The 139,025-nt window shown below is 56.7% G+C and overlaps 5 protein-coding genes across 5 annotated transcripts; 4 read left to right on the top strand and 1 right to left on the bottom strand.

The window, feature by feature from the left end:
• Positions 1-14,916: 14,916 nt before the first annotated feature.
• Positions 14,917-23,283, top strand: RBP3 (retinol binding protein 3). The gene is made up of 4 exons (XM_055324854.1): positions 14,917-17,964; positions 19,472-19,662; positions 21,398-21,540; positions 22,883-23,283. Exons 1-4 carry the CDS (start codon positions 14,917-14,919, stop codon positions 23,281-23,283), a joined length of 3,783 nt encoding a protein of 1,260 aa, XP_055180829.1.
• Positions 23,284-31,295: 8,012 nt separating this feature from the next.
• On the bottom strand, positions 31,296-32,466 carry ZNF488 (zinc finger protein 488). Its single transcript, XM_055325824.1, has one exon. It carries the CDS (start codon positions 32,360-32,362, stop codon positions 31,397-31,399), a length of 966 nt encoding a protein of 321 aa, XP_055181799.1. The 5' UTR covers positions 32,363-32,466; the 3' UTR covers positions 31,296-31,396.
• A 238-nt stretch (positions 32,467-32,704) lies between these two features.
• LOC129509405 (uncharacterized) lies at positions 32,705-68,947 on the top strand. Its single transcript, XM_055324855.1, has 24 exons — positions 32,705-32,741; positions 32,861-32,957; positions 33,118-33,199; positions 33,279-33,404; positions 33,541-33,677; positions 38,996-39,137; positions 39,658-39,956; positions 51,185-51,256; positions 52,539-52,610; positions 54,425-54,506; positions 54,609-54,642; positions 55,615-55,694; positions 55,772-55,840; positions 56,168-56,245; positions 56,340-56,400; positions 58,832-58,927; positions 60,062-60,131; positions 60,695-60,770; positions 62,246-62,608; positions 63,802-63,840; positions 64,703-64,786; positions 65,606-65,683; positions 68,116-68,226; positions 68,821-68,947. The coding sequence occupies exons 1-24, from the start codon at positions 32,705-32,707 to the stop codon at positions 68,866-68,868; spliced, it is 2,433 nt and encodes an 810-aa protein (XP_055180830.1). The 3' UTR covers positions 68,869-68,947.
• A 12,249-nt stretch (positions 68,948-81,196) lies between these two features.
• Positions 81,197-112,786, top strand: ANTXRL (ANTXR like). Its single transcript, XM_055324856.1, has 17 exons — positions 81,197-81,480; positions 92,116-92,187; positions 93,488-93,559; positions 95,540-95,621; positions 95,724-95,757; positions 96,724-96,803; positions 96,909-96,985; positions 97,109-97,181; positions 97,269-97,329; positions 102,648-102,746; positions 103,723-103,792; positions 104,315-104,405; positions 105,874-106,056; positions 107,284-107,322; positions 108,357-108,443; positions 109,118-109,195; positions 111,910-112,786. Exons 1-17 carry the CDS (start codon positions 81,197-81,199, stop codon positions 112,117-112,119), a joined length of 1,692 nt encoding a protein of 563 aa, XP_055180831.1. The 3' UTR covers positions 112,120-112,786.
• A 7,062-nt stretch (positions 112,787-119,848) lies between these two features.
• On the top strand, positions 119,849-134,579 carry LOC129509591 (annexin A8). The gene is made up of 12 exons (XM_055325336.1): positions 119,849-119,971; positions 123,518-123,608; positions 124,287-124,381; positions 125,739-125,852; positions 126,564-126,654; positions 127,194-127,273; positions 127,647-127,706; positions 128,266-128,359; positions 128,563-128,658; positions 130,255-130,313; positions 131,278-131,400; positions 133,865-134,579. The coding sequence occupies exons 1-12, from the start codon at positions 119,951-119,953 to the stop codon at positions 133,922-133,924; spliced, it is 984 nt and encodes a 327-aa protein (XP_055181311.1). The 5' UTR covers positions 119,849-119,950; the 3' UTR covers positions 133,925-134,579.
• Positions 134,580-139,025: the final 4,446 nt, after the last annotated feature.

Raw genomic sequence — 139,025 nt, forward strand, 5'->3', positions numbered from 1 at the left:
TGCCCACCCCAGGCGTCCACCACTGGGCCCATTCGCAGGGGACAGCAGTGGCCGGGGCCGGGGCGGGGGCGGGGGAGAGGAGGAGAGCCTGGAAGGATCATTGGGGTGCAAGGGGGGAGAAGAGAAAAGAGGCTGAGAGGGAAGCAATCCAGGGTTAGCAGAAAATAGCAGAAATGAGGGCAGGGGGCTGGACAGATGAGGTGCAGAGATTGGTGGGGCTTAAAAGAGGCGGGAAGTACGGGGCACATTCTCACAACTCAGGGGGTGTGGGCCTGGAGAACCATGTGCTCTACACCCCTCGTTTCGAGCCTCCCTGCAACTCGGCGAGGTGGGGCTCACGAGCAACCAAAACGCAGGCATTTCAAGCCACACCGGCCGCGGAGATGGGGTCCAACCCTCGGTCTGCACAGATCCGTCATCCCCTGGGGCCCAGGACCCTCTCAGGTACCCCATCAAAGAGTATCAGGTCACCTCGCAGCTAAAGAAAATTAGACGCTGGAGGTGGGGAGCGGGGCCGAGCTGCACTGAGCCCCAGCCAGTGCCCACCAGGCTGGCCAGGCCGCTGGAGCGTCCAGCACGTTCTGACGGGCGCCGGGCTACACCAGGGGCCCAGTGCTTTCTCAGATGCGCCTCGAGTCCCCAGGCAACCATCCCCCAGAGCAGCTGCAGGAGGAACGGAGTGCACGACAGGTGCCCGAGGCTGCGTACGCACGGCGGCCGGGGGACGGGGTGGGGACCGGGGGGGACCGGGGGCCGGGGCCGTGGGACAACGCGTCCAGCCGGCGGTGCGGGCCACTGCCCAGCACGGGGTCCCCGGGTGTGCACGGCCCAAGCAGCTCACCAGCACGACGCCCCAGGGCCTGGATTGGAGTTGGTTGGAATAAATGTGCTCTTGCCTCGGTGGCTGCGATGTCCCTGCTTTTAGTCCTGGTGATGCGAACTCGAGCGAGGAGTGCGGCCTTCCCGGGGGGCCCGCAGCCGCCCCTCGACCAGCCGGGCCTTCCCAGCCCCCGCCGCCCCCGCCGGCTTCCCTGAGCTGCACGGCTCCGGCCCCAGGACCGGACTCGGCCCGCTGACCCCGGGGAGGACGGGGTTTCCTGGGAGCCCTGAGGGCCGCGGCTGGAGCAGAACCCGTCGCAGGCCCCGCCACCCAGCCTTCCCCGCCAGTGGAAGCTCCCAGCATATTTAAAAAAAAAAAAAACTTATGTTAGTTTACATGGAACCAACGGAGAGCTTTAACTGAATTCAAATTCATTAATTTAAATACAATTAACTACCGAATTGTAGAAAATACTAACTCCTGGTGAGGCCGGATGAGGAACTCCTCTTAGTTCCGGCGGCACAATCCTGTGTCTGCATCAAAGCTTCACTCGGAAATGAAGTCGAATGTGTCCGCGGTGGACTCCACTGATCAGAGGCCTGATGGCCCCGGGACGCTGCACCCAGGCCTCCCCTGCCCCCGGGCCCTCCCCTCCCTGGGGACAGAGCTGCAGGCGGATGCAGGGGGCAGCATCTCCGTTGTTGGGGGGGGGTCCGGGAGATGTCCACGGAAGGGCCTGCCCAGAGGGTCGGAGCCAGAGCCGCCCCGCTCCAGCCCCGCCCCAGCCCAGCTCCCTTAGTCCTCGGCCTGCCCTCAGGCCTCGGCCTGCCCTCAGGCCCCGCTCCACCGCAGCCCAGTCACCTTCCCTGAAGGCCCGGCTCCGGTGGCACCCCTCAGCCTCCCCACCGCAGCCTGGCCCCGACCTCCCCACCCTGAGGAGCATGACCGTGCTTCTGTCCTGTGGCTGTTGTGGGCTTGGCGTGGGGACCTGCCCGCCTCTGCTCACAAGCCGCCCACGCCACCAGGTCCTCCGGGGACGAGGCCTGAGAGCCTGCAGCCTGGTCACACTCGGGGCCCAGGTTCAGGGCAACGGGGCCCGGACCACGTGTTGGGAAAAGAATCTGCGGGGAGCGCCCCCAGGTGCTGCATGGTGTCCATGTCCCCGCGGATGCTTCTGGGGGATCACCCCAGCAGAGCTCGTCCCCCAATGCGGTACCGAGCCCTCCGCTTCTACTACCGCACTTGCAACGGGGGTGGGGGGTTGTCACCATCACACGTAGGGAGGCACTGTCCCCTGCTCCTCATGTCACCCGCCCCCCGGGCGCAGAGCGGGAGGACAGAGGGGCTCAGAGATGCCGGGCAGGAAGCCCCGGCAGGAAGCGACAGCGAGAGGGTGGAGTGGGGGGACCGTGGGGCCAGCCCTGGGGAGAGGCGGGGGTCCCCGAGTGCCGGCTGGGCCAGGGACGTGCACTCCGGAGCTCACACGACACCCACAGAATAAAAGACATTTCTATCCTGACTTTTGCAAATGAAGAGGAGGTGGAGGCTTCTGGAGGCTTTGGCCTTGGCTCAGAGCTCAGCCGGGAGGGCTGGACCCGGGGTTTGACCCCGGCCGCGGGGCTAACCCCACGCTCTCCGTCCCGACGACCTCCCTCACGGAGGGTCAGGGTCGCGGCAAGGACACAGGCTGCGCTCTCGGGCGGTGCCCCCCACTGGCCCTGCTCTGTGGGATCCTCGCCCGCCGGGTGCTCGGGGCAGTGCTGGGCCGCAGTCACCAAGACCCGGAGCGGCGGGCAGTTAGAGCCGAGCGGGCAATGGGAGCGACAGGTGGTTCACGTCCTAGAAGCCCCGGGGCGACCCCCTGGCCCCCGGGACCCCACGGATAGGCCATGGGCCACAGCTGTGGCATGAGCACCTCCTCTTCCTCCCCTGCCCTGGGCAACTCCCAAGTCCCAATGGTCATCGCCGTTTTAGCTACCCCCTCCTCCCCCGGACGGCTGCCAGGATTCCTCCCGCACAAACCCCCAACCTGCAGACGGTGGGGAGCAGCCTCCATCAGCGGCCAGCCCGTCCGTGACCCCAGAGCCCACTCACATGAAAAGGACGGGAGCCCCGTAGCCTCAGGGCAGTGGCCAGCCCGGGACACCCCGCCCTGACCGCGTGCCATCCCCCACGAAGTGCTGGCACCATCCCGGCCTCGGGGGCCCGCGCGGATCCCATGCGAACCTACCGTGGGGGACCCAAGCACAAGACCCCCCTGCACACAGCTGGCCCTGGAGAGAGAAGCTGCAGGGACGCAGCGACCCGGGGATGCCTCTTTCCCCGTTTTGATAGAATCCTAGAAGCCGGACAAGCCACGGGGATCCTGCTGCCAAGGAAGGGCCGGCGCTGGGTGCGGTGTGGGGTGGCGCACGGTCTCCCGGGGCACGCGGAAGAGTACAGGTCGCAGGCTCTGTGCCGCGGCCGGTGTGGACAGCACGGCCGGAGGGCCAGGGGCTCAAGGGCAGGTAGGTCTGCAGTAGCCAGATGCGCCATTGCCGCCTTTTTTAACGAAATCCCAGAGATCAGAGGTACCAGGTTCTCCTCCTTGACAACGTCCGTGCTGACGACTGTGCACCGGTCAAACTGATCTTGAACCACCTCCCTAGGTTCAGTCCTCACCCACGGGCCTGGGGCCTCGACCAGAGCCCCTCCACCCGGCGAGCCTGCTGACGCTCTGACACCCCCAAAGGGAGCCAGGCCTGCCTCGCCCCCCGGACCTGCTGACCCTGCACCGGTCCGGCCTCAGGATCTGCCCACCCACCCATCGTGCCTCTCCCAGCCCCGCTTTTGGCTGCTTTGCAAACTCCAGGCTTTGTACACCAGCTCCCCGCATGTGGGCATCGCAGACGCACGCGTGATGCTTGGTCCTCTCAGGTTTTGACATCGGTCCTCGGTGTCACGCATGAGTTGGAACACGCTCTATGTCTCCTCACGGGGCTGGAGACGCCTCCTCTCTGGGGCCCGTCCCGGCGGCCACCTGACTTGCAGCCAGGAAAGCACCTCCCATAACGAGACTAGAAGCCAGGGCCGGCCTAGCAAGTACCAGGCCCACATGTACCTGCCTGGGAAGAAGCCCTGAAGGTCACCTCCAGGAGGAACCCAAGAGGCGGCTGTGTTCCCGAGTGCCCCCGCCCCCGCCAGGCCTGTGCTGACCAGCTGTGCTGCCATGTGGACCCCACAGCACGTGAGCACTCACCGCCCTTCTCTGTTCCCCACTTCGGAGGCAGGAAGAGCCCTCGAGGCCGGTGTGGGCTACTCTGCGCTGCCGCACACGATGGGCAGAGCTCAAAACACGGGAGGGGCTGGGAAGCCTGTCGGTTTCCCCTGGCAAGGGCACTAGGTTCCACCGTGAGGACAAAGGGAACCAAGAGAGGGCAGGATTGGGAAAGCAGGGGCGCGGAGGGTGGGAAAGGGAGCAGGAGCCGGGAGGGGGCAGAAGTGCATCCAGCCCCGCGCCTGGCACTCTGGGGCTCCGGGGAAGGGCGGCTGCTGCTGTCCATCGAAGGAGTTCGGATCGAACGAGAAAGTTCTGTCACAGATGCTCCTACTGCTGACGTAGCAGTACTGTCTCTGAGTCTCCGCCAGAAGAAATATATTAAATACAGAGAAATCTTGATGTTTGCTGAACGTTGCTTTTATTTTTTTTTGAAGATTTTATTTATTCATGAGAGATACACACAGAGAGAGGCAGAGACCCAGGCAGAGGGAGAAGCAGGCTCCATGCAGGGAGCCCGATGTGGGGACTCAATCCCGGGTCTCCAGGATCACGCCCTGGGCGGAAGGCGGCGCTAAACCGCTGAGCCACCCAGGCTGCCCATGAACATTGCTTTTCATAGTGAAAAACAAGAAACTCTCTAAAATGAACAATGGGAGAATAATGGGATGAGCTGTGGTCAGCCCCCTTCCTCTTCCTTCCTGGGCCTGGTTCACGGTGCGAAGAAGACGGGCCCTTTCTCCAGAAGTCAGGGGAGCAGCAGCGGAGAGCCGGCGGGAGGACTGTTTGGAGGGTGGAGGGGAAGCCTCTACGGACTGCGTCGTCTCAGGTCAGCCCGAGGGCTAGCCCCTGGTTGTGCTCTAAACCACTCAGATTTTTTTTTTTTATGATTTAATGTATTTATTTGAGAGACAGAGAGCGCCAGCAGGGGGAAGGACGGAGGGAGAGGGATGAGCAGACTCCCTGATGTGGGGCTCCATGCAGGACCCTGCGGGGGAGCCCAGCGTAGATAGGGCTTGACCCAGGACCCTGGGATCATGACCTGAGCCACAGTCAGGTGCTTAACCACCCACGCGCACAGTCAGATTTGAATTCAAGAAGGGCCCGACCAGGAGTGACAGCGCCAGGCTCACACCTGCCCTATGGCCCCCAAGGCTGCCCAATATACACGCACACGTACACACACAGCACACATAACATACCACACACGTGTACACGTCACAGAGTCGTGCACGAACACACATGCCTTTGACCCAAAGAACAGCAAAATTTGGCAGCCCGGGTGGCTCAGCGGTTTAGCGCCTGCCTTCGGCCAAAGATCAGCAAAATTGCCGGGACTTTCCAATACATTGGCAACTTGTGAAACTGCGAGAAATCTCGGAGGAGGGCCCCGTCTTCTGGGCAAACTCAAAAAAAGGCAGGAGGAGAGGAAAAGAAGCGCTAGGACAGGATAGTCCAGCTTCTCCTCGGGGACAAAGTAGGGGGTCAAAGAGAGGATCAACCACCTGCAGGTGCTTGTGCTTGGCCTCGTTTGTAATCACAGAAAAGCAAATGGAAACGACCATGAGGTTCCATCCTATACTCGTTAGATTTGCAGACATGAAGTCATGTGGCTCTAGAGCCCATGGGCATGGTGGGGGGTAAGGGGGGGCTGCCCATGGTATTGGTCACCCTGGAGGACAGGTCAGCTGCATCCAAGAGACTGGAGAGCTCTGGACACTCCTTTCCTTCATACCCATTCTACAGACAGCTACACGTGAGGGCTCAGAGCAAGTGCTGCACAAGGCAACCATGAGACCCTGGTGAGACCTGGGCTGGGTGTCGGGTACCACCCGGAGCCCCCTTCAGGATCGTCCCAGGAGTGGAAAGAAGTGCCTGCAAGGAATGACTCATCCAGGTTATATTCCCTCCTCAGGGGCATCCTCCATCCAGTGACTGTGCACGTTATGAAGGCCTGGCGCCACGCTTCAATTTGGGGTAACTCTTTTTTTTAAAGTAGGCTCCATGCTGCACATGTGCAGCTCAAGCTCACGATCATACCATCAAGACCTGAGCCTGAGATCAAAGGTTGAACACTCAACCACTCAACCGACGAAGCCACCCAGGCGCCCCCAATTTGGGGGGACTCTTCAAGGGCCGTCGCCTCTGCAGAGCCTCCCTTGAGGTTGGCTGAGGTCCTGGTGACAGCTGTACCACATTGGACTTCTCTCTCTGTCCAACATCCTCGCCTCCCTGACAGGTGCAGCCCCCGGGTGCCTCCCGCAGCCAGTCCGGCTCATTCTGGTTCTCCAGGAACCTGACCTGCGACAAGACCGAATATCCATCGGTGGAGAATAATTAACAAAAAGAGGGCCTGTGCGTATGGTGAAGTGATGAGAGCAATCAAAAGGCCAACTAGTTGATGACCAGTATGGTTAGATATCAAAAATACAAGGGTGAGCGAAGAAAGCAAGTGGCAGAGTCAGATATGCAGCATAGCAATGCAAGTCACTCCAATAAAAACCCATCGAGGGTCATGCTGACACACTAGTTTATAAAAGGACTAGGATACATGGCAAATAGCAGAAAGGTGAGGAATATAAAAAAAAAATCTTGCTTTATCTATAAAGGTCTTTTTTTTCTCCTGTGATTTTTTTTTAAAAAAACAAGAACAATGAAGAAAGGACGCATACACAGTGAATAAACTAAGGTTGAGCGTGTTGGTTTGGGGGGGGTTAAGACAGGACATGGAGGTGCAGCGTCCCCTGGAGCGCAGAGCTGGGCAGCGAGTGCGTGGGCTCCGTGGCTGTCCCAGGGCCCCAGGGCCGTGCCCGCGTCCGGAGGCCACCCGGGCGCCTCCTGGAGCCCTCAGACCCCTCCGCGTGGGTGCCGGACTCTGCTCCGTGGCTGGACAAGGCTCCAGCCAGGCAGCCGCCCAGGGCCTGGCACGCGGAACAGGAGGCCTGCAAGGACCCCACGACCGAGCAGTGCCACGTCTCAGGGCCACCAGGGGAAGCTGTCACGCACCGATGGGTTGGCAGGGTCGCCTCGGGCTGCAGCTCGCTCCCGTCATAAGGTACTGAAAGGACATGGCAAGGCCCTATATTCGACCGAGACTTCCACTCCTGGAAACGGAAGCAGTGTCAGCAGGAAGAGTGTCACCTGGAAGCTCCTGGCAGATCCGTGCCCACGACAGCGGGCAGCAGGACGGCTGTGATGAGTGGCAGCAAGTGCGGGTCCCAGCCGACCAGCCAAAGCCCAGACCCGTCCAGCGGCCCTGAGGGCGGGGCTCTGGGGCCACCCACCCGCCCGAAGCCCAGGGAGTGGCACCGGCCGACACCATCTGTCCGGGGCATTCCCGGGCCGCCGCGGACGTGGATGAGTGTGCACGGCGTGGTGGCTGCGCGGGTCTGAAAACGCAGACACAGCAGAGGAGCCAGCCCCCAGCCCCCCGCGGCGGTTCCCACGTTAAAAGCTCCCTGCCTGCCAGAGCACCCAGGGGTACACGTCCCTAACACTGATAGTCTCATGAAGCCCCATCGAGCACCCCATCTTCAGATGATGAATGTGCTCATCGGACCTGCAGAAATACCTTCCAGCAGCGGGCATCCACGAGCTCGTCCTTACGAAACCGCGCTGCCATTAAGGCCGAATGTGAGCTGCTTTACATTCACTTCCCGTGTTCTGCCTCTGATTGTTTTTTCTCTTTCCCTCTCTCTTTGTTTACAGTAAGTATCATTTGTTGGGAGAGATTTAAATAAAACGGAGAAAGACGTGGGATTTAGAGGAGGCAGGCGGCATCACCAAGGAGACAGCAGCAGCAGGGCCAATGGAGGATAGAAGGCAGAGGGTCCTTTAGAGAGACAGACCCGGGACTTCAGTGAGAAGCCTTGACACAGGCTTAAGGGCTGTTGGCCTCATCTAATAGGATCTCAAGCCTGGCTCAGCCCTGTGGTGGGTGCAGACCCCAAAACATGGCCATGACCTAATCCCTAGACTCTGAGTGTGGCCCTAGAGGACACAGAGGGGCACTATCACCTTAGTGGCTAAAGATGTGATGAAGGATTTGGAGGGGAGGACCATACTCTGGATTATCCTGGCGCAAATGTGAGCACACAGATGTACACACATATCCGTGTGTACACACAGGCACAGTCATGTACCACACACACACACACAAAGGCCAGCACAGACCATCCTCACGAGTTAGCCTCGCCCATGTTCTGGGCCAAACACCGAATTGCTGCGTCCGGGGGAAAGCTGAGGATAGAAGGTGATGGAGCAAACTCTCACAGGAACCCCAAAGAGAAAAGGCCCTTCTAACCCAAGCGCGGTCCTCGGAGGCCTCGGCAGGGCACAGAGACGAGCGAGCCCAAGCCGTTCGGGACATCTGGGGAAAGTGGGCCGAGAAAGTCTGCGTCTAACTTCACGTCTAGTGAGATAAAAATGCAGAGTCAATAGGATGTGGAATTTGTATTTTAGAGAAATTCAAGTCATTTGCAGCATATATTTGTGGTCAATGAAACTATTTTTTCTGGAACCTGCTTGTAGAATACTCAAGTGTCCTCTGAGCCTTGGGTGTTCTCAGAACAAAAGGAAAGGCCTCGTGTAGATGTGGGGACTGAACACCTTTTTGGAGCCAGTTTTCAGTACAGTTTTCACTTGGCTACTTACTGTGCCTTTGGAGAAGAACTCTGACCTCTCCAGGACCCAGTTTCTTCACCTATAAGATGGGAATAACATCACCTGTGGTGGTTAATTTTTATGTCAAGAAAGCTTGGGGCCAAGCTGTTTGCTCAAACACTAGTCTAGATGTTGCTGTGAAGATATCTATGGATGTGATTAACATCTATTGTCAGTTGACTTTAGGTAAAGCAGATTATCCTCTATAATGTGGGTAGGCCTCATGCAATGAGTTGAAGGCCTGACGAGGAAAGACTGAGGTTTCCCAAAGAAGAAGAAATTCTGCCTCAAGACAGCAACGTAGAAACGCTGCCTCAGTTTCTAGCCTGCTGGGGCTGGTACTACAAATTCCAGACTTGTGATCCCATACAATTGTGCAAGCCAGCAAATTTCTTAAAAATAAATCATCTTTGGGGATCCCTGGGTGGCTCAGCGGTTTGGCACCTGCCTTTGGCCCAGGCTGTGACCCCGGGGTCCTGGGATCGAGTCCCACGTCGGGCTCCCTGCATGGGGCCTGCTTCTCCCTCTGCCTATGTCTCTGTCTCAATCTCTCTCTCTCTGTGTCTCTCATGAATTAATAATAAAAAGAAATTATAAAAAAATAAATCATATTTATTACCTATCTATCTCTATATTTTGTTCCTTGGGTCCACTTCTGAAGATCAAAGGAGAAATTACTGGGACTACCGGATTTCTACAAGCAAAAGAATGACGTTGTACCCCTACCTCACATCATACTCAAAGATTAACTCAGAATGGATCAAAGACCTAAATATAGGAGGTAAAACTATAAACCTCTTAAAGAAAAAATAAAGAGGTAAGTTTTCATGACTTGGGTTTGGCAAAGGATTTTAGGTATGACACCAAAAGCAAGAACAACAAAAGAAAAACTAGGTAAACTGGGCATCATCAAAATTAAAAAAAAAAAATTAAGAGGGAGAGAGCCCATTTGAGCAGGGAGTCAGGAAGGGGCAGAGGGAGAAGGAGACAGAGCATCTTAAGTAGGTTCCATGCCCAGTGCAGAGCCCGACCTGGGACGCAACCTCAAGATTCTGAGATCATGACCTGAGCTGAAACCAAGAGTTGGATGCTTAAAAAATAGAGCCACCAAGGTGCCCCAAAATTTTTTTAAAATTTACAATTCAAAGGATGCCATCAAGAAAGTGAAAAGATAACCCACAGAATAGGAGGGAGTATTTGTAAATCATGTATTTGATAAGGGACTTGTACCTAGAACATACAGAGAACCCTTACAACTCAATATTTAAGGACAAATGATCTAATTTTTTTTGACAAATTACCTAATTTAAAAATGGGGTAAATAAATAAATAAATAAATATAAAAATAAAAGTCTGACCCTACATACCAATCATTGCCATTGATGTAGAGGAATTGGAAGTCTCATACGCTGCTGATATGTTTAGCTTTCAGAAAACTGGCTATTTGTTAAAATGCTAAACATGCATTTCTGACATACTGAAAATAAAACCATATATCCAGGCAGAGACTTATACTTAAAACACTGACTGCAGCTGCATTTGTAACAGTTCTATATGGAAGCAAGCTGCAGGTCCATCAATCCATGAGTGGATAACAGTTTGTGGTATATCTATACCATGGAATACTACTCAGCAATGAAATAAATAAAATAATGGTGCCCTCAACAACATAGATGAGTTTCAAAGTCACTATGCTGAGTAAGGGAAGATAAGGAGAAACAAAAATACACATGTAATTCCTTTTAAAATTCTGAAAAATGAGTAGTAGTCCACTGGTGACAGAAGGCAAATCAGTGTTTGCCGGGAGATGAAGATACAAAGGGGATTGGGTAACAAACAAGCACGAGAAAATGTTGAGGGTGAGAGTAATATACATTATCTTGATCTAGATGGTAGTTCCAATAGGTGAACACACATGTCAAAACTCACCATATTGTACACTTCAAATATGAGCAGTGTATGTCAGTTATATATCAATTAAGTTGTTTAAAAGAAAACAGAAAAAATACACATTTGTTGGATAATTTAAAAGTTACTGAAAATATGATGAAGAAAAGAAGTGAGTAAGTGCACATACTCTTTGATTCAGTCAGCCCAGTTTTGGGAATTGACAGAAACAAGAAGCACTAGTCCTTAAGAACCCATGTTTGAGGGATCCCTGGGTGGTGCAGCGGTTTGGCGCCTGCCTTTGGCCCAGGGCGCGATCCTGGAGACCCGGGATCGAATCCCACATCGGGCTCCCGGCGCATGGAGCCTGCTTCTCCCTCTGCTTCTCCCTCTGCCTGTGTCTCTGCCTCTCTCTCTCTCTCTCTCTCTCTCTCTCTCTCTGACTATCATAAATAAATAAAAATAAAAAATAAACCTTTTAAAAAAAAGAACCCATGTTTGAGAACATTTATAACAATATTATGTATAGAGGCAAAAACAGAAACAATTTAAAATATCTCTCACTAGGAGAACAAATCAGTAAATTATCAAGGACTACAACACAGTCATTAAAAGGATGAACTTCATGTGCTGCAACACTGAGGGTGTTTCTGCTGTATGTTTAAGTAAGTCAAACAAAAGACAAATTACCATGTATACACAGTATGGACACTATGTGTATATAGATGACACTGGATGGATGGACAGATGGATGGATGGATGGATGGATGGATGGATGGATGGATGAATGGATGGGTGGATGGATGGACGGATAGATGATGGATGGATGGAGGGATGGATGGATGGATGGTGGATGGGTATAGACAATGCACCTCCTACATATGTGCTTTCATGTAAGAACACAGAGAGAGATGAGGACAGCTATACATTAAACATTATTTATGTATGTACAGTGCACATTATTGGCTGGGAATGGCTTTGGAAAAAGATATAAAAATGAGTATGTTTTAGTCTTATTATTAAGAAAAAGGATTAAAATCAAATGAAGACAGGATTCTGCTTGTTTTGAAATGCATCCAAAAAATATATTTGTTTGAGGTTTAGAGCAAGAGTAGGAGAGACAGAGGTGAGATAAGGAAAGGTAATGAATGCCAATGTCAGAATCTAAGGACGTGGATATTTGCTATACTGCTTGAAAATGTCCATAAAGAACATTGAGGGAAAGGCAAACATTAAACAATGGACGGATGGATGGATAGATGGTGGATGGATGGATTGATAGATGGTGGATGGATGGATGGATAGATGGTGGATGGATGGATGGATGGTGGAAGGATGGATGGATGGATGGTGGATGGATATAGATGGTGGATGGATGGATGGATGGATGGTGGATGGATATAGATGGTGGATGGATGGTGGATGGATGGATGGTGGATGGATGGATGGTGGATGGATGGATATAGATGGTGGATGGATGGATGGATGGATGGATGGTGAATGGATGGATGGATGGATGGATGGAGAGATGGATGAATGGTGGATGGTGGATGGATGGATGGATGGATGGATGGTGGATGGTTGGATGGTGGATGGATGGATGGTGGATGGATGGATATAGATGGTGGTTGGATGGATGGATGGATGGATGGTGGATGGATGGATGGTGGATGGATGGATGGATGGATGATGGATTGATGGATGGACAGCTAGAGAGACAAGGTCCCTGCCCACAGCAAAAAAGTGAGTCTGTATTGCAGCAGGCGACTGACTCCTTCCTGGGTTGCCCGGGCCCCAGGCATGTTCCGCAGATCGTTCCAGTAGCACACCTTCCGTGCTTGGTCCCCCTTTTAATCTGATGCTTGGTTCTCTGCAGGTTGTGCTCTGGAGTGAACACCAGGCCGGGGCTTCCCTCGGGTATACAAACTCTCCAGACACAGAGAAGCCCATGGAAGGTTTAGGGCCTCAGCAGCGCTCCCTATACCAGGGCCTCGAGGGCAACCCCTGCCTGCCGGGGGATCTCTCCCCACCCCCACAGGGGAGTTCTGATCACAGGCTGCCTCTCACCAACTCCTACTCCGTCGTCAGCTTCTTCGTTACACCTGCCAACACTGTTGCAACAACACTGTGACCGCTTTCCCTTTTCCCATTTCCCTTCTGAGGAAGCCAAGGCACAGAGCAGTCATGTTACTTCATCCGGGTCTCTACCCAGGAAGCAGCAGGATACCAGGGAGGTGGGGATGCACTCTTGACATCTGCTCATGTAGCTGTTTGTGCCAATGGTGGGAACACAGGGCCTCTGACTTCATCCCAACTCCAAAATCCACCCGGAGATCACAGGGGGTACTCCGTGACCCCCTTGGCCCCCAGCTAGCAGGGGCTGGATGGGAAGGGGTAGAGCTCCTCCCCTCCTGGCTTGCACTGTGGACCTACCTGGGGCATGCTCTCCTTAGCCACTGCCCAGTCCTTACGCTCCCCCTCACGTGGGGACCAAAATATCCCTGGCTCCTGGACAGTTTGGAGAACTCTGGGACAGAATTTTCTCCCACAGGCCTCCGGCCACACCCACAGGAGGACACATCACGTCTCCTTGCAGGCACGGAGTCTGCCCCCCCCGGGTGACTTACGACAGACCCCATTCTGTCTTCCACGTCCTCCTCGGGGCTCTGGGCCATCCAACCCCACAAATCGGGGCCCAGCAATGGCTCCAGGCAGCCCATCCTGACACCACATTTTAAGACAAGTCCAGAAGAAGTGCTTTCCCCAAAGAAGGACTTTTTCCTGGTCATCTTTATCCTCTGGCCTTCCTGGTCGGGAGGCTTTGCCTGAGCCCAGGCCATGACGGAGAAGGGCCAGGATGGCAAATCCGACGTGTGACTCCCCAGGAAAGGCAGGGCAGAGGCCCGGTCTTCCCAGTGAGGACTAAGGAGGCCTTCTTGCTGTGATAAATCAGGCTCACCTCATTGGCTGCAAACAGTGGAGTGATGGGACCATATGTCACTTGGGCATTAAACAAATCCTAATGAGCTAAAAATATGTTTGTTTTAGCTAATTGACCTCTTTGGCCTTCATAAACCACTTGGTAAACATCCCCAGATAATGATTCCCAGAGAGCGGATTGTGGTTCTCCCGGCTGCCCAGACGGCCCCCGACCCCGGGAACACCTCCCGCCCCGGCGGGAGTCCCGGACCCTGGGCTCCGCGGCAGGTTTTCTGGGGCTCTGCGCAAGGCCACGGCAAGTAGAACCCACCGCACTTCCACGCGAGGGAGCAGGAGCTGGAGGGAGCCTGAGAGTCCAGCCGTTCACCTGCACCGGCCTGGGTGCCGGGCCCGCAGCCGCTCCCCTGTAAGCCATGGGCCACGGGCCTCCTCCATAGCCAGAAGCAGGGACCCTGGTTAGGTGGCAGGGACAACCTCAGGGGACCCGGAAGCCCTGACCCCATGGTGTCAGGAAGGTGGGCACCCCTCCCACTCACCATACACGGCGCCGAGGTCCAGACATTGTATTCCTGCTGTTTGAAAGCTGGGGGCGGGGGGCGGGGAGAGGGATTCAGCAACACCCAGAAAGCAACCTCAAGCCCTGAAGTGGGTGGCCCCGCACCCTCAGCCTCGGCACTGCCTGAGCGGACTGCAGCCCGCCACCCCCCAACTGCTCCTCTGTCCCCTGTCCCCTGCCCCCACCCGCTAGCTCCTGAGCTCTCCTCCCCCAGCTACTCGGCAGAGATCATCCACCACGGAGAACTTCCCAGCAATCTACGCAATAGTGGGACGCGTCCCTAAGGTCACGGAGCCGAGGGTCACAGAGCCAGGCCCCCAGAGAGTTCTAGCTCCTTCCAGGGATGTGGCTCACCCCGCGCGGTGGGGAAAACGCTATTTGCGGCAGGTCAGCAGCTCTGTCTGCAAGGCTCTGGTGCACACTGTCACCCTGTGAAGCGCGGAGCCCAGTGCCTGGCATGGGGCGGAAACTCCGAGTCCACAGCAGTTTTCCAGGTGGCCACACACCGAGGTGGCACAGCTCGGTGAGATCCACACGCCTTCTGGGTCAAACCGCCGTGGCCCCTGCTCCCTAGTCCCCGGGGCTGACGCGCTTGAATTAGACGAGATTAAAGGCTTACTGGAGCTGCAAGCCGCACCCCAACTCCCGCGTTGAGCCCCAGACCTTCTGTCCACCCGCTGAGAAGGACGAGGGAGGAAGGCGGCCACACGGGCAGTGCTGTGGCCTTGCGCACAGTCAAGGGAGCACCCGTGCAGGAGCCAGCTCTCCTTGTGGAGACGAGGAGACGTCTCCTCCATGACGAGGGAATGGGCCCTGATCTTGTGCACGCTGCTCTGCGGCCTGGCTGGCCCCACACACTTGTTCCAGCCCGGCCTGGTGCTGGACATGGCCAAGGTCCTCCTGGACAACTACTGCTTCCCAGAGAACCTGATGGGGATGCAGGAAGCCATCGAGCAGGCCATCAAGAGCCGTGAGATCCTAGCCGTCTCGGACCCCCAGACTCTGGCCCACGTGCTGACCACTGGGGTGCAGAGCTCCCTGAATGACCCTCGCCTGGTCATCTCGTACGAGCCCAGCACCCTCGAGGCTCCCCGGCAAGTCCCAGCCCTCACCAACCTCACCCGGGAGGAACTGCTTGCCCGCCTGCAAAAGGGCATCCGCCACGAGGTGCTGGAGGGCAACGTGGGCTACCTGCGCGTGGACGACATCCCCGGCCGGGAGGTGGTGGACAAGCTGGGCAGCTTCCTGGTGGCCAGCGTCTGGAGGAAGCTCATGGGCACCTCTGCCCTGGTGCTGGACCTCCGGCACTGCACGGGTGGCCACATTTCTGGCATCCCCTACGTCGTCTCCTACCTGCACCCAGGGAACACGGTTCTGCACGTGGATACCATCTACGACCGCCCCTCCAACACCACCACTGAGATCTGGACCCTGCCCCAGGTCCTGGGGGAAAGGTACAGCGCTGACAAGGACGTGGTGGTCCTCACCAGCGGCCACACGGGCGGCGTGGCGGAGGACGTCACTTACATCCTCAAGCAGATGCGCCGGGCCATCGTGGTGGGAGAGAGGACTGTCGGGGGGGCCCTGGACCTCCAGAAGCTGAGGATAGGCCAGTCCGACTTCTTCCTCACCGTGCCCGTGTCCAGGTCCCTGGGGCCCCTGGGAGGGGGCAGCCAGACGTGGGAGGGCAGCGGGGTACTGCCCTGTGTGGGGACGCCGGCTGAGCAGGCCCTGGAGAAAGCCCTGGCCATCCTGACCCTGCGCCGCGCCCTGCCCGGCGTGGTGCGGCGCCTGCAGGAGGCCCTGCAGGCCTACTACACGCTGGTGGACCGCGTGCCTGCCCTGCTGCACCACCTGGCCAGCATGGACTTCTCCGCCGTGGTCTCCAGGGAGGACCTGGTCACCAAGCTCAATGCTGGTCTGCAGACCGTGTCTGAGGACCCCAGGCTCCTGGTGCGGGCCGTGAGGCCCAGGGAGGGCCCTTTGGGGCCCGAGGCAGGGGACGACGACCCGCCGGAGGCGGTGCCCACAGTGCCGGACGATGAGGCTGGCCGCCGGGCCCTGGTGGACTCCATGTTCCAAACGTCTGTGCTGCCGGGCAATGTGGGCTACCTCCGCTTTGACAGCTTCGCGGCTGCCCCGGTGCTGGAGGTGCTGAGCCCATACGTGGCGCGCCAGGTGTGGGAGCCGCTGCAGGACACAGAGCACCTCATCGTGGACCTGCGCCAGAACCCCGGGGGGCCGTCCTCGGCCGTGCCCCTGCTCCTCTCCTACTTCCAGGGCCCCGACGGTGGCGCCGTTCGCCTCTTCACCACCTACGACCGGCGCACCAATGTCACGCAGGAGCACTTCAGCCGCGTGGAGCTGCCGGGCCGGCGCTACCCCACCCAGCGCGGGGTGTATCTGCTCACCAGCCACCGCACGGCCACGGCCGCCGAGGAGCTGGCCTTCCTCCTGCAGTCGCTGGGCTGGGCCACACTGGTGGGCGAGATCACGGCGGGCAGCCTGCTGCACACGCGCACGGTGCCGCTGCTGGAGACGCCGGAGGGCGACCTGGTGCTCACCGTGCCCGTGCTCACCTTCATCGACAACCACGGGGAGTGCTGGCTGGGGGGCGGTGTGGTGCCCGACGCCATCGTGCTGGCGGAGGAGGCCCTGGATAGGGCCCAGGAGGTGCTGGAGTTCCACCGCAGCCTGGAGGCCTTGGTGGAGGGCACGGGGCACCTGGTGGAGGCTCACTACGCACGGCCCGAGGTGGTTGGACAGACCAGCGCCCTGCTGCGGGCCAAGCTGGCGCGGGGGGCCTACCGCACGGCAGTGGACCTGGAGTCCCTGGCCTCGCAGCTTACAGCCGACCTGCAGGAGATGTCGGGGGACCACCGCCTGCTCGTGTTCCACAGCCCCGGGGAGATGGTGGCTGAGGAGGCGCCCCCCCCACCCCCCGTCGTGCCCTCCCCGGAGGAGGTGTCCTACCTCATTGAAGCCCTGTTCAAAACCGAGGTGCTGCCTGGACGGCTGGGCTACCTGCGCTTCGACGCCATGGCAGAGCTGGAGACGGTCAAGGCCATCGGGCCGCAGCTGGTGCAGCTGGTGTGGCAGGGACTGGTGGACACGGCTGCACTGGTCGTCGACCTGCGCTTCAACCCCGGGAGCTACTCCACAGCGGTGCCGCTGCTCTGTTCCTACTTCTTCGAGGCGGAGCCCCGCCAGCATCTCTACTCCGTCTTCGACCGGGCCACCTCTAGGGTCACGGAGGTATGGACCCTGCCGCAGGTGGCGGGTCGACGCTACGGCCCCCACAAGGACGTCTACATCCTCATGAGCCACATCAGCGGGTCGGCGGCCGAGGCTTTTGCCCACACCATGCAGGACCTGCAGCGGGCCACGGTCATCGGGGAGCCCACAGCTGGGGGGGCGCTCTCGGTGGGCATCTACCAGGTGGGCAGCAGCCCCCTGTACGCCTCCATGCCCACGCAGATGGCCCTGAGCGCCAGCACGGGCGAGGCCTGGGACCTGGCCGGGGTGGAGCCCGACATCGCCGTGCCCATGAGCGAGGCCCTGTCCACCGCCCGGGACATAGTGGCCCTGCGAGCCAAGGTGCCCACCGTGCTGCAGACCACGGGCAAGCTGGTGGCCGACAACTACGCCTCCCCGGAGCTGGGGGCCAAGGTGGCAGCTAAGCTGAGCCGCCTGCAGAGCCGCTACTCCCGGGTGACCTCCGAGGGCGCGCTGGCGGAGATGCTGGCGGCCGACCTGCAGATGCTGTCAGGAGACCCGCACCTGAAGACGGCCCACATCCCCGAGGATGCCAAGGACCGCATCCCCGGGATCGTGCCCATGCAGGTGAGACACGCGGTCCCGGGGTGGCTGGCCTAGTCCGCGCGGGCAGGGCCCTGAGCACAGTGCAGGACCTGTGCGGGGTCCCAGTTCTCCCTGCTGCATCTTTCCCTCCTGTCAGACTGTCACCACGGCCTTGTGTTCCCACCCCAGCTTGCGTTCCTGCCAGCCCCCACCCGCCCCAGGGGTGGCCTCGCGGGCGTGGAGCCCGACTCGGACATGCCCAGGGGCACGAGGGCACAGCCCCCAGAGCCCCGCAGCGTGAGTAGTTCCAGGCCCTCCGCGTCTGGGGCCCCGTGGGCACTGTCTGAGCAAGGCCCAGCTGGGCGGGAAGCTGAGTGATGTGCTGAGGGCCACGCGTTTGAAGCAGCAGAGCCCTCGGGGGGCACTGAGAGGGTAAACCGAGGTTGAGGGGTTTGCGGCTGGGAGGTTGACCACCCGGAGCACCCAGACCAGTGGCCAGACAAGCTGAGGGTGCCCTGAGCACCCCACCAGGTACAAGCCCCGAGCTTCATCGAAAAGCAGCATCCAGGGCATCTCGGCGCGCAGTCTGCCGTCTAGCAGGTCACCGCCCCGTCAGGAGCAGGAGCGGCAGGGCAGGTCTGGGTGCAGGCAGTTCACGCTGGGGGGCTGAGGGAGCTGTGGCCTCCCCAGTAGGGGAGAGAGGGAGCAGGGAGAGGGTTAGGGCAGGAGGGGAGCAGGCAGGCGGCTGCATTACGGAGGCCGCTGCCCCCACGGAGCCCGTGGGGCCCTAACGCGTGGGGAAGGACCCAGAGCCGCCACCCGCGGATGGGACCAAACAGCTGCTGGCCTCATGGGGACATGGACCCTGACACAGAGAGACCCGGGGTGTGGGCGGCAGGCCCTGGAGGCCGGGCTCCCCGCACACCGCCCGCAGAGCCCATGTCCGCCCCCGTCTGGCGCAGCCAGTAGGAGACCCCGGGCATGCGGAGCCCCGTTCGTGCCAGCACCACGCCAGGCTCACAGGGCCCGGCTTCCGAGCCAGGCTTCGTTCCCTCCCCGTGTGGTCAGGCCCACGCCCGGGAGTCATCTGCGGATTTGGCTTCTGGCGCCGCCACTTCCTGGCTGTACGACCCTGGGAAGGGACCCGGTCTCTCTGGTCTCCTCACTGAGGGGATGCCCTGCGGAGATGCTTGGGGCTGCAGGTGCGCAGCTCGCGGCCGAAGCCCTGCGGAAGACCCAGGGGCCCCGCTGCCCCGGGAGGAGAGGATGACGAACCCAGAGACACCAGGAAGCACCTGCCGGGGGTGTGGGTGGGGTGGGGGTCAGAGTGGAGGCTGCACCTGGGCCTCGCGGGTGGGCACCCTCTGCGGGGGGCCCGCCAGCCGCAGCCTACCAACCTCGAGCCACATCCCAGGTGACCTCCCAGAAGCTGCCTGCCCGCCCGGGCCCCTGCCGGGCCTCGCTCCCCAGCGTCTCTCAGGTAGAGGACGCGGGGTGAACCTGCGCCCAGGGTTAGCAAAGCCCCGCAGCCCCTGCCCTGCTCTTGCAGATTCCCTCCCCTGAAGTCTTCGAGGACCTCATCAAGTTCTCCTTTCACACTAACGTGTTTGAGGACAACATCGGCTACCTGAGGTTCGACATGTTTGGGGACTGCGAGCTGCTCACCCAGGTGTCAGAGCTGCTGGTGGAGCACGTTTGGAAGAAGATCGTGCACACGGATGCCATGATTATCGACATGAGGTCAGAGTCGGGGGGACGGAGGTGTCTGGGCCTGGGGTCTGGCTTCGCCGGAGGAGGGAGTCCCTGCAGGGGGGCTTCCCAAGCTCCTCTGATGATCGCAGGGTTACCTCCATCACTGGGCTACTTATTGGCTCCCAGACTTGCCTAGACAGAGGACCCAGGAGAGCGATGGGGAAGGGGAGACCTCGAGAGCAGAGCCTGGGCCCCCACACCACCCACTGAACCCAGAGCCGGGGGAGGGAGGGCACCTAGTCACCTGTGCCCTTGAGGCCTCATCCAGGTGATTCCGATGACCCACCGTGGCTGGGACAGCCAGGCTACCACATCCAGTTGTGCCCCTCACATCACACAAAATCAGGCCGGGACCGTCTGGGTCAGGAGAAGCACAAAGCCCGAGTCCCGGGCACAATCTCCAAATCAGCCACAATTGTTGCAAAGAGAATTCTTTGCGTCACAAAATGACTGTTAGAGGGATGCTTCCTCCTAGAGGGAGTGGAAGCAGGTTCCCCACCACGTCCGCCCCGTGGGGACCAGGCCCAGGCCTCCGTGATGCTCCTGGGGCACCCGCCAGGGCACGGGGTGGAACCCCAACCCAGCTGCAGGAGCGAGGCTGCTGAGCCACGGTTCTTGTCGGGACCAGGGGCCCCAGATCTCAGAGGCTTGTTCTCCCTGAAGAGGGACCTCGGGGTGCTCTGCATGTGTGTGTGCGCGCGTGTCCACGTGGCCATGTGCGTGTCCAGGGCCCGTGTTTGTGGGCTCCTGCAGGAACCCCTGAAGGCTTTATCCTTCAAACACTTTTACTGGACGTGCCGACGATGCTCATGCTCAGTGCCCTTCTGTTGACTGTGTGGCCGTCCTGGTAAAAGAGGAAGTGGCCCAGCCTTCAGGTGGGCTTTGCTTAAAAAACCCTTCCAACCTGAGGTTTGGGGGTTCAGAGGCTGAGGCCGCAGGCCCTACACCCTGCGGGGCCACCCTGGGCCACCAACCAGAAGACACTCCTAACATATCACCAGCCCGCTTCTTGTTCCCAGATGAGACGGGCACAGCGTCCCCCAAGCGGGGCTGTCCCCTGCCCTCTGCTCCTGCCCAATGTGGTTCCCCAGGCCTGAGGCTCTAGGACAATGAACACCCCAGGAGGTTGCCCCGGGGAACATGCCCAGTGGTTTGTGGGATCATGGAGAATGCAGCTGGGGAAGACGGCAGGGGGCAGGACAGCAGCCATGGTCGTAGGCGAGGGAAATCCATCGCCAGTGTCGGGACCGCAGGGCCGGTCAGAGCCCCCAGTGTAATGCATACAGTGGGCATTGCATAATGTATTAACCGCGATCAGAAGGGGCAGGTATTGGGGATGCCTGGGTGGCTCAGCGGTTAGCGCCGCCTTCAGCCCAGGGCGTGATCCTGGGGTCACGGAATCGAGTCCCGCATTGGGCTCCCTGCATGGAGCCTGCTGCTCCCTCTGCCTGTGTCTCTGCCTCTCTCTCTCTCTCTCTCTGTCTATCATGAATAAATAAATAAAAATCTTTAAAAAGGGGGGGGCATGTATGACCCTCAACATTTTCTACACAAACTTGACCACAAGGAGACTTGAACTCTGGGAAATGCCAACAAGGGAACCTGCGGGAGGGCGACGGGGCATTAGGACGGGGCACTGCGGGCAAAGCTCCAGGCTCCCGGGGGGAACGCTGGGCCGCCCCGTCAGCCCCCGCCCCCAGTGGTCCCACTTCTCTCCCCGCAGATTCAACATCGGCGGCCCCACCTCCTCCATCTCTGCCCTATGCTCCTACTTCTTCGATGAAGGGCCCCCAGTTCTGCTGGACAAGATCTACAGCCGGCCCAATGACTCCGTCAGTGAGCTCTGGACCCACTCCCGGCTCACAGGTATGTGCAGAAGCCTTCCCCTTTCCTGTTCTCATTCTAGAAGCTTCTGGAAAACCGGGAAGAGGAACGAACGATAGCTTGGGTGCAGGGAAAAATCTGGTAAGTGGAACATCAAGCGCCTGTCCGACGCTGTGCACTTTGCATACGATCCTAAATCCCTGCAAAGTGCTACCGTTACGCTTATTTTCTAGAGAAAAGGGAGTCTTAATTAGGTTGAGGATCTTAGCTAACATCGCCCGACAGATACGTGAAGGAGCCAGAATTTGAACACTGGTTTGTCTAAAATCAAAGTGCCCTCCATTCTCACCCTGCAACCCTCAGCTTAGGGGGCAAATGCAGAACCAGAAGGACCCCCGCCCATCGCACACCCCACAGGGCTTCTAACGCGCATCCTGCCTGAGGTCACCGCAGCAAGGAAGTTCGGGCCCTGATGGCATGTGCCGTGGGCCAGGGCGGCAGCCAGAGGGGCAGCCAGAGGGGCAACCCCGCACTCTCACGGCCCAATGTGGGTGACAGGCTCTCTCCGACGCCCTTGCCCTGCCCGATGAGCCAAGGAACCCACACTTGCATCAGACTAGGGCCGGGGGACCAACAGCGGGGGGTGGTGTGACCAGATAATCACTTGTGCGCGTCCCTCCTGTGTGAGGATCGGAGGGGAGCTTCCAAGACATTCGTTCAGAACTATCACAAAATGCAAATAAAAATCAGGACCAGGTGAATTGTAAATTCAAACACACACTCAAAACCCAGAGTTACAAACAGACCCAAGCCTGCGGACCACAGGGCCGTAGGACGGCGAGGTCTACCTTGCGAGTTGCGCATGGCCACTGAGTGCTGAGACACGGCTCCTGCAAACAGAGATGTGACACGTGGAACGTGCACACCAGACTTTGAAGACTTTTCCACAGAAAAGTAAAGATATAAAATATCTCAAAGATTTTATTGATTATATTTTTCAGATAGACTTTTTTTTTGGATATATTGAGTTACATAGAACTTTATTAGGGTTCATCTCCTCTGTTTCTTTTCACTTGTTTGACACAATGGCGAGAACACCTCGGGCGACCTCTGTGGCCCCGGCTCCAGCTCGTGCCGCATTTGTGCAACGTGCACTGCCAGGGCAGGCACTCTCATCCCCCGTGGAGGAAGCACGTACCCTCCCCGGGCTCGCATCCATGTCCTCGTTTCATGGCCATGGGCCAGGGGCTTGGGGGGGCAGCTGCCTGCAGATGCGGGGCCACAGGACGGAGCCGCAGGCCCTCCTCTGCGCGGGTCCGGGCAGCACAGGGACGCGGGGGCCCCGGGGACTGCCAGCCGGCTTGAAGGGCCCTGTGTCTTGCAGGTGAGCGCTATGGCTCCAAGAAGAGCGTGGCCATTCTGACGAGTGCGCTGACGGCCGGCGCTGCCGAGGAGTTCACCTACATCATGAAGAGACTGGGCCGGGCGCTGGTCGTCGGGGAGGTGACCAGCGGGGGCTGCCAGCCACCGCAGACCTACCACGTGGACGACACCCACCTGTACATCACCATCCCCACGGCCCGCTCGGTGGGGGCCGCGGACGGCGGCTCCTGGGAGGGGGTGGGCGTCGTGCCCGACGTGGCCGTGCCTGCCGACGCAGCGCTCGCCAGGGCCAAGAAGGCACTGCAGCGCCCCGCGCGCAGAGCCCGGCGGAGCCCCAGGGCGCCCGGGACCTCCCGGCGACACACCAGGCGGGCGGCGGCCCTGGCCCGGGCTCCTGCCTGAGGCCAGGTGCAGCTCAGGGGCCTGCTGGGCTCCGCCAGGCGGGGGGCAGAAGGCACGCCTGGGTCCACCCAAGGTCCCTCAGCCACCGCCAATGTCCCTGAGCACCGGGGATGGGGAGCGCACCCCACGGAAGCACCCCCTCCACGGGAGCTCTCGGGGCGGCGAAGTCGAGCCCCCACCCCTGCTTCTTAGCTGCCAAGCCCGGGCCCCGGCAGCTCCAGCCACCGCATTGCACCATGAGCCGCACACCCTGGCACACGCGCCACACTTCACATCTCCTGGTAGTAAAAAGAAACGGGCGAAATTTATTGTGATCGTGTGATTCCTTTCAGCTCCTCTCTGCACAGTAGCATCACTGCAGCCACATTAAAGTCACCAGGAATGAGATGCTTTTGCAGGAGCCTTGGTATGTGCCGTGTGGGCTGCACGTGCCGCGCGCCCCCCTCGCCCGCACACGCCCGCTCACAGGCACCTGCAGCTGCTGGGTCCGCGTGGACCATGCGGCCCAGAGGCCAGGGAGCCCCCCCGCCGCCACGCCTCCTCCGCTTCCTGCCCTGGGAGCCTTTCTGGCCCCATCATGCTTCCCAGGGGCGGTAGCCGCCCTGCTCCGCGCTCGCCCTCATCCCGGGTGCCGGCCACTTAGCACAGCACCTCCAGGCGGCAGCCGTTAGACACCCGAAGACAGGCCTCATCTCACCCAGAACCCTCCCGGTCCAGCTCTGTACAGCAAGTCTGTCTTCCCTTCCCGGGTTCCTCCATGGTCTTGTTCTCACCCAAAAGCGAGCTCTGGCACCACGCGGCCCTGGGACCCAGCACAGCAGGCTAGGGGGAGCGCGGACCTGGGCGCCTGCCCTTCCTGACCAGTGCGCCCGTGGCTGCCCTGGCCACCAGATGCTCCCAGCCGACTGAGAAGCCTGCAGAGCCCAAGACCTCCTCCTCCAGAACCAAGCAGGCCCCAAGAGGAGATGAGGGCTCGAGGGCCACCTGGAGGAATGAGGCCCCCGGCTGGCCCTGGGCACCCAGCCACCTTCCTCTGCTGGAAATCAGCAGCGACCCAGAAGTGAGAGATACCCGGGACCCCCCAAGGTCATGGGGGGATGCGCAGTGGGGACACCCCCAGCCCCCATCAGGGCTCTGAGAGCCGAGCTCCAGGATGTATCGGTGAGGACACCAGGCCACGCCGCCCGAGTCCAGGCTGTAGCTGCCACCGCCCACTTCCCCCCGGAACCCCAAGCTAACCTCACCACCAACCCTCTCGTCACCAGCCACCTCCCCGGGTCCCACAGAGTTGTGGGTCCGAGCAGACCCTGGGTCGCCACGGATAGTGAGGGATTCACCACCTGGAAAACCTTGAACCAGCCCCGTCTCAACGGGACAACGACCGGCACCCCGGCCCCTTCCCTTCTGCTGCATTTGAGACTGAGTGCACGAGAGGACTTGAGCGGCAGGCTGCATACCCGGGATGCTGGGATCCCACCTTTCCCGACTGGACCTAACATCCAGGCAAAGGTGGGGCACCATGCGGGCACACAGTCTAGGGGTTCTCTGTGCTCCCTCCTCCTCCCCGCCCCTCCCCACACTCAGTTACCTGAGCGTCTAAATCAAACAATGGTTCCTCTTGGTGGTACAATCAGGGCTGATCTTTTATTTTATTTATTTTTTATTTTTTAGGGCTGATATTTTAACTTTCTTTATACCTTTCTCTGTTTCTTAAGTCCTTATAATAAGCTTGTATCATAATTTTCAAATGCGGCCGTCATTATTCCAAAAATGGAGTAAATCAGATCAAGTTCTGAGTCCCTAACCGTACCTCCGTGACCACTAGTGATTGCTTGTTTTCCCCGTGGGTTCTCCTTCAATAGCATCCGGGTTCCCTTGATTTGCACGACTGACATTTGACTGTATTTTGTTGAAGGTGTCAGGCCAGGGACTGTGGGGTCTGCAGATGGCACAGCCTTCAGTGGGTCTTGCTGTCTCCACGGGAGGCAGCTGACAGTTAAGCTCAGTAATTCACAGGAGGTCCCAGAGTTAGCACAGTGGACGCTTGTCCTCCTCCAGGTCACCCAACACGTGTTTCCCCCTGTGAATGTTCAGGGAGTCACTGACCGCATGAAACCATGGGAAACAGACTCACCAAGAGCAGGGAGGTGTCCGGGAGCCCAGGCTCGGGCTTGAACCTGTCCCGGGGGGAAGGCCAGGCCATTTACTCCTTAGACTAGACGAGCTAATCCGGCGCCCGGCCCACGTCATCTGATTCCATTTGTCCACCATCCGGCTGGACGCTCGGAAGGTCACGTTCCCAGCTCCACAGCAGCAGGGCATGGGCACGAGGTCCTCCCGGGCCAATGTGCAAAACATTTCACATGTTTAAGCAAGTGAGAGCTGGGCAGCAGGAAGGGCCGGATGCCCAGCATGAGTGCAGCGTAGCCGCCCCACTCAGCAGCAGCTGCAACACCCTCCAGAGGCCTTGCCACCATGGCTGAGGTCCCGCCGCGGCTCCCTTTCCCTGCCCACGGTCCAGCCTGAGCCCCCAGCCTGCCGACCCAATGCTGTGCACGCCAGGCTCCTCTCAAGACGTCCTTTCCTGCTTCCCTCAACCACATACTACATTTTTTTACAACAAACTTTTTTTTTTAACATCACTGCCTAGTACAGCTGGGTTAGGGCACGGGTGAACTTTGAACCCACATCTACCTGCCTCCAAAGACCCTGCTGTTTGTACCGTATCATGAAGAGGCCCTGGGCCTGGTCTGGGAAGAGGGCTGAAGTGGGAGAAGTAGACCAAAAAGAAAGGGTCAGTGCTCCTGAGCCAGTTTTCTTGCACTGTTACCTGCAAGACAGAAGACGGCGGGGGCGGGGGGCGAGGAAGACAAGATCCCAGCAGGCGTCCCTTCGGGGGCAGAGTCGGGTGCCCCACAGCTGCCCAGCAGCCTCTGTTCCAAAAGCATAGGGCCCTTGAACCCGTGATGTTCCAGGAGGGGCTCATCACCTCCACCTCTCCCACTGGGCCCGGCCGGGCCTGCTCCTATCCGGAGAGCCCGTCTTGTACGCAGCCATACCTCCCTCTGAGATCAGAGCAGACATCTGAGAGCTAGCTCAGGCTCCCGCTGTCCATCCCTACCCCGCGTCCAAGAGGACTTGTCTGCGCTAACAGCACTCCGCTCTGGGCCCACCGGCCACTCCCCCTCCCTTCTTTGGGGGCCTGGCTTGGTTCCTTAATCCCCACCACAGCCTCCCACCCTGCTTCGGGGGCCTACCCTGTAGTCAGGGCCACTTGTCTGCCATGCAACCTTCTCAGGTCTCCCCCTGCTTGAGAACCAGCCCCCACAGGGCACCCAACATCCTTCCCATATCCCAAGGTAACCCCAGCCCTCAGACAGGCTGACCCTCCACCATCAGGCTGCGTGCTGGACAGGTGGCCGAAGCAGTCCAGCAGGGGCCAGGGACCACACTGGGCATCAGAGGGGAGGACCCAGCCCTTCTCCTATCTTCCCCTCCTGCTTGCTGCATCTCTGCGTCTGTCTGCAGCCAACACACAGCCGAGGGCCAGGCCACATGTCCTCAGGGCCTGGATTATCCGCACAGCTTGAAGGCAATGAGAGGATGGGCTCAGAAAAAAAAGGATGCAACCCAAATCACACTTGTGGGCCAAGAAGCCTGCCTCGGAGATCCCCACTGGAGGGCGCCTGCCTCTCTCCTCCTGGGTCCTATAGGATTAGCGGCCACCTGGCCCCTCCTTCCCTCCTGCGGGGGCTGTGAAAATAGCTCGCTAATCCGAGCAGCTTAGAATAGCACTGGTCCGGGAGGCCACCGGCTTCCTGTCTCCTGCCCCAGGAAAACACTAGCCGGCAGGGGAAGAAGATGTTAGGGTTAAGGAACCCCAACCTTCCTCCCAGAATGCACTGCCTCCCCAACCCTGGAGCAAAACTGGTTCCTAAAAAAAAAAAAAAAAAAAAAAAAAACCTGGTTCCTGAAAATTCTCTCCTAGGACGTGACACAAATCAAAACACATTGGAGGATAATTTATTTAAAAAAATAAAATAAAACAGGGCAGCCCACCCCGGTGGCTCAGCAATTTAGCGCCGCCTTCAGCCCAGGGCGTGACCCCGGAGTCCCGGAATCGAGTACCACGTCGGGCTCCCTGCATGGAGCCTGCTTCTCCCTCTGCCTGTGTCTCTGCCTCTCTCTCTCTCTGGGTCTCTCATGAATAAATAAATATTTAAAAAATAAAATAAATAAAACCTATCTCCTATGGGATTCACCTCTTACTATATAGGTTTTAGTCCTCTCTCATGACTTCCACTGCAAACACAAGAGAAAAACTAAGTTATGCAGTTCACGGGGAATGCAAACCCGGGTCGGAGAGATGTGGCGTGTAGGGGAGGCCTGCTGCCCGCAGGGGGCACCAGCACCTCACAGGAAAGGGACGACCCAGCAAGGTGCTCCTCCAAGGAGCGGGACCCACCTTCCCGCGGGGGTGGGGGGGGTGGGGGGGTTCTCCTGCTGTGCCCAGGACAGGGCAGCTTGTGGGAGGCCAGTGCCCAGGCCCAGCACCTGGCCTCTCCAAGTCTGGATGCACGACAGGGCTGGGGGTCTCGGGCGCTCACTCCGCTGTCCCCAGCCCCGTCGCTGCCTGTGTGTTCCCTGAAGTCCCTGCTGTTCTGGCCAAGAGCTTTCAAAGACCAAGGGAATCACGAATTTCGCACAGGGCCCTGGTTTCTAGCTCCTCTGGGGGCCTGCGCTCAACCTGGCACTGACGGGCCTGCCTTCACCCAGGACACAGGAGCTCCGGGTGCCAGGCCCACCCTCTGTCCTCTGTCCTCCCCTCCCTGAAGCCCGGTGAACTCCACTGGGGTTCACTAATCTAACTATAGGGTCACTTGAGTAGGATACCCGGTCTTGAAGGTCTAAGATTCAAGAACTGGCCAGAAGTTGAAATCTAGGATTCCAGCCTCCAAATGAAAGCAGCCTTTGGTTAAAATTGAGACCCAAAATGGACCTGAATCCGGGATGTCTTATTTTAGTCTCATTTGCACATTTTTGGGGACTCATACAACTTGTCTGAAGGGCTGCTGCTTGGGAGATTAAGATACACATTGCTTTTCCCAGCCCCTAGGGGATATTTTCCCTCGCCTACTGCAAGAAATTAGCCAAGCGTTTCTGTTCACTGACTCCGTGGTTTCTGCGGGACGTGCGTAATGACGACGAGGCCAGAAAAGCGCCGAGGCCCGAGATCCTGGAAGAGGCGGAGGAGACTGAAACCAACAGTTCAGCATGGGGGCTGCGGGATGCTCAGGGAGTCTATGTCCTTGGGGGGGAGGGGAGATTGGGGAACTTTCTGTGAGCTTCCAAGACAGGGGCTATTTGAAAATGACAGACTGTATCTCACTAGAACCACAGGATCGAGGTGCAGAGCAGATTCAATTAGATATAAAGAGTTTAAGGAACGTGCTCATTCTCACCCCAGAATCAAAGAGGAAAACCCTCACCTGCTGATGTGATGCTTTGTGGCAACATCACCAGCCAACTCCTAACCGGTCTGGAAGGTGGCAGGGGGAGCCTGGGCAAAGTCATGATTAACAGTGACGACTCGGGAAGGGATGAGACAGGGTTTGACCACCAAGGGGACTTTGGGAAGCTGGGCTGCTGACAAGCAGGAGCCGCCACGTTCATGTCATCACTCCATTAGTCATCTTCTTGGAGTTTGTCAATTTAAATGGCTGCAGAGCGACGGGCACGTCCATCCGTTTTCATCAAAACGAGCTCCGTCTTCTAAAGCTGAATTGGGGGAAGCCATTCCGTTACACTTCTTCATAACTTTTATTCGGCTAACTTTAATGTTTTTCAAAACATCTCCCTTTGCTTGAAGACGCCGGGGTCGCCGCTAGAAGTGATTCTGCACATGGCCACGGCCAGTGCTTGCGGACGCCACGGCGGGGGCAGGGAGGGTGCTCAGGCTGATGTGTCAGGGGGCTGTCCTCGACCTCACCGCCAACTGCCCTGCACGATTCCGCAGCTCAGCTCGTCAGCGGACCCCGCTGCTCACCGCTGTAAAGTGAGAGGACACGCGAGAACCCTAGAGCCCCTTCTATTTGGAATTTAATTCTGAGCATCGTGCACATGTGCCTTTAAAGGCGGTCTCAGAAATACGGGCCAATCTGATGAGCCCGAGGAGGCCGACGCTGCCCAGCTGACTCGGGTGAGACTGCGATGCGTGCGCCGAACACTTCCTACGTTCCTACGTTGTTCTTCCTGCTGGGACCCGGCAGTGAACCAAACGGCCCAAGGCCCTCCTGGAGCTGACTCCCCGGCAATGGGAGAGACGCAGTAAGAGAGATGAGTCAGTAACTCGCATAGCGAGCCAGCTGGTGGCAAAGTGTTCCAGGAAAAGGTGGTGGGAAAGGTGGGGGCATATGCAGGGTGCGAGGTGAAATTTTAGAAGAGGTCGATGCCTGGACCTAAAGTCCCACCTTTTAAACCACCCAGGGTGCCACGCGAGAGAACGTCTGAGCAGATGCACGGCAGGCCCAGAAGAGGGGAGCTCAGAGTCGGGGGGTCCTGGGACTGATCCGTGCACTGCTTCTCCTGAACCTGTGATCTTGACACTTAACTTCACGGAGCGTAGCTTCTGCTGCAAACATGGGGCGGGAGGGGAAGGAGGCCTGCGCAGCTTCCTGCCTTCTGTGGGGACAGGGGCCATCCTACAGAGCGTTCCTGTCTCCCTCGGGGGTGGGGGGGGTGGGGGCTGCAAACCTCCCTGCGAGAGCAGAGGTGTGGGTGCCTGCAGGGAACACGCTGCCTCCTTCCAGATGCAAAGGCTCCTCAGGCATCCTCTCCTCTCCTGCAGCTTCCCACCCCCCACCCCCCACCCCCGCCGCTGCCACTGCCGCCCTGCAGCACAGTATTCCTCAAGTGCCTCTGGGAACCAGTCTTCCAGAGCCTTCCAGCGCTCTGGGCCAAACAGCTGTCCTTGGAGGCCTTCCTCCGACTCCACCTCAAAGGGCCTGTTTCACTCCTTTCTCACACGGCCTTGCAGGATCAGCAGCTCTGTCCCCTCCCGGGGCATCTGCAGCTCTGTCCCCTCCTAGAGCCTCTGCAGCTCTGTCCCCTCCCAGGGCACCTGCAGCTCTGTCCCTCCCGGGGTGTCTGCAGCTCTGTCCCTCCTGGGGCATCTGCAGCTCTGTCCCCTCCTCCCAGCACCACCTGGACTCTGATGATCCGCCCCTGCCCCTACTCCTGGAGGCCTGCGGGAGCACCCCCCCCCCAGGTGGATGTGAGCCTGCTCCCCCGAGCCTAGCACCCCCACAGGTCTGAACAGGACCATGGGCCTCCCCCAGGGCCTGGCCCTGAGCCTGCCACAGCAGGGATGCCCGGTGAGGTCAATAATTGAGTGAATAAATGGCTGGCTCTGGGTGGAGGTGGATGAGGGGTGCGGGAGTCAGCGGGGTGGGCATAGGGTGGGCCGGCTGGGACCCACTGCCACCCGGACCAGGTGATGCAGGAGGTGGAGAGCAGAGGTGGGGGTGGGGGCTCTGAGATGCCCCCTCCAGCTCCTTCTCAGCCACAGCCTGGGCTCTGTGCCCGAGGCCCCGCACTGACTAATTGGGACAGTAATAAACCTGGTGACTCGGTGATCACACTGCGCCGGGTGCCATGCTGGCTATTTTCCACTCACCTGCCCACACGACCCTGACGACATCCCTAAGACACAGGTGTCACTGTCTCCATTTACACATAAAAAGTCAGGGCTCAAAGGGTCAAAGCAATGTGTGCAAGGGAGGGCTAATGTGAAATATCTGAATCCAGGTTTGCCTGCCTGCAAAGCCCATGCTGTGCCCAACCCAGTCCCACACAGAGCACGCAGGACAGTGACAGGAGCAGGCCCTCCACCCTGTGCCTCGCAGGCCCGGTGCCCCGGCTTAGCAAACTGTGTCACTTTATTTCATGACTTTATTCCCGTCTAAACACACACTCGCCAAGGGCTTCCTCAAACGATGGCCAAGGTGCCCATCCTTGACCCCCAGCGGTGACCACTCTGGCCACCCCCTCAGAGGCAGCACCGGCGAGCCAGCTCTGCGTCAGTGCGCCCGCGGCTTTGCTCCTTGGCCAACGGCTAACTGTGAGAGGTCATGTGCCGAGAGAGATGGTGGCGCTCCCGGAAGTATTCATGGCAAATGGGACACGTGAGGGCCTCTTCTCTCAGCTTCTTAGAACTGGGGTTGGGGCTTGCACGCTCCTTTTTGTGGTGGGACCGCATGTGGAAGACCAGGTCGGAGGTCAGATGAAAGGACAGGTTGCACTTCACACACCAGTTCTGGGTGGACAGGCCCAGGGAGGTGAACGTGGGCGGCAGCAGGGCCCGGGAGGCCGCAGAAGAGGACAAGGAGGCCGCGGGTGTCCGGGCCTGGGCTCGCTTTAGCCACAGCGTGGGGGCACCCAGGAAAGCACTGCACACCGGAGCATTCTGTGGCAATGTTTGCAGGCCCCAGAAATCACCCACCAGAAGCTTAGGATTCAAAAGTTGACCCCAACTGGGGACGTCCATCGTGTTGATGAGTCCCAGCAGCTCCCCGAGGGCACCCGTGGGCCCGCCGGCCTGGAAGACAGAGGCTGGTGAAGGGCCCCCTGCCGGACACCTGGCTGGGGTGCGGAAGGCGCTCCTCTGCTCCCCTGGGGCTCCGCGAGGCCACACGGAGCCCTTGCTGCCAGCTGGACTCCTGGGGAGGTCCCGGGGCAGCTGCCGGGGACCATGGCCTGTGGGGTTCGCATGCCCCCTTTCCTGGGCCTGCACACCCTCCGGCCTCTTCTTGAGCCGAGGCACCTCCGTGAAGGCGCTCGGCCCCTGTTCGCAGCACACCCGGGCCATGGGTCCCCCCAGTCCGAGTTTGCCCGGGGTTGCTGGCAGCAGCAGGTCAGCACGGGCCTCGTCCTGCCCCCCATTGCCCGCGGCGGCCTCAGGGTGCAGGTGGTTGGTTTTCTCCAGCAACACTGGCTTGCTGCCCCTGCCCGGCTCAGCTTCACTCAGCCGCCACCTGTCGTCAGCCGAAGCGCTCCGTGGGATGCCCTTCCCAGCAGCCATGCCAACCAGCAGGGTGGGCGCCAGCTGACGAGGAGGGTGCTCCGACGGCCGTCGGGCTTCAGGGCTCGGGGTCGCGGGGCGCCCGCCCCAGGCAGGAGCCGGAGGTTGGGTCCCCTGTAGGCTGGGCCAGCCCCACCTGGGCTGCAGGACTCTACACAGAGAGGAAGCAACAGCAGTGAGACACGCTCCTCATCTCTGCAGGGTGCAGCCAAGGGGCCTGCAGCCCCCCCACCCCGGCCTCAGAGCGCGGCCCCCCTTCACCTCCTGTGCCCTATCAGGGCGGGCCCCGACCATGTCACGCTGCCACCTAGGCCGTGGCCCGGCAGCCCCTGCCCCGCCAGCATGCAGACAGCAGCTGCTGTGTCTGCAGGCGCCCGAGGTGCCCACCCAGTGGCTCCCACCAGGCGGCGTCTCTAACGTGTGTGGCCCGCGTTTACGAAAGCTTTCGTCTCTGCTCAGAGCGGTGTCGCGGCTCAGCCGCCCCTGTTCCTTCCACAGCATCAGACGTGCTGGGCGCTGCCCACCTGGCCCTGGAGCTCCCGGGCACAGGTGGCCAGCGCGTGAAGGCTGCACAACACACGCTTGGGCCTGCCAGGTGGGTCTGGGCCGCGCGTGGCCCCCTGCCGCTCCCAGGGGCAGCCCCTCCCACCCACTGGGCCCTGCCCCGGGCCAACGCCTGCCCCGTGTGCACTCGCCAGAGCCGTCCCCTGGGTCCTCTGGACATGAACGCGCTCCCTGCTCTGCACACCTGTCAGCGTTCCCCGGGCCCGCCTGCTGGGCCTGCTCGGGGACACCAGCCTGCGCTTGGCCCCGAGGCGCCTGAGGCTCATGGCCTTTGTGAGGGGCACTGCGGGGGGGCCGGGGGCGCCGCCAGGGGGCTTTCCTCTGCCCTCTTCCAGCTGGTGCTTGAGACCAGGACACCGGCTCCAAGCACCCCCCTCCCCCCGCGGGCAAGCAGCTGTGGCTGCACCCACCTCTGCTGAGTGTCATGGTGGCACCCTCAGGCCACAAGGGCCTGACCATGGGCGGCCAACTCCCCCGCGTGAGGACGACCGGGCTTGTGGCGCAGGAGCATCAGGGGCCCAAGGCGCCACAGGGGCCTGCCCTCGGCCAGGCGCCCACGCGGGGCCTCCATCCACCTTCACCGCTGAGAGCACAGGGTCACCACCGTCTCACAGGAGACAACGCGGGTTCTGGAAGCTAACCACCCTGCCCGACGGCCTCTACGGCTCGGGGCGCAGCTGGCATGCGCCTCAACAGGGTGGCCCCAAAGCACCCCCGCGTGGACCGCCCGGGGCCCTCCCGGATTCCCGCGGTGAGCTCGGGTCCCAGCCACGCCTCCAGGGGCGTAGCCTCTCCAAGCGGCCTGGCCCAGCTCATGGGCAGAGGGCGGCCTGGGCAGCAGAGCTTAGGGACCCAGCCCTGCCCCTGCCCCTGCCCCTGCGGTGACCTGCCCCCCCCAGCCCACACCACCCTCCCCTCCCCCTATGCGCCAGGCCGGGCCCGGTCACCTCCCAGGGCGGCCCAGGGCACAGGTGCCTCTGCTGCCCTTCCCGCCCTCACTGCATGCTCACACCCACTCACACACCCAGGGACGCTCCCGCCCTCGTGTGCACGCTCACACCCACTCACACACCCAGGGACGCTCCCACCCTCACGCGCACACTGATACCTTCACACACGTACACTCCCGCCCTCACATGCACGCTCACACACACTCAGGTATGTCCCTACCTTCACGCACACACACTCACACACACATTCAGGTACACTCCTGCCTTCGTACACACTCACACCTTTACACACACACTCAGGTACATTCCTGCCCTCACATGCACATACCTTCACACACTCAGATACACTCACACCCTCACATGCACACTCACATTCACACACACTCAACGATGCTCCCACCTTCACGTGTGCACACACACACTCACACACACTCAGGTACACTCCCGCCCTCACGTACACACACACACACCCCTTCACACACGTTCAGATATACTCACACCCTCATGTGCACACAGAAACCACACACACTCAGATACACTCCTGCCCTCACGTGCACACTCACACACACTCAAATACACATACACCAACACACACACATACCCTCAAATACTTATACACACGCCTTCCACCCCAATCCATCTCTTTCTCCCCAGCTGTGCCTCAGACTCCAGATGACATTTTAGAACCACACCACGTCCTTCCCAAGCCTGGGGGCTGCCCATGCTGCTGTCCTTGGGCCCTGCTGCTCGCGGCACCCCTCCACAGACAGGCCCACTGGGGGCCTTCACAGTCAGGCACCTCTGCCAACTGTGGCCACGTACACCCAGTCATCAGCAACATTGGAGTGCCCCGAGCCACAGATGAACACTCTGCTTTCAGCATTCAAGTTTGGAACATAGCACCTTACTGCAGGATAACGTATTTACTACCATCATATAAGAGCGGAAGGGACCGCTTCCTGACTCTGCCAGCGCACCCAGGCCCGCGAGGCCAGAGGCGTCATGCACCTTATTACATGGAATTTTCACAGAAACCACACAAAGGAAGCCACACGATCCAACCCAAGGGCATTCATCATCTACCTGCCAAATGCCACGTTGCTAAGTGCAACGCTGCCTTCCAGCCTCATGTACCACTGTGGGTCTGGATCCTGCCAACTATTATATTACGTATCCACCCAACTTCATGCACCATCAACTGTATTATTCAAATCTTAATAATAACAATGGGACCAACAGGAAGGGAAGAAAAAAGAAAATATAATAATAATAATGAGGAGGAGGATTAGGAAGAGGAGGAGAAGAAGAAAAGGAGGAGACAAGGGTCCTACATTGGCTGAGGACCATGGGCATGACCAAGCTCCCTGAAGGTCACCTGTCTCTCATGCGTCAGCACAGCTGGCCTAAGGTCACTCAGGCAAAAGCACACAATGTCCTATAACAAACACCCTGTCTGAAGCTCCAGCTAACTGGTCCACTCTACAACACTGCCAGATGGAAACCTCTCAAAGTGGAAAATGACGGGGCCTGATGTGGCCTGTCCCCGGGGAGCCCGTGCCAGCCCCAGATGCCCATCCCTTCCTGTCACAGGACTCACGGGCCTTTCCCAGGGTCAATGTCAGACTCTAGGTCTCATCCAGCTCCAGGCTTCATGCACCTCTCCTGTAATCCACCTGTCAGATGGCCTGTGCGGGTACGTGATGTCATCTCCGGGGTCGGGTCATGCCCTGGCCAGTGCATTCTAGGTCAAGAACACAGCTGTTCGGTGCTGCCCCTCTCCTTCCTCCTATGTGGACCTACTGCCTTTGCACCTGGAGGATACACTCATGACGTTCCATGGATCTATGCAGCCCTTGTTCTCCTTGCTCCCGTGCCTGTTTAAGGGACCCTTTGCTGTCCCTCTACGCTCCTCAATAGCCTCAGTTCATTCTGGGCTCTCACCCCCTGACACCATCTGCTCGTCCTCGTCACTCTGCTGTGTGTGCCCTGAGAAGGGTTCTCTTGTCCTCCTTGGATCTTTTCAGTGTGAGCCCAGCAAGAATGCCCTCGGAGTCACACAGACATCTCTCAGTACCACCTCGTGGTCTTCCTATTGAAAGGACCTGATTTCAATACCAGACTCTCCAACATTTCTGAGTCCTTAGATCATGGGAGTAGAAGTGACGATCTCTGAAACCTGAATCTGAGCTCCCCAAGCCGCCATGGTGTCTCACCACATCCAGCCTTTCCTACCATGGGGGGATACTTCTTTCTCAGGCTGTCAACTTCCTGGGCCACCAGTGAGGATGCCGCTGACTGACACAGGAAGGGCTACATTATTGGAGATGAAGCCTCACCCACATCACAGTGTTGCAAACACATGAGTCTTTATTACTCATTTCCAAGGCACTGAGTACAGGCCCCGATCATCCCTTTGCCGGGGAGAACGGGCCACACTCTTCCATGGCACTTTCCTATCAATGCTACACCCAGGCCGTGCCTTGGAATCATCAGGCCTTATATCACCTAGAGGCTCTCACGTCAGATGCCTTGATCAAACCCAACTCTGCTCTTACCAATCCTGTGACCGTGGGCAAGGTGCTGTTCCTCTCTGCCTATCTTTTCATCTTAAAAATAACCCTTTCTAAAGAAGGATCACCTTGGGGTCTACTACATTGGTGATTGGTAAAGATTAGATGAATTAATGTATCTAAAGTGTGAAAGAGCCTGGCTCAATATATGTTAGGTAGCATTAATTGATTATTATCATATTAGTGCAAAGAGTGAGAGTCAACCTTCTGGCTGCCTTTCCCCTACTCATGTGTTCCCAGAAACCTGTGCATAGTAGTGCATAATGAGTGACCAAATGGCCTGCACATTTTCCTTCTTCCCCCTTCAGTCACACAAGACAGAGCTTTCAGCAAACAACTGGGTGACCTTCTTTTCCTAGGGTATGTGAAGGTAGTCTCCAATCTATCAGCTGCCAGCCTCCAGCCTTTCAAAGCTGCACCTCATCCAGGAACTGGATCTTATTCCGGGGTACCATTTACACTACCAGCTAGTGCCTTTCTGAGTCTGCCTTCCTATTTAGGTAAAACAAACAAGAGCAGATAATACCTCCTGTGCGCTAATCCTTTGGTCTCCCTAGACCTCGGAGTCACTTCTCAGACCATTCTGGAAGGTTCCAGAGGATAATTATCCATCCACCCCTTCTACATATGGATCGTGAGGTCTTAGGCTTTCCTGAGAAGGGAAATATGCATGCATCCTCCTAGCTCTGAAACCCTGAGAAAAGTGAAAACCGGAGAGCTATCCAGGCTTTCCTGGAGGGTGGTTGGTGATGCCACAGAGCTGGGAGAGAAGAGAGCTTCCTAGCCAATCCCTACAGGCTCTATGTCCAGCTCTGCCCACACCCCATTAGCAGTGATGCCTGCTATGTTCAAGCAAAACCACATGCAGTATTCCCAGGATGCAGCCAGACAGCAGGCCCATAATGAGGTCAGCTGGAGCCCTAACACATCTTGGCCTTGTAGACCAATCCTAGTGGCATCCTTCGGGGGAAAGTCCGCAACTTGTATATAAAACTGTTCAGCCAGACTCTACATGATGCCAATAATACCATCATCTACTAGAAAGGAGAGATACAGCCTACCAAAAGAAAGAGAAGAAATTTAAAAGCATTACAGCTCAACACAAAAGCTTGAAAAAAAATCTTTTTATTGTCATTTTGTTTTTTTTTTTTTAAAAAAGTCATTTCCTGGATTTCTCAAAAAGAATCTGCTAAGCAAAGCAGACATGATGGTCTCAAATCATTTGCAAAGCATCCCTTTCATCCCACTTCTCCAGAATTCTGGTACACTGGAAGGCAGTGGTACAATGACTGAAGTCAATTTGACTCTTCAAGGCAGAAAACAGTTTCCCAAATCAAAGTTCCGTGCATATACTTAAGAATTTGCCCAACGTTCTTGATTTAAAACAAAAAAAAAATTCTTTCAGTAAACAGACTGCAATCCTCTTCCATCATATTTCATTTTTGTTTTCCTCTTGTGTGATTTATGTAATGTTACGTTTCCTTTTCCATAACAACTGAGAAGTCAAATGAACTGAAATATCATTAAAAACCATAGTAAACTAAAAGGCTAAATTACTCATTTAAAAAAGCTTCTGGGGCAGCCCCGGTGGCGCAGCGGTTTGGTGCCTGCCTTTGGCCCAGGGCGTGATCCTGGAGACCCTGGATCAAGTCCCACATCGGGCTCCCGGTGCATGGAGCCTGCTTCTCCCTCTGCCTGTGTCTCTGCCTCTCTCTCTCTCTATGTTTCAAATAAATAAATAAATGAATAAATAAATAAATCTTTAAAAAAAAGCTTCTGTTAGGTGGTAATTAATACCTTTAAAAATAAAAAGGTTTTTTTTCATATTTTTGTGGTGTGTGTGCATGTGTGTTTGAGCATAGAGCTACATGTCATAAAACATCATAAAACAATGAAGTCATGTCTCTGACAAAATTACATTTTTCACGAGAAGCACAACGCTGCTTCCCTATACAATACTTCTGCTTTATTCCCCCAGATGAGTCAGATTCGTTGTTCCTAGATTTCGTTACTTAGTATGTCTCTAAGACGATCTTTGATACTAAGATGGGCACTTTTTCAACTGCGGTCCTATCTAGTGGATACAAAAACATGAATTTTAAATGCCACAGTAATTGCTATAAGGACGCCTGTGTGATTCAGCATGATTATGTAACTTAATTTCTGCTCATCAGCGGCATTGACAAGTACATATTTTGGAAATATACAGTTAATTTCACCTTTGAACTCTCACTTAACGGCCTGCCACGCAAAGCCCTGACGTCCCTGTTGTGTTCCCACCCCCACCCCCGCCCGCTCGCACCGCCCCCACCCCCACCCCCACCCCCACCCCCACCCCCACCCGCACGGCCCGACACGACTTCCGCAGAGGCCCGTGCGCCCGGCGCCCCCAGCGTTTCCGCATGACTTAGCGTCGGGGCCGCTGTCTGTACCTATTACCGCAGGCAAACGTCAGGGAAACGGTTCTTGCCTCTCTAACGGCGCGTCCTCCGCCAGCTCGCCCCAGGTCTCCGCCATGCACAAGCACAGCGCCCCTGTGTTTCCCCCAGAACCGGCTGCGGCCGCCCACGCGGTGCACGCGACCCGCCGGGCGAGGACGCGGCCCCACTGCCCCGCGGGGGGCGGAGGGCGGGCGAGGGCGGCGCGCACCCTAGGGCCCAGCCGAAAGTCACCCCGGGGAGACACAGCAAGGTAATAAAGGAATTCCTGGGGCCGGGAGCGCGGGTCGGGGTGCAGGGGGGGCGAGCGACGCACAGGCAGAGACGGGAAAGTGAGCCCGACGGCGGAGGGACACGGGCGGGCAGAGGGGACAAAGGGCGGAGGCAGAAGGCAGGGCTGGGGCACGGGCGCCGCGGGGCGACGGCGGGCGGGCGGGCGGCACCGCGCACCCACCGGGAGGGTCCGCGGCCTCGCGCCCCTCGCGCCCCTCGCGCCCCTCGCGCCCCTCGCGCCCCTCGCGCCCCTCGCCCGGCCCGGGAGGACCGCCTCACCTGCGCTCTCCCGCGGCGCCGGCTGCGGCTCACGCGCGGGCCGCCCCTCCGCTCCGGCCGCGCGGCGCCACACGCGTGTCGGGACTCCGAGCGCGAGACCCGGGGCCGCCCCCGCCCCGCCCCCGCCCCCGCCCCCCGCCCCCGCCCCCGGACGGCTCGGCCCCGCCCCCGCCCCGCCCCCGGACGGCTCAGCACCGCCTCCGTGGCGGGGCCCCGGGCAGCCGCCTCCACCACCCCTGGGTGCCGGGCCCGCGGGCCGCGGCGGCCGTGAGGCCTCGGGTGGGCGCCCCGCGCTCGGCTCCGCACCCCGCCCGCCGCGCCCTAGCGCCGAGCCTCGCCCAGCCGGGCTGACGGGAGCGTCCCGGGGCGGCCGCCCGGCTCAGAGTAGAGCCCCGACCGAGGGCTGCGCCGGGGCCTCGGAGCCGCGGGGGCCGCCGCCGCTTCCCCCTCACCGCCCCCGGGACGCCGCGACCGGCCGTCGGGGCGCCGCCCGCCGAACTCCGCCCCTGACGCCCGCGCGGTGAGTGCCGTCACCTCCACCTCCCGGGGGCTCCGCGCCAGCGCTCCGGGCCGCCCAGCGGACGGTGGGCCGGGTCGGGGCTGGAGGGCCGGGGCGGGGGCTTCTGGGGGGCTCGGCTGAGGCGGCCTGACAGGTCACGTCGGGTCACGTCGGGGAGCGCGGCCGGCGCACGGAGCCCGCTCCTCCCTGCGACCCCGTGCTCCGGGCGCCCTGAGAGGGTGGGGCGCGGTCCGGGGCGGGGGGGGGGGGGCAGCCCTGCTTCTCCTCAGGCCTCGGAGCGTCTAGTAAGTGTGAGGGGGGAGGGGTGGGGGGTGGGGGGCTCCGCTTCTCCTCAGGCCTCGGAGCGTCCAGTAAGTGTTGGGGGGCGGGGGGGCGGCCGGGGGGGGGCAACGCAGGACGGACGTTGGAACTTCGAACCTGGGGAGGGTCCGTCCACAGAGAAGCCCTCTGGTGACCGTGACGTGAGACCCCAAATCCCCGCGAGCGTGTGTGGAGCCCCAGGGCCAGAGGCGGAGACGAGAATCTGGGGCCGGAAGTGGGTACTTCTGGGGGGAACACGGCGAAGATACACGAGTTCACGGCTGACCTAGGAGTATTTGAAAAAGAGTAGAATTAAACCCAAAGAGAATGAAAGGGAGGGTATTTTAGAGAAAGAAATACAAAAAAATAGTGAAATAAAGCCAAAAGTCATTTGAAGAGACGGTTAACATAGATAATATTCTAATGAATTTGGTTGTAAAACAAAACTGTCCTTCCCAATTTTTTTATTATTATAACTGCCCCCCCAGAACCTTTTTTTTTTAAAAAAAAGATTTTATGTATTTATTCATGAGACCCAGAGAGAGAAGCGGAAGGAGAAGCAGGATCCCTGCAGGGAGCCCGACACGGGACTCCATGCCGGGACACCCGGGGTAACGCCCTGTGCCGAAGGCAGACGCTCAACCACTGAGCCACCGAGGTAAGTGCCTCTTCCCCAAGAGGTCTTAAAAAATTTTTGTCCTTAGAGACTCTCCCCCTCCATGAAATTTTAGTACCAAGAATTTATATATGTTTTAGAATTATAAACTGAAAGACAATTTCACCCCCCTTGGGGCAATATGCTCCCTGTTATGAATGCATAGAATAAGAAAAGACACGAGTAATATTAGTAATTTAAAATATATGACTGGGGGCAGCCCCGGTGGCTCAGTGGTTTAGCACCTGCCTTCAGCCCAGGGTGTGATCCTGGAAACCTGGGATCGAGTCCCACGTCGGGCTCCCTGCATAAAGCCTGCTTCTCCCTCTGCCTGGGTCTCTGCCTCTCTCTCTCTCATGAATGAATAGATAAAATCTTTTTAAAAAGATAAAAAATAAAAAGATACAACTACAGAGAGAACAGAAACACAAAATTCAGACATAGTCTGAACACCCTTATACCAACACATGGAAACAAATGTCTCAACTTCCTAGAAAAATATGGTCCCTAAATCTGATAAGAGAAATACAAGCATAATATAATCCAGTGTGTTTGTCTGCTCAGACTGCCATGACAAAGTACCACAGAAAAGTTCCTCCTCTTATGACACAAGACCTGGAGGATGAGGGCCACATTCTTAGGACCTCCTTTAACCTGAATCACCTCCTTCCTTATAGGGCCTATTCCAAAGACAGTCACATGAAATGTTAGAGCTTCATGATATGAATTGAGGTCTGTGGACACAATTCAGTCCATAATGTTCAGGAAACATTAAATAAATGATATTGGTAGCTTAAAAAATTCTGACACAGAAAATACCAGGCACAGATGATATAATACCAAATATACACGGAGCAGATTATTGGGATCATGTTGACAGTATTTCCAAGAGGAAAGAAAGTAAAAACCTGCCAAGCATGTATTCTGAGGTTATTATTACCTAATATAATACCAGTTAAAGACACCACAGAAATAGGAAATTACAGCTCAGCCTCACTCATGTTCATAGATAAAAACAAATTCTAAACTGATAGTAAAGTCAATCCAGCAGTGTTTACAAAAATTATCATGGCCAAGTTGGGTTTATTTATGAAATATTAAAATGGCTTTTACTCACATTAATGTAAGTAATCATATTAATAAATTACTGGAGAAAAATTATATTCACAAAATATGAGAAAAAGAATTTAGATAAAACTCAACACTCAGTCATAATTTGTAGCAAAGAAGAATAGTGAAACTGCCTAATTTGTTAGAAGATGTCCACAAAAAGCCTTCAATAAATATTATTCTTAATGGTGGTGTTTTAGAAGTATTCTTTCTAAAATTAAGAATGCTGGGATCCCTGGGTGGTGCAGCGGTTTGGCGCCTGCCTTTGGCCCAGGGCGCGATCCTGGAGACCCGGGATCTAATCCCACGTCGGGCTCCCGGTGCATGGAGCCTGCTTCTCCCTCTGCCTGTGTCTCTGCCTCTCTCTCTCTCTCTCTCTGTGTGTGTGTGACTATCATAAATAAATAAAATTTAAAAAAAAATAAAATAAAATTAAGAATGCTTCCAATCAAAGTTCCAGTCATGTCATTGGAGAACTAGTCAGCCCAATGCTTTTTGGGCTCTACAGATATATTTTAAAGTAAGGGAGCTTAGCAAGTTAGGTGAATAATCAATAAATTAATAAATGTGTCCACAATACCAATTAACAGTTTAAGGACTTTATTTTTTTAAATGCCATTTATAATAGCAGCTATACGTATGCGTGTAAATATATGTGTATATATGTATACATGTGTTAAATACATGTATGTATGTATATATACCGTATAGGAAAAGCATTTGGCAAAACAGCTTAAGATCTTCATAGGGAAATTTATATGAAAGGCATTTAAAAAAAAAACAAGTAAATGGAGACATTGGCATGTTCACCAATTGGGGAGGCTAGATGGCAGTTTCAAATCCTTTCAAATGTATCTGTATATCTGATTTATGCTGCCCCTCTAGAGCCTGCAGCAGAACTCTATATGTTAGATTAAGTAACCCATGCCATGTGTATCAAATTTGGCTAAATTATCTTCTGGTAACAACCTTCCCCCATCTGACCAGCTTAAAAGCACAAACTTTATTTTCCATCCATATTTCTCACTTTCCCACATATACACATCCTCCCCCCAGGTTCCCAAGAGGGCATTTGACAACACATTTGCTCAGGCACCAGGCTGTTGGGTCCATCTGAAATACCTGGATTCTTAAAGTTTCCGTCCAGAGGTAGCACATGTAGTTAGCATCCGATGAATGCAAGTCCAAGCCCTCCGTGAATGTGACAGGGAAGCACAGTCCTTCCCTACGAGAGGAAAGGACAGCAAGGAAAAATAATAGTCACCCATACTATAAGAAATAAGTGTGGTGTTGACACTATCAATATAAACCAATAGATGGATAAATGGAATGGATGAGAGCACAGAACCACATCCACACCTACATGGGACTTGCAACACATGAGAGGTGACTTGCAAATCATTCAGAAGAAGATAGAGTAGTCAGCAGATCGAAAAGGATGGTGTAGGGGCACCTGGGTGGCTCAGTGGTTGAGCGTCTGCCTTTGGCTTAGGGCATGACCCCGGGGTCCTGGGATTGAGTCTCCCACAGGGAGCCTGCTTCTCCCTCTGCCTGTGTTTCTGCCTCTCTCTCGGTCTCTCATGAACAAATACATAAAATCTTAAAAAGAAAAGAAAAGGATGGTGGGAAAACATATATGTGGGAAAACATGAAGTAAAATCCCTGGCACAAATCATACTTACTAATTAATTACAATTAAAGACTTCATTGTGACATAAAATCTTTAAAACTCTTAAGATAAAATGTGTCTCACCTTAACAGTGAAGAATTACTTAAATGAAATACAAAATCCTACCAATCTTAAAAGTGAAAAACAAACCATAGGCCAAAAGAAAATACTTGCAACAATTGATAAAGTATTAGTACCCCAAACGTATAAGCAATGCTAAAGAATCGATATAAGAAGCACGAACGCCAGAATTAGAAAACGGATACAGGTAAGAACAAATACTTCACAAACAAAAGTGAATGACCAAAAATCTGAACAGAAAACCAATTCCACCAGAAATTATGGAAATGTGAATAAGACCGATGAGATGTCTACTGAATAGATAAGTATGCAAAATGTGACAATACCAAGTGTCCTGAAGGATGTGAGAAGGAGAGGCTACTATGCTACTGACAGCTGCATACCAATCTTATCAACTCCAAATATTGTTTAAGATATTCCATGTCCTTTTAAATACCACTCCAACAAAGAAAACAAAACCTCCAACACAAAGCTTTTTATCACTTGTAATTTTTATGTAATAAGTATTGAAAGATTTGTTTTAAGCTTAGGATTTTTAGTGTATATCACTCTTGTGCATACAAAAAGTGAAGAAAATAAATCACTTAATGGATTTCTAAATGCTTTTTACTTCACATACTGACTTTTTGCAATCACTTTTGGCTTAGTATTGTCTATGCCTGTGTTTTTCCGCGAAGCAGGGACAAGCCCTCCCCACTCAGCCTTCTCTGCAAGTCTAATCCACAGAACCTGCGCAGAGAGGAAACGATTCTCTTGTATGTCACCTGTCTGGGTGGCTTGTTACACAGCAGGAGGTAACCGGAATGTCCCCCATTCACAAAGGACTTTGGAATGCTTACACGAACCTTCTAGACCTTCTAGATCCTTCCATGCCCATGAATAACTTCAGTGTTCCCACGGATGACCATTACCATTCTGGAGCTACATAGTTCTTGACCTCCTCATCCACAGGGACGTCCTTATCTAAGCCACCTCAGCGGCCTGCTTCAAGTTATAAACAGGCAGGGTCTCGAGGATTAATGGCCACCTGGGGGGGTTGGGATAAGGGACAAAAGGCGGCCTGGCCTTGCCCTCCGTCCAGACATGCCAGGACTCCCGCCTGGGGCTGTCGGCAGGCAGGACACTGAGCAGAGCTGCAGGTCACAAAGTCACCATGCCAACCCTCTTGCTCATCACACAAGGCCTTCTGCCCCCGGGCGCGGGGAGAGGGCCGCGCAGGTAGTGGGGCCATCGCCCCAGAGCCAGCCGCTTGGCTCTTGCACCTCGAGGGCAGGTAGCAGGTGGAGGAAGGGCTGGAGGGGACAAGGCCCCAGGGCACAGGGGTTGGGGGAGACAGTGGAAGCGACAGAGGCCTGTGGTGGCCAAGTATGGCCAGCACTAATCCCATCTCTTCGCCAGGAGGGAGTAGGGCCTCAGGGGTAGCTGAGAAAGTGGGAAGCAGCAGTCTCTGGGTACCAGCCCCTGCACTCACTCTGCTGCTGCTCCTGCTGCTGCCACCTCCACTGCTGAGCACCGGGAGCTTCCTACACCGCCTCCCAGCTTGGAGAAACTTCCACCAGGGCACTAGGCACTATAGGAGCAAGACAGAGAAGCTGAAAACCTGCGAGGGTGCCTTTGATCTCTACTTCATCTTGGACACGTGAGCAGCCCTCCCACCCTGACTCTGGGGTGCCCCTCAGGGCACTTCTGACCCCAGGGTCACTGCTTACATGAAGGGACTCAAGGAGACCCCAGCCTCTGGAAAAGGGGAGGTGGGGACAGTCTTGATCAAACCCAAGATAAGACCCTCTGCACGCCCCTTAAGCAGGGAGAGGGGCAGGTGATGGCCAGGAGCTCCTTCTGGGCGGTTATTAGAAACCCGCTGGGTTTGTGTCTGTGTGGTCCTCTGCTGTGGTGCTTTTCCCTGGAGCGGACTCTCTTTGTGCTGGGTGCCAGGGAGATGCCCTGTCGCCTCGGGGGGCTCAGAGCAGCACTGCTTAGAAAGTCCTTGGCTTTCCCTCCAAGGCTTTTGCTTCTTTCCTCAACCACCTGGACACCGCGTCTCAGCTTGTGTGTGCTTTGGGACAGCTGGGTCTGACAGGTGTCATCCTGGGGAGCCGGGCTGTGCGCTAGGCACCTTGTGCCCCTCAAAGAAGGGAGGGGGTGGACAGCCATGCTTGGAAAGATCGGGGACGTTGTCCTGGTGCCATTTCTCACTTGTCTGTTGGGTTGGGAATGAACTTTACGGGGTCAGTACTATCCGTGGTGTGACTGTGGGTGTGACTGAAGTGTATTTGGCTTCCAGAGCCCTTCCACTGCACTTCCCTCATCCTCAAAACCGCCCCAGAATGTAGAGTAGGGAAGACCTTTGCATTTGCAATCTCCTGGGAAGGGGATGGGGTCTGGAGGTCGGTTGGAGTAGCCCCAGGGGGGTGGGGGTGACAGGACTCAGGCTTCCCGGGTGCCCCGCTTATAGCCCCCCAGGCTACAATGCCTCGGATTTCTCTTATGCTCCATGGAGGCTGATGACTAGGGAGATGTGTGCCCAGCCACCAGCTTCCAGCAGAGCCGACAGAGCTGGGAGCCCCCCTGTCACTGGAGTAAGTCCCTCCTCACTGTCCTGTGGAGGGACTTTGGAGTTGTTCCAGGCAGGTCTTGCCTCATCGACCTAGAGGAGACGTTGATTTCTTTCTTAGGCTTTAGGGTTGGGGGTAAAAGACAACATGGGAAGCTGACAGACTCTGAGTCTTTGCAGAGAATGGCAGTGAATCCAAGGCTCCCTCTGCCTCCATCCTGCCACACACATTGTATCTGCTGTTAGGCCCAGTGTGGGCACAACCCAGCCGGAAAGGGCTCTGGGCACAGGTGGGGCACATGAAATAATATTGAGCACTTTCTACATACCAGCAATGTATTGAATATTTAAGCCTCTCAAAGCTTGGGAAAGTGGAATTTATTTCCCTATTATAGGGTAATGAAACTGAGGCTAGTGATTTGCTCAATATCAATCAAGCTAGTTTTCTGCAAAACATTAGACAATGGGAGATTACTCTCTCCTCTCTCCTAAGGAGAGTATGAAGTGACAGGGACAAGAAGGGTTCCATTTTAAGAGGTGTTCAGAGAAGGCTGGGCTGATAGGCTGACGGTGGGATTGTACAGTGGGTGTTACTGAGCAGGGGTGGCTAGTAGTTGGATCTTATTTTACAAGAATTACAGTTGAAGGGCCCAAGGGCAGACCCTTCAGGGAGAGCAGAGCTGGGGCTGGTGCAGCGATCCAGGGAGATGATGGTGTTGTGGACCAGTGGGGTAGGGGTGGAGGTGCTGAGTGGCCAGCTCTAGATCTATCTTGAAGAATCCAGACAAATTGGATGGGGGAGCTCAAGTGTGGTTCTAAACTGGGGACAAAGGTAAGAGGGGAAAGCAGCTTCATCACTGAGTCTTCTCTCCACTGTAGGTAAATGTTATTACTCCTATCACAGATGAGGGAGGGAGGCCACTTAGGGCCAGGAATGACCCCTAAAGCAATCAGACGGGAAGAAATGGAGCAGGAATTAAAACCCTGGAATGTCTTCCTCCAAAGCCCATTCCAAAGACTCCCAAGGCTGGGTGGGTCCCTGAGAATCCCTGTGGTGGTCTTGGAGGCAAACACAGCCTGTTACTTGCAGAAGGGTCTTGAGTGGTTCACTTCTACCTTATTCATTAGATTCATTAGGTTGAATTGGATGAAATTAGTAAGCCTTGCCATTCCCCATGATTGACTCCCTTTGAGGGCCAGAAAGCTCCAGGCTGAGGGAGTGGCCTGTGTAAGGGCTGGAGTGTGAGACCCTCAGATGATCCCAGAGTATGAGAAGGGAGGGGGGTAGAGGAGGAGGAAGAAGGAAGGGAACAGGTTGATGATGGGGACTTAGGCCCATGTAGGAAGTGTGTTTGTGACCTCAAGGGCTCCTGGGGATCCCAAAAAGAAAGACTTTAATCAGAGGGGGGATGGATCAAATCTGTGCTTTTGAAGTAGCCTTTGGTTTCCTTGGGGTAGGTGCATTACAAGGGGGAAGGATCGTGAGTGGAATTAAAAGGAGAAGGTCCTAGGATGTCCCAGGAGGCCTGAGGGGCTTGGAGAAAACTGACAGGAGCCCAGGGCAGATGTGTCCCCTGACAGGAGAATGAGCAGAGAGACCCCAAGGCAGCTTCCACATGTGTGGTATGGATGTGGAAAGAGGGCCTGAGGAGGAGAGAAGCAGAGCTTCAAGATTCATTCATTCTAAGGACATTGGAACTCTGGACGTTGTCACTTGTGGGCGCATTGGGGATGGGAGAGGAGCTCACAGCTGCTTTTCCTGGTGTTAAAAAATAAACTGAAGCACTTTATAATTTTTAAGAATTTGAGCACACATGGATTTGAATTAGGAAACACAGAAACCTCAGTTGTTAGGAATACTCCACTGACAGGATCCAGTGTCAAGGTTTATATAGAGAAGACGGGGAAACAAATCAAAGAACTTATTTGAATGATTATAGTTTAAGCAGTTACCTTAATTGGGAAAGCTTAATTGGCTATTTGTAATTGGTGCATATGCAGGCTTTCAAAGCATTAGAGCCTCCTCAGTCCAATGGCTCTTTGTATAAATATTTAATAATTCCTCCTTCTTGGTCATCCTCTCACACAAGACAGACTAACCTAAAATTGGGTATTAGTGCCGCTCTTGGTTACCATTAGGGTTAAGCTGTTCGTCTCTTGTGAAACTCATAGGTAATGAAGTCAGACACATTAAAAGAATCATTTTTGCTGTTCATCTATTCATCTTTTTTCCTGTTTCTCTAAGTGCAGTGAGACCAGCTGATATACTGATAATGTTTGTGGACATATATTTAAGACCCTTGAGAGAATACAGCACACCAGGGAGACTACCATGCTATCAGGAGGATAATAGCAAGAGACTGAAGTATGTTCTTCATCATTTTTGAAATTTCTCCAAAAGAGTCAGTCTAGAAGTTGAGTTGGTAGTTCATTACAATTCATTCAACCGATCTCTTAGTAATGAGAATAGGTAAGTTCTGTTAAACAATGATGTCTCATTCTCAGTGATAGATTTGCAGGTGGACACTCAAAGTTAGACTTACACTGTGCGAGTAGTCGGGTATCTAAGAAGAGGCATTTCTATGGATACAAAAGAAAATGGCTTATGGTTGGAGCCATGGTTCTGGCTTATGGTTCTGGGTCCAGAGAGCAGCCAGTTGAGAAGATTTCCAGACATTAGGCTTCTAGATGTGGGCTCAAAGCATCTTGTATAATTTGAATGTCTCTGGTGATGTCATGGGGCGTTTAAGTGATTATTCTGAGTGACTTATTTGTGTTTGAGCCATTGTGTGGATTTCTGTGAGGTTTATATCAAGTTATTCAGCTCAGTTTATGGGGCTTTAGAAAAGGACAGTTTTTGATCTTTGTAATTTCAAAACAAAAGGGTGAAAGAAAATAAAAAACATTAGTTTGGAGAGTTGTAGACAGATACTGGAGGAAAATGGAAGAAATTAGGATCCATTTTACAAGTAAGTAGATAACACCACCTCAAAAACAATGAAAAGGTCTAGATTCTGATATCCGTGAGAGTGTGTTATGATTCTCTACTGAGTTTGAATTTTTCTTTCTACAATTGCCCCAATTTCTAGCAAAAATAATCACAGTAAGACTAAGTTGTTTGCAAAATCACTCTAGTCTCATTAAACTGATTTGATTATTTGCATAAGTGAAGCAAGAATAGTGATTTTATGTGTAATCTCAAATATGGTATTCCAATTAAAACTTTGATGATACTTAAGGGCATATCCATGCAGTACTGAGTGTGGTATATTCTGTAACTCTAATGTCAAGACACAGTGATAACAAGTGTTCGAGCTCTGCCCTGGAATCAATAGTGCTCAGTTCTCTACTCTTGAGATTGTTTGGGGAAAAAAAGATAAGTGGGCTTTGAATCACTTCTAGAGCAGATTTCTGTTCTCATAAAGACTCAATTTATAACATAACAGCTTTTTTAATTGTACAAATAATTGGATTGCTGTCTGAATGATACCAGAGGGTTAACTCATCCTGATTACATTCTCCCAATTTGCTTCTCTTTATCAGGGAGATTTTCTCAACATCATCACCAGTGCTTGTTATCTCTGGTCTTTCTAATGATAGCTATTTTAATAGATTTAAGGTGATATCACACTGTGATTTTGTTTTAAACTTCCCTGATTAGTGATGTTGATTGAGCACCTTGTCACGTTACTCTTGACCATTTGAATATCTTTTTCAGAAAAATGTCTCTTCAAGCTTTTTACCTACTTTATTGGATTTTTGCCCCCGCACATATTTAAAATAATTGTTTTGTCTTTTTCTAATAAGTGTGTTGCCTGGGTTCTTCAGGGATGGTTTCTGTAAATTTATATAATTCCTTTAAATGAGCAGTGTTTTCCTATTTCTTTGTATGTTTTGTGATTTTTTTTGTTGTAGATAATTGGGTTGTGAATTATTATGTAACTCTATAAATCAGAAGTCCACATTTGTTTGAAGGCATTTTTGGTTTTGTTTGTTACTATATAAGTGTATAGCAATCCATTTGTTTTGAGACTTTTCCAAACTACTCTTATAAAGAATATTCCTTGTTGGGTGTGATCACTGGATTGTCTTCCATTCTGCTTAACTTATGCTAATATTTAGACAGAGATTTCCTTGAATACCAGGAGATTAAACAAATATAAATCCACCACAAAAATTTTTTTAAAAGAAAGAAAAAACACAGAGATTGACCACCTCACCCAAGTTTTGAAGAATGATTCTGTGCATAAAGGAACTAAAGTGGAAGCCAATAGGAATGAGAAGCTGAAAGTAGGGACAGAAGGGAGCTGTGACTTTCCTTGCTGGTTGAAGCATGATGACACCAGAACAGGACTATCCTGGGCCTGTTCCAGCCCCTCCCGTAGTAGTGGGGCTTGAAAAGGTTTTCTGTATCCAGAGTGGCTCAGCTTTGCAGGCTGATGGGAAAGAAGAAAATAAAATAGTCTGAGTAACACATCTCTGTGGCTGAAGACAGGGTTCCCACTAATGTGTTGGTAAGTGAGGGGCCAAGAGAATAATGTATCAAAATCACTGGGGACTTTTCCATCCTCCTTCCTTCCCTGCCTAGAAGCCCCAGCTAACATGACCAACCATCCGAGTCTCACCAGAAGTCCCTCATCCTCAAGCATGGTCTATGTGGTCATCCTCCCTACTGCTTACACTGATGATAGTCACTGCCAAGGTGACCCAGCAAGGTTGCTGAGAGTGTGTGGCAGACATCACCTATGTGGGCTGGGGATGAGCTTGCTAAAGGGACTGTGGGAGGTAGGGAGGCAGAAATACTGCCCCCCCTGATGGAGGCACATAATCCTTCTGATCAATGCCATTTTGGTTTTCAGGTCAGAAACTGCAAAAGACTCCTGGAAGGACATTTACACCTTTGTGGAGAAAATGGTGAAGAAGTACCCAAAGTAGGCTTGTGTTTCCCTCTGCCAGGCAGAGTACACAGCTCTTTGACTCGGTGGGCATGGGCACCCCTCGGGTCAGGAGCACAGATCCCAGGGCAGTGTCTAGAAGCAGGAAAGAAGATCAGATCACAGTCTTCCATTGGGTCATGGCAACTTTGACTGGCTCCTGCCTGAGAGTCAGGCCATAATGCTGGGGATATGGTCTGCCCTTGAGGACTTCACAGATTGGGAAACAGGAAAACCAGTAAGAAAAGCAAAGGATTTATATGACAAGCTTAAAAAAAAAAAGGAAGAATTTTAATTCAAGGATGGCTGCCAGGAAGATGTGGCAAATTAACTAAGCTTTGACAGATGGAAAGACAGGGTAATAGGAACCATCAGGGAGACTTCTTATGGAGCGAGTGGTCTGTTTGGCTGAAGAGTAGGATTAACCCAGGGAATTGCTGGGAGATGAGACTGGACAGTTCAGCTTGGGGCAAAGGCCATGTTGGCCCATAGTACCTGGCCACAAGGCTCAGATTTCCTGCTGTGAGCAAAAAGGAGCTACAGATGATCTTGAGCAGGGAACAGACTTGATCAAGATGGTGCTCCAAGGAAAAATATCTGATAATAGTAGTAAAATGTCTTGGAACAAAAGGCTAGAGCAGTAGGGAGCTGAGCTAGAGGCCTACGGTAGCATTTTATCTAAGAGGTATTGAGACCAAAAGACAGAGGCCAAGAGCAAGAAAGGGAGGGATGTACATGAATGGCTGTCAAACAAGAATAATCTCTTGGAGATGAGAGAAAGGTAAGAAAGGTACAGAGCAGGGAAAAGGATGAATGTCCAAAGAATTTTACAGTACAAAAGAGGCCACTTATAAGAACCTCATGCAGGAGTGTAGTACTAAACGAGTAGCACTAAACAGTAAATCAGAGGGTGAAGTACTAAACGAGTCTACCTCCTTGTGCATGTAGCACAAATGAGCCTTATCTTTATGCCTATGTATGTTTTTGTGTCTGTTGTGTGACTTTTTGGGTGTTGTGAGTATAAAGATGGAACAGGATGCTATTCTGGTGCTCTGCCTTGAAGGCCGCACAACTAACAGGCATCTGAATCTTGCACCAAATTTACGAGAACTTCTAGGATTTGGAGAATGGGCTACAGAGGAGAAGAACTGTGGAGGGATGCATGGAAATGGGCATAGATGCCCTGCCTGGTTGCATTGAACCCGTTTTTATTGAACTTCTTTGGTTTCATTTGGAGCCTGTTTCAATGGCTTCTCACAAGCAAATGCTTCCTCCCCAGCCCAAAACTGAGGGTGTCCTTCATCACCTACTCCACAGAGGGCCGCACGCTCATGAAACTCACCTCAGACAAGTAAGTTCTTATTTGATCCTGGAGGGCCAGGCCTTGGGGAAAGCCAGGAAACTAAGAGGTTCCCTGGGAAGCCCACTGGAGTGCAGGCTAGGCAGGTCTGGACTCCCCTCATTGTGCACCCTGACCCCCAGCTCCAGTTCACCAGCCCTCTCTGCCCCCTGGCTGCACTAACAGGGCCAACCCTGCCCAACCAGACGATCTCCACTCCTGTAAGGCTTCTCCTGCATCTATCCCGAGTCCCTTCTATCTGCACACTTTCTTGTTCATAGAACAGACTGGCTGTGAGGACTCCCTGGAAAGTGTAGGGCACGCATGAAGATTCCTTACAAACACCGATCCATGTTGGGCACCTGCTCTCCTGATTTATTTTCTGCCCTGGGACAGTGGGGGATAACAGGGACATAGAATCATAACCAAGGAGGAAGGGATGAATGGCTTTGAAGTGTTAATGGTCTAGGTGAAAGGGATCTTGCTTCCTTCCTTGGTGGGTCTGAGACAGGGGAGCCCATGACTGGGTCCTGAACACCAAGGTGGGATAGGGTGCTGGAGAAAGGCATGATATACCCACATCCACAGGGTCCATGGTGGACACAACAGTTTGCCCAAAAGCCTGCAGGTGAGAAGGTATGGAGTCTCTGAATACCAAGGAGGTTAGATTTTCAAGAACACACATTACTAGACCCCAAATCAGAGGGTGAAGTCCTAAATGAGGTTGAGCATCCTTAGGGCTGATTGTGGCCATCCTTGCGGCCAAGCACCCCTTTCAGCACCATGGAGAGAAGCCAGGAGCAGCAGCAATTAGCGATGTCAGTGCACGGAGACTGCACACAGTCGGACTCCAGGACATGCGGGGTAGGGGCTGGGTGCCAGGCTCTAGTGGAGGTGTGCATCTGTGCCTGTGTGTGATTTGTGTCCAGGCCAGAGAGACCTGAGTGAGTCTGCAGTGGCAGGAAACAAGTCCGCTGGGAGGGAGGCTGGCAGGTGGCAGAGAGCTGCAAGGCTGCCGGGCAGGGGGCTCTGGGGGAGGAACTGCTTCTTGGGGAGGGGGAGACCTCTGCCTTCTCCAAGGAGGGGGGCTCGGGGCCCAGATGTGAGAAGCTGTGGGGGGGGCTCAGGAAGGGCCTCCCAGTCCTCTCTGGAGAGTGAACATAATGACCTCCTCCACAAGTGAGGACTCAGGAGTGGCAGTGGTGCCCAGGAGAGTGGAAAGCATGTGAAATTGGGGATGGGGCAAGATGTACAGCTGGGAAGACAGCTCATGGTCAGATCAGAGCCCTGAAAGTTGCCAGCTCCTGAGAAACCCACAGGATCTTGACTCGAGTGAGGCTCAGCCTGGGATTGGCCTTCCCAGATGTGCCCCACTGCCTAGTTGTTCAGGAGGCCTGTGGCAGACATCCCAAATGGGCCCTGGCATGCGGAGAGCATCCGGGGCGGGGGGACAGTGTTACCTGATACAAGTGTGACTCGGGAGGGTCTACAGAACGTGGGACCAGAGCTGGGTCTTTGCTTGGTGTTGTCTCAGCCCTTTCTGCTGAGAGAGAGAGAGTAGGCTGGGAAGAGGGCTTAGTTCTGGATGCCAGAGAAGCCAGACAGCACAGGGGCTAGGAAGCCCCCAGGGATGCTGGCAGGAGGGTGACAACAGGGCAGAGATGGAGTGGCCCCAGGGATGAGATGGGTATTAAAGAGGAAGAGGGACCACTGGGGACAAGGAGCCTGGAGCCCCTTCCATGGGGCCCCAGTGGCTCCAGGACAGCTTGGGGCTGCTTTTAATATCACCCAAAATTATACCTCAAGCCCTTTTCTGATTTTTTCAGAAATAAAATCCGCGATGGTCTTGCTGAGCTCCAGAACATAGTGCCTACGGGAGCCACACACATGCAGGAAGGATTCATAAAGGTACCAGGTCCCGGGGTCTGAGGGCCTGTGCTTTGTGGCGTCCTTACAGCATTCCTGGGTCCTCTCACTGGCCTCCCCCAATGCTGCTTTGTTTCCTTGCAGGTAAACGAGCAGATCGAAGAGGCAAACTCTGGAGGTGAGCTGCCCAGTGACTTCACTGTGGGCAGGTGTGGGGACAGAGCCAGGCCCGGGCCAGCGAGGTCTGAGGCGGCCCTCATGGGCCCCTTCCCGGCACTGAGCCATGGAGCAGGGTGCTGTCCTCTATGGGCCTCGGCTTTCTCCTCTGTGCAGCAAGGATAGAACCCCCCCACCCCCACCCAAAACGCCCTGGGACCGGGCACGTACCTCCTTAGTTCTTGGTAACCGTGAGGTGCGTGACCTACCCTTGGCTGCCTCGCCAAGAAAGGAGGAGCCGGGGGACCTGCAGCAGACAAAATTCCAGTTTTTGAAAAAAAGTGCTGGGTTTCCCTCTTGCTGCCCACACTATGTGATCACATCTCTGGCCCTGATCCCTTTTCCCTTCAGTCCCTTCCCTTTGGCACACGTTGTCCCGTGACTGTGTCTCCAACACTGTACGAGGCTGCTCTCCGCCAGAACAGTCATCTGGACTGTGGGGTGGCAGCCCTTGCCAGGAAAGGAGGGCCTGGTGGGGAAAGGCGCTGAGCTGGCGGGGGCCCCGCAGCCCAGGAGTGGACCCCTGGGCCTGCAGACCCAGCAGGACTTCCCGCAGGTGCTGCCCCAAGCCGGAGCCGGAGCCGGAGCCAGGGCCAGGCTTCCCACTGCGCTGCGGGCATCTGGTACAGTCGAGTCTGGCTGTCCATCCCTTTGCTCACCTGAGAGGCTGACGCCTGTCCAGGGACGTGGCTGGGGTCACCGTGCGGGCCACGGTTGCACGTCTGGTCACGGCGCTGGTTCAGGAGGCAGGGTCAGGGAAGGGCTGAGTGTTGCCCTGGGTCACGCAGGTCCTGGCTGCAGCCTCCTGTCCCTCTGGGCGTCTTGCTGGCGGGCCCCTGGGGCGGCCTCTGGGCTGCAGGACTGGGGGGCGGGGCAGCCTGTGGGGTCGCCCTGGGGGCCTGGCTGACCAGGATGCCCCCTGCTGCCTCCGCAGGCCCAAGTACTTCCAACCTGATTATTACTGTGACCACGGCTCCGATACCATCCACGTCACTACCAATGATTAATTTCGAAGTGAGTCCAGCCCATAATTACTAGCATTTCACTGCATGTACTCAGGTATTTTATACTGAAAGCCTTATTTCTCTCAGGTCAGCAAGGCTGTGAGGATGAAGAGCACAGTGTATTTTGTGGCTTACAAGGACTATAAGAAAGAGGAGGTAATTTGGAGCAGGTAACCAGGTGCCCCCTGTGAGCCTAGATGAGAAAAGCTCTCAACGGCATTATTCCCAGGGTTGCCCGATGATGCTAACCCGCCCCTATTGGCTACAGATAGCCACTCCGGAAATGAATAACACGCTTGTAAGGCCTACACAGCAGAGGTGCAGGTGGAAGGGATTTCCAACTTCCCTAAGGGTGGGTGCTGGCTGATGGCAGGGGCTGGCCCTCGGAATCTAACACCGCATGAGATGAGAAACTGTCTGTTGGGATGTGGATTTCTTACTTACCCTCTGGCTGTGGCCCACCTCACCTCGTCTCCTTTGTAGCTGAGGAATATTGTTCAGACGCCATCTCAAGTGTACGAGGCAGAGCGGTTCCTGTCTCTGAACCGCATGCTTAACTCGGTGAGTGCAGGCTCAGTATGAGAAGGAGGGGAGGGCGGCTCCTTTCACGCCACCCCCTTCCCTGTCTCTGACCTGCCACCCTTCTCTTCTCCAGCTCGTGGGAAATTCCTGTACAAAAGTTACAAGTGAGACGACTTACTTCGTGTGTTTAAAAGGTAAGAGTTAGAGTCAGTTTTAGAGACAGAATGACGTGGTACGTGTGCATGTGCTCGTGTGTCCCTTCTGCTCAAAATCTGGAACCTCACCCTGCCTTCCTTCCATGCACTGAGTCTTCCCAGAGTGACAGGACCCCGTGAGAGCGGCAGTGCCCGGGCACAGATGGCACGGCTGCAGAGCTGGGGTGATGACTGTGCAGGGCCCCAAGGGCCGTGGGGCACACACCATAGGAAGGAGGCACCCGGGCAGACGGTGGGCAGGGTGCGAGCTCCCCGAGGGGCGCAGGCCCTGGGGGTCCCGGGCCGTTGGCAGCCCTGCCCTCAGCGGCCACCCCCCACATCCCCCGTCACATGCTGCCACAAGCTGCCACAAGCACACTGGCCCACCTTCCCCAGGAGGCTGCCAGTAGCCAGGTCCCCTCAGGGCACTGTGGCTCAGGACTCCCCGGCTGTGGAGCTGAGGACCCTGTCGGGGATCAGAGGGGGCTCCTCCCTGGAAAGGCTGTGGGGGAGCAGCTCAGACCTGGAACGGGGGCACGGGGGGCGCAGGTGGGAGCTGCACTGGGCCCCCGAGATCCTCCCCTGCCCTCTCTTGGCCTCGGCTCCATCCCCGTAACTGGGTGAGTGACGCTGAGCTCGTGGGACCTGGAAGATGAAGGGAAGTGGATGTGGGCCCATGGGAGATGCTTAGCTAGTGGGTGATGTGGTTTGGGCTGCACGCCGTGGTCCACACCTCAGGCTGGCACGGAGCTGCCCACGTCTGCTCCCTCGTGCCTGCTCGCTGGGCAGGAAGCCTCTGCCCTGTTTCCTGCTCTGGAGCCCGGCGTCCCCACACGCCACCATCCAATTTCCCCTCTCTGCCCACGTCTAAGCACACAGGGGGTGTGAGCGTGCCAGTCGGCCTTGCAGGGAGAGAACGTGCCGGAATGCAGCTTGTAAATGAGGCTTCTGTGGGCTGACGGCAGCAGCCATGCCCAGGTGGCCTAGCTGGGCGGGCCAGAGGGTTCACAGGGGACAAGCCCAAGTGCTCCGTGGCTCGACAGGGCCTGTGTCGCGGGGCAGGGGCCTGATCTGTGAGCAGTGAGCACACAGCCTGGCACCATCGGGCTCAGGTGTGGGCTCCGTGTGGGGGACAGGACGTGTCCCTGAGGGACATCCAGCCCGGTCTGCACGGTCGGTTCCCTCAGCAGTCCTTGGGGGCCAGCTGGCGCCATGAGCAGACCGCAGGACGGCTGTGTCACAGCAGACCCCGCGTGATGGGCTGCGGGGAGGGGGCTGCCTAAGGGGGAGCGCTGGCCCCCAGGGAGCCCCCAGGCTGAAGCCAAGCAACACAGACCCTGGGATGGCAGGTGTTCCCGTGGTCCCAGAAGCCGCTACTCTGGGTCCTTAGGACACGTACACAGACTGCAATGTTCACCCCTGAGCTTGGAATGAGGGGGAAGGCCTGAAGTCCGGGCAGCAGGCAGCCGACTTGGAACCCCGCCCTGGTCCACGGGCAGCACAAAGCCCGGAGGCGGGACAGCCCTGAAAGGCCCTGCTGCTGTGTGGCCTTGGGAGTCACCAAGCGAGGGTGGAGTGAACCGTGGGGACGTACTGGGCCGGCTGGGAGCCGCGGCTGAGGTGGGGGCTGACTGCTGGGGGCTCCCTGGAAACCCCTCCATCACCTGCTGGCTCTAGGCCAAGCCCTAAGCGGCCCTCTCTGGTCTCCCTGCTGTTGGCTTCAGCCCCGGGGGCTGCTGGCGACCCCAGTATGTCATGTGTCCACGTGGAGGGGAAGCACTTTCCTAACCCTGGGTGGGGGGGTGAGGGTCCTTGCGGCCTGGGGGGCGGGGGGCAGAGGAAGTGTAATCCTCGGACAGACTTCCAGAACCGCGGCGGAGACAGGACTTCTCTGTCCGGAGGGGATTCCTCTGCGGGGTCCTGGGCTCCTTGCCTCCCTGCCCTGGCGTCTCCAGCCTGCCAGGCAGAGAGGGAGACAGGAAAAGGAGGAAACCCCAGGCATCAGAAAGTCATCTAGGCACCAGGTCTGGACAGCTGCTCAGGCCTGGGACAGGGCTGTCTGCAGCCCCGAGGTCCTGGTTCTTCTCTCATTCCTGTGGGAGACCCCACGGAGCACCCTGCTTGCACCCCCTCAGTAAGTCTGTGGGCACTGGGCAGAGAAGCACAGGGCTGGCATGCCCCCAGGTAGGAGATAAAGCAGAGATGGAGACGCGGAGCCTCCTGAGAGCGCAGGGCCCTGAGCACTCAGTGGACCTTCAGGGACAGTGGGAGAGGATCGGGACCCGCAGCGTCACTCACGTTGGTTTGACAGGGTTGCTTCTTCATTTGAAGTCCCTGGGGATGGGGCTTGGCATGACCTGCTATTCCTGCAGACCAAGGGAAGGCAGCCTCAGCCCTGCATCACACGTACCCTTGAATGTTGCCTTTTCAGAAGACTACAGTATACGGTACAGAATACCCAGCTCCTATCAAAGCAGGAAGGATGAAATTCTTTGCAGATATAAGTTGAAAGACAACAGTGTCTATGGTAAGCAGCCCCCTTGGTGCCTCCACGTGACATATGCCCCCTCCCCCGGGGCTTCCTCCCCCCGGGCTGCCCTCCCCCAGCCGCCAGGCCTCTCGAGCCCTACTGTCCCCTCACTGTGGACATGGTGAGCATAGGGCCGTGTACGCAGTGCCAGGGCCCCCTGCTGGGAACCTGGCCACCTGGACCCGAAGCTGGGCGGTCCTCAGCCCCCGGCAGTACCACAGCCTCCTGGAGCAGGGCTTCACCCCTGCCAGGGGGCTCTGGCTGCCACCCGTGCCCCAGAGCTGCGTGCCCATCCTGCCCTGAGCAGCAAGGACCCCAGGCCCGAGGCTCCCTCGGGGCCAGGTGCACGGGCCTTCCCAGGAGTGTCTGCACGGTCCCAGGGTTGAGAGAGGGCGCCAGCTGCCAGGCCCGGGCCCCGGGATCCTGGCGCAGGCACACGTCCCGGGGTGACTTTCACCACATGGGGATCCTGCTCTTGGCTCGTCTTTTCTCTCCTGTGACACGGGGCCCGGGTGGCATTGAGCGACCTGAGCCACGTGGCCTATGTGAGCAGGCGACTGGGAGCTGCACCCGTGTGCTGGCCGGGTGGCCTGAGGAAGCCACGAGCGGCAGGCAGATGTGCCCTCAGCGCGGAGGGCCTGTGGCCTCCCCAGAGGCGGGGCTGGGGCCCCTGTGTGTGCTGCCCAGCTCCTCCAGTTAGCCCCCCCGCCCCCGTGGCCGTTGGACCCCAGTACATGGTGTTCAGGGCCCTCTGGTCAAGGCAGAGCTGCCTGCAGCCAGCACGTCATTGCAGGTCAGCGTCTTCGTGGGGTTGGCCTCCCCTTCCCCTCTCAGGGCCTCCCGGGGCTTCTTGCTGTGGCAGCACTTGTCACTCTGCGATTCTTGTGTTCTTGCTTATGTCACGGTCCCTCTCCCTCCAGGCCCTCCCAGCTGAGGTCCTTGGGAGCGGCCCTCGGCCCTTTCCCTTCCAACCGGAGCACTTCCCCGGGCCTGGTGTGCAGGGGGACAGGGAAGGCAGGAAGAGAGCCAGTGTGTGCGCCAGAGAGTGAGCTCTGCTCCCAGGATCTGGCAGGAGGGGAGGAGGGGGACGGCTGCACCCCCTGACAGTGTTCCCTCCTGATTCTCTTTTAGAAAAAAAACCCTACCGTATAAGTCAAAACAATATATTTTGCCCAAGACACGAATTTCAGAAGGATGGAGAGTAAGTGCCCAAGGTTGCGAACAGATGAGCAATTTTTCATTTTCTTTTTACCATCCTGAGATGTACAGAACGTGGGTGCTGAGGTCATCATGTGTTTGTTTGTGGGAGGGCCCTGGCAGGTGCAGCTTCTGCCCGAGGTGTTTCCCCAGAGGTGATCAGAGATTCCCTATGACCCAGATGTTCCTAAGGAGGATAGAATTTGGGAGAAGGTGCCCCAGGGCTGTACCTTTGCTCCAGGCAGCCTTTCAAAGATAAAGAGCATACTCTATAAATAGAGAAGAAGCAGGATGGGGACACCAAGCCGCCCTTCCTGGGCACTTGGCCCATGACAGTGAAGACCTCTGACCCCATCAGCGCTCCTCATGCCTGCTCAGCCTTTACCTAGAGGTTGACCTTGCAATGCATAGGTTCAGCCCCCCGAACCAGGCCGTGTGCTCCCTGGTGGCCCCAATACCTGTAGATCAAACTCATTATGCTGAGAAGAACTGTGGCTCTAGTTTTAGCCACGTACAAGGATAATGCCTATCCAGGTGAGTTCACCACCTGACCTTTCTGTATCTTAGGGTGCTCCAGAGTGATTACAGCCTGGACAATGGCAAGACCTATGAAGGCAACCTCAAGATCACTGCGATTTTCTGTGTGAGTGCCCAGGTGGGGCTCAGCCTCCCTCCTGGGCTGTTCAGAGGGCTGTGCTGCAGGAGCACACACCCGGGGAGTCAGCAGGGCTCACGACTGAGGACCTGGGGGAGTGGCTGGTGCAGGCCGCCTGGGGCCCTCAGTGCTTCGTCAGCAAGCTGTCCCCACACTCAGGCTGGAGCTGCCCTGGAGCGCCCCACAAGAGCTCCCCACACACACCCCCTGTGCAGGCCTTGCAGACACTCTGTGAGCCAAGGGTCCTGGGGGCACAGGAAGGGGACCATCAGAGCTCCGAGCAGACTCTAGAGGTGGTGCTGAGGCTGTGACACCTGCTTGCCCCCTGGCCACCTGCCCCAGCCCAGGCTAGTGCCGGGGAGCTCGGGGCCCCACCCTGCATCCCGGCTGGGCGCTGTGTGTGAGGGGCCGAGTCCAGGACCTGGGGGATACTGGGGCACTGCAGGCCCAGGCCCCAGGCAGAGGTCTGCGGGGGGCCAGCTGCAGGCCTGTGCAGCCGGGTGTGTTTCCAGGGCATGTGGGCAGCTGCTGACGGCCCCGAGCCCAGGCCCGCATGGGGCACCCCCGGTCATTTGGCAGAGGGCCTCAGCCTCCCCTGCCTCTGCAGCTTTCTCATGCTCCTCGGCTGTCCGTCTGCGCCACCTGTCCTGACCTCTGAAGGCCCCTGCTGTCCTGCCGCGGGGGGCAGCCCCAGGACTGCTTGGAGGGCCAGGGGCTCCACTCGGGGACAGGCCCGTGGAAAGGAAGGTGCCGCTCCCAGGTGCTCGCTCCTCGGAGCAGCAGGTCATGTGGGCACGGGGGCAGGGCAGCGGGACATGGGCGAGAGCGTCAGTGGGGAAGACCGTGCCTGGGATGAGGGGCGGCCGTGCCCTATTGCCACCACCAAGCGTCCAGTGCCGGCCCGGGAGGATCCCGGCAGCGCCAACAGGCCCCTGACCGAGTCTGCATGGTGCCCGCACCTGCCCCTCAGAGACCCCCCCCCCGGAGTCCGCCCGCGGCAGGCACATGCCCGAGGGACTCAGGAGGAGCCACAGCCCCCCATAGCCCCACGGGCCCGACCCTGCCTCCCCTCAGCTGCCCCATCCCTGGGGCTCAGACGCGCTCCCCACTTGCTCCCTGGCCCTGGGAAAGCAGACCACTTGGCTCCGGGCAGGGCCACACCGCCGTCAGCCGAGGCACGCAGGGAGGACTGGCCTTGTCACAGCACAGGGACCCTGATCCCTTGTCGGGCTGCGGGGCCCAGTCTCTGAGCAGGGCCAGCGGGGCCATCTGTGGCTCAGGGCTGCCAGGGTGCCTCAGGGTCCAGCCCAGCCTCCTGGTGCTCTGTGCTCTCTGCAGGTGGGGAAACCTGAGGCCACTGGGGCAGGCAGGCGGGGAGACCTGGCGTGGAGTCCCTGGGGACACACTCGGGAGGAGGCCACTCCTGCCCACCCTCGTCTCTGACATGTGAGCTTTTGTTACAGGATGATCCGTTACAAGATGTAGACAACCAGCCAGAGACCACGGTGCTCACAGTCGCCACAGCAGAGACCACAGTAACCACCGCAGAGACCCCGCGGACAACCACGGACGCCCTGACCACCACACAGTCGACCACGGAGCCCGTGACCACCATGCAGACCATCTCAGTTGTCAAACAGGAGAGCACGGCGAACACAGACATCCTTCCACATCACTTGGGGCCCACAGGCATCAGACCAAAAACCACACCGAAGGCCATTGTAACCACAGTGCCCATGGTCGTCACAGAGGACGTATATGCACTGGTGATCCTAACCTTGGGTGTGATCGTTCTGGTACTCTGCTGCTTCTACTGCTGCCTGAGGGTGAGTGGGCCCTGCCCGCACAGCCTGTGACACAGGCCCTCCCCAGACCACAGGGACCTGGGCCCCCCACCCTGAGATCCGCCCGTGGGCAGGTTCCCATCAGCTCCCAGGTCATCACATGAGCAGACTGGCTTCTATTCCAAAGCAGAGACTCCTCCCCCATCTAAGGCTCGACCTGCCTCCTGCATGTTTTTGCAAGTGCTTGTGAGCTGCCCTGGCTGCTGGGGAGAAGCCACTGCAGGGCCCGGGCCCCAGGGAGGCCTCCCAGCAGCCCGGCTTCGGGAGCGTCAGTGGGGAGGAGGCCTCTGGTGCTGAAGGAAGGGGCCAGGTCCTACGGGAGGCACTGAGGGCCCCGAAGGGGGTCCTGCTGGCCAAGAGGATCCCTGGCCTCTGAGGCAGTGAGCCCCGGACACCCACGGGGTCTCTGCCTGCATTCCCCGGGTCCGGCCCGTCTTCCTCAGCCATCACTAAGGGCCAGGGTGCAGGCCCCATGCTGGGCACCCGAGACAGGACTGCGGCTGCCCCCGGCCGGGCCCCCAGGAGCTCACCGCCTGGTGTCTGCCCTGCTATTGGTACCTGGGGCTGGAGGGCAAAAAGGTCACCTGCAGGGACGTGGCAAGCAGAGCCCCAGCAGAGGACAGGCAGTGGCCCCGGTGGGGGGGGGGAGCGGGGCAGACACCTGGCTGCTGGGTTTGCCAGGCCCGGGGCCAGAGCAGGTGCAAGGGGAGAAGCGGCAGAGGGAGGCTAGGACAGAGCACAGAAGCAGGACAAGGCGGTCCCCTTGCTGTGAGGGGTGTGCGGGCACGGAGAGGGCGTGGGCGCTGCCATCCCACAGGGGAGGCCGGGGAGGAGGATGGCTGTGGGTGGGAGGAGTGGGAGCAGGCGAGAGCTCCCATCTCCCGTGATGGACAAGCTGCTGACCTAACCACTGGCTGGGGTGCCTCTGCCGGGAAGGACCAGGCGCCCCAGGGCGCGTCTCCCAGCCCAACCTCCAGCAGGTCCTGCCCCCCTGATGCCCTGGGAGCCTGAGGCTCAGGGCGGTGCAGCGGCTGGGCCGAGACCCGCAGGCACGAGGTGGCAGAGGGTTCCCCGGAGCCCCTGCTGTGCCCCCCGCTGCTGAGCAGGGCTCTTGTGTGACGTGGAGCCGGCCCCGCACGCCCCCAACCCGCGCTCCTGTCTCTTTGACATTCCAGCCTTGCAAGGAGCTACCAGCAGTGCAGATAATACAAAGGGTAAGTCTGCCGTTGGGCCTGATGGTCAGCGTGCCCGGCACCCACGCCAACCTCTGCCCAGGGGATCCTGCTGCCTGTGGGACCCTGCGCCCCGGCCCTGCCACCTCCCAGCTACCTGCAGAGAGGGCAGCAGAGGGAGGCCCTACCCGGGGGGCAGGGGGCCTGGGGAGGACTCGAGGACTCTAGCCCTTCCCCAGTCAGCAGCGTGGCTGCTCCGGGGCCTGGGCCCCTGAACCCACACTGGAGGTAGCCTGCGGCAGCAGGCACAGTGACCCAAAGAAACGGGGCTTTGTCACTTCCCCACGGACAGTGTGGGGCGCTGCTGCCCCAGGTCTCCTGTGAGTTTTTGGGAAAAGAGCCTCTGGCCTCAGGACCCGATCTCCCCTTCGGCTCTGGTGTATGTTGGGCTGCATTTCCTTGATCTCCACCCCTGTCCCCTGGCAGGAGAGGGGCTTGGCTGGGGTTGGACGTCAGGGACTGCAGGTGGGAGGTTGGAGGGTGTGTTACCTGGCATCCAGCTGTGAGGCAGGCCCCGCCCAGGTGAGCACAGAGCAGGGGCAGGGGAACAGGCCAGCCCCAGGAGAAGTAGTTGGGTGGGGACACCGCATCCTGAGCAGGGCACCTGAGCCTCAGAGCTGGTAGGACACAGGCCTCCCTGCCCGGGGCGGTTCAAGAACAGGGTGCAGTGTCACCTGCTGAGAATGGAGCTCCCTGGGTCAGGTGGATGCAGCCCAGTGCCCTGCACGTGCCCCCAACAGCCCTCCGCATTTGCTGAGTGGGCACTGACAGGTGCTAACAACAGGTGTCGGGTGTCTATACCCTGGAGCTCCCTAACAAAGCAAAGTGTGCTTTCTCTTTCTAGGACTCCAACATGTGTACACACACATGTACCAGGCTGACCCTCCCCTCTTGTAGGTTCCAGGAGAACAACATGAGACGGATAGAGGTGAGAGGGGCCCTGGGGGTGCTGTGACCCCCAGGCTAGGCTGAGGGATGGGGTACAGCCAGGTCATGCATCCCATGAACTGTGGTTTTGGGGGAGACAACCTTTCTGGGCACTGACCTGATCCCTTGCACCAGAGGGCAAAGGGCATCACGATCCTGGGGCCCAGGGTCCCCCTTTGGGCAGCTCCGGGTTTGCAGATATGGGCGGCTGGCTGCAGCCCACCAGTCCTGGGCTCTCGGGGGCATCAGCAGCTCCCACAGTGGCCGCAGTTTCATTGGCCAGCAGGGGGATGAGCAAACACAAGCCCGGTCATAAACAGGCTCCCATGGGTCAGAGACAGTTTTATAGGAAAATCCTGAGCAAGGTCGTTCCCCTATTAAAAGTACCCAGAAATGACAGCGGCACCTGTGAGCGGGAGTCTGCTGCGCAGGGTGAGAATGGAGCTGACGATGTTGTCCTCGGGGCCCAGTGAGGTGGGGGGACCAGGGCCTCCCAGAGGTTGGGGCCTGAAGGAGAGGTCCTTACGCCGGGACCTGCCAGGGCCCTGTCCTTGAGGGGGCTCCCGGCCCTGCAGGGGGCCCTGAGCACAGGGCTGGGGAGGCCCAGGCGCCCAGGATGAGGGGCACGTGCTCCAGGTCCCAGGATCATCTGTGACGGAAGTGATGCCGGCCCCAGGCCCTGCCCCCCGTGGGGGCTGCTGGGCGACCTCAATGTGTGCCCGTGGCCAGGGCGCTCTGGGGCATCACGCCAGGGAGGCTCCACGCCTCTGCAGGGCACCCTGTGCCTTGGAGCTCCCTCACGGTCACGTCTGCTTTTCAGGGCAAGCTGGACACCTTGTGTGACTTTGTTCAATGCTGCAATCAGATGCCGTTGCTGTGGCATCAGCCCAGGAGCAAGGTGAGCGGGCCCAGGGGTGCTTCCACGGGCAGGGGCATATTTGCTCTTTGCCTGTGACAGCGGCACGATGGGTCGGTGGCTCAGAGCCCGTGTCTGGGCATCTGCCAACACAGGAGAGGTGGTGCCCGTGAGCCGTCCAGGCCAGTCCCGGGCTCCGCACCTGCATTTTCCTGCTGGTCATCCCCATGGCAATGGGTGCTTTCTTAGGGGTGGTGAGGCCCAGAGCCTCCCATTTATGTCAGAGAAGCCCAAGAGGGCGTCTGGCCAGTGAACTCCCCTGGCCCCCATTGGCGTCCCTCTGGTGAGCGCCCCCTGCCCGGGATCTGCTGGCTGCTCCCACCCGAGACCCCCTGGGCGGCTCACCCCACTGGGCCTCCTGCAGGACATGCGGCCCCCACATGCTGCTACCAGGTAGTCGTGTCCCTGCCGTGTCGCAGCCGGGGACGGTGAGGAGAGCCAGCTTGTCACAGGTGCCCCTGGAATTGGGGGCAGTGATGGCTACTTGGTCTGGGTCCTCCTGCGCCCAGCCACCACTCGAGGGCTTCCCACACTTTCCCTATGTAGTCCTGCCGACGACTCCACGTGCAGGTTCTCCCAATATGTCCGTTTAGCCGAGGGGTTAGCCAGGCCCAGAGAGGCCTAGTGACCTGCCCCGGGCCACAGAGCCTGGGACTGGCACAGCAGGCCTTGCACCCTGGGGTCTGGCTCCTCCCTTCTCACCACCCTGCCCCCCATCAGGTCGGCACTCACGACCTCATGACGGTTACCCCAAAACCACCACAGGCTCAGGCCTAGGCCCGTGAAGCGCCTGCTCCTGGCCCGCCTGGCTTCCCTGTGCTCAGACCCTTGGCTCAGACTGGGCCAGCTGCCTAAGGTCGTGGGGGTTCCCAGGGTCTCCCGTGAGGCTGCATTTAGGGGTCCCGGGCAGGCCTGGGGGGCTCGAGGCACCGCTGAGGAGACACAGCACAGGCATGCGGCCCCCAGCAGGGCCGTGGTCTGGTGTCAGGTGTGCCAGGGCTCCTGTGGGGACGGGGCTCCGGCTCTGGGTCTCAGCAGGGTTCTCGGTCCTGGCCAGGTCTGCACAGAAGCCTGTTCCTGTGGTTCTCCGGGAGCCTCTTCCCGGGACTGCAGCCCCAGTGGTCAGTTGAGCACCACACCTGCCCTGTGCCCCAAACCCCCCCAGCAATGCCCATGTGGGGCAGAGGACAGACAAGAGGTAGAGGGAGACCTGAGGCACTGGAGGACGAGGGAGGGTCACCCAGCCAGTGAAGGCAGGGCGCTGAGCCACCTTCCCAAGGTCACTGCCTCAAGACCCCCATTGGAGGGGGGCAGCACTCCGGGTCCTGCCTGGGGGGCCCTCACAGCCTCCAGAGCGCCGCCAGGGCCCTGCCGTCCAGCCCCGGAGTCGGCCCAGGGCTCTCTGGGGCAGGGACGGGGACGTTTGTTTGCTGATGGCAGAACATAGTCTGAGCGGTCATGACAGAGGCGGAGGCGACAGGAGAGCAGGTGCAGCCCCCAGGGCTGCCTGACGTCCCTCCGCTCATCCTGAGCAGAGCAGGAGCCCCTGACAGGGCCTGGGGGCCTGGGTGCCCTCCTTACCCTCTGTGCCCCCCACTTGACCCTGAGGGGCACGGCCTGTGCAGGGCCCCTCAGGCAGGAGGTGGCTGTGCTGGGACAGGCACTGCCTCCCCGGCCTCCTGAGCCTGCCCACCTCCTTCCTTGGGGAGACCATCCTCACGGCCTGAGCCACTCAGGGAACACGCACGACAGCACCGGGGCTGGCAAGGGAATGGCGTGTGTGGTGCTGAACACTCGGCAGGAACCCGGAGCCTGAACACGCTTGTGCTCTCGCCAGGTCTGCTCTTCCTCCAGGGTTTGAATGGCTCTGTGTTTACTGTCTGTTGGTGTTGGGCCCGTCCTTCCCCGTGGCTGCTCTAACGTGTCACAGACAGCAGGTTTCAGTCCTGGAGTCCTCCCAGTTCTGGAGGCTGGAAGTCCTCCTGAGCAGACATCCAGTTCCCAGTTCCCACCAGGACCGTGCTTCTTCTGGAGGGTCCAGCTGGGACAGTCCCTCTCCTGCCATTTCCACATCTGGACGTGCACGTTCCCAGTGCTCCCTGCTCCTGGCCCCTGCATCCATCGATGTGCAAGCCCAGCACCCCTGCTCTGCTGCACCCTTCCCATCACATAATGAGCAGAAGCTCATGGGGACCTGGAGCTGCAGGTGGACATGGTGTGTGGGGTGTGCAAGGACCACACCAAGGAAGGGCCAGCCCAGGGGCTTTACCCCCTCAGTGTCCCTAAAGGGGTGGCCGCCTTGCTGTGCCAGTAAGTTCGTTTGAATTAGAGGCAGACCCTGTGGTCCTACAAGAACCGTTCCCTGGAAGGGAGTGGGGGTCTGGGAGAGGCCGACACAGTGTCTCTCCTCTCAGGTGTGCTGCCTGGGGAAGATGCAGGCCCTTCCTTACCACTATGTGCATTTCCGGGAGCTAGAGGGGCCAGACATGCTGTCGGATGGCCGGTGTGCCCAGGCCCGCTCCGCCGTGAGTCCTCAGCTGTTCTGGGCCCGGGGCGGGAAGGGGTGGTTTTACTGTGCCCCAGGGCCAGACGTTCCTGTCCCGAAGCATCTGGATTATTCTCTTCGCAAACCAAGGGGTTCACGTTTGCTGCTGCGTGCACAGCCCATCGCCCATCCGAGGTGCCTCCAGCTGCCCCTGTCCTGGGGGCCCAGAGCCTGGCCTCAGGGTTGTGGTCGGGACTCGGTTCTTCAGCACACAGTTGCCAAAAGGCTCTGGGCAAGGCTCGTGTGCTGTGGCTGTCAGGCTTTGCTCTGGCTTCTGAGGCTCCCAGGCCAGGGGGGAGCAGACAAGTTCAAAACCAGAACAGAGGGAGCCCAGCGTCAGAGCCCCTGGGGCTGCCTGGGGGAGGCAGGGCAGGCTCCCGCACCTGAACTGGGTCTTGAAGCGGCAGCCCCACCTGGAGGCCAGCACCCGGGGAGAGGGAGAGTATCAACAAGTCCTACCATGTCAGTCCTGAGGGGTTGTGAGGCTGAACCCTCTTGGCTGAGGGCACCAACGCTTTCGGCTTCCATCTCCGAAGCCTTTTCAGTGACCTCCTGTCTCTCCTCTTCCCGACAGTGTCCATGCTTCAACTTCATCCTAGTGAACCCCCACTGCAGGCCGTGACTCTACTATATGAGATATATTCATACTGCTCCCGCCAGGACAACGCACCTGGTGTCCTCTGGATGCAGACATGGATGCCTCCCACTCCCCACAGCTTGCTCTTCATCAGTTGTGAAGGGCTTGGGTGTGTGGGCTTTGGGCCAAATTTTGCTCTTTGGAAAAAGCCCAAAACATCTTTGAAATATGAATACAACCTCTTTCCCCACTCCCTGGCTGTTACTTAATCTCTTGGGCAAGTTATTTAACCTCCCAATGCTTGTTTCCTCATCGAAAAGATGGGAATAATGATGTTTCCTCTACCAGATGGCCCTGAAGGGGGACAGAAGTCCCCATTTATTGACTGTGTAAATGGCTACATGCCAGAGGCTTAACACACTTTATTGCACACAATTTTTACAGTAACTGCAGGAGGGAAGTTACATGTGCATTCACCCTCAAACTTCCAAATGCCAAACACAGCACTGCCTTCCAGATTCTTGAGACTGCTGTGGGTCTGGATTCTTCCAATTGCAGTTTTAGATATCCATCCAACTTCTAGCTCTACCCGTGGTATTATCTAAGTCTTAATAATGGAAACAGAAGGAGGAAGAAATCTGATGATGAATATTTAATAGTGATAATGAGAAGGAGGAGAAGAAAATGATGTGGCCTGATGTGGCCAGATGTGACCTGTCCCCAAGGAGCCCATGCAAGCCCCAGATGCTCATCTCTTCCTGTCACAGGACTCACGGGCCTTTCCCAGGGTCAATGTCAGACTCTGAGTCTCATCCAGCTCCAGGCTTCATGCACCTCTCCTGTGATCCACCTCTCAGATGGCCTATGCGGGTATGTGATGTCATCTCCGGGGTCGGGTCATGCCCTGGCCAGTGCATTCTAGGTCAAGAACACAGCTGTTTGGTGCTGCCCCTCTCCTTCTTCCTATGTGGACCTACTGCCTTTGCACCTGGAGGATACACTCATGACGTTCCATGGATCTATGCAGCCCTTGTTCTCCTTGCTCCCGTGCCTGTTTAAGGGACCCTTTGCTGTCCTTCCGCGCTCCTCAATAGCCTCAGTTCATTCTGGGCTCTCACCCCCTGACACCATCTGCTCGTCCTCGTCACTCTGCTGTGTGTGCCCTGAGAAGGGTTCTCTTGTCATCCTTGGATCTTTTCAGTGTGAGCCCAGCAAGACAGCCCTCAGAGTCACACAGACATCTCTCAGTACCACTTCGTGGTCTTCCTATTGAAAGGACCTGATTTCAATACCAGACTCTCCAACCTTTCATGAGCCCTAGGTCACAGGATCATGAAATGATGATTTTTGAAACTCTAAAACTGAGCTCCCCAAGTTGACAGGGTATCTGACCATTCTGGTCTTCCCTATCATAGGGGTACTTCTCCCTTAGGGTCCAACCCTCCTGGGCTACAAAGCAGGGTTCTAGCGACCAACCTAGGAAGTGCTGCATTGTGAGGAATGAACCATCATGGACCCCATTTCATTATTACCTATTCCAAGGCTCTGGAGCTGTCCTGCCTCCTTGCCCTCCCCAAAGCCATTTCACTCAGATATGAAATGGCAGGTCTGTGACCTCACAATTCATAGGTATCAGGGAGCTTAACTACCCTTGGAGGGTTGGACTGCAGAAGGTAGAAATGCTGGAAATTACATGGAATGGTTTCTGATTAGGCTAAGTTTGTACCAAGGCTTGAAAAACCTTTTCCCCTTTAGTGAAGGAAGATAAATAGGGAAGTAAAGTCTCACGTAACTGAAATTGTTGGTGCAACTGCAGTCAGGTATGTGGGTTGGTGCTTGCACTGAGCCAGGGATGCAGAGCAAATAAGATTAAGGATGAGAAAATCCTGGAGGAACTGAAAGGAAAACCAGCCCTGAGTCAATCATTCAATAAATGACTTCAGTCATTCAGTAGATGTTCTGTGTGGCCTGAGAGCCTGGTCTGCTCCCACCCAGGCATGGGAGCTGAGCGTAGCTCCAGAAACCCTATCTAGAACACTTGGAAGCTGCATAGCCAACAACACTTGAGCAGAGAGTACAGCAAACAGACCTGATCATCTGCAGAGAACAGCCAGAGGCACCATTTGGTCAGCAAACTTTGGGGAGCAAGTTGACGCTTGATTTAAGACCACAAAGAGTTCTTCTGGCCTGGGAGCCTAGTTCTCATGCTCTGCTTAGTCAGGGAACTAATTCATAGTCCCCAACCCCACCCAACACACTCTGCTGAGTGAGGCTCCAGGCCCCTCCTGACCAGAAAGCCTTACCACGAATATCTGCAAGACTGCTTGGAGCTGCCTCTCCTAGTCTGCCCAGCCAGTTCATTCACTCATTCATAGCCCCACCCACTGCTAAGCCCCAGCCCACCCATAGCTCCTTGCCCACTTAACCAGAAAGCCTAGCTGAACCCTCAGGAAACTGCACAGACCAGCAACACTTGAACAGATGCTCTGGTGTGCACAGTTGGTCATCTGCAAAGGAAAGCTAGGGACACCTTTTGCCCAAGGAACTTCTGGTGTGGGTTGAATTGAGCCAAGAGCACAAATAAAGCCTTAAGGTCTTGTAGCTGGTTCTGTGGCTCTGCCCAGGCAAGGAAATTCATCCACAGCCCTACCTGTTCATATAGCGTTCAGCCTCCCCTTCCATGGAACCTAACTGGGGCACACAGGAGACCACAGAAGCCTCCCCAGCAGCCATGGCGATGGTGACACTTCAGCAGAGAACACAGCCCATGGTTCTCCCCATCTACAGAGCAAGACCCCAGTGACCCTGTCTGGCCATGGAATTCAGTGCATAGTCTTTCCTGCTTCATATCCCCAAACAATGAGCCGTGCTGACCCTAGACCTATTTTTCTGCCACATCAGGGCAGGGAAACTGATTCACAGCCCCACCTACTACAGCATATAGTGTCAGTCCCAATCCTCCAGTGAGCCTGACTAGAGAACCCAGGCAACTGCAGCCCTGTTCCACAGTTTCATGTCGGGAGACAACTAAGCCCATGGTTCTCAGCCACTAGCAGCAACAAACGCCTGACCTCAGAGCTCAGTCAGCGGCCCTGCCCTAAAATAGACTCTGATAACAAGCCTCACCTGTCTAAGGACATGACAGCAGACACATTTAGAAACCTGAACTGCACTGTCTGTTGAAGAACTATCTCTGCTGAAGTGAACCAGTAAAGTCTGGAAAAGGAGATCATTTACTCCAACATGCAGATATCAACATAAAAAATGAAGAATCACAAAAAAAAAATCAGGTAAACATGACATCACCAAAGGAAACAAATATATATATAACTCTAATAACCTATCCTAAAGAAATGGAGAATTATAAGTGTCAGATGAATTCAGGATAATCTTGTTAAAGAAGTAAACTGCAAGAACACAGAGAGGTGACTAAATAAACTTAAGACAACACTGTATGAACAAAATGATAAATTCAACAAAGAAATAAAAAACATCAAAGAAATCCAACAAAAACCCCCCTTGCATTGAAAACTACAATGAAAAAAAAAGAAAACTACAATGACTGAAATGAAAAATTCAATAGGGAGCTTCAAAAGAAGACTCATTCAGTGGTCTAGAAGCCAAGACATTTGAAATTATCCAGTCAGTGGAGCAAAAGTCAAAAAGAACGGAAAAGAGTAAGGAAATCCCATACCTGCACTATGGTAATTCCAGCATGAAAAGAGAAAGAGAAGGGGACAGAAAGTATATTTGAAGCAATAATGGCCACAAGATTCTCAAATCTGGGAAGAGTAGTGTACATCCAGATCCACGAAATACAAAGGACCCTAAACAGGTTAAATCTGAGTAGGGATACACTGAGACACATTATAATTAAATTGTAGAAATCAAAGACAAAGAATTTTGAAAGCAGCTAGAGAAAAGTTACATAGGAGAAAACCTCGTTAAGACTGTTGGCAGATTGGGCACCTCGTGGCTCAGTGGTTGAGCATCTGCTTTCAACTCGGCATGATCCCAGGATCCTGGGATTGAGTCCTGCATCGGGCTCTCTGCGTGGAACCTACTTCTCCCTCTGCCTACGTCTCTGCCTCTCTCTCTGTGTCTCTCATGAATAAATAAAATCTTTTTTTTAAACAACAATAACAACAGAGGTAGCTATACTTAAATGAGACAAAATAGACTTTAAACCAAGAATGGTAAAAAAGAAACAGAGGTCATTATATAACGATTAAGGGATCAGTCCATCAAGAAAATATAACAATTGTAAATATTTAGGCACCCAACTTCGGATCACCTAAGTCTATAAAGCAAAAATTAACAGAACTAAAATGAAAAGTGAACATCAATACAAAAATACTTTGGGGAATTTAATACCCCGCTCCCAATAGTGGATAAATCAAGACAGAATCAATATGGAAACAGTGGATTTGAACACTATAGACCGGACCTAACGGATATATATACAACATTCTATCTGAAAAGAGCAGAATTCAATTCTCAAGAGCCCATGAAACTTTTTCTAGAATAGACCATGTTTTAGGCCACAAAGCAAATTTTAGCAAATGCAAGAAGACTGTAATCATACCAAGTATCTTCTCTCACCACAATGGCAAGAAACTAAAAAATCAATAAAAGGAAGAAAACCAGAAAACTCACAAATACATAGAAATTAAACAATGTCCTGAATAATTTAATAGATCAAAGAAGACCTTAAAAGAGGAATTTAAAAGTGTTGAGATAAGTGAAAATGGAAACACAACAAGCCAAAACTTTTGGGATGCAGCAAAAACAATTCTAGGAAGTTCACAGCAATAAATGCCTACTTTACAAAACAAGAAATATCTCAAATACATGACCTAACTCTGCACTTTAAGGAACTAAAAAGAGAGGAACAAACTGAGCCCAAAGTTAGCAGCAGAAAAAAAATAATAATAAAGATTGGAACAGAAATAAATGAAATAGAAAACAGGAAAACAATAGAAAAATTACCATAACTAGGAGTTGGTTCTTTGAAAAGATAAACTGAAAAACCTATAGCTAGACTAACCAAGGAAAAAAAAGAGGACCAAATAAAAAAAATCATATATGAAAAAGGAAACATTGTAACTGATACCACAGAAGTACAAAGGACCATAAGAGTCCACTATGAATAAATACATACCAACAAACTGTACAACCTAGAAGAAATGGAAAAATTCTTAGAAACATAACCTACCAAGATTAAATCAGAAAAAAAATAGAAAAGCTGAACAGACCAATTACTAATAAGCAGACTGAATCAGTAATCAAATATTTCCCAATGAAGAAAAGCCCAGAACCAGATGGCTTCACTGGTGAGTTTTACTAAATTTTTAAAAAGAATTTAATGCCAAATCTTTCTCCAAATCTCCCCCCCCAAAAAAAAATCAAAGAGGAGAAAATACTCAGAGACTCATTTTATGAGGCCAGCATTACGCTCATACCAAAGCCAGAAAGGATACTACCAAGAAGGAAAACTACAAATCAATATCCTTGATGCAAATATAGATTCAAAATTCTCTTGTTAAAAAAATGTTTATTTATTTATTCATGAGAGACACAGACTGAGAGAGAGAGAGGCAGAGACATAGGCAAAGGGAGAAGCAGGCTCCTTGCAGGGAGCACGATAAGGGACCCGATCCCAGATCCCGGGATCACAACCAGAGCTAACGGCAGGTGCCCAACCACTGAGCCACCCAGGCATCCCTGATTCAAAATTCTCAATAAAATACTAGCAAATCAAATTCAGCAGCACATTAAAAGGATCATTAATCATGATCAAGTGTCATTTATCCACAACATGCAAGAATGGGTTCACCACCCACAAATAAATAAGTGTGATATATCACATTAATAGAATGAAAAAATCATATGACCATCTCAACAGATGAAGAGAAAGCACTTGACAAAATTCAAACTTACTCATTATAAAAATTCTTAACAAATTAGGTAGAGAAGGAACATACTTCAGCGTTATAAAGGCCACATAGGACAAACCCATAGCTATCTACTCACTAGGAAAGGTTGAAATATTTTCCTTTAAGATCAGAAAAGAGAAGAATATCTACTCCCACCACTCCAACTCAACACAGCACTAGAAGTCCTAGCCAGACAGAGCAGTAAGGTAAGGAGGAAAAATGCATCAGAATTGGAAGAGAAGAAGTAAAACTGACTCCATTTGCAGATGAGATGAATTTATATATAGGAAATCCTAATGACTCCACTTAAAACTATTATATCTAGTTTTGAATACAGTAAAGTTGCAGAGTACAAAATTAACATATACAAAATAGTAGCATTTCTATCTGAATGCAAGTATTTAACAACAAATTACCCAAAAATAAATAAAGAAAGCAATCCCCTTACAATAGCATCAAAACAATGAAATACTTAGGAAAATTTAACCAAGGAAATAAAAGATCTCTACATTGAAAACTTAAAGACATTAATGAAAGAAATTGAAGACAAATAAATGGAAAGGAACTATGATCATGGGTTGGAAGAATTAATACTATTGACATATCCATACTACCAAAAGCCATCTATAAATTCAATGCAATCCCTATTAATATTACAATGGCATTTTTACAAGAATATAAAACATAGGGATCCCTGGGTGGCGCAGTGGTTTGGCGCCTGCCTTTGGCCCAGGGCGCGATCCTGGAGACCCGGGATCGAATCCCACGTCGGGCTCCCAGTACATGGAGCCTGCTTCTCCCTCTGCCTATGTCTCTGCCTCTCTCTCTCTCATTCTGTGTGACTATCATAAATAAATAAAAATTTAAAAAAAAACTGAGAAAACCTTTCAAAAAAATATAAAACATAATCTTAAAACTTATACAGAACTACAAAAGACTCCGTAACCAAAACAATCCTGAGAAAGAAGAGCAAAGAGAGAAGCATCACACTTCCTGATTTCAAGGTGTATTATAAAAGCTATAGCGATCAAAACAGTATGGTACTACTATAAAAACAGACACACAGACCAGTGGAACAGAATCAAAAGCCTAGAAATAAACCCATGAATATTCAGGCAGCTAATATTTGACAAGGGAGCTCAGCATACTCAATAGGAAAATGATGATCTCTTCAATAAAAGGTGCTGGGAAAATAGAATTCACATGTAAAAGGATGAAAGTACACCCCTATCTTATCTATCTTATAACCCTCTCAAGAATTAACCCAAAATGGATTAAAAATTTAAATATAAGACTTTAAATCATAAAGTTCCTGGAAGAAAACCTAGGAAAAGTCTTCTTGACATTAGCCTTGCTGATAATTTTTTGCAACAAAAGCAAAAATAAATAAGTTGGAGTATATCACACTCAAAGGCTTCCAAAGAGCAAAAGAAACAATCAACAAAATGAAAAAAACCTACAGAATGGGAAAAAATTTTTGCAAATGTCCGTATGTCTGAAAGAAGCATTTAACCACACATTATCCAAAAAGAAGTAAATAAAGTAATCCCATTTGCAGTAATATCAAAACAAGATACCTCGGAATAAATTTAATATACAGGCAAAAGATCTCTATACTGAAAATTTAAAGATATTAATGAAAGAAATTTAAGAAGACACAAATAAATGGAAATGTATCCCAAGTTCATAGATTGGAAGAATTAATATTGTTAAAATGCCCCCAAATATATAAAGAACACATAACTCAATAGCAAAGAAACAAATACTCTAATTCAAAAAATGAACAAAGGATCTAAACATTTTTCCATATAAAATATATAAATTGCCAACAGGTACATGATAGGTGATGAACATCACTAATCAAAAGGGAAATTCAATCACAATCACAATAATGTTTCACTCATGCCTGTTAGAATAGTTATCATCAAAAAAATAAAAGGTAGGGATCCCTGGGTGGTGCAGCGGTTTGGCGCCTGCCTTTGGCCCAGGGCGCGATCCTGGAGACCCGGGATCGAATCCCACGTCGGGCTCCCGGTGCATGGAGCCTGCTTCTCCCTCTGCCTGTGTCTCTGCCTCTCTCTCTCTCTGTGACTATCATAAATAAATAAATAAATAAAAATTTAAAAAAAAAATAAATAAAAGGTAACAAGTGCTGGTAAAGATGTGGAAAAAGGTGAACACTTATGCACTATTGGTGGGATTGTAAATTTGTAGAGCCAATATAAGTTTCCCCCAAATTTTAAAATAGAACTACTATATGATCCAGCAATCCCAGTTCTGGGAATATATATGTGGAAGAGATATCTGCACCCCCATGTGTATTACTCCATTATTTACAGTAACCATGACATGCAAGCAACCTAGTGGCCACCAAGTGCTGAATGAACGAACTAGTTGTGGCATATGTATAAAATGGAATATTATTCATCCAGAAAAAGGAAATCCTGCCATTTGCAACAACATGAACGAAACCTGAGAGCATTACAGTAAGTGAAATAAATCAGAGAAATACAAATACTGTATGGTCTCACTTATATGTGAAATCTAAAAAAAAAAATTAAAAACATAGAAGAAGAGATCATGTTTGTGGTTACCAGAGGTAGGAATGGGAGGAGGCACTTGTTTATAAAATAAGTAATAGAAGTGTAAGCACAACACTGCTTTACTGTATATTTGAAAGTGTTTAGGACAGTAGATTCTAAGAACTCTCACCACAGGAAAAACTTTGTTTCTTTTTCTTTTTTGTATCTACATTAGATGATGAATGTCAACTACATTTATTGTGGTAACCATTTCAACACTGTATCAAATTATTATGCTGTAGGTATTAAACTTATAAAATGTATGTCGATTACATCTAAATAAAACTGGGAAAAAGAATCTTGGTTAATAAATGCAGAAGAAAAAATAAAATTTGAAATAACTATTTTGCAACTCATTGAAATTATAGATTCAGATATCTATAGTAGTTTTAACCATCAGATAAAATATCAGAGGATTTAATCATGAGTTGAAATGCTAGAGGATTTAACAGTGTAACAGACTCACAAACCTGATCCCATTGACCAATGGGATCTTAGCATCAGTAAAAGTGCAACTATCAACATGTGTCTCCACATGTAATGCAGGAAGAAAAATATCAACAATATCAAAATGAACCAAAAATTCACCAAGCTTCTAGCTTCTAACTACTGGCTTACGGGAAACTTGATGATAGTATAAAAGGTAATGAGATGATTAGGAAACAATTGACCAAATCTGAAATGTGGGAAATTCTACAAAATGCCTGTTTTTTTTTAACATAAATTGGATTAAATAAAAGGCGAAATAATAGTAACAACAACAACGATAATGGATATATATTCTATATCTCTTTCTGTGTTGTGCTTCATACTTTTAAAAAGTTAAGACTAATTTTCACCCTCCTGAGGGTGAAAATCGTCCCTGTTGTGAATGCATACAGTAAGAAAAGACTAAGTTACAGTAGAAATTATAAAGATTAGTACAGACAGAGCAGAAATATAAAAATCAAGTATATTCTGAACAACTTTATACCACTATACATGACACCTAAAATTATTTATGAAAGAAATAGAGGGGTACCTGGGTGGCTCAGTGGTGAAGCATATGCTTTTGGCTCCGGTCATGATCCTGGTCATGATCCCTGCAGGGAGCCTGCTTCTCCCTCTGCCTCTGTCTCTGCCTCTCTCTCTCTGTCTCTCATGAATGAATAAATAAAATCTTTTAAAAATAAATAAATAATAATAAAGAAATAGAAACACTAAAATAGCACATAATGCTGGTCTGCTTTGGTCACTGTAAGTACCACAGGCTGAGTAGCTTTAACAACAGAAATTTATTTTCTCAGTCTACAGGCTGGAAGACTAAGATCAAAGTGCAATCAGGGCTGGCTTCTGATGTGGATTCTCTTCCAGGATTATAGGTGGCCACTTTCTTGGTATGTCCTCACATGGTACCATTCTCTGTGTGTCTGTGAAAAAAAGAGCTCTAAGATTTCTTATGAGGACACCTGTTCTATGGGATTAGAGTCCACATGTAATGATATCAATTAATCTCAGTCACCTTCTTAAAGACCATATCTCCAGTTACAGTCACATTAGCATTAGGACTTCAAAATATAAATGAGGGCAAGGGGCAGAATTCGGTCCACAAAATTCACTATATATTAAATAAATTATATCAGTAGTTTATCAACATCACAAAAAAAAAACAAGCATAGATGATATCACACCAAATATTCAAGGGGTAGATTATTGTGATAATATTCAAAGTCTTTCCAAGAGAAAATAAAGTAAAAACACTCCCAAGTGCATTTTATAAAGCTAGTATTACATAATATCAAAATCAGATCAGAACAGGACAAAAATAGGAAATTATAAGCCAATTTTTCATGGTTGTAGGTAAAAAAAAAAATCTAAACTAATAGTAAACTCAAACCAGCAGTACTTTTAAAAATTACCAAGGCCAGGATAGGTTTTGTCTGTTAAATGTTAAAATTAGTTTCACATGCACTAATGCAATACATCATACTAATAGATTACTGGTGAAAAATATATATTCATCACAAAATATGCAAAAAATATATTAAAAATTCATCACTTATTCAAAATTTGTAACCAACCTAGGAAATACTCTAATCTGATACAGAATTTCTACCAAAAGCCTTCCATCAATATTATTCTTAATAGTGATACATTAGAAGTATTCTTTTTAAAGTCAAGAATGCCTCCATCACAGGTTCCAGTCAACATGTCATTGGAGAACTAGTCAGAGCAATGTTTTTGGTTTCTGGTTTTGGTTTCTATAAAAACCAAAAGATATATATTTCAGAATGAGGGAGCTTAGCAAGTTGTATGAATAATCAATAAATTAATAGAACTATCCACAACACCAATAAAGTTTGAAAGCATTAATTTTTAAATGCCATTTCCAATAACAGAAGAAACAAGATATTTAGGGAAGGCACTTGACAAAAAAGTTAAGATCTTCATAGGGAAATTCATATGGAAGGCACTGGAAAAGGTGTAAATAGAGACATTGCCAGGTTCGTTGATTTTGGTAGTCCAGATGGCAGATTCAAATCCAACCAAGGGTATCTATATATTTAATGTTACTGTGATCATATAGTTTGAGGGACTTTTCATAAAATCAGACAACTAAAACAAATGACAAATGCCAATATGGATTCAAAATTGGACAAATGAGGAACAATGGACATGTTGAAATTATAGCCCATAGCAATTTCAGCTCTTACTGTTATCAAGGGCTGAGGGTGTGATCACTAGAATCAATTTAGGAAAATCATAAGCCTATGATCTACATAAAACGTAAGAGGTCATCAAGAAGAAGGAGGAGGAGTTGAGGGAAAGAAGAAGAAAAGGAGATGAAGAAGAAGGAGGAGGAGGAGGGGGAGGAGGAGATGGTGGAGAAGAAGGAGGAGGAGTTGGAGGAGTTGGAGAAGAAGATAAAGAAAAAGAAGAGAAGGGTGGAGAAGGAGGGGAGAAGAAGAAGGAGGAGGAAGAGGAGAAGGAGGAGTAGGAGGAGAAGGAGAACAAAGAGGAAGAGGAGGAAAAGGAGGAGGAGGAGGATAAGAAGAAGCAGTAGAAGGAGGAGGGGGAGGGGAAGGAGAAGAGAGAAGAAGTTGTAGTCCTTTGGGGGAAGCGAAGAGGATGTGCTACTTCCAAAATTTATATGAAAGAGCAAGTGGGTTTTCTGTGTTTTCCGCGAAGCAGGGACAAGCCCTCCCCATCAGCCTTCTCTGCGAGTCTAATCCACAGAACCTGTGCAGAGAGGAAACGATTCTCTTGTATGTCACCTGTCTGGGTGGCTTGTTACACAGCAGGAGGTAACCGGAATGTCCCCCATTCACAAAGGACTTTGGAATGCTTACACGAACCTTCTAGACCTTCTAGATCCTTCCATGCCCATGAATGACTTCAGTGTTCCCACGGATGACCATTACCATTCTGGAGCTACATAGTTCTTGACCTCCTCATCCACAGGGACGTCCTCATCTAAGCCACCTCAGCGGCCTGCTTCGAGTTATAAACAGGCAGGGTCTCGAGGATTAATGGCCACCTGGGGGGGTTGGGATAAGGGACAAAAGGCGGCCTCGCCTTGCCGCCCGTCCAGACATGCCAGGACTCCCGCCTGGGGCTGTCAGCAGGCAGGACACTGAGCAGAGCTGCAGGTCACAAAGTCACCATGCCAACCCTCCTGCTCATCACACAAGGCCTTCTGCCCCGGGGCGCGGGGAGAGGGCCGCGCAGGTAGTGGGGCCATCGCCCCAGAGCCAGCCGCTTGCCTCTTGCGCCCCGAGGGCAGGTAGCAGGTGGAGTCGAAGGGTGCCTGGGAAGGGCTGGAGGGGCGGAGGCCCCGCGGGAGGGCTGCGCGGAGGCGGCCGCTGCGCGCCTGGGATGGGGAGCTGCGGCCTGGGGGTGCCGGGCCCCGCGCTCCTGCTGCTGCTCGTGCTGCCGCCCCCGCCGCTCAGAGCCAGGAGCCTGCACCCCACGGTCCGGGGCGGCTCGGGCGACCTGCACGGCCCGGCGCAGAGGGACAAGGGCCACCGCCACCACCTGCACACGCACGAGAAGGCGCCGCACCACCGGCGGGGCCCGAGCCACTCGGCTCCCCAGGGCCGCGGCGAGGAGCCGGGGAAGCCCTGCCACAGCGAGTACGACCTGTACTTCATCCTGGACAAGTGAGTGCCCGCCCAGCCCGGGAGGCAGGCTCTGCCCAACCAACGCCAGGCCCGGGGAGCGGAGGGCGCGGCCTCAGCACCCTCAAGGAATCTCTGCAGCCCCCTGTTCCCGGGGCGGGAGAGCCCCGCAAACTGGTTCTCAGGCATTTTCCTTTTGGAAAAGAAAAAAGGCGCCATGGGTTCGTGGGTGGCTCTCAGTGCGTCCTGTGACAAGGCCTGGCCCTGTGCCCCGCGGGCGCCTCGAGGAGATGGAGGCGCTGCCGGCGGAGAGCTGCCCTGGGCGGTTCCACGAGCTGCCTGGATCTCAGCTCCTGCTGTGTGGTCCTCTGCTGTCATGTTACTGCTTACATGAAGGGGCTCAAGGAGACCCCAGCCTCTGGAAAAGGGGAGGTGGGGACAGTCTTGATCAAACCCAAGATAAGACCCTCTGCACGCCCCTTAAGCAGGGAGAGGGGCAGGTGATGGCCAGGAGCTCCTTCTGGGCGGTTATTAGAAACCCGCTGGGTTTGTGTCTGTGTGGTCCTCTGCTGTGGTGCTTTTCCCTGGAGCGGACTCTCTTTGTGCTGGGTGCCAGGGAGATGCCCTGTCGCCTCGGGGGGCTCAGAGCAACACTGCTTAGAAAGTCCTTGGCTTTCCCTCCAAGGCTTTTGCTTCTTTCCTCAACCACCTGGACACCGCGTCTCAGCTTGTGTGTGCTTTGGGACAGCTGGGTCTGACAGGTGTCATCCTGGGGAGCCGGGCTGTGCGCTAGGCACCTTGTGCCCCTCAAAGAAGGGAGGGGGTGGACAGCCATGCTTGGAAAGATCAGGGACGTTGTCCTGGTGCCATTTCTCACTTGTCTGTTGGGTTGGGAATGAACTTTACGGGGTCAGTACTATCCGTGGTGTGACTGTGGGTGTGACTGAAGCGTATTTGGCTTCCAGAGCCCTTCCACTGCACTTCCCTCATCCTCAAAACCGCCCCAGAATGTAGAGTAGGGAAGACCTTTGCATTTGCAATCTCCTGGGAAGGGGATGGGGTCTGGAGGTCGGTTGGAGTAGCCCCAGGGAGGTGGGGGTGACAGGACTCAGGCTTCCCGGGTGCCCCGCTTATAGCCTCCCAGGCTACAATGCCTCGGATTTCTCTTATGCTCCATGGAGGCTGATGACTAGGGAGATGTGTGCCCAGCCACCAGCTTCCAGCAGAGCCCACAGAGCTGGGAGCCCCCCTGTCACTGGAGTAAGTCCCTCCTCACTGTCCTGTGGAGGGACTTCGGAGTTGTTCCGGGCAGGTCTTCCTCAATGATATTTGGCACAGTCCAGGGGGATGTGACTTCTTAGGCATTAGGGTTGGGGGTAAAAAGAGATTTTTGATGACTGATTCAATATCCTTGCTGGTTATGGGTCTGTTCAGGTTTTCTCTTTTTCTTCCTGTTTCAGTTTGGGTAGTTTACGTGTTTCTAGCAATGCATCCATTTCTCCCACACTGCCAGTTTGTTGGCATATGATTGTTCATAATATTCTCTTATAATCGTATTTCTTCAACAAACAGCTCCTGGTTTGGTTGATCTGTTTTTTTTTTTCCTGCTGTTTCTTTGAAAGAATTAACAAGATAGATAAACTCTTAGTCAAACTTCTCAAAAAGAAAAGAGAAAGAACCCAAATAAATAAAAATCATGAATGAAAGCAAAGAGATCACTACCAACATTGAAGAAATACGATTATAAGAGAATATTATGAACAATCATATACCAACAAACTGGCAGTGTGGGAGAAATGGATGCATTGCTAGAAACACGTAAACTACCCAAACTGAAACAGGAAGAAAAAGAGAAAACCTGAACAGACCCATAACCAGCAAGGATATTGAATCAGTCATCAAAAATCTCTTTTTACCCCCAACCCTATCATTGATTTCTGCCCTAATCTTTTTAAAATATATTTTTTATTGGAGTTCCATTTGCGAACATACAGTATAACACCCAGTGCTCATCCCCTCAAGTGCCCCCCTCAGTGCCCGTCACCCCACCTCCCCTTCCACTATCCCTTGTTCGTTTCCCAGAGTTAGTAGTCTCTCATGGTTTGTCACTCTCTCTGATATTATTTATCTTCTCCTGCTGGGTTCAGGCTTTATTTGCTATTCTTTTTTCAGTTTCTACGTGTAAGGTTAGGTCGTGTATTTGAGACTTTTTTGTTTTCTTGAGGAAGGTCTGTATTGCTGTATACTTCCCTCATAGGACCACATTTGCTGCATCCCAAAGGTTTTGAACTCTCATGTTTTCATTTTTATTTGCCCCATGTATTTTTTCAATTCTCCTTTAATTTCCTGGTTGACTCGTTCATTCTCCAGTACAATGTTCTTTAACCTGCATGTATTTGTGGTCCTTCCAATTTTTGTCTTGTGGTTGAATTCAAGTCCTATGACATTGTGCTCTGAAAATATTCAGGAAATAATTCCAAACTTGGTACCGGTTGAGACCTGATTTGTGACCCAGTATGTGATCTCTCCTGGAGAATGTTCCATGTGGACCTGAGAAGAATGTATTCTGTTGCTTTAGGAGAGAATGCTGTCAACATCTCTGTGAAGTCCATCTGGTCCAGTGTGTCATTCAAAGCCCTTGTTTCCTTGTTGATCTGCTCAATCTGTCCATTTCTGTGAGTGGGGTGTTGTAGTCCTCTAGTATTATTGTACTATTACCAATGAGTTTCTTTAATTTTGTTGTTAATTGGTTTATATATTTGGCTGCTCCCAAGTTAGGAGCATAAATATTTACAATTTCTAGATCTTCTTCTTGGATAGACCCCTTTACTATGGTATAGTGTCCTTCATCCCTTATTACAATCTTTGGTTTAAAATCTAGTTTGTGTGACATGAGGATTGCTACCCCGTCTTTCTTTTGATGTCCATGAGCATGATAATAAATGGTTCTCCACCCCCTCACTTTCAATCTGGAGGTGTCTTGGGTCTAAAATAAGTCTCTTGGGGCACCTGGGTGGCTCAGTGGTTGAGTGTCTGCCTTCTGCTCAGGGCATGACCCTGGGGTCCTGGAATCGAGACCTGCATGGGCTCCCCACAGGGAGCCTGCTTCTCCCTCTGCCTGGGTCTCTGCCTCTCTCTGTGTGTCTCTCATGAATAAATAAAATATTAAAAAAATGAGTCTCTTGTAAGCATATTGATGAGTCTTAATTTTTTAATCCATTCTAGTATTGTCTCTTGGAGTATTTAGTCCATTTACCTTCAGATTAATTAGTGAAAGATATTAATTTATTGGATTACCTGTTAAGTCACCGTTCCTGTAGACTGTCTCTGTTCCTTACTGGTCTTTGTTATTTTGGGGCTCTCTCCACCCAAGGGATCCCCTTTAATATTCCTTAACAGGGCTAGTTTAGTGTCCACAGATTCCTTTAGTTTTTGTTTGTCCTAGAAACTCTTTACCTCTTCTATTCTGAATGACAGCCTTCCTGGATACAGTATTCTTGGCTGCATGTTTTTCTCATTTAGCACCTTGAATGTATCACACTGGTCCTTTCTGCCTGCCAGGTGTCTGTGGACAGGTCCACTGCCAGCCTTATGTGTCTGCCCTTGTAGGTTAAGGACCTCTTGTCCCCAGCTGCTTCAGGATTTTCTCTTTATCTTTGAATTTGCAAACTGCACTATTATATGTCAGGGTGTTGACATATTTCTGTTGATTTTGAGGGAAGTTCTCTGTGCCTCCTGGACTTGATTGCCTGTTTCCTCCCCCGGATTATGGAAGTTCTCAGCTATAATTTGTTCAAATAAACCTTCTGCCCCTCTCTCCTCTCCTCATCTTCTGGGATTCCTATTATGCAGATATTTGCCTTCTGGAATTTCCCTTCGTGGGAAGTTTCCCTTCGTGATCTAACAGTATGTTTCTTCTCTCTTCTTTTTAGTTTCCTTACTTTCCATAATTTTATCTTCTGTATCATTGATTCTTCCTTCTGCTTCATTCATTCTCATTTTATAGCCTCCCCTTGGGACTGTATCTTGGTAATAGCATGTTTAATTTTGGCCTGACTAGATTTTAGTTCTTTTATTTCTACAGCAAGGGATTCCATAGTGTCTTCTATGCTTTTTCTTTTTTTTTTTTTTTTTTTTAAATTTTTTTTATTTTATTTATTTATGATAGGCACACAGTGAGAGAGAGAGAGAGAGAGAGGCAGAAACACAGGCAGGGAGGGAGAAGCAGGCTCCATGCACCGGGAGCCCGACGTGGGATTCGATCCTGGGTCTCCAGGATCGCGCCCTGGGCCAAAGGCAGGCGCCAAACCGCTGCGCCACCCAGGGATCCCCTTCTATGCTTTTTCAAGCCCAGCTCATATCTTTAGAATCATTGTATTAAATTCTAGTTCAGACATCTTACTTATGTCTTGATTAAATCCCTGGTAGTGAGTCCTACCCTCCTGTTCTTTCAGGTTTTTGTTGTTGTTATTGTCGTTGTTTTAAAGACACAGAGAGAGAGAGAGAGAGAGAGAGAGAGGCAGAGACACAGGCAGAGGGAGAAGCAGGCATCATACAGAGAGCCTAACATGAGACTCCATCCAGGATCTCCAGGATCATGCCCTGGGCTGCAGGGGATGCTAAACCGCTGCGCCACTGGGGCTGCCCCTGTTCTTTCTTTTGGGGTGAATTTCTCCACTTCGTTTGTCCAGAAAAGAAGAAAGAAGAAAGAAAACAATAACAACAGAAAAAAAAAGACAAAACAAACAAAATGAGATCCTCGGTGTGTCTTTGCTTGTTAAAAGAAACTAGATCCCAAAATAAGAAAGAAAGAATAACATATATAAATATTATATACATATATGTTTATATATACAAAGTAAAATACAATGGAAAGATACAAATATACAAAGAAACTTCAAAATTTCTTTTAAAATTACATAATTTTATAATTATATAAATAATTTTATTTATTATATAAATAATTTTAAAAGATTTTTTAATTGAAAAAATAAGAAAGTAACCAGAAAAAAATAATACTGAAAGACTAAAGAATAAAAATGCCAAGAATGGGACGTCTGGGTGGCTCCATGGTTGAGTGCCTTCGGCTCAGGGTGTGATCCTGGGGTCCTGGGATCGAGTCCCACATCAGGTTCCCCATAGGGAGCCTGCTTCTCCCTCTGGCTGTGTCTCTGCCTCTCTCTCTCTCTGTGTCTCTCTTGAATAAATAAAATCTTTTAAAAATATATCAAGAATGCTGTAGTGTTTTCCTCCAGAGCTGAAGCTTTGCAGGACTCTGTGATCCATAAACTTGGTGCAAGCCAGTTGTTTGGGCGGGTCTTCGGGGGAGGGGCCTGCTGCACTGAGTCTCAAGTGCTCTTGCCTTGGTGAAGATGCACGTCCAGTGCGTGGGCGCTGGGGCTCTGGGTAAGCAGCATTGGACTCCACTGTGACACTGCTTTGCTCCATGAAGGCTTTCAGCACTGAAGGGCCCTGCTCTCTACCCCAGAAGCTGAAAGTCCACTCCTCCCAGTCTTCAGTGAGAAGCAATCACTCTTATCCCCCTGGTTTCTGTCACAACTCTGTATTCACCTGGCCTATGACTGAGCATTTTTATCTCAGGCGTGGGACTGAGTTCAAAACTCCAAAGTTTTTAGACTCCCGCAGCTCAGACTCACGTCGTTCCTCCCTGGGGGAAGGGGGAGGGTATTGCCTCACTTCTGCCTTTTGCAGGACCCTTCCCGGGAGAGTGGCCACACAGCCATGCAGTGGTTTGCAGGCTAAGGGTCACAGAGCAGGAAGCCGGCCCTGAGACTCACTGTCCCTTGCCGGCTTCCCCACGTGGACGCCGGGGACTGTGCTGCACTCAGCCAGCTTATTCTTGTGACCTCAGGGATCCTGAGACCGCACTGTCACACCTGGGATTCTGCCCCAAGTCACCACCTGAGCACCGGAGCCCTCTAAGCCAGGGTGCTTAAGCCTGCTCCCCACTGCAGCCGACTTCTCAAGGTTGTGATTTTGCACTCCGCTGCTTGGAGTGCTTGGTGGTAGCTCGCCCCACTCGCGGTCTTCAGCTGTATTTCCCCGGATTCAGGCCCTTGCACCTCCTACCTTCCAAGAGGTGGTCACTTTGCTACTTATAGACTCGCAGCATTTCTTTTCTCAGATCTCTGATTGATTGATTTATTGGGTTTTCAGAATGGTCAGATAACTATCTGGGTGTATTTGAGGGACCAAACTAGCGCCCACTACCCCTCCACTATCTTTTATTTGTATATTTTCTTTGGAGAAATGCCCTGTTGAAGTCCTTTGCCCGTTTTTGAATTGAGTTGTTTGATTTTTGTGTTGAGTTGTGGAGTTCCTAGTATGCTCTAGATATCAATCCCTTTTCAGATATATGACTTGCCAATGTTCCCTCTCATTCTGTGGGTTTTCTTTTCATTTTTTGGATAGTATCATTTGCACAAAGTCTTTAATTTCAATGTCTGGATTAGCTATTTTTTCTTTTATTGCCTATTTTTCGGTGTGATATCCAAAATACCATTACCAGATCTAACATCATGAAGCTTTTCCTCTGTATTTTCTTCTAAATGTTTAATATTTTTAGCTCTTACATTTAGGTTTTTTATTCATTTGGGTTAATTTTTGTATAGGTGTAAGGCAAGAGCCCAACTACATTATTTCGCGTGTGGACATCCAGTTTTCCTAGCGCCATTTGTTGAAAATAGCGTCCTTTCCCACATTGAATAATCTTGTACATCCTTGTCAAAAATCAGTTGAACATATATATGAGGGTTTATTTGTTCTCTTTATTCTATTTCATTAATCTATGTGTCTGTCCTTGTGCCAGCACTACACTATTTTGATTATTATAGCTTTGTAATAAATCTTTGAAACCAGGAAATATGAGTCCACAAACTTTGTTTTTATCCAAGATTTTTAAAAAAGATTTTTCCTTATTTGGAAATATCCCAGTTGAGGGCAGAGCCTGCAGGGCTCCATCCCAGGACTCTGAGGTCATGACCAAGCCAAACCAAGAGCTGGGCACTTAACCCACCGAGCCACCCAGTAGCCCCAAGACTTTTTTTTTTTAACTATTTGATGTCTCTTAAGATTCCATATGAATATGTGATGTCCTTCCAATGATTTGTGTCTTTTTAAATTGTTCCCAGCATGGATTACGGTTTTCAGTATACTAGTCTTCTGCCTCTTTGGTTAAATTTATTCATAAGTATTTTGTTCTGTTTGATAATTTGTAAATGGATTTGTTTTCATAATTTCCTTTTTGGAATGTTCGTGGTTAGTGTATATCAAAATGTAACTGGTTATTATATGTTAATTTTGCATCCTGCAACCTTGCTGAATCCTTTTCTTAGCCAAACAGTATTTTTGTGTGTGGAATCTATGGTGTTTTTTACATGTAAGATCACATCACCCAAAAACAGAAACCATTTTAGATTTTCCTTTTCAATTTGGATATCTTCATTTCTTTTCCTTATCTAATTGATCTGGCTAGAACTTCCAATATTCCATTGAGTTGAAATGATGAAACTTGGCATTTTGGTATTACTTTTGATCTTAGGGAAAACTTTTAGTCTTTCACCACTGAGATGTTAGCTGTGAGTTTTTTATATATGGCCCCTATTATGTGTATCATAGGCTTTTTTCCTATTCCTAAAAAGAGTGTTTTTATGAAGGAATTATGTTGGATTTTATCAAATGCTTTTTCTATGTCAATTGGAATGAGAGTGTAGTTTGTTTTTTGATCTATTAATTCTATTCTGTTAATTACATTGATTTTTTTTTTTTTTTTTTTTTTTTTTTTTTTTTTGCATTGAACAACCAGGTTTCCCTTGTGGAAATAAACCGTAAATCCTACTTGGTCATGGAATATAAGTCTTTTAACATGCTGCTAAATTCAGTTTGCTAGATTTTTTTGTTGAGGACTTTTGCATCCATGCTCATATGGGATATTGATCTGTACTTGTAGTATTAGTCTGGCTTTGATATTAGAGTAAATGCAGGCATCATAGAATGAAACTGGAGGAGTTTGGGGGGGATTGGTGTTAACTCTTCATTAAATATTTGGTCACCTTAACCTCTGAAAAACCAGCTAGTCCTAGGCTTTTCTCTTTTGGGAGATTTGTGATTACTGATTCAATCTCTTTACTGAGTCTATTCAGGTCAATAGGTCTATTCAGATTTTATGCTTCTTCATGTTTCTGTTTGGGCAGGTTGTGTGTTTCTAGGAATTCATCCATTTGCTCTAGGTTATCTAATATGTTGATATATAATTATTAAGAGTAGTTTATGACTTTATTTCTGGGGTAGCAGTTGCAAGTCTCCTCTTTTCATCCTAATTTACTTCAGCACCTTATTATTTTGTTTCTTCTGCTAACTTTGGGCTTCATCTGTTCTTTTTATCCCCAGTTCCTGGACATGTAAAGTAAAATATTTTGATATTTTGCTAATTCCTTAATATGTGCATTTCTCATTGTACATTTTCCTCTCAGAACTGCTTCTGCAGCATTCTATAGGTTTCGCTGTTTGTTTCCATTTCCATTAGCTTTAAGGGTTCACTTTTCCCCATTTTGTGTTTTTTCATATTCTTATCTTCCTTGACCCATTGGCCATGCAGAAGTATGTTTAATTTCCACATATATGTAGATTTTCCAAGTTTCCTCTTGTTTTTTATTTCATGTCATTGGAAAAGATAGCTGCTATGATTTAAATCTTAAGTTTGCTAGGACTTGTTTTGTGTCCTATCATAGGATCTATCCTGGAGAATAATCTGTGTGGACTTGCAAAGGATGTGCATTCTGCCACAGTTGAATAAAATGTTCTAATATGTCTTTTAAAACCATTTGGCCATAGTGTGGTTCAATTCCAAAGTTTCTTTGTGGATTTTTTGTCTAGATGATCTATCCATTGCTAGAACTGAGGTATTGAAATTGCCTGCTATCATTGTAGTGTTCTCTTTTCTCCCTTCAGATCTGTTAGTATTACTTAACATATTTAGCTGCTCATATGTTGGGTACATATATACTTATGATTTTTGTACACTTTTTACATATTGACCCTTTTATCATTATATAACTTTCTTTGACTCTGTTACCATTTTTGGCTTAAAGTCTATTTTTTCTGATATAACTATACAGTTTGTTTGGTTTCCACTTGCATAGAGTATCTTCAATCCCTTTACATTGAACATACATGTGTCTTTAAAGCTGAATGAGTGCCTGGTAGGCAGCAATTAGCTGGGCCTTGTTTTTTTATCTGAAATTCTAGATTTTTCTTCTGGGATTAAGACCCTGCTTCTAATACCATGCTAGTACTGATGCTGTTTTTTGCTGTTTGAGGTTTACTCATTCTCTATTAAGTTCTTTCAAGAGAATTTAGCTTTCTTAAAGCTGAGCTCCCTTATGTAATTATTCCTGATGCCTTCCATTCTCCCAGTAATTTACATCACTAGGGTGTTTGTCCTCAAGCTTCAAAGACAGAGATTCGTCAAATGTCTGCTGATCTTCTGCATCTCATTTAAGAGAGTGAGACAGTAGAACATGTTTGGAGTTCTGTGTGCTGGAAGCCCACACAGTTGCTGTTGCATACTGCCTCCTTCCTAGGGAACTGTGGTCTCTGTAGAATTTTCCAGTGCCCAGGAGCACTCATGTTGAGCTATATTCTAGAGTCTAAGCCTTTCTTCAAAATAATCACAAATTGGAAACTTCTCTGGAGTTGAAGACCTTTGTTTCCTATCAATCTTCTTTGGAAAATCCTCTTCACTCAGGGGGAAAACAGGAGAGAAAAGTAATGAGGAGAGTAGACAGGGTTGCCATTAATTAAGAAAATTGCCTTTCACTTTAGCATGAAAGCTTCTGAAAGAAAGTCTGCATTGTGTGTTGTCAGAGCCTAGTACTTTCCTACGCGGCAGTTGTCCACCTCAACCAGCGTCATCCTGACCTGCCTAGTGCAATGAGTAGAGCATGGGTTTTGAAGCTAGATATGGGTTGATGGATCTGAACTACTGAAATCATGGCAAATGCCATGACCTGTGAGTCTCACCTGGAAAGTGGGAATACTGCCAGTATCATAGAGTTGTTCTGGAATTGGAAACCATGGATGTAAAGGGCCTGGTATATACATGCTCCATGAATGACAATCCTGACATAATTAGAAACATCTATCTTTAGTTTCCTTACCATCTACTAACAGTTTTAGATGTAGCCTAGGGGAAGCAGAAGAAATGACAGAAAGGAAAAGCCAGGAGCATTTTGTGGAGATGTGGTGCCAAAGGCCTCTGCTTCCCACCCAATCACACACACCTTCAAGGGGAAGACACCTGGGAGACAATGAACAACCAAGAGAGCCTGTCAAATCCAAATTGGCTTTGACAACCAACGCACCCTCCTTCATTTGTCCAACAGCCCCCGCTGAGCATGACCAAACATCCTGGTTTGCCACCAGAAGTCCCTCATTCTTAGAAGTCCCTCAGTCCCAAGTACACAGGTGTCACTAGACAACCTTCCCAGGATTCACACTGATGAAAGTCACCCCTGAGGTCACTGAGGGTGTGTGGCGGGCATCAACCACGTGGGTGAGGAGCTTGCTAACGGGCCTCCCTGAAGCCAGAGAAGGCAGAAACTATTCCTACATGACAGATATAACTCCTCTCTCTGACTCATGTTTCTTCATTTTCAGGTCAGGCAGTGTGGACAACAACTGGATGGACATTTACAACCTTGTGGAAGATTTGGTCAATAAGTTTGAAAAGTATGGCTTCTCTGTGTTAATAGGGTGTTCTCTTCTGCCAGACCCAGTACGGAGCCTGTTTAGACTCGGTGGGCATGGGAGTCCCTCCAGCTGGGAACACAGAGCCCAAAGTGAAGTTCTGAAGCAGGAAAGGCCACATCACAGTGATTCCAAGGGTCTCAGCAGCTTTATGTGGCTTCTGCCTGAGAGTCAGGCCATCTTATAGGGACACAGTAATATGCCCTGAGAACCAAACAGATTAGGAAACAGGCAAACAAGTAGCATGGTAATTAAACAGCTGGTGTCAGGGACAAAAAAAAAAAAAGGCAAAGAATGTATATGATAAGCTTAAGGGAAAAGGAAGACTTTTAATTCAGGATGGCTTCCCAGAAAATGTGGCAATGTTAAGTAGGTTTCCATGGGTGGGAAAGACAGGGGGACAGGAACCATCAAGGAGACTTCTTAGGGAGCGAAGGGTCTGTTTGGCTGCAGAGTAGGGTTACCTCAAGGGAGGGCTAGGAGATGAGGCTGGGCATGTCAGCTTGGAGCTACGGCCATTACAGCTCAAAATGCCAGGCCATGGGGCCTAGATTTCCTGCTATGAGCACTAAGGAGCTACAGATGATTCTTGTTTAAGAGTCTGACATGATCAAGTTGTGCAAGAAGAAAAATCCAACAAAAGTGGGTAAAATGAGTGGGAACAAGAGCCAGAGCAGTAGGGAGCTCAGCTAGGGACCTATGGTACCAATTTAGCCCAGGATAATGAGAGTCAGCAGACCAGAAGACAATAGCCAGGAGCAGGAAAGGAAGGGAATATAGATGAACGGCTGCCAAGAGGGAAAATCATTTCTTTGAAAGAAGAGTTGGGGTGAGGAAGGCAGGCAAGGAAGGAAGGACAGTGAAGTTCCAAAGAATGTTACAGAAGAAAGGCCAGGTGGGAGCTCCTCCTGTGGGCGTGTGTAGATGTTGGTCTGTCTCCTTGTGCATGCAGCTGTCTGTGTGAGCACCTGCGTGGGCATGTGTGTGCACACACATGCACACACAGAAAGAGACAGACAGACATTCACTACTGGGGTGTTGCGAGTATAAGGGTGGATCCAGATGCTCCTCCGGCACACTCTTCCAGAAAAGCCAGATGTCTTACAGGCCTCTGAATCCCTCACTAAAGTTATAGGAAGGTCTGGTGTTTGGAAATTGGCTCCAAAGGAGTAGAGTTAGGGTGGGGACAGGGGAACTGTCATGTGCCCCCTCCCTGATTACTCACTGACATCATGCTGAGCTTGTTACTATGACTTCTCAAAAGCACGTGCTTTCTCCCCAGCCCAAATGTGCGGATTTCCTTCGTCACTTACTCCACAGATGGCCACACGCTCCTGAAACTTACGTCAGATAAGTAAGTGATACTCTGACCCCCAAGGCAGGCCAGTGGGCAAGACTACAAGAAAACGCCAGGGAACTAGTGGGATCCCTGAAACCGCAGTGGGGAGCCCACTGGAGTGCAGGCTGGGCTGGCCTGGGCTCCCCTCACTGTGCACCCTGACCCCCAGCTCTGGCTCGCCAGCCCTCTCTGACCCCTGGCTGTTTTCACATTGGCCAACCAGGGCCACTAGGTCATTTCTGCTCCCTAAGCTCTACCTTTTACCTGTCCTGAGTCCTTCTCTCTGCATTCTTACCTGTTCTCGGAACAGGCTAGCTGTGAGGACTCCCCAAAATGTATGGAGCAGGTGTGCGGTTCCTTTACTAACAGTGACCTGCATTTAGCACCTGCTATTACGTGTCACTCTCTGCCCTGAGCCAGTGGGGCCACCAGTGAGACGAAGTCATAACCAGGGAGAAAAGAATGAGCAGCATCAAGGTACTGATGGTCTCAGTGAAGGGGATCTTGGTTCCTCAGTGGGTCTGAGACAAGGAAGCCCATGAGTGGGTCCTGAACACTGGCCTGAGGAAGGCATGACCTGCCCCCATGCTAGATGGGCCATGATGGGCCCAGCAGTTTGCCCAAAGGCCTGAAAGTGGGAAAGATATAGAGCTTTTGGGTAGCTGGTGAAGGGGGCGGAAATTCTCGAGGCACACAAATTACTAGAACCCAATTCAGAGGGTGAAGTACTAAACAAGGTTTAGTAAACAAGCACCCTTAGGGCTGGATGTGGCAGTCCTGGGGGCCCGGCAGCCCTGTCAGCACCATGGAGAGAAGCCAGACGGCAGAGGGGCTAGGAAGCCCCAGGGTTGCTGGCAGGAGGGTGACCACAGGGCAGAGATGGAGTGGCCCCAGGGCTGAGATGGGTATTAAAGAAGAAGAGGGACCACCAAGGACACAGAACCTGGGGCCCCTTCCATGCGCAGTGCTGGGAGCAGAGCTGGAGAGACAGTGCTCCCTGGAGGGAGCCTATTGGGCAAGAACACCACCTGGCCTGGGGCTCATGGGCCAGACACTGGGGAGCAGAGAGTTCCCCGTCCTTGGGGGCATAACCTTCGAGCACGGGGTGAGTAAGGAGCGGGGAGAGGGCTCTGCTGGGCAGCCAGCACCTGAATCAGCCCCCACTGGCCATGGCTCCCAGGCCTCACAACCCGGGCGGGGCTGGGGCTCTCAGCACATCTCCAGTCCCCATGGTGAGAAGCCTTGGGGCGCACACAGTCCTCACCTTACTAGGCCAGCTCAGCTGGTCACCAGGGATTGGCTGGAACCTAAGCCCCCAGCCCATCCTGTGCCCAGTCCCACCTCTGAAACCTGCCTTAGCAGCAGCTGCCTGACCAGAGGCCAGCCGCAGCCTGGAGTCACTGCTCTTCCACCTGCAGGGACAGCCCTCAGGGCCACTTCCCCAGCACTGGGCCTTTTCGTCAGGAGCACATGAACTCAGGAGCCCTAGTGCTCTAAGCAGCTAGCAATCCAGAAAGGGAAGGGACCAGGCAGGGGAAGACAGGGCAGGGCTCGAGTAACAGCAGGATGACTGTCCCCAAACTCAGCCTCACCTGTTAGAGGATAGTGATAGTGTGCCTTCTCGGGCACCTAGTGGGTTCTAGCAGCCCAGCCAGTCATCCTGTGAGTGCAGATTGCCAGTGGCAGGCCTGTGAGGGTGCCCCATGTTCACCACGGGCAGGCAGGGCCGGGCCCGGGGGTGCCTGAGAGAGTAAGGAGCGCAGGGAAAGCCAGATCATGGCCATGAACCAGCAGAGTAGCATCCCTCCAGCTGTTCACCAGACAGAGGAGAGAGGAGGCCTGAGCAGGGCCTGTCAGTGTCAAGGGCAGAGGTCATGACCAGGTTACTGGGCCTATGTCCTTTTTCAGCCAGACAGGTCTACACAGGGCCTAGCAGCTCCGGGATGGCTTGAGCCACCCGAAATCATACCTCAAGCCCTTTTCTGATTTTTTCAGAAATAAAATCCGCGATGGTCTTGCTGAGCTCCAGAACATAGTGCCTACGGGAGCCACACACATGCAGGAAGGATTCATAAAGGTACCAGGTCCCGGGGTCTGAGGGCCTGTGCTTTGTGGCGTCCTTACAGCATTCCTGGGTCCTCTCACTGGCCTCCCCCAACGCTGCTTTGTTTCCTTGCAGGTAAACGAGCAGATCGAAGAGGCAAACTCTGGAGGTGAGCTGCCCAGTGACTTCACTGTGGGCAGGTGTGGGGACAGAGCCAGGCCCGGGCCAGCGAGGTCTGAGGCGGCCCTCATGGGCCCCTTCCCGGCACTGAGCCATGGAGCAGGGTGCTGTCCTCTCTGGGCCTCGGCTTTCTCCTCTGTGCAGCAAGGATGGAACCCCCCCACCCCCACCCAAAACGCCCTGGGACCGGGCACGTACCTCCTTAGTTCTTGGTAACCGTGAGGTGCGTGACCTACCCTTGGCTGCCTCGCCAAGAAAGGAGGAGCCGGGGGACCTGCAGCAGACAAAATTCCAGTTTTTGAAAAAAAGTGCTGGGTTTCCCTCTTGCTGCCCACACTATGTGATCACATCTCTGGCCCTGATCCCTTTTCCCTTCAGTCCCTTCCCTTTGGCACACGTTGTCCCGTGACTGTGTCTCCAACACTGTACGAGGCTGCTCTCCGCCAGAACAGTCATCTGGACTGTGGGGTGGCAGCCCTTGCCAGGAAAGGAGGGCCTGGTGGGGAAAGGCGCTGAGCTGGCGGGGGCCCCGCAGCCCAGGAGTGGACCCCTGGGCCTGCAGACCCGGCAGGACTTCCCGCAGGTGCTGCCCCAAGCCGGAGCCGGAGCCAGGGCCAGGCTTCCCACTGCGCTGCGGGCATCTGGTACAGTCGAGTCTGGCTGTCCGTCCCTTTGCTCACCTGAGAGGCTGACGCCTGTCCAGGGACGTGGCTGGGGTCACCGTGCGGGCCACGGTTGCACGTCTGGTCACGGCGCCGGTTCAGGAGGCAGGGTCAGGGAAGGGCTGAGTGTTGCCCCGGGTCACGCAGGTCCTGGCTGCAGCCTCCTGTCCCTCCGGGCGTCTTGCTGGCGGGCCCCTGGGGCGGCCTCTGGGCTGCAGGACTGGGGGGCGGGGCAGCCTGTGGGGTCGCCCTGGGGGCCTGGCTGACCAGGATGCCCCCTGCCGCCTCCGCAGACAAGAAGCTTCCGAGCATGATCATCGCCCTGACCGACGGGACCCTGATGCCGGAGCCCTACGAGGAGACCAAGATAGAGGTGAGCCCGCCCGGCCCGCCCCGCCCGCTCGCGCCCCGCTCGCGCCCCGCTCGCGCCCCGCTCGCGCCCCGCCGAGACCTGTGCTCAGCGCTTCCTTCCCATCAGGCTGAGAAGTCCCGGCAACTGGGGGCAACGATTTACTCCATCGGTGTAATGGACTATCACAGGGACCAGGTAACCGCGCGGGGCCGCGGCGCGCGTGACCAGGCAGGGCGGGCGGGGGGCAGAGGCCGGCGTGGGGGGGCGCCCCCGGGGCGGGGACCCCTGCGCCCTGCAGCCCCGGCCGCTGTGTCGCAGCTGCTGAGCATCGCGGACAGCCCAGATCACGTGTTCGCGGTGGACAACGGCTTCAAGGGGCTACAAGACATCGTGGAGCCCGTGAGTGCGGGACGAGCGAAGGGAGGGAAGGGGGGCCCGGGGCGGGGCCCGCGGCCCCTCACCAGCCGCCCCCCCTCTCTCTTGCAGCTCACCGCTAAGTCTTGTATTGAAATCACAAATTTGGAGCCTTCCACTTTCTGTGCCGGACGTAAGAGCTGCAGCCACAAGCCGGGGGGTGCGGTGCACGCGGGGCGTGCGGGGCGTGTAGGACGTGTGCGTGCGGGGCGTGCAGGCGTGCTGTGCGTGCTGTGCTTGCAAGGCATGCTGTGCGTGGGGACGTGCTGTGCGTGGGGGCGTGCTGTGCGTGCGGCGCGTGCTGTGCGTGTAGGACGTGTGCGTGCGGGGCGTGCTGTGTGTGTGTGTAGGACATGTGAGTGCGGGGCGTGCTGTGCTTGCAAGGCGTGCTGTGCGTGGCGGCGTGCTGTGCGTGCTGTGCGCCTAGGACGTGTGTGTGCGGTGCGTGCTGTGCACATAGGACGTGTGCGTGCGGGGCGTGCGAGGCGTTCTGTGCGTGCTGTGCTTGCAAGGCATGCTGTGCGTGGGGACGTGCTGTGCGTGGGGGCGTGCTGTGCGTGCTGTCCGCGTAGGAGGTGTGCGTGCGGTGCGTGCTGTGCGTGTAGGACGTGTGCGTGCGGGGCGTGCTGTGTGTGTGTGTAGGACATGTGAGTGCGGGGCGTGCTGTGCTTGCAAGGCGTGCTGTGCGTGGCGGCGTGCTGTGCGTGCTGTGCGTGTAGGACGTGTGCGTGTGGGGCGTGCCGTGCGTGCAGGACGCGTGCGTGCCGTGCGTGCAGGGCGTGTGGTGTGCGCAGGCCGTGTGGCGCGTGCTGCACATGTGGAGGGTGATGTGCGTGTTGCGCGTGTGGGGTGTGCTGCGTGTGCAGGGCGTGCAGGGTGTGCGGTGCGTGCGGGGCGTGCTGCGCGTGCGGGGCGTGCGTGGTGTGCGGGGCGTGCAGGGTGTGCGGGGCGTGCGGGGCGTGCTGCGCGTGCGGGGCGCGCGGGGCGTGCAGGGTGTGCTGTGCGTGCGGGGCGTGCTGTCCGTCGTGTGCGTGCAGGGCGCGCGGGACGGTGGCTGAGCGCCGGGCGTGAGGAGGCGTGTCCGCGCAGCGTGTGCACCGAGGACTGTCACGCAGGTACGTGTTTAACTGTGTTTTCGGTGTGTGACGCGATGCGCGCGCGGCCGCGTGAGCTTAGGCCCTGCGGGGTACCTACGCGCGTCCTGACGCGGCCGCCTCGGGGAGTTGCCCTGGCGAGGCACTGAGATCTCGGGCGAGCGGCGGGGAGAGAGCAGGCGCGGAAGAGGCGCGCGCACGACGGCCCGCGGGTGGGGCCCGGGCACCCGCGACCCCGCACCGCACCGTCCAAGCGAGCGCCGCTGAGGGGCCGCGTGCCCGCGCTCCCATCTCGGCCCCGCCCCCGCCCGGGCTTCCTGGCGCTCTGGGCGGACCTCCCGCGGGCTGTGGGGACTGAGGCGCCGGCTCCGCTCCTCCCCCCCCGCGCCGCCCACGCTCGGGCCACGTGCGTCACCCCGGTAGGCCGCCGGCGCATCAGGCCCCCTGGCGGCCGCCCCCAGGGAGGCTCGCCGGCGGCGCCGCACCCGGGCGGGGGGGGGGGGGGGCGCTGAGCAGCCCCGGTGCTAGCCTTGTGGTTTTGACGGCCGCGCGACGAGCGGAGCGACCAGAGCGACATGGAGCGACCGGAGCGCTGACGGGGCCCGACGGCGCCCCCCCCCCCCCCCCCCCCGCTCCTGTGCGCCGCGCCGGCCTCCGGGCGATCCTGAGGGGGGCGTCCTGCTGCCGGCGACAGCACGCGGCCGTCCCAGCGCCTCACTGCCCCGCGGCCGCTCCCGGACGCCCCGCCCCCACCTGGGCCGCCTCGTCAGTCCTCGCGTCCCCGCCGCGTCTCCGCGCCCTCACAGCGCAGCTCCGCGTTTCCCACTCCGACCTCGAGGCTGTGGCCGCCGTGAGGCCGCTGCCGCCCGGCCTGACGCCCGGAGGCCGAGCCCGGATAGGACCCCGGACCCCGGACCCCGCCCTTCGTCCCTCGACCTCGGAGTCCTTCAGCGCGCCCCGGAGCCCGGGCCCGGCCGTCTGAGCCCCGTGGGACCGGGCGGGCGCCGAGGCCTCCAGGCCGGATCCAGCCCGCCGTCCACACCGCCCCGCACGCGAGCTTGCGGCCCCGACCCGGCAGGGCCCCCGCGGTGGCCCCAGGCCACTCTCCGGAGCGCAGCCCCCCGCCTCTGAGGCCTCCGAGCGCCCCTCAGATTTCCTGCGGAGTCGTCCCGGGGATGCCTGTGGTGCCAACGCGGTGTTGGGACATCCTGTTGGCTTTGGGATCCTCGGCACAGTGGCTGGGAGAGTCCTCGCCCTGGGCGTGTGCGGGCTGCGCTTGGGCTTTCTCCCTCCGAGGCCGGAAGTCGCTGGCACCCAGTCCCTCCTTGTCCTGCAGGGGTCTGGCCCCGAGCGAGGGTGTCAAGCAGCCCAGCAGCAGGGCCCATCCGGGGCGGCACCTAGGAGGACACGGGGCAGAGGAGGCTCTCCTCTGAGATCCAGTGGGCAGGTCCCGAGGGCGGCGGGGGATCCTCGGGGTGGAGCGGGTGCAGGCTGTGAGGGCAGGAGGAACCTGCAGGGGGGACGCGGGCCCCACTGTGGGGTCGGGGACACCCCTGCAGCCAGTGTGCTCAGCTGCTGTCCCCCCACTGCCCCGTGAGGAGGCTCCCCGAGGCGCAGCCCTGCTGCAGACCACAGATCCTCCCAGAGGCAGTGATGAGGGACGTGCGCGCAGCTGTCCCAGCCTGCTTCTCAGGGCTGTCCATCCATGAACGGGATTGTGAGGGACGTACTCTCCTCCGTTTGTCGCACACGTTCCGTCATGCAGATGGAGCTCACGTCCTTCATCCGCGTCCTTGCTCGGTGTTCCAACTGTCCTCCATCAGTGGCTACGGCAGGCGGCAAACACCCTGCGGCTCAAGCTCTGAGGACAGGGCTGAGCAGCCCCCCAGGTCCACCCAGGGCAGTCACTCCCCTCGGGGCCCTCGTGGGGGCCTGGTGAGCGGGTTGCTGTCCGGACTGCTCCGCTGCCTGCGACCTCCTCAGGGAGCTGTGCGCTTCTGCAGCTCCTCTCCCCGGGCGCTTCCTGCCCCAAGAGAAAGCTCTCACCCTGGAGGGTCCGCCTCCTCCCTGCCGGGGCCGAAGGCCCTCGAGCTACCACCGAGCAGTGCAGCAGCCCCAGGGGGATCTGGCTCCCACAGGTCGTGAGGGTCCCCACTGGGCTTCTTTGTCTTCCCGGGCCGTTCATGGTGGAGGACTGGGGAGACTGCAGGGGCAGGAGCAGCCCCCCATGCTGAGGGAATTCCTTGATCGCCATGTGCCTTCGGCTCAAAATCTGGAACCTCACCCTGCCTTCCTTCAATGCGCCAAGTCTTCCTAGAGTGACAGGATCCCATGAGAGCGGCACTGCCTCGGCACAGATGGCACGGTTGCAGAGCTGGGGTGACGACTGTGCAGGGCCCCCAGGGCCGCAGGGCACACACCGTAGGAAGGGGGCGCCCGGGCAGACGGGCAGCGTGCGAGCTCCCCGAGGGGCGCAGGCCCTGGGGGTCCCGGGCCGTCGGCAGCCCTGCCCTCAGAGGCCACCCCCCACCTCCCCTGTCACATGCTGCCACAAGCACACTGGCCCACCTTCCCCAGGAGCCTGCCAGTAGCCAGGTCTCCTCAGGGCCCTGAGGCTCAGGACTCCCAGCTGTGGAGCTGAGGACCCTGTTGGGGATCAGAGGGGGCTCCTCCCTGTAGAGGCTGCAGGGGAGCAACTCAGACCTGGAACGGGGGCACGGGGGGCACAGGTGGGAGCTGCACTGGGCCCCCGAGATCCTCCCTGGAGCGCAGCAGAAGCCACCTGCCCTTTCTTGGTCTCGGCTCCGTCCCTGTAACTGGGCGAGTGACGCCGAGCTTGTGGGACCTGGAAGATGAAGGGAAGTAGACGTGGGCCCACGGGAGATGCTCAGCTAGCGGGTGGTACAGTTGGGGCTGCATGCCATGTTCCACGCCTCGGGCTGGCACGGAGCTGCCCATGTCTGCTCCCTTGTGCTCCTTCGCTGGGCAGGAAGCCTCTGCCCTCTGTTTCTTCCTCTGGAGCCCGGCGTACCCACATGCCGCCCGATTTCCCTTCTCTGCCCACGTCTAAGCACATGGGGGTGAGAGCGTGCCTGTCGGCCTTGCAGGGAGAGAACATGCCCGAATGCAGCTTGTAAACGAGGCTTCCGTGGGCCGAGGGCGGCAGCCGTGCCCAGGTGGCCTAGCTGGGCAGGCCAGAGGGTTCATAGGGGACAAGCCCGAGCGCTTCGTGGCCCTACAGGGCTTGTGTTGCAAGGAAGGGGCCTGACGGGTGAGCAGTGAGCACACAGCCTGGCACCGTCGGGCTCAGCAGTGGCACAGTGTGGGCTCCACGTGGGGGACAGGACGTATCCCTGAGGGACATCCAACCCAGCCTGCCCGGCCAGTTCCCTCAGCGGTCCTTTGGGGCCAGCTGGCGCCATGAGCAGACCGCAGGACAGCTGTGTCACAGCAGACCCCATGTGTTGGGCCGCGGGCAGGGGGTTGCCTAAGGGGGGCGCTGGCCCCTGGGGAGCCCCCAGGCTGAAGCGGAGCAACACAGACCCTGGGATGGCAGGTGTTCCCGTGGTCCCAGAAGCCACTTCTCTGGGACGTTCACCCCTGAGCTTGGAAGCAGGGGCAGGGGGGGGGGGATGGCCTGAAGTCCCAGCAGTAGGCAGAGGACTCGGAACCCCGCCCTGCTCTGCAGGCGGCACAAAGCCCAGAGGCCGGCGGCCCTGCAAGGCCCTGCTGCTGTGCAGCCCGGGGAGTCACCGAGCAAGGGCGGAGTGAACCGCGGGGATGTACTGGGCTGGCTGGGAGCTGCGGCCAAGGTGGGGGCTGAGTGCCCGGGGCTCCCCGGAAACCCCTCCGTCACCTGCTGGCTCCAGGCCAAGCCCTAAGCGGCCCTCTTTGGCCTCTCTGCTGTTGGCTTCAGCGCCGGGGGGTGCTGGCAACCCCAGTATGTCGTGCGTCCACGTGAAGGGGAAACACTTCCCTAACCCCAGGGTGGGGGCTCAGGGGAAGCATAATCTTCAGCAGACTTCCAGAACCGCGGCTGAGACAGGACTTCTCTGTCCCCAGGGGATTCCTCTGTGGGGTCCCAGATCATAGCATAAGCAGAGGAGGCTGGGAGCCTTTAATGGGCTCGAAGTGTAAGGGGTAGTGTGAGTCCCCCAGGAACCTGGGGCTCCCTCCGTGCTCAGAGTGGACTTTGGTGGCACCAGGTGACGATCCGGCCCCGGGGAGAAAACACATCTTGTTTGGACTCCTGTGCTCATTTACAGACACTCCTCAGTTCCACCTGGGGGTCGTGTGTTATGTGAGCTGAAGATCCTCAGTCCCACCTCACCCAGAGGTTTGTTCGTTGACTTTACAGAAAACTATGAACTGATGGTGTCTGGAAGAGGCTTTAATAATGCAAGGAACCCGCAGGAAGTTATTTGTAGATTTGTTTTCATGGATAAGAAGTTCTATGGTAAGCAGCCCCCTTGGTGCCTCCACATGACACATGCCCCACCCCCGGGGGCTGCCTCCCCCTGGGCTGCCCTCCCCCAGCCGCCAGGCCTCCGGAGTCCTACTGCCCCCTCACTGTGGACATGGTGAGCATAGGGCTGTGTACGTAGTGCCAGGGCCCCCTGCTGGGAACCTGGCCACCTGGACCCGAAGCTGGGCGGTCCTCAGCCCCCAGCAGTACCACAGCCTCCTGGAGCAGGGCTTCACCCCTGCCAGGGGGCTCTGGCTGCCACCCGTGCCCCAGAGCTGCGCGCCCCTCCTACCCTGAGCGGCAAGGACCCCAGGCCGGGGGCTCCCTCGGGGCCAGGTGCACGGGTCTTCCCAGGAGTGTCTGCACGGTCCCAGGGTTGAGAGAGGGCGCCAGCTGCCAGGCCCGGGCTCCGGGATCCTGGTGCTGGCCGGGTGGCCTGAGGAAGCCACGAGCGGCAGGCAGATGTGCTCTCAGCGTGGAGGGCGTGTGGCCCTCCCCAGAGGTGGGGCTGGGGCCCCCTTGTGTGCTGCCCAGCTCCTCCAGTTAGCCCCCCCGCCCCCGTGGCCGTTGGACCCCAGTACATGGTGTTCAGGGCCCTCTGGTCAAGCCAGAGCTGCCTGCGGCCAGCACGTCATTACAGGTCGGCGTCTCCGTGGGGTCAGCCTCCCCTTCCCCTCTTGGGGCCTCCCAGGGCTTCTTGCTGTGGCAGAACTTGTCACTCTGCACTTGTCACTCTTTTGTTCTTGCTTATCTCACAGTCCTCCTCTCTCCAGGCCCTCCCAGGCGAGGTCCTTGGGAACGGGCCCTTTCCCTTCCAACCGGAGCACTGCCAGGGGCCTGGTGCACCAGGGCGGGGGGGGGGGGGGGGGGAGGGCAGGAAGAGAGCCAGTGTGTGCTTCAGAGAGTGAGCTCTGGGAGGAGGGGGATGGCCGCACCCACTGAGTGTTCCCTCCTGATTCTCTCGTAGATAAAAAAGCGGCCACTGTGGACGACACCACCGTGATGTGCCCAGGAGTAACAATAGACAATCCAGATGAGTAAGTACTCAAGTCGGCCTCACCATCGTTGCCCTGAAGTAGGTGGAGGGTGGAGGCCCCTCTGGAGGCAGCACGTGTTCTTGTCCTGAGGCTCAGGGCCTTCCCTACACTGTCTTGTTGGTCACACAACCTGCTCAGGGATCTCTTGTGCCCCGGCCTCCCCTGAGGAGCGCAGATACAAGACTGATGCGCCCGGGGACCATACCCCTGCTCCACACAGCTGTTTGCAGCTAAGCCAACAATTCTGTAAACGGAGAGGAATCAGGTGACACCAGGCCACTACCCCTGGAGATTTAGTGCGTGGCCTCGAGGGCATCAGGCCCCACACAAGGCTCCTCATGCCTGGTTAGGGTTCACTGTACGGGTTGATCCCCACTTCCCCTGCTAGGTGCTCCCCGGGGACCCCAATGCCTAACGACCAAAGTCACTACACTGAGAGGAGCTGTGGGCCGTGGTTTGGGCCCAAGTGCAAGAACGGCCTCTCTGGGTTGCTCGTCACTTTCCGAAACTTCTGTTCTTTAGGGTGGTCTTCGTTGAAGTTAGCCTGAATAACGGCATCAACTTCATCAAGAGCAATGCTAACATCACCAGCAAGAACTGTGTGACTGCCAGGGTAAGGCTGCAGCCTCCCTCCTGGGCTGTTCAGAGGGCCGTGCTGCAGGAGCACACACCCGGGGAGTCAGCAGGGCTCACTACCGAGGATCTGGGGGAGTGGCTGGTGCAGGCCGCCCGGGGCCCCCAGTGCTTCCTCAGCAAGCCGTCCCCACACTCAGGCTGGAGCTGCCCTAGAGCACCTCATGAGAGCTCCCCACGCGTACCCCCTGTGCAGGCCCTGCAGACACTCTGTGAGCCAAGGGTTCTGGGGGCACAGGAAGGGGACCGTCAGAGCTCCAAGCAGACTCTAGAGATGGTGCTGAGGCTGTGACACCTGCTTGTCCCCCCCCCCCCCCGCCACCTGCCCCGGCCCAGGCTAGTGCAGGGGAGCTCGGGGCCCCACCCTGCATCCCGGCTGGGCGCTGTGTGTGAGGGGCCGAGTCCAGGACCTGGGGGATACTGGGGCACTGCAGGCCCAGGCCGCAGGCAGAGGTCTGCGGGGGGGGGGGGGGGGGCAGCCGCAGGCCTGTGCAGCCCGGGTGTGTTTCCAAGGCGTGGGGCAGCTGCTGACGGCCCCGAGCCCAGGCCCTCATGGGGCACCCCCAGTTGTTTGGCAGAGGGCCTCAGCCTCCCCTGCCTCTGTGGCTTTCTCATGCTCCTCAGCTGTCCTGCACCACCTGTCCTGACCTCTGAAGGCCCCTGCTGTCCTGCCACGGGGGGAAGCCCCAGGGCTGCGTGGAGGGCCGGGGGCTCTGCTCAGGGACAGGCCCATGGAAAGGAAGGTGCCCCTCCAGGTGCCCGCTCCTCGGAGTGGCAGGTCATGTGGGCACGGGGGCAGGGCAGCGGGACATGGGCGACAGTGTCAGTGGGGAAGACCGTGCCTGGGAGGAGGGCGGCCATGCCCTATTGCCACCACAAAGCATCCAGTGCTGGCCCGGGAGGGTCCCGGCAGCGCCGACAGGCCCCTGACTGAGCCTGCGTGGTGCCCGCACCTGCCCCTCAGAGCCACCCGCCCCCAGAGCCCGCCCTCGGCAGGCACATGCCTGGGGGACTCAGGAGGAGCCACAGCCCCCCATAGCCCCACGGGCCCGACCCTGCCTCCCATCAGCCACCCCATCCCCGGGGCTCAGACGAGCTCCCCACTCGCTCCCTGGCCCTGGGAAAGCAGACCACTTGGCTCCGGGCATGGCCATGCCGCCGTCAGCCGAGGCACGCGGGGAGGACTGTCCTTGTCACAGCACAGAGGCCCTGGATCCCCTGTCGGGCTGCAGGGCCCAGCCTGAGTGGGGCAGCGGGGCCATCTGTGGCTCAGGGCTGCCAGGGTGCCTCAGGATCCAGCCCAGCCTCCTGGTGCTCTGTGCTCTCTACAGGTGGGGAAACCTGAGGCCACTGGGGCAGGCAGGCAGGAGGTGACTGCAGGGTACAGGGCTTGCACCCCCAAGCCAGTCACACCCACCCCGGGCCTCTGACACCTGTGCTGTCTGTAGGATGTGCCGGTGGAAGTGCCAACTGGTATTCCTCCAATACCAACTCCACACATCGATCTTCCCACACCGCCTGCCACCTCAAATATGCCAAATGTCAATCCTCTGTGCCTGGCTCTGCTTCTGCTGGCCCTGCTTTTACTGCCGTTCCTTATTTGGTGCTGCTGGCGACATTGCTGCAAAAAGGTGAGTGTCATCTGGGACACGAGTCCATCTCCTGGGACAATGCCAATAGCTCGAGGACTCAGCCCCTCACCCCCACCCCCACCCTGAGATCCGCCCGTGGGCAGGTTCCCATCAGCTCCCAGGTCATCACGTGAGCATACAGAGGCATGTACTCGCTTCTATTCCAAAGCAGAGACTCCGCCCCTATCTAAGGCTGGACCTGCTTCCGGCGTGTCTCTGCAAATGCCTGTGAGCTGCCCTGGCTGCTGGGGAGAAGCCACTGCAGGGCCCGGGCCCCAGGGAGGCCTCCCAGCAGCCCAGCTTCGGGAGGACTCGGGCCCCAAGCTCCAGTGGAGGCTTCTGGTGCTGAGGGAAGGGGCCGGGTCCTACGGGGGGCACTGAGGGCCCCGAGGGGGGTCCTGCTGGCCAAGAGGATCCCTGGCCTCTGAGGCAGTGAGCCCCGGACACCCACGGGGTCTCTGCCTGCGTCCTCCGGGTCCGGCCCATCTTCCTCAGCCATCACTAAGGGCCAGGGTGTGGGCCCTGTGCTGGGCACCCGAGACAGGACTGCGGCTGCCCCCGGCCGGGCCCCCAGGAGCTCACCGCCTGGTGTCTGCCCTGCTATTGGTACCTGGGGCTGGAAGGCAAAAAGGTCACCTGCAGGGGCATGGCAAGCAGAGCCCCAGCAGAGGACAGGCAGTGGCCCCGGGGGGGGGGGGGAGCGGGGCAGACACCTGGCTGCTGGGTTTGCCAGGCCCGGGGCCAGAGCAGGTGCAAGGGGAGAAGCGGCAGAGGGAGGCTAGGACAGGGCACAGAAGCAGGACAAGGCGGTCCTCCTGCTGTGAGGGGTGTGCGGGCACGGAGAGGGCGTGGGCGCTGCCATCCCACAGGGGAGGCCGGGGAGGAGGAAGGCTGTGGGTGGGAGGAGGGGGAGCGGGCGAGTGCTCCCATCCACCGTGATGGACAAACTGCTGACCTAACCACTGGCTGGGGTGCCTCTGGCGGGAAGGACCAGGCGCCCCAGGGCGCGTCTCCCAGCCCAACCTCCAGCAGGTCCCGCCCCCCTGATGCCCTGGGAGCCTGAGGCTCAGGGTGGTGCAGCGGCTGGGCCAAGACCCACAGGCACGGGGTGGCAGAGGGCTCCCCGGAGCCCCTGCTGTGCCCCCCGCTGCTGAGCAGGGCTCCTGTGTGACGTGGAGCCGGCCCCCCACGCCCCCAGCCCGTATTCCTGTCTCTTTGACATTCCAGCCTTGCAAGGAGCTACCAGCAGTGCAGATAATACAAAGGGTAAGTCTGCCGTTGGGCCTGATGGTCAGCGTGCTCGGCACCCACGCCGACCTCTGCCCAGGGGATCCTGCCTGTGGGACCCTGCGCCCCGGCTCCGCCACCTCCCAGCTACCTGCAGAGAGGGCAGCAAAGGGGGGCCCTGCCCGGGGGGCAGGGGGCCTGGGGGAGGACTCGAGGACCCTAGCCCTTCCCCAGTCAGCAGCGTGGCTGCTCCGGGGCCTGGGCCCCTGAACCCACACTGGAGGTAGCCTGCGGCAGCAGGCACAGTGACCCAAAGAAACAGGGCTTTGTCACTTCCCCACGGACAGTGTGGGGCGCTGCTGCCCCAGGTCTCATGTGAGTTTTTGGGAAAAGAGCCTCTGGCCTCAGGACCAGATGCCCCGTTCGGCTCTGGTGTATGTTGGGCTGCATTTCCTTGATCTCCATCCCTGTCCCCTGGCAGGGAGAGGGGCTTGGCTGGGGTTGGACATCAGGGACCACAGGTGGGAGGTTGGAGGGTGTGTTACCTGGCATCCAGCTGTGAGGCAGGCCCCGCCCAGGTGAGCACAGAGCAGGGGCAGGGGAACAGGCGGCGGATCCCCAGGCAGGGGCCCAGGCCAGCCCCAGGAGAAGTAGTTGGGTGGGGACACCGCGTCCTGAGCAGGGTACCTGAGCCTCAGAGCTGGTAGGACACAGGCCTCCCTGCCCGGGGCGGTTCAAGGACAGGGTGCAGTGTCACCTGCTGAGAATGGAGCTGCCTGGGTCAGGTGGGTGCAGCCCGGTGCCTTGCACGTGCCCCCAACAGCCCTCCGCGCCTGCATGCCCGACCAGGCTTCTCCGCCAAGGGCAACAGAAGCTGTGTCTACAAACCAAAGCAGTTTGCTTGTTGCCCCGTTGAGAACACTGTCATCTGCAGGCTGCTGCTCGTTGGTCCTTGCAAGTTCCCTCACCCCGTTTTGAGTGACGAGTGTTTGACAGGTGCTGGGGCAACAGATGCCCTGTGTCTGCACCAGGAAGCTGCCGACCAAGGGGTAAAATGTGCTTTCTCCTCCTAGGAGCCCATGGGCAGATGTGTACCACCACCTTGCCCCACATTTATTGTCCCTTGTTCTTGCCAAGGAGGTGGGATGAGACGGATAGAGGTGAGAGGGGCCCTGGGGAGGGTGCTGTGACCCCCAGGCTACGCTGAGGGATGGGGTACAGCCAGGTCATGCATCCCATGAACCGTGGTTTTGGGGGAGACGACCTTTCTGGGCACTGACCTGATCCCTTGCACCAGAGGGCAAAGGGCGTCGCGATCCTGGGGCCCAGGGTCCCCCTTTGGGCAGCTCCGGGTTTGCATATGCGGGCGGCTGGCTGCAGCCCACCCCTATTAAAAGTACCCAAAAATGCCAGCGGCACCTGTGAGCAGGAGTCTGCTGCGCAGGGTGAGGACGGAGCTGACAACGTTGTCCTCGGGGCCCAGTGAGGTGGGGGGACCAGGGCCTCCCGGAGGTCGGGGCCTGAAGGAGAGGTCCTTACGCCGGGACCTGCCAGGGCCCCGTCCTTGAGGGGGCTCCCGGCCCTGCAGGGGGCCCTGAGCACAGGGCTGGGGAGGCCCGGGCGCCCAGGATGAGGGGCACGTGCTCCAGGTCCCAGGGTTGTCTGTGACGGGCAGCGACGCCGGCCCCAGGCCCTGCCCCTCGTGGGGGCTGTGAGGCGACCTCAGCGTGTGCCCACGGCCAGGGCGCTCCGGGGCGTCACGCCAGGGATGCTCCACGCCTCTGCAGGGCACCCTGTGCCTTGGAGCTCCCTCACGGTCACGTCTGCTTTTCAGGGCAAACTGGATACCTTGTGTGACTTTGTTCAATGCTGCAATCAGATGCCGTTGCTGTGGTGTCAGCCCAGGAACAAGGTGAGCGGGCCCAGGGGTGCTCCCACGGGCAGGGGCGTGTTTGCTCTTTGCCCGTGACAGTGGCACGCTGGGTCTGTGGCTCGGGGCCCGTGTCTGGGTATCTGCCGACATAGGAGAGGTGGTGCCCTTGAGCCGTCCAGGCCAGTGCTGGGCTCCCCACTGGGAGCTTCTGCCTTTGAGTGAGGGACACGGTGTGTTGGGCTGTGGAGGGGGAGGCAGGGCCCTGAATGACCTGCGTGCTCACAGCAGTCGGTGCTCCCACTCCTGTGTTACAAGGTCCAGACGATAGAGAACCAGGAGGAGTGTATGTGTGTCCACTGTGCAGTGTGTTAGACGTGCGAACGGTTTTCCGCACCAGTATCTTACTCTCAGAATAAGCTGATCACAGACCTCAGGATGAAACGGCTGGACACAGAGGGGCCTTATGATGCATCCACGGGGAGGAGCCTCCTGCCACTGTGCCTCGGGGGCTCCCCAGGGAGGGGCGTGTGAGGATGCTGGGCAGGGCTCCACCCCTGCAGGCAGGCTGACCTTGACCCCTGTGCAGCCAGGGGCTGTGCGAGGGTCTCCAGCAATCACCGGGATGGTGATGCCAGTGGCTCCCCCGACCACATCCACAGCTCACAAGGTCGCGCACACACAGGCCGGAGCCTGTGTGGGGACAGATGCGCATTCCTCGTGCAGCAGCAACAAGTGCAGTGTGGAGCCGGTGCTCCAGAGCACCAGCCGTGGGGACTAGCAAGAGTGGCCTTTTGGGGGTCCCAGTGAGTCCCGTGGCACTGAGCTGATGTAGGACGTAGCTGGTCATTGCCGAGAGCAGCAAGTGGTCGGGAGGCAGAGAGGAAGGAGACCCCCCTCCCTGAGCCCCAGGCCACTTGCACCACCAATGCAAGGTCCCTGTGCCCTTCCGGGAGCCCCAGACCCCCGGGCCCCTCCTCCTCCCAGCCACCCAGGGACGGGCTTGGCATAGGGGAGAGGATGGCCCTCGGCACAGGGTCCCCAGTCCTCTGATGAAGTCAGGTCCCACAGCAGTTCCTAGGTCTAGAATAATCTGTTCATGTTCTGGAGTAAATGAGCAGAAATAGAGGAGCTAGAAACACAAAAGATCCCAAACTGTCCTCCCAGCAGCGTACGAGGCACACGTGCGACACAAGTGTCCTGACCTGTAATGAAAGCACAAGCCTTTATCACTGCTGGAGGAGGAGGTCTGAGAACGTGGCAGCCTAGACCCCATTGTAGCTCCACCCAGAGGACCTCACAGGCTTAGTTGTGCTTTAGTGGAATTGTGATGAGCGTGCTCAGGGAATTTGAGTTTAAGTTCACGTTAAAAACAAAAAGTTTCTTTTTAAGATTTTTAAAAATTTATTCATGAGAGAGGCAGAGAGACACGCAGAGGGAGAAGCAGGCTCCCTGCTCTATATCAGGACCCCGGGGTCACACCCTGGGTTGAAGGCAGATGCTCAACCACTGAGCCCCCAGGTGCCCCAGTTTAGGAATTTCTTTCTTTTTTTTTTTTTTTAGTTTAGGAATTTCTGATGTGACCCTGGGGCGGGATGATGAGCGTCCCGCCAGATGACTGAGGCCCTGCCCATGGGCCTGAGACAGACTGACCACAGCGTCACAAAGGGATGCAGCCGCAGTGCTCAGGGGCCATGGACCTGAGTGTCCCCTGTTTGGTTCCAGAATGTGGTGTATGACAGGCGCCATTGGGAATGGGTGGGCGTGTGAGACAGAGAAGCAGGGACAGCAGCCCCGGTGTCCGCAGCTCAGGGCTGCCTGGGTGCGAGCCAGGAGCCTGGGGCTGGGAGCACAGCTGGAGGTGGGAGCTGGGGCCCCCGCAGCGGCCGTGATTGTGTGTGGCCGGGCCTAGGGGCGTGCAGAGCCAGCCCGTGGGCACTCAGGGAGGGGAGTGTAGACAGGCCGCTGGGACAGGCCGCTGGGACACGGGTGGCCCAGGAGGAGGAGTGGGGGCAGGGCGAGGCCCTGAAGCTGAGGAGCCCTGGGCGGGAGGAGGTGGGGTGGCCCGGATGGCCGGTGGCGGAATAGAGGTGAAGTTGTGGATAAACAATCCAGCGACTTGCTGGACGCAGACAGTGGGGACTCCCCAGGGTGCTCACCGTGCTGCGGGCTGTGTGGCCCCGGGCGCTCTGCGATGGGCAAGGAAAAGCAGGAACACTTGCTTAGAAAAGACCAAGTGTGTGTCCTTGAGGCTCCGTAGAGGCTGCCCAGGGAGTGACAGGCGGCCAAGCCCTCGGTCTCACTGTCCTGCCGGGGGCGTCCCTGCACGGGGTCCTGACCCCTCTGGGCCTGTCGTTGGACTCCTGTCCTAGGGAGTGCACCGCTGGGCTGGAGGCGCCCCGGGTTCCTTACGACCTGAGCCTCAGGGCTTTGAGGTATGATGCTCTGGTCGTGTTGCTCCCTGGGAGGGAAAGCCCGGCTGTTCTGAAGGGTTTGTTGGGGTTCTTCCAAGCATCAGTTGGGGCCACAGCGGCCTGTGCCCTTTGTGACTCACCCGGCCCCCAGCCGACACTCCGGGTGAGTGAGCGCGGGACAGGTTTACAGATGCACCCGGTGCACCCACCCCATGCGGGGACTGGGGGGACCAGCAGGCCCGCCCACACCCATCCAGGCTACGGTATAAGGAGCACTGTGGCCCGGCCTGCAGGCAAGTGCGTTGACAGTGGCTGCTCAGTGACAGCATCCTCTTCCTGCAGCGCCGGTGCTTCAACTTCAGCCTCCAGCCCTGCAGGCGCCTGCCCTGTGGCCCCAGGATCTGCCTCCCGGCCCCTCAGGAGTGCTTCCCCCTCAGCAGCTGCTGCTCTCGGTACCAGCCCGCCCCCCGCATCTGCTCCCGGCTGCCCTCCAGGATGCTGCCCCCGCCCCGCGCCCTCTGCGGAACCGCTCTGTCACTCCCGCCCCCGTAGCCCAGCCTCCAACACACCAAAACCCCAAGATTATTAAGAGCCCTTTGTGCACTAAATTAGACACCTGTATTGAGTCTTGGTTTACAGTCAGCGGAGCTGGAATTAGTTGCTGCTCCGCACAAGCCTGTTGCCTGCAGAGCATCGCTCCGCTGTCTGTACTGCTGCTGCGGGGACACGGCTCCCCCCGCCCCCACGGCCTGTGACGCCGGGGGTGGGGGCCAGATCCTGCTCTTTGAAAAAAAGCCCCCAACGTCTCTGAAATATGAATATGATGCTGTCTCCTTCTCTAATGTTATGCAGAATTTGACTAGTCTCACCTCCTTCACGGCACGTTCCCAGGTGGCCGGGGTGGGTGTCCCATGCCCTGAATGTGCCCTAGACGGAGACTGGCACGGAAAGCTCTGCGACTGCCGGGCGGCGACTCCTTGCAGACACCCTGAGGTGTCGCTGAGCCTGTAGAGCTGCCCCTGCGGTCCTGCCAGCCCTCCTACCCCCTGTTGACAGGAAATGAAAGTCCCTCCGCCTTCACCCTCCCATCCTGGCTGGTCGTAGTTAAGGTTCCAGGTGGAATTCCTGGAGATGAGTGTAGGTCACCATGTCAGGCTGGGGTTTGTCGTCTGTATGGGGTTGACCGTCATTCTTTAAGAAATAAAAGGTTTTCCGGTAAGGCTGATGTGTGCGTGGGGGGTGGCCGTCAGGGCGGCCCTGCGGAGCCCGAGACCCTGCAGCGCCGGCGGTGCCCCCCCTCCGTGGTCCCCGCCGCCGCATGGTGTGTGTCCGCTGCCCAGCAGGACAGGACGGAGCCGAGCGGCCCTCGCCACCTGGGGGCTCCAGCAGTGCGTCCGTTCTCTGCAGGCTGATGTCGGGCTGCCCTGGGTACTGACGCGGGCTCTGGGGCTCCCGCACCTCGAGATGCAGGACGTGGACGCGGAGGCTTCAGCCCGCGGGGGGGTTTGGGGGGCTGCCCTCCCGGGGGTGGGGATATCCTAGGGGCGGGGCGGGGACCCGGGGGGGGGGGGGGGAGACGGGAAGGGGTGGGGCAGGGACCTCGGGGGGCGGGGTCTGCAGGCTACGCGCCCCTGAGCCCACAGCCATGGCGTCCACGGCGGCCCCACTGCGGGGCCTCGGAGGCCCGGGGAGACGCCGGCCGCAGCCGCGGTGCGGGACACGCGGGGGGGGGGCACTGCGTGTGCGGACGGAGAGGGAATTAGAGACACGGCGGGCCCGGGCCGAGGGCGGCCGCTCGGTTCCGCTGCCGGTGGGCAGCTGCGGCCGCGCGGACCGGGACCGGGATCAGGACCTCAGGGAAGCCAGGCGTGCGTTCACGGTGGAGAATGCCAGCCTCGGCCTCGCGGCCGCGGGAACAACACCCATCGGTGCCCGCTCGTCCCTGAGCCGACGGGGGCCGCCCGGCCCGCGCCCTGAGCCCCAACCCCGACGACCCATGAGCCCCGCGCCCTGAGCCCCGCCCAGAGGGTCTCAAACCACCCCCCCCCCAACGGAGCGAGGCCCGCCTAGTGCTGCACCTGCCACAGCTCCCGGGGCTCCACCTCCGGCCCGAGGCGCAGGGAGCTGCCCGCAGAAGCAAGGGTGACATCCCTCTTGTCTCCGAGCGAAGGATGCAAAGCTCAGACGTCCCCTGGATGACACTTGGGATCATGGACGCAGGCCCCGTTGGCGCAGAGTGGACGTGCCTGCCTGGGCCCAAGGAGGTGCCTCTGCAGCCAGGGGTCCCCGGCGGCGCGGGCCCGTGGGAACGTGCCCCCAGCCAGCTCCACCCTCTGGCACTTGAGGCCGTGGCAGCCCGCCCCACGGCCTGGCACTGTGCTGGCTCTGTCCCCGCGACCCCTGCCGGCGCGGGAGTGAGCGGGAGTGAGCAGAGCTGAGCCGGGCCTCCGCCGCCTGCAGCTGTGCCTGGGCGCCCGGCACCCTCCGCTCCTACCGCTGCTCCCACCGTCCTCGGCTCCCTGATGCCCCAAGAAGGGGCCCGACCCTCAGGGCCGCACCTGCCACTGCCTCCACCCAGGCCACCTCGTCTAACGCGACCACGGGTCTCCCGCCTGCGTGTCGTGAGTCCCGTGTCGGTGGGAGGACGCCAGTCATGTTGGGACCCCCCCAGGGAGCTCACCTAACTATGCGATCCCCTTAGAGCCACGTGCCGAGGCGGGTGCCTGACAGGGGTGCAGCCCAGACCGCAAGGGCCATTACCGGCTGATGCTCTCGGGTGTCCCTTTCCAAGGGCTGGCTTCTGGAGGACACGGCCCCGTGAAGACACCACGGCAGGGACAAGCCGGGTGACCGCAGGCAGGTTACTCTCACCTCTGCAGAGACAAGGCTGTGTGGAGGCTGCACGTGGTGATGTGTGTAGTGACCCGCGCACACGACACACACCCGTGCACACGCACGGGCACATGCATGCTGAGGGCTCCCAAGGGGCAGCTGGGCATGACAGCTTTCTAGGAATTTGAGGCAGGGCCGGGTGCGGACCATACTGCTCAGGTCCGAAGGCCAGATCAGGAAGGGACCTCGGGGACTCCTCCTTCCCTTTGACAAATGAGCTGAAGACCGTGGGGGCCTCAGCTCCTGTGGGAATCTGGGGGCTCCCATGACAGACACAGTGCCCGGTATCGCGCACAGCCCGTGAGCCCCAAGGTGACCTGAATTCTCCGTGCAAACACGCAGTTCCTTGGAACTGGAAATCGGAACCTTCACCCTTCCTTCCCACGGCCACGGGTGCTGGGTGGGCATCCCCGGGACGCAATCTGGCCCCCGAGCAAAGGCTGCAGCCATGAGGGGCGGAGGTTCAGGGCAGGCCCACTGTCGCAGGGGCTGGGTGGGCGCCCACTCCGGGCGGGCAGGGGCTCAGTGCGCGAGGCCCCTGGGCACCCAGGGCACAGCAGGCACCGGCGGGGGATGGGCAGTCCTTGCAGGCTTCCCACCGCCTGGTAGCCTGGGCCTCAGGTGCCCGGTGCTGACTGACAAGGCGGGGACAGGTCAGCAGCCGGGGTGGCAAGAGGCTGTTCCAGGAGATGGCGCTCACAGCTCACAGTTGGCCACCAGCCCCATTTAAGAACCCGGTTTAAAACCTCAGTCTCAGTAGAGCCATGGAGAGCTCAGGGTCACCACGCAGTTGACTGCATGCCCATCGTGTGTCACTGTCATCTGGGCAACGGTGACGCGACATAGTCCTTTTCTGCAGATATGTCTTGGGAACGTGGAGAAAGGGCAGAGTACTTGGAGGGGAGGGGCCTGCAGTGCCCTGACCCCTCGGCGCACCTCCAAGCCCCAGGCCTCGCGCAGACACACGTGATCTGATCCCCCCAAGGCTCCCATTAGAGTAGTGGACCAGGCTGGCACCCGCGAGTGCCAGGCCCACCCGTGTCGGAAGCCGCCGCTGCCCCGGCCCGGCCCCCGCCCCAGCACCCATCTGCCCCGTGCCCCCCAGGACCTCGCGCCACGGGCTGCTGCTGCCCCCGCGCACCCCGGCCCCAGGCTGTCACCTCCCTCTCACCAGCACCCAGCTTACTGACTTATTACTCCCGCCTCTTGGTTTTAATCCCGTGGGGGCCTCTCACCCACAGTCATTCCTTCCAGCCCAGGCCCAGGGCCCAGCACCCATGTCGTCTCACTCCTATAGGCTACACTTCTCTGGCCCCGTCTCTGCATCACATGCTTGGGGGAACCTTCTGACCCCAATGGATGGAGCCAGGTGTTTGCCTCTCCTGTGCCTGTCCTGGCCTTCTGGAGGCTCCCCGGGGTGGGGTGGGGGGGTGGGGGACATGCATGGGGGGCGCCCACACAAGTTCACACCCACCCGCCTCCGCTGAAGCCTCGGTGCCGAGCATGACTTTTAACACAGATTCCAGACAAAACAATAAGAAAAGCCATTTCCTAATTGCCCCAGATGTAAGACGAGGAGGAGAAAGAAGAGGAAACTTGACGTTAAGTCAACTCACTGCAGTGAGCGGCTTGAACGCCCGAGCGCGAGATTTATGAGTCAAGAGTCTGGGCCCGACGAGCTGAAGGCCTCGGTGTGCAGGTGCGCAGAGGACCAGCTCTACTCCCTTCTGTGTCACCGCGGCAGGGGCCATGCTCCCTATCTTCATCCCCGGCCAGAGCGGGACACGGAGAGAGGCCATGTGGCCCATGCTCCAGTGGGAAGTTAGGGTCCCGGGTCAGCAGTGTGGTGGGCATGGTGGGGAAAATCTGACCTGAGACGCTGCCATTAAAGTCCATCTGGATCTAACAAACGGAATCCACCAGGTTCCAGCAAAACCAACATAATCCTGTCCCCCTGGGGACACCTCCCCCCCACCCCCCGCCCAGGGTCCTGGGGGCCTCATGGAAAACATTTCCTGCGAAGATAAGCTCAAAGGGGAAAAAAATCCTAGGTTTCTACCCAAAGAGAGCCCACAGATGAGAGAAACAGAGACTCAGAGCCCAGAAAGTAGAGATAATAAAGCAGCCTAAAAAGGAAATTAAAATCAGAGTGTGTGAAATGTTCAAGCAAAATTTAAAAGAAACAAAAACTACAAGGACAAAAACAACTAATTATGAAAATGGCAGAGTTTAAAGATCAAAGTTTTTAAAACAGCATTAAATTATAAATGTAATGTGACCTGACATAATTGAAGCAGAAAAAAAATGGAGTAATTGGAGAGACGGATCTGCAGATGCTGGTCCTGCCGACCGAGATGGAAACCAGAAGCGGGAAATTAATAAACGAGGAATGAATGAGAAGCTGCAGCCACTGCAGCTCGTTCCTTCATCCCCAGTGGTCAAAGGCTGCAGCGAAGGCCCTGAATGCCAACCCATGGGGGAACAAAGCCGCGTCTGCTGACCCACCAGGCCGGGGGGGCGGGGGGGTGTGTGTGTGGCGGCAGGCACCCGGAGGGAAATCCACCCAGTGGTCTGCTAAGAGCGAGAGTCAGCAGACTCTCCAGAAGGTTCTGGAAGGACGGAGGGGGCTGATCAAGGACGGAGAACCAGCCTTCTGGATGGGACAGGCCAAGTCCCTGGGTCTGTGCTCAGCTGGCCAGAGCAGTCCGGTGCCTGCCCCGAGGCCTGGCTGGGGGAGCGTGGCCGGGGACCTGCAGGCCTTCACCGCGGCGCTGCTGGCAGCCCCTGACCTCCCCTGACCTCGCTCCTGGGGCACACTGCCCTCCTGCTGACAGGCCAGCAACCCCTCCACCTGCCCTCTTCTGCCCTTGCAGTAACCATCACAGCCCTGTGGGCGGGGTGTGGGTTTCCCCCCAGCTAACGTTGGCCCCGTTGTTGGCCCGCGCACATGTGCCCTAGCTCCCGCTCCCCACCCGCTTTCCCAGGAGCTGGCCTCCCCTCCCTTCTCCCCTGCCTCTTCTCTCCTCTTCGTCCTCCTCCTCCTCCTCCTCCTCCTCCTCCTCCTCACTCCCCAGAGCACTCAGCTCGCTCAGCACCCCTGCCCTAGAATTGCCCTCCTTGGCCCACCCCGCCTTCCAGATGAGGCCCCCTCTGCTCCGGTTGCTCTCACACCCACGCCCTGGCCCCTGGGCTCCCCCGCTACCTGGCTCCCTCCCACACCCTCCCACACCCCCCTCAGCTGAGTGTTGGCACAGAAGCTCCCATCACCCTCTGCCAGGAGCACACTCTGCAGCTGGCCCCTGGCGCCCCACAGGAAGATCGTAACCCCCGAGAAATCCAGCTCAGCTGGGCTGGATGCGGGCACCCCCAGAACCGGGCCCGCCTCTGGCAGCCTTGTGGCTGGTGGGGACGGGACACTGTCAGCCCGAGTGCGGGGGATCGGGCGGCCGGTGCAGCAGAGCAGTCACCACCACCACCACTCCCCACCCCCCGTGCGGCCCTGACTCTCCCGTCGCGCCCAGGCCGGGGCTCACTCTGCTGGGCTCAGGGTGGCTCCGGGCAGCCTCTTCCTGCCTCGCCTGCTGACACCAGGGCCATGGCTAGCTGAGTGACCCAGGGTAGGGGGCGCTCAGACGGGGGGGGGCACATGTCCCCAGGGCTGAGGAAAGGCCCTCAGGAGGGGGAAGTAGTCACAGGGGCACAGCGGGCACAAGTGGGCACAAGCGGGCAGGTGACAGGCTCCAGAGTGGACCTGGGGACGACACAGGATGTCAGATCCCTGGGTACATGGGACCCAATGGATGACCCAGGGACCCTGCAGGAGCAGGTGGGGGCCCCAGGGTGTCCTCTCTGGGGTGGGAGGTGCCCAAGTGACTCCCGAGGGCAGCCATGGTTCAGGGCCCCTGATGAGGAGTGGGGGGCACAGAGAGCCCAAGAAGGAGTCCTGGGGGCCACTTGGGGGCACTAACGAGACTCGAAGGGATGGCAAGGGTGCTGGGGGTCCCAGAAAGGCAGCCAGAGGTGGGCTTGGGACGGAATGTGAGGTCCTGGCTGAGGGAGCTCACGATGGCCGGGAAGACAGTGAAAGCGCTGTTGGGGCCTGGTCCTGTCGGGGGCCCCCTGGGTCACTGTGCATGGAGCACCCCTCCCTCGGTCGCCCTCGGAGGGCCAGGTGGTTCTGCACCGATCCCTATGGCCAGTCCTGGTCCCCGCGTCCGGCCTGGCTCTCCGGGCTCCGCTCCGGGCTGAGCATGCCAGTCCTCCCCCAGGGGGCCTGCTCCTCCTGGGGCCTGCTCCTCCCAGGGCCTGCTCCTCCCAGGACCTGCTCCTCCTGGGACCTCCTTCTCCCTGGGGACCTGCTTCTCCCTGGGGCCTGCTCCTCCCCAGGACCTGCTCCCTACACACGCACGCTCGCCGCAGCGCAGGCACATGCACCTGGGCTGGACAGCTGAAGCCCTAACCAGCCCCACCTGCGGGGGCACCTCATCCTATCCGCGGACGATGGGGATTCTGGGCCCCTAGAGCCGGGGGCAGCCCCTCTGCAGGCCCGACCGTCCCTGCCAGTGACATCGTGCAGCGCTGTGCATAGCCACCCTCTGGGTGCCCCCGACCCCCCAGCGCGTGCACCCCCGCCCGCACATCAGAGGAGCAGCCTGGAGACCAAGCGGAGAGCAGGGTGGAGATTGAGGGTCGGTAGGCCAGGGGCTTGTGCCTCAAGGGACGCGAGTTGCTCTGAAAGGTTCCCTGGCCCTTCCCTCAGGGCAGCAGGGCTCCCAGAAGCCCCGGGGGAGGCTCCGCAGGGCGAGGGCCCAGGGCAGCCCGGCTGAGAGCGGGTAGAGAGAGCAGCCATGGAACATTCTGGTCAGGGGACCCAGGGAGGGCCAGCTTCAGACAGGGAACAATCATCCCTTTCCCTGGGAGCTGGGCCTCCCCTGGGCGGTAGGGTCCCCCCGGGCGGCGGGGTTGCAGGAACTGGGGTCAGGAATTGGGGCACGGAGCGTGTGTCCCCCCGCAGCGCAGGGACTGCACCTGCCCCCGGGGCTTGAGGCCGACAAGGACAGTGGGGGGGGGGGGCTCGGGCAGCCGGGCCGGGGTTCCCCTGCTGCTGGCGGGCCTGCTGTCCTCCTTCCCTAGGGAGGCCCCAGGGGAGACAGACACGCGGGCAGCGAGCTCTGTGGGCCCCGTGGGTCCCAAGGCTGGGACTGGGATTTCCCGTCCACAGAACAGCCCAGCCCACGCCCTGGCAGAGGCGGCACATTCCAGGCCCGGGAGGTGCTCGGAGGTGCTGGGAGGTGCTGGGAGGTGCGGGGGGGGGGGGGGGGGGAGCGGGGGCGGGGAGGCAGGGCGGGGCTGGGTGGGGCCGCAGCTGCTCGCCCGCCACCCCCCCCAAAGGACAGCCTGGGCCAGTCCTGCGGACTCTGGAGAGAGGGAAGGCCGCCCCCAGCTCCGCATCCCTGGGGACAGGCGATCCGATCCATCGGGAGGCAGCAGGATGGCCTGGTGGAAAGCCTGGGTGAGTGGGGAGCAAGCGGCCGAGGGTGGGGCTCCTGGGGGGCTGGGGAAGGGTGCGCTCAGTCACCATCGCCCAGCACGGGGACACCACACCAGACAGAGGGGACAGAGGGGCGGGCGGATGAAGGGAGCAGGGAGCCTGGGGGCTGGGAGCTGGAGGGGAGGTTGAAGGGGGGGTGAGGGGCACGGGGATGGGGAGGCTAGGGGGGGCCTAGAGAGGGGCTGGGGGTGCGGGGAGATGGGGAGGCTGGGGGGGCTAGGAGGGCCTGGAGGGCTGGGAGTCAGGGGGGAGGCTGGAGGGGCCTGGAAGGGAGCTGGGGGGTGGGGGGAGATGGGGAGGCTGCGGGGGGCTGGGGGAGCCTGGTGGGGGGCCGGGGAGGGCAGGGGTTGGGGGGGAGGCTGGGGGGGTCGGGAGGGGGGCTGGGGGCCAAGGGCTGGGCCGAGAGGCAGAGCCAGGCAGGCAGGGGTTGTGTTTGAGGCACTCATGCATGTGGGGGGTCTGTGTGCACAGGCATGCGTCAGAGGAGACCCAGGCAGAGGGTTCCCCGCAGAGGGAACACTAGTGGAGGCGCAGAGCGGGGGAGGGGGAGCCGGAGAGAGGCCCTGAGGAGCAGGCGAGGGAACGCGTCCTAAAGCCTGAGGGGCTTGGGCTTTCCCCTCAGAGCAGCGGGCCACTGGAGGTCCTTGAGCTGGTGCCAGGACTGAGAGCCCCGCCCCGGGGCATGGGGGCAGCCCACGGCTCCATGGGGAAGGGAACGAGGGCCTGGGGACGAGGGCCTTGGGACGAGCGCCTGGGCGCGAGGGGTCAGCTGGGCCAGTCTGTGCCTCCTTTACAGAGACCGAGTCTGCTCCGGGTCCCCGGGCGGCCTCATGTCGGGAAAGGCCAAGGTGTGGCCGCTCCCCGACAGTCACAGGCAGAGCTGAGTCACATTTCCAGGGAAACGCTCCTGTCTGGACAGGCCTGCACCGGCCCAGGGCCCAGGCCGTCCCCCCACTGCGGGCGCTTGGGGCGCCTGGGGCCCACGGCCCACCGCAGACGCTGGGGCTCTGCTTCCGGAGTTGTACCTCTTGTCCCCCGAAGCTCCGGGCTGGGGAGAGGCTGAGGCTTCTCGGGGCAGCGGGTCACAAGGCTCCCCCGGGGCAGCGCCAGTTTTGGGTGAGACAAGGGCCCCACGGTGGTGCTGGTGCCGAGGCCCACTTCGGGGAGGGCCTGAGTCACCAGCCAGGTAGCGGGAGGAGGCAGCTGGTGAGTCAGGCCGTGAGCAGGAGCCAGCAGCGCCTCTCAGCAGCCCCCCCCCACCCAGCGCCCCACACCCAGCTCCAGGGCAGTCACGCTCACCGACTCCGCTGCCCACCGACTCGGCCGCTGTCAGGGCGTGAGCACGGTGCCCCTGGCGCCTGGAACCGCTGAGCCGGGGCCTGGCATGAAGGAGCGACTCAAGCAGTGGTCCTGGCAGCTCAGGCCACACAAGCAAGGGGACGGCGGGGGGTACACACAACCGGCAGCCGGGAGACCACATGGGCTCTTCTGGCTGGAATGCGCACGGGGACCCCTTTCCAATGCTGCCGGCTGAGACATGGGCGCTAAGAAACGAGATGGGAAATTTGTTACCAGATGTTCGAGACTCAAAGGAAGAGTTATAGAGTTTCTCCTCTGTTAGTCAAAAGGACTATAGACCCCCCGCAGATGGGGCGTGCTTTCAGGATCTCATCAGGGCTTGAAGGATGCGTGGATGGTGGGTGGGTGGGTGGGGGTGGATGGATAGAAGGATGGACATGGTGATTAAATGAATGAATAAACGGATGGGTGGGTGTGGCCATTGAGTGGGTGCAGAATGGATGACTGGGTGAACGGATGAGTGGACCAGGGGGTGGGTAGCTGGGAAAGTGGGTGAGGGGGTGGAGGGCAAATGGAGCAATGAATAGGGGAGACGGAGTAGGGAAACAAGCCTGGACTGAGCTCCTTCCCACGGGGTATCTCTGAGGCTCCTTTGACGCCCGTCTCCGTCTCCGCACTCCTCCACCATCCCTCTCTCCAGGACACTCACTCGAGGAGGATCGCTCACTTTCACCTTCCAGGTTCTAGGGGCCCGGGGCTAAAGCGTCCTGCGGCCAGCCCAGGTCAGGGGTCCGGATCTGGGCAGGGCCCAGGTGCTTCGGTTAGCTTGTTTCCCAGCTTCCAGGGCGTCCTCCAGTTCCTTCTAATCCTGAGGCTCTGTCCCCCGTGAGCCTGCGGACTTGCACTGGCCCCGGGACACGCAGCCAGGGCGCTGGCTCCCTGCTTCTTGCGAGTACCCGCTTCCCGGGAGGAGGCAGCCTCACCTCCAACTTGCCCCTCTTCCCGGCCTGTCTGCTCTCTCTCGAAGCAGCGTGCTCAGCTCCAGAAGCCTGTCCTGACGCGCCCGTGCGCTGTGGTCTGGGGGGGGCGTCCTTCCCCAGAGGAGCCTGGGGGTGGGGGTGGGCAGCGCTTGCCCCACATGGCACCAACTGGGAGAGGCCATCGATCTGGAGCCCACACCCCAGGGTGGGGGCAGTGGCAGGGGCAGGGGCACGGGGTTGTGGTTCTGGCCGGTGCCAGCCTAGTGATGAAGGAGCCCCCCACAGAGGGGACACAGCAGCCCCCGGAGCCCAGAGGGGAGCAGCACCCTGGAGCGGGCCAGGCAGGCTATGGGCTCTCAGGGGACCCTCACTCGGAGGGGCTCCCCTACCAGGCCTGAGTCACCCCAAGAGTGCGTGTGGCCTGCCTAACCCCGTGGAAGCCGCCTCCCTGGATGTTCACCATCCGCGCTCCTTGGTACCCCTGCACCCACCCCCCCAGGGTCCCGCCCTTCTCCTCCGGAGCTCCCACTACCCCCCCCCCCGAAACCTCCCCCAGCCGCAGGGATCCTAGCGTGACAGATCCAGGAACAGCTCTGGCAAGAGGCTTGATGCAGAAAGCTGTAGGGCCCCGCTGAGGACAGCTAGGTGGCTGGGAGCGCAGCGGTGCTGATTGCTGGGCCTGTCACCCCAATAAACCACTACGGCCCTTCCTCGGGCCCCCCCAGGGCCTCCTCCTGGCTCTTCCCTCCTCCTGACACCAAAGGCCTCAGGAGAGGAGTGGGCGCAGCGCCGCAGGGGCCACAGTGCCAGCCGCCTTGAAGCGTCAGCACACCCCGACCCCCCCCAGGGCTGGCACAGGGTGAGGGGCTGACAGCTGAGATTCCATCTGTCAGGATGGCCGTGGGCACGGAGCAGCTCGGCTCTGCCTCACCTTCCTTACGACGCCCCTGCAGCCACCCTGACGGGACAGGCCTGCCTTGGGCGAGGCAGCTGATGGACACACGGGGCCCCCACACCAAGCCCCGGCTTCTGCAGCCCTGAAGGAGCCGGAGCACAAGCGGGTGCCAAGCAGAACTTCGTCCGGGGTGCAGGGTCAGGGAGGGCCGCCAGGCAGGGGAGGGGGCGGGCCTCGTGCCCCCCAGCAGGTGCAGGGCAGGTGCAGGGTGGGCTGGTGGTCTGCTCTGCCCGCCGCGTGCCCCCCTCCGAACGAGCCCGGGCTCTTTTGCAGATGGAACAGGAGGGTGTTACAGTGAAGGGCAGCCCCCACTTCAACCCGGAGCCCGACGCAGAGGCCCTGTACACAGCCATGAAGGGCATCGGTGGGTGGCGTCCTCACAGGCCCTCTGGGGGGTCGAGGAGGGGCCGCCCTGGAAGCCTGCAGGCACCCCCAGCCTGCCCCACGCTGGAGTCGAGGGAGGGAGGCTGGGCCTGCCCAGTCCGGGGAAGGGGCACCGGCTGTCTGTGGGCACGTGCGTCCTGTGTGGGCCTGAGCCTGCTGGCCCCCAGACTGGCCTCGCAGCTCCCGTACCCCGTGGGCTGGGGGGGGGGGTGGGCAGTTCTGCGGGGTGGACTGGGCCTGCCTGCAGAGGCCAGGGCTGCGTCCTTCCTAGAGGAACCCCCGCGGCCTCCACTTCTGGGAGGGCTCAGCTCTCACCTCCACTTTGGGAGAAAGCAGGTGCTCCCGGGAACGGGCAGCTTGAACCTGATGCTGGGCCCTGGATCCCACTTGCTCCCACAGCAGAGGAGCATGCAGGGAGGGGGTCTCGCCCCGGGGTATGTCCCGGGCAGCCTGGAAGGAAGGCCACAGGGTCCTCGATTCCACCCCTGCCCCCCCAGCCCCCAACATGCGGCCAGGAAGGGAGGGGAAGGGAGGGGAGGGGAGGGTGGAGGAGCCTGTGCCTGCGTGTCTTCTCCACCCCAGGAGAGCCGTCAGGTTCTGGAGCTGGGAGTGTGTGGGGCTGCCCTCCCCTGCGCAGCTCATGCCCCGCACCCCTCAGGGACCAACGAGCAGGCCATCATCGATGTGCTCACCAGGAGGAGCAATGCGCAGAGGCAGCAAATCGCCAGGTCCTTCAAGGCCCAGTTTGGCAAGGTAGGGGGGGGGACATGGGGGGGGGGCCGGAAGCGTGGCTGCAGCGAGGAGCCTCGCCTAGAGCAGGGCCTCTGGGGGGCACCCCACGCTACACACACTAGTTGGTTATCTGAGGTGGGAAATTCACCAGCCGCTTGCACTCTTATCTGCTTAAGGTACTTGTGGGTCCCCCACCCCCTCCCCGCTCCCCCGGCTCCCCTCTCAGCCCCCCTCCGCCCTCCTCCAGCTCCTGCCCCCCCTTCGCCCCCTTCCTCCTCCCCCTTCTCCCCTCCCCGCTTTCATCCTGGCTGCCCTAGCTCCCTGCACACAAGGCTCCCCACACCCGGGGCTCCCTGCTCCCTCCCCCCTCTTCCTCTCCACCCCCACCCCGTCTCTCACCAGCCTCCATAGCCCCATCCTTGAGCTATGTCGCCCCCTCTCTGTGCTTTGCTCACTCTGCTCCCAGAGCCTGGAAGGCCTTCTCATTCCCATGGTTCCCTGTTCCGGGGCAGAGGTGTGGCCAGGCTCCCCTCTGTCCTGCGGCTGGACACCCTCTGCACCCCCTCTGTGTCCACTCGCTCGGCATCGAGGCAGCTCCAGAGGCAGGGAGCACAACCACTGGACCCCTTTTCTCTCTCCCCTCCCTCCACCCCCAGGATAGAGCCAGGCATCGAGGGTCCTACCTAAGCACAGGTGCAGGGGCACCCAGAGGTCCTTGGTTTGGGGATTTAATGCCGGAAGGTGACCAACGAAGCCCAATCTTTCCAGGAGGCACCACAGGCACTATTGTTTTTTAGTAATTTCTTTCTCTTAACCTTTATTATTCTCTTTATTCTGTGCATTATTCTCTTTATTCGGCGTTAGGGAAAACCGATGTTCTAAGGTAAGTGCCACAATCCCAGACCTGTGAGCAGCAAGGTGGGGATTTAAATCCAAATCTGACGAGGCCCTTGGTCCCCGGCTCCACTGTGCAGATCAGCAGGGCATGGCCTCGGGCTTCTTGGTGAGACGCTGCCCCTGGAAGGAGGCCCAGGTGACACGGGCCCGCCTTTGTTCCTGCACATGCTGGGTGCCTGTGGCCACCTTGGGACTTGAAGGCGAGCAACCACAAAGGTGCACGTGGGGCTATAATGTGCCAGCGCTGCCCCGAGAGCTCAGGGGGCCCGTGTCTCCTCCAGCCCCCCGAGCAGTGTATAGGGCAGGAGTGGCACCGTCCCCGCGTGGCAGGTGAGGGTCCTGGTGCTCAGAGAGCCTGAGTTCCTGGCCCAAGAAATGACAGCCGTGGCCCGCGGGGGAGCCCACAGAGTCCACCAGAGCCCCCGGGACCCGCCGCCACTTGGGTGCACCTGCACCTTACCTTTCCTTCTTCCTGCATTAGGACCTCACTGAGACCTTGCAGTCGGAGCTGAGCGGCAAGTTCGAGAGGCTCATGGTGGCGCTCATGTACCCGCCCTACAGATACGAGGCCAAGGAGCTGCATGAGGCCATGAAGGTAACTAAGTGGGTGGGGGCGCAGAAGCCCTGTGGCCCTGTGGAGTCGCTGCTGGGGATGCCTTCCCTACGGGGGCCTGGCCCTGGGACCCCCGAGCCCCCTTGAGCCACCTTTTGGGATGGCCAAGCCCCATGAGCCCACAGCCTGCTGCCCAGACTGCCACTGGACCCAGACGGGCAGGCGTCTGCCATCCCGTGGCCACCAGGGAGCCAGGTCAGCACTTCTCAGGACGGCACCAGAGCAGGGGCGCGGGATGTGGGACGTCTGTGTGTGTGGGGGGGGTCCTCGGATCGCCCATGACCCCCACCGCTCCTTTAGCACCCACAGATAACGAGGGAGGCAGGGCCGGGGCCCCGTCATCGTCTCCACTGAGAGGACACTTGCTGGGTGCACTGGGCACATCACACCTGTTACCTCCCATCGTCCTGTGGGGGGGCCTGCTCTTCATCCCAGGACGATGAGGATGCTTGGGCTCAGCAGGAGGCGTGACCCAGTGACCCGCAGGAGACCACCAGCATGGGGCAGGGCTGAGACACAGCTCCCATCGCCCGCCCTCAGGATCTGCCCCTGGAGACACGCGTGCAGCTTCCCCAGAGGCCCCACGGGAGGGCCAGGGGCGCAGTGCCCACCGACCCTCCTCCCGAGGCCCTTCCTCGGACGCAGCGGGCGAGCACAGGAGGAGCTCTCCCGCACACCAGGGTTTATCCACAGGGCTTGGGCACCAAAGAGGGGGTCATCATTGAAATCCTGGCTTCTCGGACCAAGAATCACCTGCAGGAAATAATGAAGGCGTACGAGGCAGGTACGGGAGGGCTGGGCCTCGGCTGGGAGCTGCCCGGTAGGCGGCGAGGGGCGAGCCGTGTGCTGGGCCTCCCCGGGAAGGCTCTTCTGCACATGGGCGCTGTGTACCTGCCGGGTGTCCCGTCCTGTGCCGGATGCTCTCGAAGCTCCTTAGGCCCACAGGCGCGGCTGGCCCCGGGAGCCGAGCAGGGAGGCCCTGCTGCAAGGGGCGAAGGGGGCCCACAGGCCTGCGATCGTGGCGCCCCCGGGACGCGAGGCAGGCAGAGGCCAGCCTGTCCCCGCCAAGTGGAGCAGAGCCCATAGGCAGCCCCCAAGGAGGTGCCAGGCAGACCTATCCCTGTGCTCCAAGCTCGGCCACGTGTGGTGCGGCGTCCTCGTTCTGAGTGACCACCAGGTGCTGGAGCCGCCGCCATCGGGCTCGGCACAGGGTGTCCCCGCCCCGGGATTGTCCTTACCAGGAGGCCTCCATGGAGAGAAGCGCGGGAGACGGGGCCGGGATAGGACTGAGCGTTTGTGCCTCAGGCTCCCATCTCCCCTCAGACTACGGGTCCAGCCTGGAAGAAGACATCCAGGCCGACACCAGCGGCTATCTGGAGAGGATCCTGGTGTGCCTGCTGCAGGTAGCACTGCTCGGCTCCTGGGAGCCCCCGCCTGGCCCACCCCAGCAGCTGGGCTCGGGAGGGGGTCGTCAGGGCCTGGCTTCTCGGACACATCAGTGTGGCTGGGGCCTCGCACCCCTGCCCGGCACGGCCTTGCGGCATGGCCCAGGACGGGGAGGAGGCACTGGGGGCAGCAGGCCCCTACTGCCCGCCCCAGGTGGCGCATGCAGTTACCCGCGCTCCTGCGTCCCCAGCTCCCAGAGGCTCACTAGTGTCACCTCTGGGTGAGGAATCCGGCCTGGAGAAGGGTACCGGCCTGCGAAGTCCCCACGGCCCAAGGGCGCTGCAGCCCTGCCGCCCTCCTGCCCATCACAGCCACCGCTTCTGTTTCTAGGGCAGCAGGGATGATGTGAGTGGTTTCGTGGACCGGGGACAGGCCGTCCAAGATGCACAGGTGAGGCCAGTCACCACGCCCACAGCTTCCGCCCTGTGGGCCGCCTGCCTCACCCCTGCATCCTGACCCCCGGGGCTGATGCTCCTGGCTTCCCTGCGACACTAGGCCAGGCTGGGACCCGCTCAGCTCTCTGGACACCTGTGCCCGCGGGGTTCCAGAAGGAAGGGGCGGCTGTTGGGGAGACCTAGAAATGGGGAGGAGGGCAACTGGGGGGGGGGGTCCACCGAAGCTCAGGAACAGCCATGGACGGGGATGCGGGGCCTCCGAGGACCGGAGGGGAGCGTTCTGGTGGGTGCCTAGAGATGCTCAGGGGCAGGGCGGTCCCGGAGCGGCGGGGCGGGGCCTCGGGAGGCGGGGCCTCAGCAGAGGCGGGGCCTCGGGCGGGGCGGGGCCCCAAGGGAGGGGGCCCAGCGGCTTCTGGGCAGACTTCCAGAAGGGATTCTAACTTCTCGGGGACAGCAAGCCAGGAGGGCAAGCCAGGAGGGCCCGGTGGGTGGATGGGCGCTGACCCCAGCCCCGTGCCCTCTCTCGTGGCCCCTTGCGGTGGCCGCAATACCAGGATCTGTACGCAGCGGGCGAGAAGATTCACGGGACGGACGAGATGAAATTCATCACCATCCTGTGCACGCGCAGCGCCACCCACCTGCTGAGAGGTACTGGGGAGGGGGGAGGCCCGTCAGGCTCCAGCAGGGCGGCCGCAGGGGCCGGGAAGCGGGGGACACCGCCAGGGAGCCCGGACCCTGTCCCTGAGAACCGGGCGGAGGTCGCTGGTGGCACAGAGATGTGCAGTCTCCGTCTGCGGTGCTGGGTGACACGGAGATCTGCAGGTCCCCTAAGAGGAGGCGTCTCCCCACAGTGTTTGAGGAATACGAGAGCATCGCTGGCAAGAGCATTGAGGACAGCATCAAGAGTGAGACCCATGGCTCCCTGGAGGAGGCCATGCTCACAGTGGGTAAGAGACTGCTGGGTGCTCAGCCACCTGGTGTCCGCAGCCAGGGGCTCCCGCTGGCCCAGGGCACAGTAGCAAGGGGGTCCCCATGTCCACCTTCAAGGGGCCCCGTGCCTCCAGGCCACACGCATGTGCCTCTGGGCCCAGGACACGGGAACTGCTCCACCCTGCTGTCTCCAGGGTGCCATGTCCTGCCCCCATAACCCCTGTGCAGTGTGTGTGCCAACGTAGGTGTGAGCGTGATCCAAGTGAGCATTGGTGTGTATGTGAGGGCATGTGCACACTGGCAGGATCGTGCCTGGCCCCCGGCCTGCACACACCCTCAGCAACCACACAGGGAACGTCTTGGTTGTGATGTTAAGCCCTAAACAAAGTCACCTGTCCAGACCTTAGCAGGGGCCCTAGTCTCTGCCTTGGTTGCCCTTTGAAGGGATGATGATGTCTAGTTGCAATCCAGACTCCACGCCTGATGATCTGATGCTGGGGCCGCTGGTCGCCTTCCCTCAAGCCTGACATCAAGTGTACTTAGACCAGGGTGCAGAGCTGAGGTCACAGGGTGCAGAGCTGAGTTAACAGGGAGAGGTGTCCATGCACAGCCGAGGCCCAGGGGCAGAGGGGCTTTTCCTCTGCTCCCTCCCATCATGGAGCCACGGCTAGGGCACCAGGGTGAGGGCACACACCCCCACACCAGGCTGGCCCCACTCAGGGTCGGTCAGGGGAGCTCCACACATGTGTGGGTACACTGCAACCTCAACAGTTCCCGGTGGCTTTGACTGCTGGGATGAAAACCAGTCCAGGCTGGGGCGTCTCAGCGAGGACCCTGCCCCAGCGCGAGTCAGCCCCTGCAAGGGGTCTGGAGGGCCTCCTGGATAAACCTTCAGGCATGGAAGAGCAAAGGGGCGCAGTGGCCCCACACAGGGCGCTTGCTCCTCAGTTGTCCTTGAGGACGCCCACCGCTCAGTTCCGGGCCAGGGCGGAGCAAGGCAGGCAGGTCAGGGAGTGGGTCACAGCCCTCAGCAGAGAGCTGAACAACAGCAAGACCCACGCCCTCTCTGCTGCCCTAAGTAAAGCGCCAAGCTCCCAGACCCAGGTGCCGAGTCTGAAGCAGCACCCACGAAAGCAAACACGGGCCGGCTCCCTGGGCCAGACGTGCCGGTGCCCCGGTGCTCCAGGGCTGGGCTCTGCCGCCACGTGGAAATTCAGACGGAGGAGCCTTACTGACACGTGACGTGCAGAGGGCACCTGAGGCTTGTGGGCACAGTCCCGGTTCCTCTGTGGAGCTGAGGACCAGATTCTGGGCAGAGCTGGCTCTGCAGCGTCGGGGCCCAGGGGCTGCCCTGGACAGAGCCGGGCCAGGTGGGCCAGCCCCGCAGACCCCGTGCATTCGTGGCTCACCCTCAGCCTGCGCCCAGGGCCCCTGGCTTCCTGGCCTGCCCTCCCTACGCGGAGCAGAGCCTCTCGAAGCCAGGCAGCACATACGCAACTAGGCCAGGAACCGCATGATGCTCCCCCCCAAGATCCGAGGCAAGGCGTAAATCAGTAAACACGTACACGTGCCACTGCAACCCGTAGCACTGACAGAGCTTTCCTGTTTGCCAGTGAAGTGCACGCGGAACCTCCACAGCTACTTCGCCGAGCAGCTCTACTATGCCCTGAAGGTAACGGTTCTGTCCTCTGTGCCCCCCGTTCTCCTCCCCTCTCGGTTCCGATGTCAAAGACGGGGCGGTCAGAGCCACCGCTGTGACACGCGTGTCTCCTCTCACTCCAGCCCCTTGCTGGGCCGAACGCTCTATCGGCAGAGGGTAAACCGAGTCCAAGGAAGGGAAGCCACGGGTGAATTTGAGCAGGTGTTTTCACAGGTGTGCAGTGCACTGACCTCTCCTAACAACCCTGTGAAGCCTGTGTCATGAGTGCCATCCCACGGATGGCGCAGCTAAGGCTTGTGATCCAGGTCACTCAGCTGGCACCTGGTGGAGCCTCGGTTTGAACCCAGGCCAGTCCTGCTTCCTTTTCATGCCACCATGTGACGCCCTTGGGCAAGCCCAAGTCGACACGGCCAGGAAATCAGGGCACCCTTTGCACGGACGTGCAGAGGGAGGCTGCCACACGCGGCCCTCCTCCTCCGTGCACGCCGGGAGCACCGGCCCGGGCTCGCCTGTGGCCCAAGAGGCAGCGCTGGGCATCCCAGCCCATCGGGCCCGCGGCTCGGCCGTGGGAGCAGTTGACGATGAAGGCGGGAAGGTGTTGCTGGGGAATTGGCCACTTAAGCTGAATTTCACGATGTTGCTGCTCTAGGGAGAAGTCTTCCTCCTGGAACAGGGAGCATCCTGTGTCTCGAATACCATGTGCAAGCACCACACACACACACACACACACACATACACACACTGCCCTTGGGGCCTTTGGCTCCCAGTATGGGCAGACATGTGGGCCAGAGGGAGAAGAAATGAAGGGAATCCCCGAGTCACGGAAGCAGCCTTCTCAGCGCTTCTCCTGAAGTAGAGGCCCATTCCCGTATCCCCGGCCCCGAGGAAGGGCCTGCCCCAGAGCACAGACCTGTGTGTCAGCAGGGACTGGACCGGAGAGGCCAGCAGTGACTGTTGACCACTGCCTTTTATCCAGGGAGCAGGGACACGCGATGGGACCCTGATCAGAAACATCGTTTCGAGGAGTGAGATTGACTTAAATCTCATCAAGTGTCAGTTCATGAAGATGTACAGCAAGACCCTCAGCAGCATGATTGAGGTGAGCCGCGAGGTCCCGATTCTACCTCCGGGGTGACCCGGGGGCTGGGCCACAGCCCACATAACCTGTGTCCATCCCTTCCCAGTAGGGGTCTCATTCTGCATTCGTTGTCATGCGGTGTGTGGGGACAGGCAAGGGGGTCGGTATGGTGCGGGGGCGGGGGAGGCGAGGGGCCAGGGCAGGCACAAAGCCAGACCACGGAGGCCTGGGTGCTTCAGGCCTACGGTTGGCTTTGCCCTGGACTCCTGGGAGCCCCTTTGAAAAGAACACCCTGAGCCCTAGCAAAGGAAACCACATCTGGACGCCAACGACAGGGAGTCATTTGGGAAGAATCAGGCAGGCGCCCTCACATCCAGGCTTCGGTAGTCGGAGCAGCACAATTTTAAGGAGATGAGTCAGATGAAATAGCTTTTCTAGTCATTAATGCAAATGAGGCCTTGACTATTTCATTAAGGGAAGTCACGCCTGGAGGTAGGTCCCAAGTCTTCCCTGGCTGCTAAGTCAGATCCCTAAGCTATTCTAGAAATGTCTGTTGTCAACCGTATTTCCAAGAAACACGCAGCTCACACTATGTTTAAAGAAAAAAAGGCATTTCTACTTTTTTTTTTAATTTTTTTTATTTTTATTTATTTTTGATAGTCACAGAGAGAGAGAGAGAGGCAGAGACACAGGCAGAGGGAGAAGCAGGCTCCATGCACCGGGAGCCCGATGTGGGATTCGATCCCAGTTCTCCAGGATCGCGCCCTGGGCCAAAGGCAGGCGCCAAACCGCTGCGCCACCCAGGGATCCCCTACTTTTTTTTTTTTTAAGCATTTCTACTTTAATATGGTTCAGAATGGAGCTGCGGTAGGTGGGGATGAAGGCTGGTGGAATTATTCTTTGTTTCATTTTTGGCTTCCCAGCCAGTCTTGCCAAAAGACAGGAGGGCTCCCCGCAAACCAGCCCGGGCTACTGATGGCTCCCCAACACCCAGGCCCGCCGAGGGTTAGGAATCTTTTTCAACCATACACGGCTTCTGGGGCCTCAGGGAGCTTCCTCTACCTTCTCAGCATCAGTTAGAAGGAGCTGCAGTCAGACGTCAGAGGAACAGCCACACTGAGCAAAAATGGTGACTTTGACCCATCCAGGGTGTAGACTTCATGACAGGGAGAGACTTAGGAGGCTAATTGGTGCATGAGCAATAATCAATCACAGAATCCCCTGTCTACACATACAAGAAGCCCACCTCCTTCAGGCCTTGCTTGCATTTAGTTGGAATTGTGGCAAAGGTGGCCAGGTGCTTTCTTTGCGTACAGACCACTCTCTGTAGATGTCATCAGAGAAAAAAAAATGATTTCCAACAGCGATACCTGCATTAAAAACTCCTGCATAGAAATTAATAGGAAAATTGATTAAAAACCTCACTTATAACGTTATAGGCATGCATTTTAAAAGATAGACAAACTGGTTTTCAAAAAAAATACGAAAACAAAACTAATGTATTACAGAAATTGTTCTGTCAATAGAAAAAAAAGGGGGGGGGGAAGGAAAGGAAGGAAGGAAGGAATTTGAAATGTGGTTAAAAATCTACCAGGAAACCTCAGGCCCAAAGGATTGTACCAGCAAATTTGAGTGAAAGTTAAGGATCCGTTGATTCCCATGAGTGGGAAGTGCCCCGGCACGTAGGACGTAGGATGTGGAGCCGGCCCAGGCCTTTCTGACCCAGTGCCCCAGCGGCCGCGGTGCCCCCCGCTGTCCTCCTCCTGGCACACGGGGAGCTCCCCCCTGCTGCGCAGACCCCGGCCCTGCACTCTCAGGGCCTGCCTCGCAGCTCGGGCGCCGGGTGGCCCGGAGACGTGGGGTCCCGCCGTGGGCCGTGCGGGGTCAGGCGCACCCAGACACAGGTGCCGTGTGACCCCCACGTGAGCCGCGCAGGCAAGCCCGCGCCTCCCTGCCTGCACCTCAGCACATCTCAGGAGGCTCCCAGCCACAGCAGCACCGGCATTTGATAGATGAGGTGGAGTCTGGGGTGGTGACAGGAGACTTGTCCCAGCTGCAGGGGCAGTGAGCGACAGCTGCTGTCTGGGTGTGCGTGCACCCGGACCCAGGCCCCGCACTGGGCGCCTTGCCTCCTGCCTCGGTTCCCTGATCTGTGACGGTCACTGTTGAGTAAACGGGCGGCTGGGCAGGCGCGGGGCCTGAACAGACCGTGGGGAGGCCCGCGCAGCCGGTGGAACCAGGGGCCACCAAGATGCCTTCCTGGCCCCAGAGCAGGACGGTGTCTGTGAGTCATTTCCTACGCTGAGCTCCCCTGTCGTTAGGAGGAGAGTCAGAGACACAGGCGAATGTCCTGCAGTGTCACAGGGTGGGCCTGCCTCCCGGGAAGCAGGGGGTGCCCAGCCTCGCTCCCCAGGGAGCACGAACGAGTCCTAGCAAGAACCTCAGCTGACAGATACCCCCGTGACCGTCTTGTCCCTGTCCCCAGGAAGACACCAGCGGTGACTACAGGAACGCCCTGCTGAACCTGGTGGGCAGCAGCGCCTGAGGGCTCAGCGCGGAGCCCGGGCCGAGAAGCTGGAGCCCAGGGGCCCTTCGGCCCACCCTTGGCCGGGGACCGGGGCGGGGGCTTGGGGCGCCCAGCTAGCCTTTCACTCCTCTATCTCCCCGCTTCTGAGGCGGCTCCGGGTGTGAGCACGGTGCTGGCCTCCCCCCCACACCCCCCAGCTTGGCCGCTGCAGGGCCACTGGGCCCGGGTTTCACAGCTGCACAGCCCCACCCCATCGACTAAATCAGGATCTGCAGAGAAAAGCCCAGAGAATGAGGCATCTCCACGCGCACCTCCGCTGAGAAGCGTCCTGGAAAGGCCAGCCAGAGGCTGCGAGAGCCGCGGCCTTCAGAGCACACACGTGCGTAGCCGACGCACGGGCCCTCGGGCCACTGGGAGGCCACCAACATTCATGCGCCAAAACCTGAGGCTGGAGGCAGGATGTACATTCTCCCCGTGTCTCACCTGCAGAGGAAAGCTGCGAACCCATGTCCCGCCGAGGGCACGTCCCCCACCCAGGCTGCGCCGGCCCTGCAGGTGCCCTGCCCCTCCCTCCCCTCCGCCAGCCTGCAGCTTCTCTTATTCTGACCCAGTGCCCGACACACAGATGCCTGTGTGGTGCTTTCCAGAATAAAGGTTGTGTATTCGACTCTAAGTTGCCTCAGGGATTTTAGCAGTGACCAGGGAAGGACCAAATTGATCAATGTTCGTAAAAGAAATCAATGATAAGATTTTGGGGGATGAATCAACCTCGAGTGCATGGGTGGGCATTTCCCAGCAAGGACACGCTGAGCTCAGAGCCTGCGGTCGCCCTAGGGATGACTCAAGTAAGGATACTTCCTGCCAGTAAATTAGGATCTTTCAGAGGCAGGGGTCTTGGGCTCCTCCTCCAGCCTGTGGCTCACCTAGCTCTCAAGGGGAGTGGCTTGGGGGAGCCGGCTGCCATCAGCTGGTCCAGATGTGGGGTCTCCTGGCCCTAAACTAACCCTAACCCCAAACCTAACCCGAACCCTAAAGCTACCACGAACCCTAACCACTAACCCCTAACCCTAACCCTAAACCTACCCCTAACCTAACCCTAACCCTAACCCTGAACCTAATCCTAACTCCTAAATCCTATCCCTAACCTTAACTCTAAACCTAGCCCTAACCCTAACCCTAATACCAACCCCAACCCTAACCCAAACCCTAACCCCTAACTCTAACCTCAAAATTAACCCTAAAACGAATCCCTAACCCTAACCCTATCCCAAACCTTAATCTTTTTTTTTAAATTATTTTATTTATTTATTCATGAGAGACACACACAAAGAGGCAGAAACACAGGCAGAGGGAGAAGCAGGCTCCATGCAGGGAGCCTGATGTGGGACCCAACCCAGGACTCTAGGATCATGCCCTGAGCAGAAGGCTCCGCTAAACCACCTAGCCATCCAGAGATCCCCCCGTAACCTTAATCCTAACCCTAACCCCTAATCCTAACCCCAACCTCAACCGCACCCATAACCATAATCCTAAACATAACCTAATCCCTAACAGGCCAGCATAGCTAACCCTAACCCTAACCTAACTATAACATTAACCCAGAGCCTAACCCTTAGCCCATCCCCAAGCCTAACCCTACACTAAACCCTAACCCTAGCCCTAAACTAACCCTAACCTAACCCTAATCTTAAACCTAAATGCTATCCCTAACCTTAACCCTAACCCTAAACCCTACTCTTAACCCTAACCACAACCCCAACCCTACCCTAACCCTCAACCCTAACCCTAACCTAGCCCTAACCCTAACCTTAACCCTAAATGCTATCCCTAACCTTAACCAACCCTAAACCCTAACCCTAACCCAAAGACCATCCTTAACAATAAGCCCTAATCCCTAACCCTAACCGTAACCATAACCCTACCCTTAACCTTAACCCTAAACCCTATCCCTAACCTTAATGCTAACCCCAACCCCAACCCCAACCCTAACCCTAAGCAGCCTCCAGGGGAGGACATGCAGTCCCCAGGCGCCCGTGGGAAGAGGGTCAACGATTTGGGGCCATTAGATCACCAACGAGCAGGGCAGCTAGTGGGTGTGAAGTCCTGACCCCATGAGGGCAGTGGCAGGAGGGGCTGAAGTGGGGCCCCCAGGGGCCCTGCAGGCCGCATGACGACCCGTGTGGCCCTGGCCAGGCCTTGGGGTCGTCCTGGTGCTTTTTTCCCCTTCTTTTCTTTAATTGAGGTCCTGCCCTGGACTTGGCTTCGGCGCTGAATCACTGAGTCACCCTCTGCCCTCAGACAAGACTCTGTGCTGCCATCCCTCAGCGTACAGCCTTGGCCCCAGGCCCCCCCAAAACTAGCCTGACGCCGTCAAACAGGAGCCTCAAGACACGTGGTAGCGGAAGCAGCTGGGGAGACACCGTTGTTACACCGATGTGCCCGGTGGGGACCCTGAGCAGCGGCGCTTTGGCCCGGGTGGGGCACCTCTGCCCCACAGGCAGAGCAGAGTGCACCCCACAGGCAGAGTGGTGCGTGGCCTCCCCCGAGCTGGCTCCCGTCTGGCCGTCAGCGCTCGCGGCCTGGGGCAACCAGTGGACTCTGGGGCTGCGGGCGAAGTGACGTGGCCAGGCACCCTCAAGCTGGGACACGGCACCTCCAAGTCACGTTTGCTGGAACAACCTCTTGGCACTTCTGGTAAAACAGACACGGTCCTAAGGGACTTTTCCAATGGCTCTGGGATTTTTTTTTCCTTTTTTATTCCTTTTTACTGCATCTGTGTTCTTTTTTTTTTTTTAATTTTTTTTATTATTTATTTATGATAGTCACAGACACACAGAAGAGAGAGAGAGAGAGAGAGAGAGAGAGAGAGGCAGAGACACAGGCAGAGGGAGAAGCAGGCTCCATGCACCGGGAGCCCGACGTGGGATTCAATCCTGGGTCTCCAGGATCACGCCCTGGGCCAAAGGCAGGTGCCAAACCACTGCGCCACCCAGGGATCCCTGCATCTGTGTTCTTAAAGATAATTTGGGGTCTGGTCGGTTTGATTTCAGCAAAAGAGGAGAAGCTGGGTGCTCCCCACGTGGGCCCCTGTCATCGGCCCATGATGGCACTGTGTTTCCTGGCTCTCTACGGATTAGGGAGTCACCCCCCCCCAGGTGCCTCATCCCCGAAGCTCGGCCCGGCCTCCTCCTGGCGAGGCCGACTGGTAGAAGGAGCCCCCGACCTGGGACCGGGTCTGCCCTCGGCGCTGCCCAATGGCCTTTCCCAGAGTCCTTTTCTGCTTCAACAGAGCCGCCCTCACTGCCTGCTTCCCAGACACCGGGTGCCTCTTGGACTCTGAGAGGGAAGCCTTCCTGTCCGCCCTGAGGACAGCAGCCCTGGACATACGAAGGGGATGCATCCTCTCTCGACTCCTGGCACCTGCCGGGCACCTGCCGGGCACCTGCTTACCGCTGCAATGACCAAGGCAACAGGTCCGACCACCCGCCCCACCAACCACCGACCAGTGGGTCAAGCAGCCACGGCCAGAACCGGAGCCGCCTTCTCGCTGCCCGGAGCTGGGGCTCAGCCTCCCAGTGGGCGAGTCAAAGTGCAGACCAGCTGCGGGAGACTGGAGGGCACACTGAGACCCGGGACTTCCAGGGACACCGGGAGCCTCTAAGGGCTGGGGCCCCGGGCAGAGGGGACACACCATGGGGCCTCACACATCAGGGCTGCAGCCCCCCCCCACCGTGTGACTGAGGAGCCCCCGCTGCCCCTGCAGAGCCAGGGCCACCCCTGTGGCCCTCCCAGTGCCTACCCAGCTGCAAGTGGCACCGGGTGGCCCGGGACCCGCTGGCGCTGTGCCCTCTGCTGGCCGCAAGGTTACCTGCCCTCATTGCCCACCCCCTCGACCCACCGCCCCCCAGACCCACCTACTGCAGAGGAGGCTGGCGGGCCGGGCCCCCTGACCACTGGTGGGGGAGCCCGAGCTCCCTTGCACACCCGCTCTGCGCTCTGCGGGGCCACCGGCCTCTCCAATTAGGTTTCAAAAACACTTATCTGGGGGCGCCCTGGGGCTCAGCAATGGAGCATCACCTCCAGCCCAGGGCGTGACCCCGGTCCCGGGATCGAGTCCCATGTCGGGGTCCCTGCAGGGTGCCTGCTTCTCCCTCGGCCTGGGTCTCAGCCTCACTCTGTGTCTCTTGTGAATAAATACATAAAATCTTAAAAAAACAAAAACAAAAACAAAACAAAACTAGAGTTCATCAAAATTTTAAACTTCACCAGTAAGAAAATTAATGAACAAGTCCAAGACTGGAGGAAGGGGTCCCAAAGCATCCCGAACAAGCAGTTTGATGTCAGAATGTCTAAGAACCCCTTCAGGCCTTGGCCAGAGAGCACGGGGTGTGGGGCTGAGGGCTCAGTTCTGGGGCCTCCGCCGCTCGCAGCCCCTAACTGCTGGCTCTCGGTACAGACCTGGAAGTTGCCGAGCAGCGGCTGTTCGGTGGCCCCAGCCCGGGAGACTAGTCACCGCGCTGTGACCCAGGTGACCCAGGTGACCCAGTGCCTCTCACTGCAGCGCGACAAGCAGCATGTCCACACGCTGCTCACCTGTGCCCGTTAGGGCTCCATAAAGCTGGAGGACAGGGTCTTTCTACGAGTTGGTAACAGGGTGGAGGACACCCTCGGGCACCTGCCCTCCCAGGGACACATGCAAGGGCCAGTAAGCGCACGAGGACGCTCGCTCCTCTCTCTCAAGTGCCACACATTCGCTTTGCTGTGACAAAGTAAATTATGTAAAAGCTTTAGAAAACCTTTCAGTGGGTGCCAAGGGCTCAGTTTGGGGGGCCAGCTCTGGACTCCGGCTCAGGTCTTCCCCCCAGGGTCCTGGGATCGAGGCCCGTGTCAGGCTCCCGACTGGGCCCAGAGAATATTTTCTCTCCCACTGCCCCTTCCCTGTCTCTCTCGCTCTCTCACTCTCTCTCTCTCCAATAAATAAACAAAATCTTTTAAAAAATAAAAAATAAAATTAAATAAATAACATCTTTAAAAGAAAAAAGTTCGGTCATTTCTTATAAATTTAAACGTAATGCCTTACTGTACGATCCAGCAATTCCATTCTTAGGTTTTTGGCTGA

The sequence above is a fragment of the Nyctereutes procyonoides genome, unplaced genomic scaffold (assembly GCF_905146905.1).
Source record: "Nyctereutes procyonoides isolate TBG_1078 unplaced genomic scaffold, NYPRO_anot_genome, whole genome shotgun sequence".
In the NCBI taxonomy this organism is placed as follows: domain Eukaryota; kingdom Metazoa; phylum Chordata; class Mammalia; order Carnivora; family Canidae; genus Nyctereutes; species Nyctereutes procyonoides.

Coding starts and splice junctions, on each gene's coding strand:
- RBP3 (XM_055324854.1), top strand. CDS start 14,917: ATGACGAGGGAATGGGCCCTGATCTTGTGCACGCTGCTCTGCGGCCTG. Junction 17,965..19,471: donor CCGGGATCGTGCCCATGCAG/GTGAGACACGCG, acceptor CTGCTCTTGCAG/ATTCCCTCCCCTGAAGTCTT. Junction 21,541..22,882: donor GACCCACTCCCGGCTCACAG/GTATGTGCAGAA, acceptor TGTGTCTTGCAG/GTGAGCGCTATGGCTCCAAG.
- ZNF488 (XM_055325824.1), bottom strand. CDS start 32,362: ATGGCTGCTGGGAAGGGCATCCCACGGAGCGCTTCGGCTGACGACAGG.
- LOC129509405 (XM_055324855.1), top strand. CDS start 32,705: ATGCAGACAGCAGCTGCTGTGTCTGCAGGCGCCCGAG. Junction 52,611..54,424: donor ATGAAACTCACCTCAGACAA/GTAAGTTCTTAT, acceptor TGATTTTTTCAG/AAATAAAATCCGCGATGGTC. Junction 65,684..68,115: donor GGCATCAGCCCAGGAGCAAG/GTGAGCGGGCCC, acceptor CTCTCCTCTCAG/GTGTGCTGCCTGGGGAAGAT.
- ANTXRL (XM_055324856.1), top strand. CDS start 81,197: ATGGGGAGCTGCGGCCTGGGGGTGCCGGGCCCCGCGCTCCTGCTGCTG. Junction 81,481..92,115: donor CTGTACTTCATCCTGGACAA/GTGAGTGCCCGC, acceptor CTTCATTTTCAG/GTCAGGCAGTGTGGACAACA. Junction 96,804..96,908: donor ACGAGGAGACCAAGATAGAG/GTGAGCCCGCCC, acceptor CCTTCCCATCAG/GCTGAGAAGTCCCGGCAACT.
- LOC129509591 (XM_055325336.1), top strand. CDS start 119,951: ATGGCCTGGTGGAAAGCCTGG. Junction 127,707..128,265: donor AGGCCGTCCAAGATGCACAG/GTGAGGCCAGTC, acceptor CCGCAATACCAG/GATCTGTACGCAGCGGGCGA. Junction 130,314..131,277: donor AGCTCTACTATGCCCTGAAG/GTAACGGTTCTG, acceptor CCTTTTATCCAG/GGAGCAGGGACACGCGATGG.